We start from the raw sequence: 123,290 nt of genomic DNA, 5'->3' as shown, positions 1-123,290 counted from the left end.
ATGTTATTTCATTTAGTCAGATCTCTTCTTTGGGATAGAATTAAGACATTATTCCCAAATGAAATTAGATCTTTGTCATCTTTAGATCTCCTAAAGAGATAAAAATAATTTTCTTATTAGAAAAATGGTTTATAGAACATGTAGCAATACTTGTAGACTTGTTTGAAAATAAAGTTGAAGACTTTCTTGTGCTTATCTACTATATAATAAGTCAGGATCTTTGTTTCCAGATGAGTGTTCTTTAAATATGAAAGTGAGATGTTAAAGATAAGTATTTCTTTATGTGAAGATGTTCTCTCCAACACACAAGTCTGTGTGTTCTTTTCCTAAGGATATAATTAGTAGAACATTAACATGTTAATATGCACCACTAAAAATTTTCTCCTTACATTTTCCCTTTGGACATGGTAATGTTCAATACATTTGAAATGCATGAATCATACCCAGGAGGTTTGATAACAGCTGTAAATAAGCAAAAAAAAATATGTATTTTATACAGAAATTGTAAATATGAATGAGTTTTCTGGTAGGTGTGATTGTTTTAGAGTAATCTGAATTCTAGGGTAACTATGGTGTGATGGAAAGTGAAAACATTTATGTGAAGCTTAGCGTTTTCAATACACAACTGGCATCAATTTGTATCTGCTCGCTTGACATGGAGGCTCTATGATATAGTTGAATTGTACTAATTTATTGATTGAAAACAATGATTATTTCATGCAGAAATCATTTGGATAAAGTTTATTTGTAGCGCTTAATGTAGTTAAGACAAGGGGGGGTGCCTGGGTGGCTAAGTCGGTTAAGTGACTTCGGCTCAGGTTATGATCTCATGGTCCGTGAGTTCGAGCCCCGCATCAGGCTCTGTGCCCACAGCTCAGAGACTGAAGTCTGCTTTGGATTCTGTCTCCCTCTCTCTCTGCCCCTCCCCCACTCATGTGCTGTCTCTCTCTTTCTCAAAAACAAATAAACATTTAAAAAAATGTAGTCAAAACAAGGTATAGTATGGGATTACTAGTGAAAAATCTATTCCTAATGTAATTTTCATTGTAAAAAGATTGTATGAACAAAAGAAGGGACAATTGAAAAGGGTTTGGGTATATCAAGTGCTTCTAAACTGAAGATGACAGCCGGCTGTTACCCGTACTGACAGCTTAACTCAAAGTTCAGCATAGGGAGACTTGGGGACCTTATGTTACAAAAAGGTGGAAGAATTTTAAGAAAATTAAAGTTATAAGTAACGGAATGGATTGTAATGGGGGTTCATGGAATTTCCTTCTCTTGAGGTCTTTACCAGTAGAATGTTATATCAATAACCTGAGTTTTATTTTATTTTATTTTGTTTTATTATTTTATTTTATTTTATGTTATTTTATTTTTTATTCTCTACCTCTCTTCTCCCTCAAACCCTCATTACTACTGCCTTGGATTTTAAGACCTGAGCTTAAAATCCAGTGGTTTTAAATTCCAGTGGTTTTAAAATAATTCTACAGGGGAGCATGCGTGACTTAGTCCTTACGCATTTGACTTTGGCTCACGTCATGATTTCACAGTGCATGAGCTCCAGTCCCATTTTGGGTGAGCATGAGCCCCACTTTGGGTAAAACATGAGCCCGGTGGGGCACCTGGGTGTCTCAGCTCAGGTCATGATCTCCTAGTTCCTGAGTTCGAGCCCCACATCCGGCTTGGTGCTGTCAGCTTGTCATTGAGAAGCCTGCTTGGGATCCTCTGTACCCCTCTCTCTGCCCCTCCCCCACTTGCACTCTACCCCACAAAATAAATAAATAAACAAACAAATAAATAAATAAATAAAACATGAGCCCGGAGCGAGCCCCACTTCTCTCTCCCTGTCTCTCTGCTCCTCACTCATTTGCACCCTCTCTCTCAAAAATAAAATAAAATAAATAAAATAAAACAAAATAAAATAATTCCATTACAAAATACTTTAATGAATTTATTATAATGAATTTGTGTTCTGGATTTTAAGCTTTTCTCATGGACTTACTGTTTTGTTTTTTTGTTTTGTTTTACAGAATTGTATTTGTATTTTATAATATTACAACAAGCAGAGTAAAATTTTAAATTAAAAAATTTAAAAAAACCCAAATTCTCAATAAATCCAAGTTTTTATTCAACCATAATTTCTATTCATGTATTTCAATACACAAACATATTGTTTTCAGAGCCATAATTACTGTATACATAACAAATAGTGATTTGGTTTTTTTACTTAACATTTTATCATAAACAGTTCCCCTGATTCTTTTTTTTTTTTTAATTTTTTTTAACGTTTATTTTTGAGACAGAGAGACAGAGCATGAACGGGGGAGGGGCAGAGAGAGAGGGAGACACAGAATTGGAAACAGTCTCCAGGCTCTGAGCCATCAGCCCAGAGCCCAAGGCGGGGCTCGAACTCACGGGCTGCGAGATCGTAACCTGAGCTGAAGTCGGATGCTTAACCAACTGAGCCACCCAGGCGTCCCAGTTCCCCTGATTCTTAACTGGTTTTTGTATTCTTTTAATGGATAAACTCCTTTGGATTTCTTCTCTAACCATACTCCTTCCCAATTTTCCTCATCTCAGCCAAATGGCACCACAATCTACCCAGTTTTTAAAGCCAAAAACCTAGAAACACCCAGTTCTTAATATCCCGCCTGCCACTGTCCTTTCCTGAGCCTCCCTGGCTTTTATCTGTACAACCTCAGAAGCCAGATAAAACCAGCCTCCCTCCTTCATTCTTGCTCCAGCTAGTTAGTTACCCGTTTTTCACACAGCCATCAAAATATTGTCTCAAAAACATATATCACACATCACTCTTCTTTTTAAGTCTTCTGTAACTGTCCATGGCACTTGAATAAGATCCAAATTCCTTACCAACACTTACCAGGCCATGTAAGATATGAGCTCTGCCTTCTTCTCGAAACCCATCTTCCTCTATGAATTTGTTCATTCATTCATTCATTCATTCATTCATGCAAAATAGTTATTGATGTTTTCTTATGTTTCCATGACTTTCAAAAATTAACTTTACTTATGTATTTTGAGACAGAGAGCATGAGCAGGGGAAGAGCAGAGAAGAGACAGAATCCCAAGGAGGCTCTGCATCATCAGCACGGAGCCCCACGCGGGGCTCAAACTCACGAACTGTGAGATCATGACCTGAGCCAAAATCAAGAGTTGAACCCTTGACCGACTGAGCTACCCAGTTTCAGTAACTTTTTAAGGTGCTTAAGATAGAGCAGTGAATACAACAGTACCTTGTTTTCTTTTTTTCTTTTTTTTTTTTTCAACGTTTATTTATTTTTGGGACAGAGAGAGACAGAGCATGAACGGGGGAGGGGCAGAGAGAGAGGGAGACACAGAATCAGAAACAGGCTCCAGGCTCTGAGCCATCAGCCCAGAGCCTGACGCGGGGCTCGAACTCACGGACCGCGAGATCGTGACCTGGCTGAAGTCGGACGCTTAACCGACTGCGCCACCCAGGCGCCCCTGTACCTTGTTTTCTGAAGCTTAATTTGATTGTACACGAATGTTTTCACCTCACAGTCTTTGCATTTGTTTCTCCCTCTGCTTTTGGGATATTCTTTATCGGAGACAGTTATATTTAGATAGATGCAGATATGCATGTACATATCTATCATTATAGCCAGTGTACCTAGGACTCCCCAGCCTGTGTTTTCTAAAGCCATGTTGAGCTTCTTGGAGTGTACTTGTAAAGGCGGAATGAGTTCAGGGAGCCTTGCGTGGCTCAGTTGGTTGAGCGTCTGACTCTCGATTTAGACTCGGGTTATGATCTCAACAGTTGTAAGATGGAGTCTGGCCTCAGGCTCCTTGCTGAGGACGGAGCCTGCTTAGGATTCTTCCTTTCCCTCTCTCTCTGCCCCCTCCTCCCTGTCAAAATAAAATAAATAAACATTAAAAAAAAATGAGTTAACGCTGAATGAGTTTAAGAATACAAAGCCCTTACCTCTAATTGTGACAGAGCCATAAGACAAATGTTAACTACCATTTTGATTTTATTATCATTCGTGTCCATTAAATATTTTCACAATCGTCCCAGAGATTTCTGAGGCTCAGCTGCCTGTGGTGTGACCAAACTACAAAATGAGCTTCTCTGCAAGAATCCTAAGTCACAAAATACATTTCCAAGAGGCTGCAAGATTATTTCCTTCTAGAGCCAGTGCTCTGCAGTGCAGCATAGTACAAATAGCCCCAGCTTCATGGTGTGGTTTTTATCATGAATACCAAGTGGAAAATAATTTAGAGATGTTCTTTATTGGAAACAAATTTTGACCCTTTGGTGCATTACATTCACAGTGTTTCCACTGAAAAGTGTTTAAACTTTTATTATTGCATTTATCACATTGTATTATAGTCACGGGTAGGGTGACCATACTTCCTAGTTTATGCCTGTTGTCTTGAAGTACCATCTGGTTTAGCATTTTAGCACTCTCCAAAGTGTCCTGGTGTAGACAATAAACTCTGTAGTCCCCCAAGTTATGAGGCAGGTGCCTGACTGGAGAGGCTGAGGAGCACTGGGGTGGTCCTGAGGCCAGTGTGCGTCTGCTTGGGAAATTGGTGAGGCCGGTGGCACTAAGACGTCTGGCCGAGTCACACACAGAGAAGGCCTTGGGGGGGAAACTAAGGCACGGATGGCGAGAGGCAGAATCAGTGGAGGAGTAAGAAGGGCCTCAAAGACTGTGGCTAAGCACTCTGGGGAGAGGATTCCTCCCCCCGTGTCTGTTACAAAGACACCTATTCCGAGCCGGTGAGAACTGCTGCAAACAGAAGTGTATTAGTGACCTGCATCCTGGTGAAGAAATGAGGGCGAGAAGACATAACCTAGAAGATTCCTTGGAGCCCTTAACCTCAGTGAGGTGTGAAAACAATGAACCAGAGTTTCTAGGGATTCTGAGAAATACTCAGGTGGGGGATAGGGGAGGATTTGTATGGGTCTTAATCAGCAGTACAAGATTTAATTTGGTATAGGATAATTGTAGTTTTGAGAATTCCAATTATAGGACCAATTACAGTCTATCAATTTACAAAGAATAGTTGATAAATAGGACACCTCATGTCCTAGCAAGGACATGGACAGGTAAGAGGAAGATTTTCTGATCAGGCAGTATTTTAATTCTAAAATTGTACTGTGAAAGATTTTTAAAATTGAAACAGGATGAATTTTTTTTTTTATATCCAAGGCATTTTATTAAAGTACTAAGAGGTTTTTGGATATGTGGTTTGAGAATACTTATCAATCTCAGTGTTCCTTCGACAACTATGTATTTAGATCCTACAATTTTTCATGCACTGTGTAAGTGATCATGACAATATGTGTATTTATGCTGCTATTTCTTCTACATCAAACAATTTTTTTAATGTTTATTTGTTCTTGACAGAGCATGAGTGGGGGAGGGGCAGAGAGAGGGAGACACAGAATCTGAAACAGGCTCCAGGCTCTGAGCTATCAGCACAGAGCCCAGCACAGAGCCAGACGTGGGGCTTGAACTCACGAGACAGTGAGATGGTGACCTGAGAAAGTCGGATGCTCAACCGACTGAGCCACCCAAGCGCCCCTCTTCTACATTTTTTATGTTGAGGACTCTCCCAAAATATTAGCTCAGCTTTTATCTCTGAGCTCTGCATTATATCGCATTTCCAAACTAACTGCTGAATAACAATTCACATAACTGTCCTCTATGTACTTTAAATCCGAGCAAAAGGGAACTCATTCTCTTCCTCTAATCACCACTTTACCCCCAGCCCAAGCAAACGTGTCCTTGGTTTGTGTCCATCTACCTGTAACAGCAATACCTTCTTCAGACTATTTGGAGTAATTTTTACCTCTTTCCTCTTACATCCAACAGCCGGTAGCTCGCCAAGGTGGTTTGCTTTCAAAAGGTCTCCCAAATCTTTCCTCCATCCCCAGCCCCACGACGCTGAAGGTCAGCCATCCACCATATTTCACTTGCATGGTTACAGTGGCCTCGTCACTGATTGCCTGGAATGTACCGCGTTCTGTTGCATTTCGACTTCATAGTTTAGACTGGCTTTCGAAAGATCTTCCTGAATTAGGGATCAGAAATGACACCGTTCTTCACGAGACTTTCCAATTGCCTACAGAAATAAAGTGCCGACTCTGTATTTTAACTTACTTTCTCCAATCTGTATTTTCCGGTCCTCTTTGCTGCTAACTCACTGCTCGCACCCTGCCATCCAGTTCCAGCAGATTAGTGGCCATTCCGTGTCCCTCCTACACGTTTATGTTTCCATGCCTTTGATCATGCTGTCCCCCTCCCCCACCCAGCATGATACCTACTGAAGTAATATTCATCCTTCACACTCAGCCAGTGAGTGTTAATTGTTCACTCTTTCTAAACCGCTACTTTTTTTTTTAAAAGATCTTTTAACACATTTTCTTCTGTTCATTAAAGTTAATAATATACAAGATGTACTTGGAGGTCAGCCTCTCTTGATCCCTGTAAATGTTCCCGCGAACCTCCAAAAGTCTCATAACTTCTCCAGACCTCTGCCAAACTGTGGTGTTATATACGAAGTATTACAGAACTGTATGGATTATCATTGCCTTCCTCCACTGAAGCCTTTGATCATAAGGGACAGTTTTCTTCATTTTTCGCTCCTTCCTCGCACCTAGTTAATTCCTTCCTTGCACAAAATGAGCTGTCTTTAAAGGCTTACTTGAATATTTAAATTAAAACTTCACTGTAATGTAATATAATGCCCCAAATTAGGTACTGGGGAGGAGAGGAGGGGGAAGGTACAGTGAACTTGAATATGTGAGAAATGAGATTTCCCTTAAATGGTGAGAAAAGTGCAAAATGCTTCAGAATGACTTTAGGCCATTCCTGTAACATGATCAGCTATATGAAAGTTTTAAATAAATTGATGTAATAGTCATTGAAAGTATTAGACACTAAATTGTACATCTGAAACTAATATTACACTGTATGCTAACTAACTGGAATTTAAATAAAAACTTGAAAAAAAAGAGAAAGTATGAGAAACATTTTGAGTCAATGAAAAGGGAAACTGGTGAGGAAGGCTAGGGCAAAACATTGCTCCCCTGAACAGTATAAAATAAAAAGGAAAATGGAACCAACTCTCGGCCATACCTAGTGCAAAGTGACTTAAGCTATCAAATTTTAAATGTGCGACAATCATCTCTATCGAGAGTGTGATGCATTTGGCTATGCTGTTTGATATGATACAGAAAGTGTTTGATTCTGGTAACTTCTGTCGCTCTGAGTCCATGATCATCAGTCAGCTTTCTGTAGGCTGGTAAAGAGAACTCACATTCAGTAAGTTATCATTTCAGCATTTCCTTCAGTTCTAGATTGAAAAATCAATGCCATGGAGAATACATTTGCTTGAGGTCTGTTGATAAAACCACGTTTCTGAGGCTGAGAACCAGACCCAGAACCAACAAATTCATCATGGTAATAAATGCTACCCTGGGAACACTGTTCCAAAGGCATTGGATTTCAACTAATCTAATCTGAGCTTGACCTCACTCAAGAGTTTTTCATTTTTCTGGCTTATTATTGACAAGGGCCATAATCTTTTTTGAATGGCATTTTGGAAAATACTGTGTATTATTTTCTTTGTTGAAGATTAAGGGAAGGTGAAAATACGTATATATATATTTTGAGGTATGTAGTAAAAACAAGTCTCTCCAAAGTGAAATGAAATGAATAACTGAATTCCTTCATAAATATGATTACCTACATTGGATACTGCAGTCCATTTTTAGAGGAAACTCGTAATGAAGCTGCAAAATTTCAATAACACAAAAATGGACACATATTAAAAATGGTGTATACAATTTTTGAGAATTTTAGAGATGCAATAAATGATCTCATGGCCTCAGGACTGAAAATGACATTTGCTTTGGAAGACACTCACTGCAGAGCGATGTGATATGAGATTGTGCAGGTATATACACACAGCTACTCTGTTTTGCCCTTTTTATTATCCTCTTAGTAAGAGCAGTGGCCTTGATAAACTTTTCTTTTAAAAATTTTTTTTTCAACATTTATTTATTTTTGGGACAGAGAGAGACAGAGCATGAACGGGGGAGGGGCAGAGAGAGAGGGAGACACAGAATCGGAAACAGGCTCCAGGCTCTGAGCCATCAGCCCAGAGCCTGACGCGGGGCTCAAACTCACGGACCGTGAGATCGTGACCTGGCCGAAGTCGGACGCTTAACCGACTGCGCCACCCAGGCGCCCCTGATAAACTTTTCTAGATGTGTCCACTCTTCTGTGCTTTTTCTCCGGCTGCCCCCAGCAGAAGCACAAGCCGATTCATTGCAAGTCTGGTGCTGGTCAGAGTGTCTCTCTCCTCAGGGTGCCTAATTCACAGCTCAGAAGAGATGACTCCTCTGAAATCGTTCAACGTGAAAGCATTCTTTGTTCATGTTTTGCTTCGATAAAAATTGGCAAATGTGCATTATATTCAATTATTACAAAGGTAGTCTTCAGGTGTCTCTCACACCCTCAAACCTTCACTATGCTTTCGTTGGAAGAAATTCCTTTTGCCTGAACTCCTTCAGACAGGCTTTTACATAAGACAGTAAAGTCTGGTATTGCTTTCTTTTGCAGTTAAACACCAAAGCAAAACTACACATTGCATTTACCATCTAATAACTAACCATGTTCAGTGGCTTGGTTTTAGCTGATCATCGTATTTTTAAACATAAGCACATAAGTTAAGTATAAAAGGGTGGGTTAAGTCAGATCACAACCTTTCAACTTAATTTAAAAACTTGATTATAAAATTGGGTCAAGCCGATGGCTAAGAAGTATTTTCCAAAAGTGAAAAATTATTTCATTTTTCAAAAAACACTTCACCTTAATTCTTAAAAACCAACCAACAAACCAACGAAGAAAACAGCACGTAACCTGAGATCCTACAATTCTTGTTTATCTTCATTTTTAAAACAAATCCGGGAGGAGAGACATTAGTAAAGAGGTTGGCTTAAAAAGGTTCCCTTTGGGTTGATGGGGGGTGGGAGGGAGGGGAGGGTGGGTGATGGGTATTGAGGAGGGCACCATTTGGGATGAGCACTGGGTGTTGTATGGAAACCAATTTGACAATAAATTTCATATATTGAAAAAAAAGGAAAAAAAGAAACATTAAAAAAAAAAGGTTCCCTTTGGAAAGCATCAACAGCTCACATATTGAAAAAGTGAGTAGCCACTTGCGAAGAGAGTGAAAACCGTATCTCAGGGACGTGCGTCCCCAGAACTTACATATTTCTGATTCAGACTTTTAAACTGTCAATACCCAAGAGACAACGCCACTGACGTGTACCTGACACTAGGTTCGCCAGTTAATTTCTTCCCGGGAGAGTGGTTTTGGGCGACAGAGTGGCGTCCGGGCTTCCCAGGTTGTTGCACTGACAAACTGCAGCGGTGGTAAAGTCAAGGAGCCTGACAAAATCTCATTAATCATTTTAAATTAAATCCAACCTTCCTGTCCGACCATGTCGAGAAGAAAGCCTTTTTCTTTTCTTTTCTTTTCTTTTTTTTAAGCAAATGAAAATTTTCCCGGTAAAGAAAATTTGGTATCTTTCTCTTGTTGGTCTTTAATTCGATTAGACAAAAATAATATAAAACAATCCACTTTTCTAAGCTTGAAAACAAAACATTTGTCCAGAAATGATTTAACAGATCAACCAAGTGTCTTTTAAGAATAAAACAAATTTTGAGTAAAAATACATGGAAACATTCTGAGGGGAAACTATACTAGTTGACTTAGGGACACCATTTATCTTTATTTTCTGGATAGTTCAATGAATTTCTTTAGTTCTATCTGAAATATATGATCCTTAATACTATTTGAAAGAGGAAATAAGAAAAAAAAAGCATTATCCATATTTTGATATATTTTATTCCAGTCTTTTTCCATTCATAGGTTTTTGCAGTGTTTTACACAGTAACTTAATGTGTGTGTGCGCGCACATATATAGGAACACATATACATATATTTATAATTTCATATCCTTTTGGTATTCATCATTATTTATAATGCTTTCACATATTATTCATAAACATCATAGCTGCACAGTAATACATGGTAAGGATGTATTTTGGTCTATTTGACCAGTGGCTAGCATAGGTTCTGAGATATGCTGTGCACTCAAATATCTGCTAGTTATTTGTTTTAACAGCCCCAAGTTTTGGGCATTCCACAGTTAGCTCCTTTTTTTTTTTCTTTCTTAAATTAAAAACAATGACAGAACTAATGGTGTAAGTACTGCCCTTTCCCTATTTTGGATTATTTCCTTAGGATGGCTTCCCACAGTGGACGTATTCAATTATGAATGCTTCCAAAGAAAGTGGGCAGTGAACAGCGTTATTTAAGAAGTTCACTTTAAACACAGGAAAACAGACTCCAGTTACAATAAACAAGTTATTATTTTAAATGTTGACTTCTGAATAAGCTTACTATCATGGAGCACCGTATTTATACTATTGTAAAAAATGTCAAAGCTCCGTGTAGGCAAGTTCAATGACTTAAACTCTTGAAGTTGAAGAAAAAAAAAAAGACAATCTTATAGCAATTCATTGCAATATTTAAAATTAGAAGCCCTCTAGAAATGAATATATATCTAGAATACATAGTTGAATTTGTGGTTTTAAATACTTTGAAAAGCTCTAATAGGGGCGCCTGGGTGACGCAGTCGGTTAAGCGTCCGACTTCAGCCAGGTCACGATCTCGCGGTCCGTGAGTTCGAGCCCCGCATCGGGCTCTGGGCTGATGGCTCAGAGCCTGGAGCCTGTTTCTGATTCTGCGTCTCCCTCTCTCTCTGCCCCTCCCCCGTTCATGCTCTGTCTCTCTCTGTCCCAAAAATAAATAAACGTTAAAAAAAAAAATTTAAAAAAAAAAAAAGAAAAGCTCTAATATATTCCAATTTATAAATTGCATACAACTGAAAACTCCAAATATCTATATGTTAAACGGGCATCGTAAAGCCATCTTTTTATGTGCTTATGTAGAAACTAAACCAGATCTAAGATAATTCAGTTGGATTTATTGAGGAACTGTTCTGGGCCAAGGTCTGTGTCAGGTACTGAGGGAGATATAAGAATCAAATTTCCACTTGCAAGAATTGTCTCTGGAGGGGAAAGAGTCTAAGAGGACTTTGAGGGACAAATAACATTTCAACAGGTAAATGTGAGGGAGAGGTTAAACGCTTTCCAGAAGAAAACAGAGCAAAATTAATGGAAAGATGAAAATACAGGGTTCATCGAGATTAGAGAGTGTTAAAATGTACTTAGGAAAAATCCTGTTGATGATAAATTTGGAGGACTCAAAGGTTTTAAGATTTTTTCCTTGCCTTCCTTTCTTAAAAAAAAATCTGTATATTAGAAAACGTAACTGGTGATTGTGTGTAGGAAAAATGCACTAGCAGTACCCCGTTTATATGGTGTGTTTCGGGCTTGAAACAGCACAGCCCTTAGTGGGGATGGAAGGTGTAGACAGGCCTGAGTTGCAGTGGACCATATGTACTCTTGTGGGTTTCAGAAGAGCTCAGATTACACACCAGGCAAGAGGATATTTGGTCAGAGACCATATAAAAGCCATTAGCACTGCTACTAACTAAAGAGCTCAGCCTCAAGTGGAAAAGGTGGACTCAAAGAGCCTTGAGTGTCGATGGGAAAAAAAAAACTACTTGGTTGGGCTGCACCAAACGCAAGCTCAACATCCTTCTTGAAACTCCACTGCCCGAGCTCTGGGGATACCATTCTTCTCTGGTCCTTCTGTCGTCTTCACAAACCCTCTTGTCCTCTACCAAAACCTATAATGCCATTTTTCCAAATACTTCTCTCTACTCAAACTTCTTAGAGGAGTTTTCTCCAATACGTCACTTCAAACACATTTTACATGCTAATATGACCCCCAAACTTACATATCCAGCCCTGAGTTTTTGAAACTCTAGTCTTCTTCTCCAGCTGCGATCAACATTCTATTGATACTTTCAAATACAAAATATCCAAAAGTTGGGATCCTTATCTGTTCCATTTCATTCCACTGGTTGCTTCTCTTAGCAGCTACACCTTTGATAGCAGACCACCAGACCCTTAGATCAAAAATCTTCCTCCAAAATCACTAAATCCTGTCAATTTTCAGTATTTTTTAAATTTATTCCTTCATCCTTTCTAAATACTCTGCCACTTACCTAGTTCAGGCCTTATAATAGAAAGGTAGTATTTGAGAGCTTTGATGAATAACTTCTATTTGAGGTGGATCTTAGATGATGAGTAGGGGAACTTTAGATATAGAGGGGAGAGAAGGATATCTCAGACAGAACGGCTTGTAAAAGGCAAAGACAGACCAGACCACATTTGAGGAATGTTGGAGATGAGGCTTTAAAAAAAGATAAGCTGAGGCAAGGTTGTACAGAAGTTTTGTAGAAACGGAGACACTGAAAGACTTTAAACAGATGTACCATAAAGAGTTTGTGTTTTACAAAGGTAAACTTGTTTGATCAGAAAGAAGGTCCACCAGTTCCCAACTTCACGCACTTGGAAATACGTGGGGAACATTATTTGTACGTCACAATTACTGAGGGATGCTACTGGCATCTAGCAGGCAAAATCCAGGAATGTTGATGTCCTTCCTATGCTATAGGGAGCAGTCTCCCATAATGAATATCCTTCCCCAAAAGCCAGCGGGACTTCCCCTGGAAAACACTGAATTTCTAATTGAGTTAAGCATTCAGCAAACATTTGTTATGATAGTTTTTCTTTACTAGAGCATTTAAACATACTTATGTTTTAAAATGCCAGGGATAAATCCCTATTCAGTAAGTATAGGAGAAAAAAGGCACCAGGGTGGCTCAGTTGGTTAAGCGTCCAACTTTTGATTTCAGCTCAGGTCATGATCTCATGGTTCGTGCTGGGCCAGGAGCCTGTCTAAGATTCTCCCTCTCCCTCTGCCCCTTCCCTGCTTGTGTTCTCCATCAATAAAAACATCGTTTTTAAAAGGATTAAAAAGTATTGAAAAGAATACTGCCCAACCAAAGAGGGTTCTACTTCAAACGATGGCCAAATAGCTCTTCCTTGAACAGATAAAACCACAAACTCTGGACAAAATATGGAAATCCACTAGCTGAAAGTTATGGAAAGCAATCCGATAGAGGCTGATCCTACAGAGGAGAGAATGCTTGGAAGATGGCGGCATTGGATGAGTTTTCCCATTTTTATACTTTCTGCATGAGCGTGAGTCCCCAGTCTGCATCATAGCCTATGGTTTCACTGACTTGAAGAACCAGGGGACAGAGTTGGGGGCAACAGCAGTTGCTAGAAAATTAAGAAAGAAATAATAGCAAGAAAAGAACCAGAGAGGGCCCTGGTTTCTGTGTAGGAACTGTGCCCCAAACTCTGGCTTCTCTCTGAAGTCTGTACAGACAAAAAAGATGCCAGGTTAAAGAAATAAACTGATATCCGAGCTGCCACCAACTTCAGGGGAGTGAGAGCTTGCAACTGAGCTCTGCCAGTTAACTCCCAGCTTAAAAAAAAAAAAAAGTTATTTGGAGAAATATATCATAATCCAGGGTTTCACCATATTTTATTCACCGTGTCCAGGACAAAAACTAAATTACTAACATATTGAACAAGCAGGAAAATACAATCTATTCTCAAAAGAAGAGACAGTCAAAAGGATGAAATGAACAGATAAAGATTTAAAGCTGCTATTTAACTATGTTCAAGGTTGTAAGGGAAAATGTGCTTGTAGTAAATGAAGACAGGAAATCTCGGTACAGAAATGTAAATTATAAAGAACCAGAAGGAATTTCTAGAACCAAAAAACATCATGATTAAGAGAAAAAAAGTTGACTGAATGGGCTTCAAAGAAGGACGATTACAGAAGTCAGTGACCTAGAATATAGATCAAGAGAAATAATCCAGTTGGAGAGGAAAAAAAAAAGATAAAAAATCTGTGAGATGATATCAAAAGTTCTAGCACATGTGTAAAGGAGAGGAAAGAGAAAATGAGGCAGAAAAATATGTGACAAAATAAAACTGTGAGAGGAAAATGGCATTATTATACACACAGGGAGAAAACACTTTGAATACACTGACATTTTTTTTTAATGTTTATTTATTATTGAGAGACAGAGAGAGACAGAGCATGAGCACTGGAGGGGCAGAGAGAGGGGGAGACACAGAATCAGAAGCAGGGTCCAGGCTCTGTGCAAGCTGTCAGCACAGAGCCCAGCGCGGGTCTCGGACCCACAAACCGCGAGATCATGTCCTGAGCCCAAGTCGGACGCTTAACCCAACTGAGCCACCCAGGCGCCCCTACACTGACTTCTTAATGGAAACAGAGGAGACCAGAAGACAGTAGAGGAATAGCTTTAAAGTATCAAAGGGGGCAGGGGAAGAAACTGTCAACACAGAATTATATATTCAGCAAAAGCGTTCTTCAAAAAGAAAAACAAAATAAAGGCATTTTCATGTAAAAGAAAACTATGATAAATTGGCAGGAGATCTGAACTGTAATAGATGTTAAAATTTTTCAGGCTGACATAAATGATACTACAAGGAAACTTAGATTTTCAGGATGGAATAAAAGCATTCGAAATGACAACGTGTGTAAATATGAAGGAGGGTTTTTTTTTTGTTTGTTTGTTTAAAATGTATACGACTACTCAAAGCAAACTATCACATTGTGGAGTTTATAACATACACTCTATGTAACACATATGACAACTGTAAGGCAACAAATGGAAGAATGGGGTAAACACTGTATGTGGTTACAAGGTTTTTATACTTTATGTGAAGGGTGCAAATATTACCTATAAACAGGTTGCATGAAGTTGCTTATCTTGATACATGCTTGGTTTACTCACGTATATGCATTTATGAAGATTCATGGATTCGTGTCCCTAAGATTTATGCATTTCATTGAATGTAAATTTTACCTATAAAGAAAAAACTTTAAACAAGGTAGCTCTCTAGCTAACAATATACAAGTTGAAGGCTTTAGGAATGAAGTGTACTGATGTCTGAAACTTGGGATTACCTGTATCAAAACAATAAGATGGGTTGATTGATGGACAGGGGGATGTACAAATATGTGGTAAAGTGAGTACAATTACAATGTAATTGTAGAATCTACACAGTGGTTATACAGGCATTTTCTGCATCTTTTTTATACGTTCAAAAAATTTCAAAGAAAATGTTAAAAAAAAAAAAAAAGAATATTGCCGGCCGACATTTATAATCAGGTAATCAGGTCAGGGTGGAGAAAATAAAACAGGAAAAAGGGACAAAGTTGGGAAATGGAAGATACAAAAACGAAGAAGAAGAAATAGAAGGAAAGAAAAGAGACAGTAAAGCTAAAACAGAGATGTAGAAAGGACCTAATGGTAAGGGAGAGTTGGGGATAGAAAAAAAAAAAAAAAAAAGACAAGATAGGGGGAGCTAGAGAGGGCAAGATGCCTGCCATTCACTGGAAAATAGAAACAATAACGTTATCATCAGTGTCTTTAGAAACTTCTCCATACATTAGTTTTGAAGTTAAAATTAGAAAGGATTATTTTGTCATGGAGTTTGAAATTATGCACATGTGAAAATGTAGATACTTGCCTCAAGATCTGAGAACTTGTTTACTCCCAGTCTAAAAGTCCCTTTGACTTCTGACATTGTCTGATCACCTTATGTCGTGTCGCTAAAATTCTGTAGAACATCACTGTAGTTGAGATGTTACCAGACCGCTATTTACTTAGGATCAGATCTCTAAAGAAGCCAGGATTGTACACCTCCAGCCCAAGTTTCTGCCCCTCCAAGCTCCCCCCCCCCCCAGACTAGAGTTCGACCCATCACATAATGTCTCATTTCAAAGCTGGTGCTTTTCACTTAGCACTTAGTAGTTCCAGAAAACTTCTGACTTACCATATAAATATACTAGTCTTTACCATTTCAATGCCAAGTGGCTCATAATTAAATGATTATTAGTTAAGCTATTCTTCATTTGCTCTCCACGAAGCTGTATTTTTCCTTTTGTTACTAGTCATGTAACATCTATGAAGGCAGGGTCCATGTCTAGGTATCACTACTACCTAGCACAGTGTTTAATACACGGAAGGCCCTTGGTAAATATTTATTGAATGAATGAATGAATAAAGAACCTTTATTCATTCACAACATCCCTCACTCAACTGGTTCTAAACACAAATTATCAAGAGAATGGTAAAGTTTGACAAATGACATCAGATAGAAGTTCTAATAACATTCTGTTCCTATGTATGTAAATCTTAGATTTAATACATTTTGCTATCTCAAATGGCTTAAAGGACTTATTGAGACAAGACTAAAACATGACAAATGAGGAAACTTTTAAAAATGGAAAGTCAAGTGATGAATTTATATTATAAAAATAAGTGCCTGTTTTGCTTGTTACTAGCAACAAAACAATAAATACTCTTTTCAAAGTTCAAAGGAAAGACAAACGGGTATTGGTTTTCATCCAAGTCAGATCCAACTTTTATGAAGACAGTAAAAAGCTCAGATCAGAATCAAATAAATTTCAGAACTCAGTTTGAGAGAAAAGGAAAGGCTTTAGTTAAAATCTTTACAATAAAATAATTATGATTATAAATCTCTTTCATTAAATATGTACACATTACATGGTATTTTTAAAAAGAATGAAAACGAATAGTTTTTCAAGCAAATCTAATGCACAAATATACCATCCCTTAGAGTATAATGTCAGTTTAACATTCTTAAACAGCTGTGTCAGACAATGGCTCTGCTTTGTGCAAAACATGATAAGCAAAATTAAGAAAAATTCTGCAAAATCCTTTAGCTCCCCAAGGAAATTACTAAAAAAGAAAAGAGTAAAAGGAAAAAAAAAAAAAAAGGTGTATACTCAAGCTTGATTGTATACAGAGGCCAGGATGACCAGCACTAATGTAACCCCCATAACTGCTAAATAAGTCCTTGGGTAACTTTAGTTTGAAGTTAATAGTGGAAGTCCTAGCAATTGTGCTTTTATGCAGCCACGTGGCCAATAAGGTAGATGTTGTCATAAAGATGCCCTACAAAATCTTCACTAATGTTTTGAGCAGCACGACGGGTATTTCGAATAAATTCTCTTTTTGACATCTTATTCTTCACGTGAGGGCTAGTGAGGTCAATGGAAAGTAGAATCAAAGAGTAGCACAGTACATAGACAGCATCTGGAATTAAAAAGAAACACCTCAAATTATTAGCTGCTTTGGAATATGTGGTCCCCAAGGCACCCTATAATGCAAAACTTGTCACCATTTAAAGAAATCAAGATTAGAATGTAAATTTCTAGGGAAAAAGATTGCTAAACCTGAGCAGCATGAGACAACAACAAATGACTTTATATGCCCAAGGCAGTATTTGATGCTTCCTATCAAAAAAGTAACAAGCCTCAAGATACTTGCTAGTATTATTTGCTACAAGTACTTGCTACTACTATAGTGTTTTTATTACAGAATCCTGCAATCTTAAGAAAGCTGAGTTAAATAGTACGTCTTGTAAAAGCATTTTCACCAAATTTCATGATGGGCGAATGTTTTGTAATCGCCACTTAATAAGATAAGCATGATAAAGTTGTTGATATGAAGAGATAAGTAAAGCTCAGTCAAATGAAAAAATATGCAGGATCCTTGGCCTATACTGCACACACACACACAGACACATACTCAGTCACAGATGATAAAGATTCGTTATATTAAAATTAAATTTTAGTAGAAAAGTTCTAGGTGTTACCTATGTAATATGTGAACTATGAAAAGCTTTAAAAATGATTTCTCAAGTTTTTAGTTAAATTAATAATAATATGCAATGCTCAGGCCAGAATCATTTTAAAGAATTTATACCTAAGTCTCATTTTCTTTCTAAAACTGTATGTTTAGGGGCGCCTGGGTGGCTCAGTCAGGTGAGCATCCGACTCTTGGTTTCGGCTCAGGTCATGACCTCATAGTTCGCGAGTTCAAGCCTGCTTCGGGCTCCGCGTTGACAATGAGGAGTCTGCATGAGATTCTCTCTCTCTCCCCCTCTCTCTGCCTCTCCCCTGCTTGCTTGCTCTCTCTCTCTCAAAATAAATAAATAAACGTAAAAAAATAAAGTGGTATGTTTACTACATATGAAGGACAGTTATAACAAACTATTCCTCTAAGCTCACATAAATGTAGTTTTCCGTATATTTAGTGATTGCTACAAGTACTAAGAGAAGTCATTTATAATTACTCAAAGTATCTTTCCCCACGGTGAGAAAAAATGTCTCATATACTACTATTTTTACCTGAAGGCAGGAAGGGAGATGGAAGGAATTCACTATATATATTCTTACCAGGACTAAGGCCAAGTTCTCGCATTAAATCGGGGTTGCAAGCACAGAATCTATGTGAGAACTTTGTTATGAGAGTTTCAAGGTACTCCCCACGCTCTTCGGGGGCATGGATATGACGAAAAAATTCTCTCAGTGCATTGGGCAAGAATTGATTTCTAAAATTATGCAATGTTACAAGGTCATCCAAGACATCTCTCCTAGTGGAAAAAGAAAAAGATACAGCTTTAATTACATTTCTCTACTAAGAAAATGATAAGCACTCATAAATCATCATCTGTTTGGATGAAAATACTTTGTTACTGATTATGAGATCAGCTAACCCTACAAAGTAATACATAATCCTTAAAATTAAAAAATCCGATTATGATTATTTAAGACACTAATTTTAAAATCTTTTGTGAATGGGTTATTATAAAGCAACTGAAGCTAGCAATTCTAATTATAAAATGAAGAAAAGATAAATTTAGCAACATTAAAAGGGACAGCTTCTTTTCAAGCGTCTTCTTGACTAAATCCAAGTAAGAACAAAATTCTTTATGCTTTTAACTATGAAAATAATTAAGAGTTTTCACTTTCCATACCAGTCCACACCACCAGAGGTGACAACTATTTATGTGGACTTAAAAATGTCAACATGTACTATATATTTTTCTAGTATTTGCTTTTCCTAGTTCATATGGTATATTGTGAACAGCTTTCTATATCTTTCTATATCTTTACACACAGATCTAAATCATTCTTTTTAATGGCTCCACAGTACCCTTCTTTCTACTTATGAACATTTAGATTATTTACAACTATATAAATACTTGTGTAAGTATATGTGTGTACATATATAATTATAAGTATTTTTTATCAATGGCATTCTAATAGTCACACTTTGGTATAGTATGCTTCAACTCTTGTTGAACTCAATCATGATTGTATGATCATCATCTTCAATTTCTATCAATTGTTTATGGCAGGGATAAGCAAATTATAGCTAGTGGCCCAAATAGGGCCCACTACCTGTTTTGTACACAAAATTTCATTAGAAGAAAGCCATGTTCGTCAGGCTCCGTGCTGACAGCTCAGAGCCTGGAACCTGCTTTGGATTCTGTGTCTCCCTCTCTCTCTGCCCCTTTCCCACTCGTGCTCGCTCTCTCTTTCTCTCTCTCAAAAATAAATAAAAAAACATTTAAAAAAAAGCCATCATTGGTTCACATACTGTTTGTCTGCTTTTAGGCTGCAATGGTAGTTATAAATAGCTGCGAGAGAAATTTCTTAACTAGATGACTGCTATGTGGTGTAGTTTTTAAAGAAAAGCTTAACTCATCAAAAACATTACTTAGCTAATTCTAAAGAAGATGTATTTTTTTTTTTTTTTTACCTTTCATCAAGATAGATTCTCAGTTTTTTCCAATTTAGTGTTCTTGTACAGAAGATAAACTTTGCTATTTCCTTTGGTGAATCATCTAGGATACCCTTGGACATAAAGTAGTTCACTCCCTACGGCAGAAAGACAAGTTTACATAAATAAAGCCGATCTTTATTTATAAATTTTAACAATCAGGCGATAGCAGAACAATAGCCATAAATTCTTTCCAGCATTAATAGACTTTTTATAGCTTTAACATGCAAAATACAAGCTAGAACTTGAACTGAAACTATTACTTGTGGTTGATAGTTTACATGCAATGAAAAGTAGGAAATTCAAAGTTAAGACTCCCAAAGAAATCCTAATTCAATTTTCTGGCTCATGTCAGTTAAAACTAACTTTACGGAAATATGGCGTAAATGGTGGGGGCAAGGGGAAACTACGCTATAGACTTTAAGCCTTTTAACAAACACTTCCACTGCCTAACAGAAAACATGATTTCTTAAAGACATGCTCTAATACACTATTCAAGGGAAGAACCTGAGATAAGATTCTACAAACCGAAAACCAAAAATTAAAAAAAAAATAATTACATTATTCAACTTAAAGTAGGCACAATTCCAGGTGGGTTTAGGGTCTGTACACATACTTTGGCTTTAAGCATTGCTACATTCTACAAGAATTTAGCTTCAATACATAGTGAGGCAAAATACAATAAAACAAAACAGTTTCAATGGTTTTTCATAGGATTTATCTTTGAATTTCCTTTTCCCTGCATGCAAAGTTTTCCAGAGAAGCATTATCCACAGTCTGTACCTATTTTAGATTTAAATCAACAACAACAAAACATCAACAAAAAAATAGAACACTGAAGCCAATGTTCTCTCATGTATGCGGAGGTCACATTCAAATAAATACCTTATGTGGATTTGAATGTGCAGTTATTGAAATAAAAGGCAGGTGTGTTTATTTCAACTCGTAGTTATCCAGATACATGCGTTCCCATGAATACTTATGTCTGGATAATAGCACACTGTGTGCAGTTAATTAGTAGAGAAAATGATGTATTATATACACACAACATACTGTTTTCACACATAAATTCCTTCAGCATTTCTTCCCTTTTGCAAACACTTACATATAGTACTCAGAAATATTGCACCCATTAAGAATTCAAAAAGTTGAAGGAATTTTTATAAAAGACTCTTCAAAATAAAAAGTCTCATAAAATTTTTATATTAAAAAAATTAAAAAGCAATTTGATACCATGAGGTAATGCTTTTGAAAGGTCATAATTATCTGTAAGTTGTAATTCAAACAAAAGATTTTTTAATATAAAACTAAGTTTATGAGCCATCAGGATAATATCCTAATGGCAATGTTATCAGTTTCTCATGTGAATTTTAATAGTAAAAGGCAGTGCTAAAGCACTGCTTTAAAGAAATGTATATAAAAGCAGAATATAACATGAGATGTTCGTGTCAACTCAATTGTAAGCCACATTTCAGACTGCATCCTAGATACACGGCTAGGAAACGTAACATGGTCAAGATGGAAAGCCCAAGAATTTGGAATGAAGCTCTCGGCAGTTATCTGAGGGGCAGGAACTAAAGAAATATTAATGCTTGTTCCATCCTTTCCTCCATTAGTTTGAATAATCGAGAGTTGACTGTATGTTTTAAATGATCTATTTAGCAAAAGTTTCCAGGTTTGATTTCTTTCCAAAATTCCTCCACTTAAAAGAATAACAATTTTTCAGAAGTATTACCAGTGCTTAATTTTAATCTAAGTGATTCAAAGAGGAATGCCAACTAAATATTATGTAATGGGTTCTTTATTTATACCTACTTGTAAGCCAATATTTAGGACATGTAAAACTAGTTCTTTTTAAAATGATACAAAATATTAAAAAACACTGCATGATCCATTAAATAGTACATAATTCTCTAATTATATGATATGTGCATTTTAACATCAGTTAATGCTTCTTAGTTATAAATGAACATTGGTATTTACCTCATGTGAGATCCTAAAAATATGCTGTTGACAATTTCCTTTTTTAAGGAACACGTGTTTTAAGAATGTTGAAGTCTCCAAAATCAACCATATACAGAGGAGTAGGCATGAACTCAGTTTTAAACCGAAGCCTGAAAACTAGGGACACAACCTGAAATAAGCCAACTCTGTTGGTTTTATGAGGAAAGGAGGCATCAATTTTCAAGCCTGGGATTCCTCTGGAAAGGAAGATTACTTTAGAAGGGCTATCAGACTGAAGGGTCAAGGGATGTGAAATGGGAAAAGGCATGAGACAGATTATAATTTTCTTCAACAAGCAAGCTGGCAACCATTCGAATTCCTATCTTATTATGTAAGCATGGAACTACAAAAGAAAACATAGTATGAGACCTGTTGAATAACTGTACATTTGTTTAATAAGTGGTATAACTATTTTTTTTTTATTTTCAATATAGTTTTAGAAGAATGGTACAGAGAGTTCCCTTCAGACCACATAGCATGTTAGTTACTTTTCAGGACTAGAGCTCTCAGCAGGGTGAGAGCTATGTATGTGGTGTCTCACAAAGCAAATCATGAACATTAATGTTAGTTTATATTAACATAGTTTCCAGGAAAAAAAAAAAGAAGTCTGTAGCTCACTACTGTCTACATAATTCACTATAAAAGTGTCTGATTCTGGATGTCACATTTTATGGGCCATATTGATAAACTAGAACTTATCTGGATAAAGGAAATCAAGACCTGATAAGATTGTTGAAGGGTCTAGAAGTCCTGTTAGATAATGAAGAGTTGAGGCATCTAGGGATATTAGGCCTTAAAAAGATACTTAGGAAAGAAGTTTAAGATTAAGACACCTGAAAGGCTTTATCATAAGGAAAAAAGATAGACCCTGTAATTTCAGTGAAGATCTTAAGCTGATGAAAGTTATAGAACGTCTTCCCAGAAAAATGCACACACACATTTTAAAACATTTTGTTTTAAAAGAGAGAAAGTGTGTTTGCGTGAAAGAGAAAAAGGGACAGGGACAGAGAGAGAGGAAGACAGAGGATCAGAAGCAGTTTCTGAGCTGTCAGCACAGAGCCCTATGTGGGGCTTGAACTCACAAACTGTGAGATCATGACCTGAGCCAAAGTCAAATGCCTAACCCACTGAGCCACTCAGAAGCCCATATATGTATGTATGTTACATATATATATATATATATATATATATATATATACACACACACACACACACACATACATATATACATACGTATATATATGTATTTATGCCTGAAGCCCATCTAAGAACTTCAGGTTAGAAATCCTATTTTAGATGATGTAGGAGTACGGTTACTAAATGTCAGTAATAAGGAGGCAGGCTTGTGCCATGTAAGGAAGATCATGCTTCTGAGCTATAGCTGTTCAAGGCTAATAGTTTGTCATTTGGTTAATTTAATTTTTGTTGCTGTATAACTCAAAGATAAATCATGACGGAGTCAGTCCTTTCATGAATTGGCTCCATAGCATAAAGGGAAGTTTCTGTCATCTGGAAGAAAACTATTGACCAAAATGGATTTTATTTAATGAATGGTATTAAAGGAAAGTTACACTGGGATGCCTGGGTGGCTCAGTCGGTTAAGCGTCTGACTTCAGCTCAGGTCATGATCTCGTAGTTTGTGGGTTCAAGCCCTGCGTCAGGTTCTGTGCTAACAGCTCAGAGCCTGGAGCCTGCTTCAGATTCTGTGTCTCCCCTTCTCTCTGCCCCTCCCACGATCATGCTCTGTCTCTGTCTGTCTCTCAATAATAAATGAACGTTAAAAAAAATTTTTAAAGGAAAGTTACAGTGGGATAAATAAAATTCTTATTATGAAAATAGATTGCATATAGACATTAGGATTCATATTTCTCCGGAAATCATAAACATAAATAATATTCATATTACAAATCCTAAATTCCTTCGTAATGTGATTTCTTTTAAAGTATCCATTTAACTTTAAATTTAAATATAAAGATGAACACCCAAAGACTAGTTTGTAAAACTGACATATGTATGTCTGTGCGTATGTATATATATTCATATAGATAGCTATGCATCTTCTTTAAAAGCATTTCTGAAACACTGAATCAAAACAAACCTATTAAAATTACATCTTCATTTACATCTACATCTTCATTTACAATGTATTAAGCAAATGGTAAATATGCAAGGTATTCAGTGACAGACACTGAAAAGTACGAAAGTTTTGCATTAAGCAAATTTAAAGTTTATCTGGGGAGATGAGACAGGTACACAAATAACCACACTAGGCATGTGTGACAAATCAATGACACAAGACAGTCAACTAAGGCCTAAATGAACTGGTATGAAAAATAAGCATTTCAGTAGTTCAATTAAAAAAAAAAATCACTGTAGGAAAGGGTATTTGAATCATGTTTCCTGGAATATCTACTCTGAAGGAATGGTAGGGGTTTACATAGCCCAGAATGAGAAGAACACTGGAGAGGAATATTTTAGTCGATGTTCTATCATATGAGCCAAGGCATTAGAAGACTAAAAAAAAAAAAAAATCAGACTGTTTTCAAAATAACAGGCGAACTATCTTGGACTTCAGAGCAAGTCTGGAATCAGACTATAGGAGAAATAGGGCTGAGTTTTAGGGTATAAAGTGTATTTTCTACCCTATATGTAACTGGAAGCCTCTGAAGACTTTTTAACATTATGAAGCAATGGCCTGCAATATCAATTTGACAGTAATATAAATAAGTAATAAAATGGAAATTAGACAGTAGGCTACTACAATTGTCCAGGCTTAAACATGTGGAAAAAGCAACAGAAATGCAAAGGAAATCTTCTATTCTAAAATCATATGTATATATATACACATATATATATACACATATATATACACACATATATATGTGTGTATATATACACACACACATATGCATATATATATACACATATATATATACAAAATCCATGTGCTACATATGTATATAAAAATGAGAAGTGAGAACACATGGAACCATGCGCCAATGAATTATGAAAAGTGAAAGATAAAGGTAACTGATGTTTCTGGCTTAGATGAAAAGGGAAATGCCTGACAGGGGTAAAAAACAAAACAAAACAAAACAAAAAACTCCACAGTTTATAGCCGGTGCTGAATTAAAGGAAAGAGTAATGAGTGTGGACTTTGAAATGTTGAATTTCAGGTGATGATAGGTACAACTAGAAAGGCAGAGGAAGCAGTTGGCAATGTAATAAGATAATGAAAAAAGTGAGGGTTGAAGGTACAGATTAAGGATCCTGAATAAGAAGAATCGGTAAAGGAGTAGGTAATGAATAACGCAGGGATACAATAATGTCCCGGGGGTAAAAGTCTTTGAAATGTAAAGAAAGGGGCATACAGTGCAATTCCATAGTACAGAAAGAGAAAGAGCCTAGTTGTTCCAAGAGAGACCAAATCATGGCCCTGCCATTTCATGATCTTGTGAACATCTTACGCAAACTTTTGGAACCTCGGTTTCCTAATCAGTAAAAATCTTATTTAAGTGGCTATTGTGAAGATTTGAAAGTGTCTGGCATAAAACAAGGCTGGTTTCCTTTTTCTTTTAGGGAGCTCAAAGAGATGAACACGTGGAAAGAGGGTAATGGATTTGGTGACAGGGAGAAAAGAAAGAGAAAGTAGTACCTTTCAAGGTCTCTTTCCTCAGAGTAATGGGGGCTCAAGTCTAAGAAGAAAGCTAAGGAATGAGCTCAAGGTAAAGAAACTGATAGCCCGCTCACTTGAAAAATTTATTAGTATAAAGATGGGACAAATAAAAGGCAACGTTAAAGGTCAATAAGGGAAACACGGTTTTTCAAGAAAATCTTGGCCCATGCACGTCGAGGAAGAAAGAAAGAAAGAGAACCAGCAGAGTGAGTAAAAGATTGACGTAAGGAGCAGGAGGAGATCATGGGAGTAGTAAGGTAGAGAAAAGGGGAGCAGGGGAAAGGACTGAAAAAAGTTACAACTCGCCATGCTGGCCGAGGTCTAAACACTCCCCACTGGAGGAAAGAAGAATCCCTGCAGAGGAGGACCGGCCTGAGGGATACAGCGGACGTAACACAGCTGCGGAGTACACACAACATGCTCCAGAGACACTTCCTGAAGCGCCAGGCCCTGGACATGGTACGGTGTCTTCTTCATAAAACCATTACTCTCAGCAGCAGGAAACATAACAGCATTCCTAACACACAGAAGAAGAAAGAGACCTAGACAAAATGCCAAGATGGAGGAATTTATCCCAAAAGAAAGAACAAGAAATGGTCACAGCCAGGGATCCAATCGAAACAGATCCAAGTAACATGCCTCATCCAGGATTTAAAGTAACAATCATAAGATTGCTAGCCGGCCTTGAGGAAAGCACAGAAGACATCAGGGAGTCCCTTACCACAGTGATAAAAGAGCTTAAAACCAGGCCGAAGTAAAAAATACGGTAACCGAAATTCGAAACCAACGGGAGGCAAAGACCATAAAGACGGAAAAAGCAAAGGAACAAAAAAGTGAGACAGAAGATAGAATAATGGGAAATAATGAAGCTGATCAGAAGAAGGAAAGAAAAATCTTGGACCAAAAGCAGACACAGGGAGTTGATAATGCTTTCTGAGACTGGAGGACAGGGCAGTAGTAACGGTTAGGAGACAGGTTATGTTAAGAAAGTGATAAAGGCAAAAAGCAGAGTGCATATTGGTTTTCTTCTTCGGGTGGACGAACCATCTAGAAAGAGTTGGAAAAGAGAGCTGAATTGGATCTCCCAGTGAAGTGCTGAAGATGTCTATCACAACGGTTCAGGCACAACAGGGAATAAACAAAAGGAGCACCAGGCGGCAGCGAGAACCCAGGTGACATGAGTGTCAATTCATGTTACATTTTCTTTAATAGAATGCGTGTTTACAGTAATCCAAGAGAGAACAATTAAGAAATTTTGTAAAGTAGACAGCACAGAATATGTCACTAAAAATGGTTATACAAATGACAGCCCCAAGATTTACACAAATTAGAGTAGTGAGCTGTTTTGATGTAATTTCTTTAGGAGGCAAACAAACAATTCAAGAAATCATGAATAGACAGCTTACGCCAATATTAAGAAGGAATTCAAAATGAAGAAAACGATGTGTTGGGGCTTAGTCACCCATACAATTTATCTATGTTATGATTGTAAGAATGGCTCTTTTCACAGAATTCATTTTAAGATACCTTTACTTTGTTTCATTTCTTCTATTACATCGATACCCACGTTTTCTCTCCCCTTTTAATAAAGCCTTACTTATTGATTAAAGTCATTATCCATGGTGTTCTTCAAAAGCCAAACCTACCATACTTATGTTCAGGGTCAGAAATCATACATTTAGGAACAGAGTGAATTCTAAAACACTAGGTATGCAAAGCCAAATGCAAAAGAATCAACTCTTGTTACACACCTAAAACTGACTTAAAAAATTATAAAGTCTTAATTTAAAAAACCAAACACTGACTACTGGTACCGACAGTACTGGCTATTTGCATAGACGCTTGGCAGAAACATCGTGTAGCAGCCTGTATCAATAAAAATAATCATGTATATAGCAAAATTGTGACAAAGTAAGGGGTACCCTTGTATCCTTCAGAACAGCCTAATAAAGAGATTTAGAAAAAGATGGGTTCTAGCTAATTTTGCTCAAATTTGCCTTTGCTCAAATTTGCCATGCCTACTACTTTTCAGGCAATAAATCTGTCCTTACAGCATAATATAATGCTAATATAATTATATAATGGAAATCAAAACGGACACTGCATTTAATTTTTTTAGAGGACTTTATTAGAGGACTTTTAAAATACTGATCCTTAAATTTTAACAATAAATTTTTATAAAACAGAAGAGTTCAATCTAGATTTCTACTTTTTCTTTCAGTAAGAATTGACATAATAATATTCATATATGCATTTTAACCTCAGTGAAACGAGCAATTGAAATGTCATCCTTTTGCATTAAAAGTAATGTAAAAATTGAGACACAAAAACTATTATGGATGGTTATTTTCTGGATAGTAAAAATAATCAGTTCAGAGGGGCAGCCCTCCATAGTTCACATGAAGTCCCCACTGTCTTGCTAGAAAACAGCAACAATGGTTCAGACGACTGCTCTGATATTATTTCTTCTTTTTTACAGTACTTTCAGGATCACTGAAGCAAAATATAAAACCTACTAATTTTTGTTCAATCAGCAGTTGCTTCTCACTCTCCATATTTAATCAGAGTATATGTATTCATTTTACAGTTAAGGGGGAAAAAACCCACAGAGAACTTGAACAGGTGAGATTCATTTGGGGATATATACTGTTCAAGTAATAAATCAACACGGTGCTTTTTAGCTGCAGCAAAATAAATGCAGAAGATTACCTAATGAGCACATTTTAAGACTAGGTATCAATGTTTTTATTGTGTCATTTCACTTCATTTTACCCACTAACTTTTGCAGTGTTTTCTTCTGGAAGTATCCACACCACTCTCCTCTGTTGTAACACTGACCTACCACATGTACTTTAGAAATGTAATGTTATTTCATTTATTCATTATAATTTAGTCTATTTATACATATTATAATCATTATTCCTAATCTAGTTACTAGATTCAAAGACTAAAGTAAAAACTAGGCTCAAGTTGTTAAAGTTGTCCTATATGAAAAGATTATAAGAGTAGTAAATGAAGTTTACCTCTTACTGAGGTGCCTGTAAGTAGGCTATTCACAGAAAGCCTCTGTGTGACTTAGCTATAAATAAGAGGAAAGGAGGTAATGACAACTGGGAAAGAAATGTGAAGATAATTTTGATGTCAGTTTGAAATCTGAACTGCAGATTTGTCTTATCTCTTCCCTAGGAAAAACAGAGCACACATTGTCCATGCTTATGTGGAGGAAGTGATAGACGTGAAGAGAAAATGCTGATATTGCAGCCAATTCCTTACTGAAATTGCTCAGAATAAAAGATTCTAGAGAATAATGAAGAATCATACTATTCATTTTTTTTTTTAAGTATGGAATATGGAATGAAATTGGATTGGATTTCAGCTTCCTGGAACAATTTATGGAGGACTTTTCCATACATCGAAGTGCACAATGTTGATGAACTGCTAAGAATAGTCATATATATACCCTAAATTATTTGCAGCCAAAAGATGTCAAAAGGAAATCTTACATAAAGGAGGGGCAGTTCAAAGAAAATCAAAACAAAAACGGAAAATACTTCTAATGGAGTCCAGGGAAAATGGAGGAGAAATGTAAGACAGATCGTTGTGCTTCTTTTTCATAGGAGAGAAAGCAATGACATCAGACAAGATAACATAAATGGCATTATCTAGGTTTTAAATAACAATTAAAAGTTCCTATTAATTAATTCTAATACACTCAAACAGAAAAAGAATCACACTGAGTTCTAGTAGTCTCCAAAAGTATCACTCTCATGACAGGGATAAGTAAATGAGATGAAGAACATGAAGGTAATTCTTAAATGATAAATAAGTACTAAGAGCTAATATTATTGACAAGTTGCTGGTAGCTGACGTAAGCTTCAGCTTTTGGGAAAAGCCCCTTCTTTCACTAACCTGTTTGTAAATCAGAAAAAGAAAGCATTCTAATCAAAATCTGGAAATAAAACTCTATTAGATTAAGGTGCAATTAATAACAACTCAAACTAATGAGAAAGTGATCCATTTGAATACTAACGTTGGCTAATTTAAATCCCCACTTTATAAAAACTACATGTAAATATTGCATTCGCAGTAATATATGTGTGTATATGTATATATTTAAATGACAAACTCCACTTTGGTAAATAAGAAGCACTTTTCTCATATTACCTAGATTCTCATATGTACATTTATAAATGTATTTTGACGGCTCTGAAACAATTTTGAAATACACATTAAGAAAAACCTCGTATCTTAAGAGTAGACAAGCAGAGAAGCAAGCTGGAATTTAAATGGTAGTTTTATTGCCAGCACATGTGTGTACTTACTCACGTAAGTAAAGTATCTATTCATCACGATATTCAGCCACGACACATGTTTTAATTTAAACATAATTTTGGACACCTGATTATTGTTTAAAATGTCCTAAAAAAACCATTACACTAAGTATCACCACTGGCACAAAAGTTACTGTATATGCAAAAGATTGTTCATCACATACTAGGAAATGATATTAAAGGCAAATGGTATTACCATTTAAAGCTAGGAGACGTTGGTGTGACCAATACATACATTATGAAGGGCCATTACTCAGGTGTCAAATATCTATCTACTAGAATCCAAAAGTTCCAAGAGAGGAAGAACCTCACAGTTTACAGCAGTACTTGCCTCCTGACAGTGTAAGTTGTTATGGTTGTACCTCTAGTATAAATGAAACCTACATTCTGGGAAGCACTTAGAGGCACTAAGTATTTCACATTTAGTATTTCATTTAATATTCACAGTAACACCATGATATACGTAATATTATTGTCCCCATTTTACGTACGGGGAAACTGGAGTGCAGACATTAAATAATTTGCCAATGTCAAAGTCATATAACTAGTAACTGGAGAGATACTTAATAAATATTTTTAAAATGAATGAATCTGTACAAGGCCTCTAGCTGGCTTTCAAAAGAAGCTATAAACTTTTAAGGATTACATAATTAAACTGAAGTTAAAAAAGAAAAGCAGATAACCACCACAAAAACCTATGAGTTGGATCAAAACTCCAGTATACTTTGAAATACCTCACATTGTAAACTCTCAAAAGTCAGAGTCACCAGTACAAATAATAAAAAGCAACAGGCACTATGATTCTATATTTACTTGCTAACAAATGGCCACAAGTGGTTACAATGATCTTATCACTTTTATAATAAAAGCATCTTCAAAAATTTTATGACATGAAAGAAAATGTTATATAACATTAGGAATAAATGTATACTATAGTTTTGGTTCAAACTTTTGCATTTAATGTAGTGTTTCTTTTATACTCCAATATTTCAAAGGATGCTCTACAACTGAAGACATCCAAGAACTGAGGATATATTGTTTTTTAGGTTTCAGATAAAGAATTCATACTGTAGAGTGACATTGGTATTAGCAATTGCTAAATTCAGATAAGACGTGTAGGAGAGACAAACTACTTTGGACATTAAGATTGAGAACTTAGATCTAGAAAGTGTTGCCAAATTTTATTGAAACTGTGGACACATCAAATAACAAAGAACATGGAGGTTATTAAGGTTGTCAGGACATGGTAAGGAAGTAACAGGTAAACAGATTTATCTTTGAAATGTTCTTAAAATATTAACACAATATTGTAAACTTGTCAGGTATATTTATTTAAATTGGCAACAAAAGTAAAATTCAAACAAAGAAAAATTTTTGCTCATTTTAGCTTTGCACATTTTAAAATTTAAGAGTTTGTAGAATGGGTGCTGTGGTACTAAAATATTCTAACTTTATTCTTTCTTCTGGTTTAAAGGTCCTAGATCAATACATTTTCCACTAATTTTTGTTTACTTTGCCCTTAGATAATTCACACTAAATGAGATAACAATATCCCCTGTGATAACTATAGAAAACAAAAGCAAAATGCATCAGGTGGTTTGCCTGATGAATAAACTATAGGATACTCTAGGTCTTAATCTCTCTTTCAATTACATTAAGACAAAAGGGGCTGGGAAATTTATTTCCCTATGAAGCTTCTAAAAGGTTTACCCTGAGTCCATGTAGTTCTATGGAGTGATTCTATAGCACGTACTCCAAGGACTCCTGAAGACAAAGGAATGGGAGGGTAGCCAAGATATGTTATGGTCAGGGCAGGGTATTGACCTGAATGACATAGGATAACGTTACCTTCTTAAATATAACACATGATTGATCAGATTAAAAAGAGATACATTGATACGTACCCATACACATGCCACGTTGCCCGCAAAAAAGTAAATGGCTTCCAGTTCAGTACAACCTGACTAGTCATAATTATCTAGCCAGAGGATAATATTTAGTGTCTGCGAGGCATAGTTTTTCACTTTGACTCTAATGCTAATCAAGGGGAAGGGGTTTTGCCAATCAGCTTGAGTATTTTAGTTGTTTTGGGTAAATCATTCATTCCAATAGAGGAGAAAGCTTTCTAAGCTATATTCAGTGAGGGATGCCTCTCAGTGTCAACTAGCTCCTTTGCTCTGACTAAATTCTCATCAGCAAAATGGGGATAAAATTAATTTGCTAATGAAAATTAGTATTGTTTATTTTTATAAAAAATAATTTGTTCAGGATTGCATATAAAACTCTTAATGAGTCTGGGTGATGATGGCGGTGATGACGATGCAGTGGAATCCTTTGGACTGCAAGCAACAGGAGCCCCAATTCAAAACCGTAAAGGATTTGTTGCCTTGTGTAACAAACAAATTGTAAAGTATTTTGGCTCCACAGTTGTTAGCCTCATGGACCCAATTCTTTCTTCCTAATGTGCTACTAGCACTGTTATTAATAGCCCTCATGGCTGCAAGATGGCTGCTTCCGTTCCCGTCATTATATGCTCACATATTAGTGCCAGAAGTATACACACGGACAGGTATGTACACATACACATAGATACTCCACAGTACTACTTTTTTTTTTGTCTTTTTTTGAAACTTAAAATTTTCTCTGCACATATTTCCTCCAATTTACAGGCCAGAACTGAATTGCATGGATGCCATGAGAGCCAAGGGAAATAAAATTAACATGATGGTTTTGGAATCATCTGTATTCAACTTCGGAGGCTGAAAATGGATCAATCCTTTCAGCTGGTTCAAATTCTTTACCTAGTGAGTAGTCTAAGTGATGTGATTTCAACCTTCCCCACGTAGGGTTAGTGTGATTTTTTTAAAATTACTTTTACAATAGGATATGGCAGGAGAAGGAATTTGAAGACATCTCCTGAGTTCCACTTATATCCTTCTGTTTTCCCCACTTTGTGGGGGAAACTATTTCCCACTGATAATTAGGCTTAAATTACTTCAACCACAGAATAATTACTGATCCGCATTTTTTGGGGGGAAGGGTATCTTCTTTGCTCAGTGGCAGGAGGACCTAAAGTGGCAAGAAGGTCGTCTCAGCAACCAATTTGAATTGTTGTGCCTCTTATCAATACTCTTCCTTTGGGTAAGACTTCTAAACCAGTAGAGCCCAGAAATAAGAGAGGCAGAATAACAAATTTTACAAGTGCCTCACTAGTAAAACTAATGTTGCGGATGCTTGGAGACCTAGCCCAAAGCAATCTCAGTCTTTTCCTTGTCTTTAGAATTTCAGCCACGGTTGCTCAGTCATGATTAACTCTAAGCCAATCATGCAATCCCTTCTATTCTGTTCCTAACTGGTCTAGGAATGTTCCCGTGATTCAGTATGTCCATTAGGAATCAACAGAAGTACACTGAAGGCACCTGAAAGGATAGTTTTCTTCCTAATAAGCGTAAGGAATTTGAAGAGAATTTCTTTGTGCTCTTTGTGGTGAGGATACTTTCATATGAGCATGTTATGTTTTGAGTGGTGGTGGACAACTTTTTATCAAAAGAAGGCAAAAGTAAACACACCTTGAGAGTCCATGATATGATCAGTGTATCATGGAAATAACTCTGGGATAACTGCTCATATCATATATGAATATTTGAATTCAATATGCCTATCAGGTTTGTTGTCCTGCCCTTATTTTCCAAAGTAACATTTTCTTTAACATATTAGATGACAACCAAAATCCAGAAAATAGATAAATCTCTCAATCTTTCAAGACACAATACTCAGTTTTAAGGTTTTTTTTTTTATAATAGTATCATACAAAAGAGAATATAGATTCATAGACTTTCAAAAAGAGAGAGGATTACAAGTAAAATAGGTATCAGATTAACTGTCAGTGAACAAGAGGGCATTTCAATTATTCAAGCTAGGTGTCTATCCGGTTAGGAACACATATTTATTTACACATAGTAAGATTACCGATAATCTATACTAGCATGTACAGAACGAGTCCCCTCAAATGTTATTTTACCAAAAAACCAAACAACAACAAAAAACTCCAAAAGCCACTATGTCAGATAAATTTGAATAATACTGTATACAATAACTTCCTCTTTCATATTCAAACTGTATATAAATATAATAAGGCTCTGAAAAGTTATTCTTTAAATAAGCCAGCTAATCATAACATGTCATTTAGTAGATTGGGGAACTCTTTTGATTATCTATTATCCTGTGGAACAATTATTCCAAAGAATACATTTGGGAAATGCTTATCTGTACATTCTGATGACACCAATTTCTGACAGGGTTTTCTATCCTTAGGAATAAAAATAGTTTTCATCATTGTTGCTATGCTATGAAGTAATGGTAATGAGCATTTTGTTGCTGTATATTAGAGCAAAAACTAAGATTTAACATCTGAGTACACACTTCTGAGTTCCTTTTTATAATGGAGAACTACAATTTCCTGTTTATATTTTAGCTGGACAAACAACAAAAAGAATCATTATCTTTAAAATAAACTGCTTATGCATTTCCCTCTAAAATGTGTACACAGGTCAAATTTAAAATATTTCTTCTCATAATAGACTCTATCTATCCCATATCACTAATAACTATGCATAAAATTGTATGCTTGTGGGCCATCCTTTATGAACACAAAGAAAATGTGCTTGTATAGTTACAAAAAAGACTACTTTTCCCTGACCCCAATGAGAATATAAAAGACTTTTTAAAAACATGCTTACACAAGCAAAAATAAAAACTATAATATCTTGAAATTAAATGTTTGCTAAGAAAATGTCTCATACTAAATGGAGCTCAAGGAATATAGCTAATTGGGGGATAAGAAAAAATTACTTTATTATAATACTGCTAGCAGAATAAAATCAACACACGTAACTTGTACATGCAGGGGGAAAACAGCCTAACATAATGGATGGTTTTCAGCACATTCCTTTACTAGAATGTGGTCACCTGCCACAAAGTACACAAGCTCATGCACAAGATCAAGACTTTACATACAGCTGAGATCACAACGTCATGCAGATAACAGCAGCGTGCTAGATAATCGTACCACAAACTGTGCAGATGTTCTCCCCCACCCCATGAGCCACTGCCAGCAGTTGCTGTGGAGTTTGGTTACCCATATCCGTGACATGAACGATGTCCTTTGGAGAATCTTGTTCCCTGTGGCTGTAAGTATTCTTATTTTTATAATATTTTAATGATGCTTGCTATCAAAATGATAAGTACAGAACTAGAAATTATGGAAAAGTAGAGTTTTTATAACACTGAATAATTACACACATCATATCTCAGGTACTAACAATAAACAACACATATTTAAACATATCATCAAAGCTAATTTACTTCTCAGGCTTAAATGAACCCAAAATAACACATTTCATGACAGTGCTCCAATGAGGGCAGAAAAAAACATCCAGAAAGTACTTTCTCATTTCTAGCACTCAAAAAACTTGGCAAGAATCATTCTAAGACCTGGCTAAAAGTATGACTCATACAGATAATTCTATATAAAAATATCTATTAGGATAACTCTTTGAATTACATGATTCCAATTCTGAAGGCTTGACTCAGATAAACAACCAAGTTGATATTGTGTATATTAGTCAATGAAATAAAGTGAAGATTATAGTCATTAAAATACTTTCCCTCATTTCTCTGTATCTACAAGTATATTTTAATGTCCTTCTTTGTCTATTTACAACCTGGGTGCATTCTGATAAAGATGGGATTCTATTTTGCTATCAGGCAACACATGCTAAGTTACTGATGTTCATAAAAGCATAGAGTCAGAATTCTGGAACCATGAGTCACTCTGAAAGGTTCAGCTCTATGCCTCCTGGCACTATGTGCCCCTTTCAGAATAGTGAATTCAATACTTCTGGAATGCTCCAGGATATCAGGCAAGGGAATGAAGAAAAAGAAAATACAGCCAACTCTCAACAATAATGGAAGGTAGGATGGATAAGTAAAATCTGAAGATCTAAAATCTTATTTTACCTAATAACTTCAATCCCCTCTCTTAGTAAACATTCGACTTAAAAAAAATTTTTTTAAGTTTTGTGAGATAAAAAGAGGTCTTTTAATTTTACCCTATTTCCTCTGCCCACCCCTCCAAACACAGTAGAGGAGGTGTAACAAGAACTCTGTAGTCTGATATATGTAGCTGCAAAGATGGAAACATATTTTGACATCTAGCTTTTCCAATTTAGGTATTTAAAACTATCGATATCATATTCTACTATATGAGGGCCTATCTATGGTTTAATCTTTGCATAAAAATGATGGTTTATAATTTGTTTTAAAAATTGATACTCCTTTAGCAAGGCATGACTACTTACCATAATCAACATCAGCAGTTACATCCAACTTTTCTGACTTTGTAAATCTAAAACTCAGTACTTACCAAGTTATATTTCCCTTAGAATGTAACATTTGCAAGTGATATGAATTGGAGATGACAGTTTTACTCATTATCAGCATAATTCATGACAGGAACCAGAATGCCTTGATAAATTGGACATAAAAGGTTGGCGCTGGTGTTAGCTGCCTTTCGTCATCCTTATGTACTATTCTGCCTCAGTTCTCCAGCAATCATCATTAGATTAAACTTAAGGGATTAATGAAAAATGTGTATCTTATTATAAAGTTCGTCATAAGAACGATTTTAGTTAGCTACAAGTAATGTCTAATTTGAACAAACAAGAATAATGAAGTCTCTGAAACTATGACATTCTTCAAACATGTCAGTATAGAAGAATCTCTCGTACACAGTAGCTATGCCATAGAGCACAATCAAAAAGTGACAGGCTTACTATTGCTATATATTTAGATGGAAGAGAACTTGGATTTGACCAAAAATAAAGTAAAAACATGTATTTTGTGATAAAATGCATCAGAACAAAATTGCAATTAAGGGCCAAGTTACAAAACCTAAATTTATGACAGTTTAGTTTATCCATTCATTTGCCTTCTAAATTAAGAGTCCTCTATTCACTGAAAGTCGAAACAAACAGTAGTGAGAACAAATTTCTTAATTTCAATATTTATATCAGGCTTTATAATACATATGTTTTGTTATATTTGTGGTGCTAAGACATAACTGATAATGTATGCATGGTGTTATATTTTTTACTTGTGTACAAGAAAAATTTAAGAAATCGTTTGTAATAAGTGAAAATCAATTTAATATTAAAAATGTCATTTGCATTGGGGCACCTGGGTGGCTTGGTCGGTTGAGCATCCCATTCTTGATTTTGACTCAGGTCATGATCTCACGGTTTGGTTCATGAGATTGAGTTCTATGTCGGGCTCTGCACTTAGAGCGCGGAGCCTGCTTGGTATTCTCTATCCCCTCTTCTCTCAGCCCCTCCCCTGCTCTCTTTCTCTCTCTCAAAATAAACTTTAAAAACATGTCATTTGTATTATGATAAGCACATTTATAAAATCAGTATTTTTGTCCAATATTAAAATATTGTGCACGGGGGAGAAACATTTTTCTAATTCTAACATAGCAAAAGTTAAGATATTTTTAAAAATATTTTGCTGTGGGGCACCTGGGCAGCTCAGTTGGTTAAGCATCTGACTCGGATTCAGGTCAGGTCATGTTATCATGGTGTCATGGGTTCGAGCCCTGTGTCAGGCTCTGCACTGGCAGCATGACACCTGCTTGGGATTCTCTCTCATTTCCTCTCTCTCTGGCCCTCCTCCACTTGTGCTGTCTCTGCTTCTCTCAAAATAAATAAACTTAAAAAAAATTTTTTTTAAGTGTATAAAAAGTATTTGGCTACATGATTTAAATAGTTCTTAATACCCCTACAAGAGATGAAAAAAAGTTGGTTTTTGAAAATTTAAATTAGTATCACTGCCAGTTATTTTATTCCACAGAAAATAAGTCACCTAGAAGCAGTAGTTCTGAGTGCTGTGTAATTTCCATTATATTTCTTTTTTTTTTTTTAATGTTTATTTACTTTGAGAGAAAGAGGGAGAGTGCCAACATGGGGAGAGGCAGAGAGAGATGGAGAGAGAGAGAACCCCAAGCAGGCTTTGCACTGTCAGTACAGAGCCCAACACGGAGCTCGATCTCACAACTGTTGAGATGATGACCTGAGCTGAAATCAAGAGTCGGATGCTTAACCAACTGAGCGACCTAGGAGCCCCTCCATTACATTTCTAAGAATAAGTCTAATAGACATGTAAACGTTTCTGAGAAAAAAAAATTTCTGAGAATTTGAAATTTTCTAGGATGATAGTAAAATGAAAGTAGGGGAAAAAAATCAGAGAAAGCACTGTTTTCACATTTTGATCATTCTAATATATTATAATAAGAGGTAATTAGTTTCGAATATTCAATGACCTGTTACTTTACTTGCAAGTTTATTATATTATATTGCAGCAAAGCTGAGACAAGGTGGTAATCAAGTTCAACTATTATAAATATTCAAGCTCTCCACTTACCTCCTCTGGGTTGGCATTAAAGGTGAGGCTGCCTTCATCCAACTGCATATACAATTTTCTGAAAGAAAATCCTAGAGGTGGGTTCTTATTATATATGGAACAGTGACCCCATGTGGATTTACACAACCTATAAGATGAAATCAGATGAGAAAACATTACTATACAAGTTAAATATGTATATACACGCTATAAAAGTAACATACAATAAAATTGTAATTTATAGCTCTAATGTTGAAAATGTTAACTTCTGTACTTGTTTGTTTGCCTATAGAGTATGATTGACAAATGCCTTCAATGTGGCAATTCTGATAAAGATTCTGAGTTATAAAGATTAATATTCATGAGTTTTATCTGAAGTTAAATATAACCTATTACTAATAATAGCAATGACAGATATTTATTTATAACATTTACAGAGTGCTTAGTAGATGCCAGGCACTATTTAAAACATTGAAATAGTATTAACTTGCTTAATCTTTACAACAATGCCATGATGTTGGTTTTAAAGATAAAGAAACACAGACACAGTAAGAGATTAAAAAGTTGATTTGAATCCAAGGAGTTTTACTCCAGAGTTAGCAATCTTAATCAAAACAACTAAATAGGATTAAGTTGCTATGTCTCCGTTACAAAGTAAAATTGTGTGGGGGTAAAGATTGCTAGGTAGGGAGAGAACCTTTTTTTTTTTTTTTAACAATACATATAGTGACAGCAGGCAAACTAAACATAGAAATTATAATGCTATAGCTTCAGAACAGACACAGTTGTGTGTGTCATTAAGCTTAGCTGCTTAAGATCCTGCTTCAAAATACTATTTCTTTACTATCACAATAACACATGATTGTTTAAAAATTCTCTGAAACCTAAAATGCAAGTAGTTCATCTCAAAACACACTATTTTTGAGGACTGGGATAGTTGTGTCCAACTCTGTGCAAAGATTAGCTACTAGTTATTTTAAAGCTAAAGTTTTATATAATTACAATGCCCAGACATTCTGGATATATGCCATAGATCATGAAATCTAAATGCATTACTCTAGAGACACACAGAATACTGAAATTCTATTTTAGTGCACTTTTAATGACTATCTCAAAATTATCGGATTTTATATGCTCAAAAACACCTACTTTTAGTAACAGACATTAAAATACTTTCATTTTCTGACATTCAATTGATTTTTGGCTCAAACTTCTTGTCACACACATATAATGTACAAGTTAAAAAGAAAAAGTTACTGTTTCAACCTGTAACATCAAAATTGTGAGGATAGTGGATAAAATATGCAATTTAATATGAGAATAACTTCTTAATGGTCATTTATATCTTTGCATTATTTTTAGCAACCAAACGTAGTCACTGATTCTAAAATAGTGAATTTAGGAACTTCAGAAGATTATCAATATTTTTGCAGCTTCTTTAATCCTCTAGCTTTTGACCTTTATTACTGAGCTATGCAACCGAACCTTTCAATATTAAGTATTCCACACCTCCAAAGTTAAAATAAAATTAAGGTAGCCTTTAATTTAAAATTGAAGCAATTTATCACTAAGAAACAAAAATCCAAGTGTCATAAAAACAGGCATAACAATGTGGTAAGAATAAAGGAAGCACTTCTTCCAGAAAAGAACACCAGATTTAAATCCCAGATGAAGAATACTTTCTGATTGAATTCAGATCAGCTTAGAAATAAGCTTTTTTTTTTTCAAAGTTCATATACAGAATTACAAATTAAGCTTGCTAGGAATACTAAAATGCAGAAAAGAAATTTTAAATAAATAATGAGCCAGTTTTAAAGTATTTTTATTTGTTCTTTTGCCAGTTAGGGAATTAATAACTATAATTTAAACACTACGAATTAATAGAATTTCCTCTTACGTCCACAGTACCTAAACTATAACACGACGATGAGAGAATAAGATGATGCTGATGATTTTTATCTATGTAGAGGCTGAGAAATTATATAATACTGTAATTTTGTAGCATGAGAAAGCCTCAATTAGAAATGCCATTGTTGGTAATGCCTTTTTATTAAAGTTTGACTATTTGGATAATTTATTAATTCTCTCATTAGATTTTCGTTTTCATTTAGAAATTATTTATAGTCACAAAAAGACCTTTGCTTTCAGATATGTTTTACATAATTAAAGTCCCATTAAAAAATGAGACTTAAAAAAAGAAAAAAAGAAAAAAATGAGACGTAAATGAACCTTAGTAAAGAATGCTAGAAAGCTCAATAGCCAATGATTCTTTTAGGTTTGGGTCTTTCACACCCAAGTATATGATGCTATGTAAGGAGTAATGACAGTTCCATAAAACAAATTCTACTCCAAACATTCTTAAATTTATAGGTTAAATTTAAACTGATATAATCACTGCTATAATTTCTATCATCTACCCTCACTTCAGCAAGGAGATTATCTCCTTGCCTTCTACTATCTGACTACTTCATTGATGTAATATTGGTTAGAAAAAAGAAAAAGTAGATGAAACATTTAAAGTTCATGTTAACGAGCACCTATGATAGAGGAAATACGTAAATAAGTAAACACACAATCTTCATACGGGAAGCACAAACTATACCAGGGACGTAAACACTCTAAATTTTGGATTATAAATTCTCACTTAATTTGTAAGTTTTAGATTTTTTAATTTTTAAGGTAATCTCTACATCCACTTACAACCCCGAGATTTTCAAAATTTCTATTTACCCATGGGGTTTTTTTTCTGTAAAAGAAATTTTTTTGTGTTTCTTTTTGACAGTGAGAGAGACAGAGCATGAGCAGGGGAGGGGCAGAGAGAGGGAGACACAGATTCTGAAGCAGGCTCCAGGCTCTGAGCCATCAGCCCAGAGCCCGATGCGGGGCATGCGCTACTGACTGAGCCGGTCGGGCACCCCAACAGCTTGTATTTTTAGATTAAACTGGTCATTTCTGATTTACAATAACTGCCACCTCCTGACTGGTTACTTCTAACTGTAAAATTTTCTTTTAAACTGTCCTTTTCCCACTACCAAACCTGACTGTGATGATAACTCCATGTCTTTCCAGATTTTAATAAAGGGCCAAACTACAAACCAGGTTTAAAAGAAATACTTCATAATGCATATACGTCCATTACAAAGAGAACATGCAAGCACGGTTGTGTTTAGAGACGCCTGAATCAAATATGTCAGGTTGAACTCACCCTTGCCAGAGAAGTTCATCATTTGCAAGGTCCTGCCAAACACATGAAGCTAAGCAGAGGTCAGTCGCATTCAGGTAGGACAAGATGGTAAAGCTTAGCTCGGGGGGCAACATTTCCAAATTAATGAATCCTTCCTGTTCTTTAGATTTCCGTGCCTTCAAGAGGTGATATATATCGATGCCTCCTTGGACCTGTTTCCGATGACTGGTGTTAGAAATGCTGCTGGCAGCCATCCTCCTGCTCTGCTCTCTGCTGAGGTAGCCTTGCTCACTGTAACCTTCGTGCTGTAGCTGCTGGTTTCTGGCCACTCTCCACAGCCCCTGACCCATCTGCAAGCCTGGGAGAAAGCCAGAATGTATTAAGAAGGTTAACTCTGACCCGAAGCACTAATTTACCAGAATTAACCTTCCTCATTAAAGCATGTTAAAAGGAGTAGTAGATTACAAAGAAGAGCTGGAACCTCCTAAGTACAAAACTTCGACAGAGAAAGTTGCAGAAATATTTGATTTGATATCAAATCACCTTTAGCCCAGTTTGCTAGCTGCTTTTAAAGTCCACAGGTGACATAATCATTTTTCACATGGTGAGATTTAAAAGTTACTGATGTCCTAAAGACTCTTACAAATTATAATTATGTGGACTTATGGGCCAGTATTAAATGCAGCTCTGATCAGAGCACAGGACTTTAGTTAAAAGGCCTCTAGACCCTGCTTTTTATCACAACTCGGGCTAAGCTAAGCTAGCCCCTTTTAACCAAACTCCCAGATGCATAACAGCTGTGAAACAGGCTTTTCCTTTAATTCTTGCCAGTCTACACTTAAGTTGTAGACTGTAATAAAATGTAACATAGGCCCTGAAGTCTAATTCAGAAACCTTATAAATTAGACACCTAGAACTCCGTGATAAATAGCTTAGTAATGACTATTTGGTTTTGTTGTTTCTTTAAATAAAAATCAGAATTTAAACTGATTTTCCAGTTCTTCTCCAGACAGACCCATGGATTCCTCAGAGGCACCTGGAAAAAGGTAGGAGAAGAAGAAGATGTGCCCCGGGCCTCCCCTACCTTCACTTGACCTCCAAACCAGAGCGGCTCTACATTTATCTGTTAGAAATATTGGACTGCCGCTATACAAATATTAGGAAACTACTGGCCTAGGCTTCCTATTTGATCTTGGCTTTAAAATAAGTAACTTCTCCCAGGCTAATAAATTTATTGAGAAAAATGAAATCAGGAAGAGCTTTTAACTAACACAGATATTCCATGATCTCTTTTCCAAAATATTCTTGTTTTACAAACCCAAGTTGACTGCTAATATATGTGTATGTGCATGCAATTTAAAAATTGGGAGAAAAAACTATTTTTCATATAAAGTCATTAAAGTAACTTTCATAGCATCATGTAACCTTAAAATAGTTTTAATGAGCTGTTTACAATGAGAATTAACAGAAAAAGAAAGAAAGAAAAACACCATGGGTGAATAGAAATTTTGAAAATTCTTAGGAATTTGAAAATTGAATAGAACTTCAAAGAATGTCAAAGATATTTTTTCAGGATTTAAAGAGGCATGATCCACATTTATGTTTACTGAGTTATTGGCTATTATTTAGATAATGGACACTGTAATAGGTTACTCATTGATCAAAACAGAAAAACAGTCCAGGATAATTTTTCACTCTTCCTCCTTACAGTTGACTGCTTGCAACCCCAACAGCTTAAGGTATAAAGGAATGAGGGGTACAAAGAGAAGGAACATATTAATAATTTTCAAACGTGGGGAGATTTATTTACAAAGAAACCACAAAAAATAATCTTTTATCCCCATAACACATACGACAATAACGGTTGGTGATTAGAATATAATAATTAAATTAGTATTTTTTTAAATTTTTTTTTTTTTTTTTACATTTACTTATTTTTTGAGAGACATAGAGAGACAGGGCACAGGTTGGGGAGGGGCAGAGAGAGAAGGAGACACAGAGTCCAAAGCAGGCTCCAGGCTCCGCCGTCAGTACAGAGCCTGATGCGGGGCTTGAACCCACAAACCGCAAGACCATGACCTGAGCCGAAGTTGGACACCCAACCGAGTCACCCACGCACCCCAAATTTGTATTTTTTATATAGGCTCTTAAGAGATTGAACAGACAAGCTCCAGAGCTGCAGAAAATATTTACAAAACACTTATCTAACAAAGTACTGGTATACAAAGAACTTTAAAGTCAACAATAAGAAAACAGCCCATGTAAAAATTTGCAAAAAATCTCAACAGATACCTCACCAAAAAAAAGATATATAGATAGCAAATAAGCACATAAAAAGACACTCCACATGTTATTCTACAATCTCAAACCAAAACAATGAGATAGTAAATACCATACATATTAGAATACTTGAAATCCAAAACACTGACAACACCAAATGCAGGCAAAGATGTGGGAATGCAAAATGAGACAGTCACTTTGGCAGTTTCTTACAAAACATGCTTTTACCATATGACCCAGCATTTGTGATCCTTGGTATTCACCCAAATATGTTGAAAATTTCTGTACACATAAAAACCTTCACACAAATGTCTATAACATCTGTACTCACAATTATCAAAACTTGTAAGCAACCAAGGTGAGTGCATAAACTGTGGTACATCCATACACTGAAATGTTTAGGACTAAAAGAAATGAACTACGAAGCCATAAAAAGACAGGGAGGAAACTTAAATGCATATCACTAAGTGGAAGAAAATGATCTGAAAAGGCTACATAATGTACGATTCCAATAATTTGACATTCTGGAAAAGGCAAACTACAGAGAATAAATATGATTAACACAGAAAAATAAAGAATATCAACAAAATTTGTAAGGAATTTTAATTTTGGTTAATGTTTAAGTACGCCATGCCATACAACAACGTAAGCATAACTTAATTTTGACAACCATAACATTTCAAAATGTTCAAATGTTTCAAAATGATTCAAAATCATAAAGAAAGGTATTTTATTTCCATCACGGCTATTTCTGTTTATCTTAGCAAGAAAATATCTAAAATCATGTTGCCTGCCAAAGTCATTTAGCATATCTTATCCTTTCTGATGATTACTTATATTTATTTTTCTCTTTTGCTTTTGTACCACTAAACAAATAATACAACATGGTAACTACAATGTTTGAAATCTCAAGATTTAAGGCATTTAATACCAATTTCTGTGTATTTTCCCTACAGCATCTTTCTGGTTAAGCAGCTGTTAAGCAGCTGTTGTTAGTCTCAGGGATGTTGCTAGGGAACACAGAATCAGGGTGATTTCCCTAGGCTCTGGACTTTAATGGGGATCGCTTAAATTGAGCACTGGATAATGTGATTCAGAAAGCATCCGGCAGGTAGAAAGAGGTAAAGCTAGCAGCTGGCTCTTGGGTTGGGGGTGGAAATTTGAGGCTCATATAAACATAATTCAGACAAAGGAAACTGCAGTTTCTATTCTCCTACTGAATAATGCCACAAATTGCCCTCTTGGAATGTCCCTTTCTTTTAGGGGCAGTTCTTGATACTGGGAAAGAACATAAAATGATAAATCACTTGGGGAAGATTCATATCATAAATTTATGCTTTGGAGAAAGGAAAGGGTGAGTTCCATCCCCATTCCCCATCTTCCTTAGGATAACAGAGATGTGGAATGTGGGTGGACTGTCAGAAAAGTGCTAAAACTCTCAAAACAACACCATATCCATTGCAGAAGCTGTGAACTGAGTCATGGAGGGAACACAATGTTGTGGACTCTGAAACTGAACAGACCTGAGTTTAAAATCTGGACTCCACTAGTTATTACTTACAGAGGACCTTGGGGGAATATACTTGACTATTCTAAGCTTTAGCTTCTTTATATGTATGTGATCATTTGCATATTACATAATAGTAATATCTATAGTTCAAAAGATCATTGTATTGAATGAGATAATGCTTATAAAGTTCATTCCACACCTAATCAAGAAAATATCAGCTATCAGTTTGTTGTGAAAAGATTTTCATAAAGTGAAATTGATGAGCACTTTGGCAAAACTTATTTAATGGCACTTCAGTTGTCCAGATGTTATGCCTGCTTAATAAACTCATTTGTTCATGCTGATGCACACTATTCTTCATCTCTTTTAGTTACTTCATATTTCGGCCATGGTTATTCTTTCCCTCATAAATGCAGTTGTTTATATTGATGACCAAACCAACCAACCAACCAACCAACCAAGTAAACCCAAACCTGAAAAACAAAGAAGACTGTGTTGTGTCCACTAAACAATTTCAAACCTCGGCATGCCTTATGACAGTGCCACTAACAAGGCCTGAAACAGGTCCTTGTGTTATTACTAGTAATCTGTCAACATTTGGTGCTAAAAGAGATATAAAATATGACAGTTTCATGCTGGGGTCTTGCATGATGTCAAATTCCTGAAAATAGTTATCTGGACTGACTTCAAAGTACAAAATATTCAGATTTGTCTTAAAGTTTTCATAAATGTTAGTATAAAGATTTTCACAATTTAAAAACAGCATCATAAGAGATAGAATACTCTGTCATTTGTGCCAATTCAGTCTAAAAAATATCAAGCTGCACAGTGTAATCACTGAATATACAAAGAGTTTAAAATTGAAAAAAAATAACCACCAAAGAAGTCTGTGTATTTGAAATAAATAGTTTGGGTATAAATATAGATTTTGTGATGAAATCACTGTTGATAATTTTATTCTCTCAAAACAGGTTGAGAAATATAGATACTTACTCCTAGGAAACAGTACTCTTAAGAGCATAGTTAGTCTATTCTATGTACAAATAAAATAAATATGGTCAATTCTTGTAATTTGTGGTAGTTTGGTGGGATAAAGTCACTGCATACAGTGAATTAGCAAATACTAAACCATTGTTCCTAGCAGATATATGCCGTTAGATTACTACAGCCTCTGGCTGCATTTTTGCCAACTGATGAATACATAATCTTGCTTTATTCATGTTTGTGTTTAAAGACATCTTGTTTAATATACATTGTTGATTCACTAAGATTGAACTCACCAAACCTGATCAGAGCTCATCTAACACAGGCATTTTCTCTATAAAGCACCATCACAGCCTTTTTACAGTTAGGAACACTACCCAGCACGTGAGTAGCAATTATGGGGGGCATTTTCAACAGTGAAATCATCAACACACAAAAGGACAAAAATGTACAAATGTGCCACTATACAGATCACAAAAAGGACACTTGTTCATAATATCAGAGCTACAACAAGAAAGCAGAGCATTGCCTTAATTTAACCTTAGCTGGGAACAGCACTTCACAGATGCAAATTTTCTACAGGTCTGTACCTGTCTGAGAATGACTGTGACAGTGCCAGAAGTCCTGATTTGGGGGATCAAAAAATAAATTTTAGCGAGTAGGAGAAATCACAAATACAAAATCTGCAAGTTAGGAAATTGACTGTAATACTGTTGAAGAGGTCCCATGCCTTTTCCTCCAGATTTGAATTTATTTTCTTTAAAGTTTATCATGTTCAGGAGACTTAGAAGATTTTTTCTAAGGACCTTCAAAATGAAACCAAAGATATTTTCTCTTGGTCTCCAAAGGTAGAAAGAGTGCTTCATTATTTACCATCTAATGGAAATAAAAATGCCATAATTATATAGGTTACAGGAGAAATTATACTGATAAAAATTCCATACAAGATTTCAAAATTGAAGTTCTTCCTTTTAGAAAAGAGAAAAAATTATAGAAAAAAAAATCAAGGTAAATCAGATGCTATAGTGTCTTAATTTTCAGAATGATAATAAAATTGACACTTCAAAGCAGAGATTTAGATACTATTTAGTAAGTGTGAATTTACATTTTACAGAAAATGGTCAAGGCAAAATAAAATAAATCCCAGAACTCCTTTTTAAATTGGATGAAGACTCTCAAATGAAGCAATGGCCAAACATGCAAATGGATATTATTCAAGAATCTCATTTTTCCTGAAATTATGCAAACATTGCTATCAATTTAATCTTGATTATTTTAATACAGTGGTCAAGTAATGCTCCTTACATCTCAGAGCTATTACATACAGTTTTCATGTAAGGGCCAAGGATTTATGTTCAATTCTCCACTATTTCCAGATGTACTCATGTACATGAGTTCATGTACATGCAAATGTCTCAGGTGGACAGAAAACTCAGAAGCCTGGCACTACTGGTTATGGGATGGGTAACCAACCTGAGCCGCTTTGAACACTCAGTGGTACTGTGGATAAATATGTCACATTAGCTGAAAGAGTCAACCATTTTATTAATTTAATTGCATGCATAAGAATTTCCTATTTTTGTTTATTATCTTACACTTCAAATTTAACTTTGTGTTCCTAAAGTCCTATGCTACCGTGGCACAGTAGTTGGAATAAAATAAATGGAAATTAACATTACTTTAGGAAGATTCCGGCATTTTTCAAAAATAGTCTTTGATAAATATTGAGCAATAAGCATGAATAAAACTTCTTGCTTAGCCAAAGGTCCATTTATAGAGAAAATAGCCACTATCACCTCTAAATCATCTGTTGCACCTCTACCTGACAACATTTTAGGCATGTTACATCCAGGGTTATTATGTATATATGTTGCTTTTCCTTCCCCCAAAAAAAGCTTTTTTGGTATTACATTGCTTGATTTTAGTATTCTCAACTCTAACACTATTTTGATGCATGCTAATATGGTTTCAGAAACAGGTCTTAATCCAGGAGCAGGATAAATATATATGGTAGGGTGTCATCTCATTAACATGGTTTGTGAGATATCAATTGGATAGTAGATAAAAGAAAGAATGTTCTAACTCATTTTTGGAAAAATTTTTTACGGTCAATTCCTAGCATCTCGTTAAAAGTTTAAGCATGAATACATATATTTATCACTTTTCCTTCCTATTAAAATGAGAGGAAATAAAAAAGAGAAACTTAAAAACCTGAAAGAGAAGGAAAACAGGCTGTTGAGCGAACAAAACATTTGAACAGATTTCTGTAACATGACATTGGAAGGAGTAGTGGTTACTAGTGAAGCCATGAAGAGGAAGGAGAAAGATAGTATGGAATAGTGCATGGGGTTAAACAGAAGCTTATCTATCCTGCAGAATCTTCAAAAGGCTTTTGAGGGTCCAAAGCACAGCATAAGTAAGGAATTAATTCAGAGTAAAATGAGGAACAAAAATCAAGGGATCACTGGCTCACTGTTTCCTTCCTTACACAATATTGACAAAAATTAGCCACTTTACAATCTTATTAAGAAGTAAAATGGAACAACAGACAACTGAAGCTATCCTTCAACACACATGCAACAAGTGTCTTGAATGATTAGGCATCTACTCCAACCCCTTTCCCTTATCCGGGTTAAATGAAGAAGTGTTTCTTCTAAAGAAACTGAACCCTTGGGGCACCTGGGTGGCGCAGTCAGTTAAGCGTCGGACTTCAGCCAGGTTACGATCTCGCGGTCCGTGAGTTCGAGCCCCGCATCGGGCTCTGGGCTGATGGCTCAGGGCCTGGAGCCTGTTTCAGATTCTGTGTCTCCCTCTCTCTCTGCCCCTCCCCCGTTCATGCTCTGTCTCTCTCTGTCCCAAAAATAAATAAACGTTGAAAAAAAAAATTAAAGAAACTGAACCCTAGAGAAAAGATTCCCCTTGTAACATTTAGAAGCAGCCCAACATAATGGCTATCAAACCAATCATCCCAAAGCAAGGGCCACCAACTTTATATAGGTGCATACATCTACAAATCAACTTTTTATTGTCTCAAAGATCTAACATTCAATCATTAATCATTGAATCATATTCAAATGCTGAAGCATTTGCACAATGATCACTTGGCTTATTTTCCTTATTTTACCCAGTGACTCTTCAACAAGAGTTAAAAGTTAATTTTAATCTTGATCTAATAAATAAAATCATAAACTCTACATATTACATATTTGAGAGTTGGCTTACAGAAGGAACCCACTGAAGTTCTGCATTGTATAAATATGGCAGAAGGGTACATCTTTCTCCCAACTTTAACCTTTCCAGTCCACTTGGGACATCCTCAAGGGCTACCCAGAAAATCCTAAAGCAATGTTTCTTAAATGCAGATTATGAATGTCCAGTGAGCTAGAAGATAATCAACACAAAACAAATGCAATGGAATAATATCAAAAGAAATATCAGGAGCGGATGTGAAAAAGCTCCTATTGGCCAACCCATACGAAAATTTGAGCATCCAAATAAAAATAAGCACACTAATGGATTATAATCCATCACATAACAAAAAGAATCCATGTGTTTACATTGATAATAAATAAACATATAAATAAAGGAGATAAAAAGCTCTTCTTTACAGAAAAATGTTATAAAGATAAAATACAGGGGTATTAGAAGAATCATCTCACAAGCATCATAGGAAAAATAATTCTGCAAAGATTATGAGTGGATGCTATATCTGGAATTTGATAAAGAATGGAATATTTATAGTGTTTCCCAGGATTCCTCACATATGACTCCTAAATTACAAAAAAAATTATGAAGACAGTATATAACCAAATGACCAAAATTAACATTTATCAATAGGAGACAAATTATATCATGTGCCTATGGCCCCAATACTCTGAGAAGGACACAGAATCAATTGTGCAGTATTCCTGACAAAAATGTATGTATAAACTGCAGCTAACCATGAAGACTATCAGAGGAAACCAAATGGAATCTCTAAAATGATAGGACTTTTCCCTTCAAAAATGCTATGAAGTCAAAGAAAGGCTGAGGAACAGTTCAGGAACATTATTTGGATACCTGAAAGACTAAACACATGGACTAAAGATTGGATCAAATATCATATCACTGTTAAAGTTCCTGAATTCGATAACTGTGCAGTGGCTTTGTCATAGTATATTATTGTTCTTTGGAAACACACTTCAGGCATCCCATACGTAACCTAGTCTCAGATGGTTCAGAAAAATAGTAACGTCTATCTCCGTAAATAGAAATTTGGTGTGGAATCCAGGCATGTGAATTTGAAAAAAACTCTTGGTTTGATATGCACTCGGTTTAAAATTACTGCTCTAGAGTTTACTGTAATACAGACTGAAAACCATTAATCAGGAGATAAATGCCCAGCATTATGGATTAACAGTAGTAGGAGACTCCTGTCAAGGAAAACATCAAAACGGATGTGCCATTTTTGACAAAAAGTTTTATTTTAAAGGATGGAGAAAATGTTTGAAAGAAAGTAGAAAGAAACGCCCCTTTTAACTCTTTTTGTGTTCATCTTTAAGACTTGGCATTCATGGCTGTGTTCTCTCCTTCTGTACATAACATTATGTGGATAATATTCAATAATATAAATATTAAACAGAATATTGTTTTTATACCATAAAACATTCATTTAGTACTTTCTCTATGCTAAATACTCTGTTAAAGCTTTTATGTTACCTCATTTTAATCCTCACAACAACCACAACAGGTAGAGATTATTATTCTAATTTTGTAGCTGAGGAACTATGACCCAGAGAGGTTAAACATCTTTGCCCAAGATCTCATAGCTGGCAAATGTAAAATTTAGGATTCAAGCTTAGGTCTATGTGAGTCCAAAGCTTTTATTCTCAACCACCAAACCTTATGCCCAGAACCGTTAGAGGCCACAGATGGCAAAGGCAATCTACCATCTGTTTCTTCGGTGCTGGCTCTCATCTCTTTTTCCTGTTACTGCTTATTACCTCCATTGTTGTTTCCGGCTGCGGCTTTTCTCATAGGCTTTGATGAGAAAACAGATCTGGTTAAAACTCCAACACAGAATCTGATTCACCTATAGACTGCGGTCCTCATTTTCCTCATCAGTAAGATAATGGATAATTCTTATCCCATGGGACTTACAGGGGATAACATTTAAAGAACCTAATTCAGAGTAACAGGTAGTTTCGTGGCCATCTTTCAAACTTCTTTAAATGATAATCATACGTTGCTTTTTCCATTTCAAATTAACCTGATTATTTTGGATTTAATTAGTGAGTAGTTATAGTCCTGCTTCTGAATTTCATTAATTTAGGATCTGAGAAATTGGGAGAGATGCCATTTACCTTTGCTAGGTGAATGTATAAAGTAAGAAAAAGATTCTAACTTTGCTTAGATTGAAACACTATATATAAAAACAAAGTTTGACAATTAAGGCCAAGTACTTAGTCATCAGTCAGTGATAACAGAGATACTTTTTGGCAGTTAAGCACTACCATCATCTTTAATCATCATCAATGTTTCTAGAAATGAAAACTTTAAGACTCCATAGGAAGATTCAACATGTCAAGGTCACTTCTGGTAGCATGACAAAATAAATCTGTCAATTAATAAGAGGAAATTTCTACTAGAGATCTCTAGAATATCAGCAATCACCAGTAATTTAAATTTTAAAGTACTTTGTGAATAGCATGGTAATTCATTAGATCTTTAAAATTAATGTTACAATTGTTGAGGTTCATATTTTTAAGCATATTTCTTAATTACGGAATACTAATATTTATTCAAACATGTTCGTTAAGACAATACCTTTGGAACAACCTATTACACTGTGCTTTTTTCACATTTATCATATTATATATAGTAAAAGAAATAAATATTTAAAAATGTATACATACCTTGTTTTATCATGCTCTGTTTCACTGCACTTGGCAGATACTTAGTTTTCTACAGATTGAAGGACTGATGCAAACCTGCATCAAGCAAGTGCATCAATGCCATTTTCCCCGACAGCATTTGTGCACTTTGTGTCACATTTTAGCAATTCTTGCAACACTTCAAACTTTTTCATTATCGTATTTGTTGTGGTGATCTGTGATCAGTGAATATGAGTCACTGAGAGCTCACATGATGGTTAGCATCTTTTAGCAATAAAATATCTTGTAGCTAAGGTGTGCACATTTTTTAGACATAATACTATTTATTGCACACTGTAATAGACTACAGTACAGTATAAACATAACTTTTATATGCATTGAGAAACAAAAAAAATTCCTTTGATTTGCTTTATTGTGGTATTCAGTTTATTGTGGTCCAGAGCCAAACCCTCAATATCTCCGAGGTAGGCCTGTATATAGGCAGTCCTTGCTTTGTACAACATTGTGCTATTAACAGTGACCATGGGACTGTGAAAAGCTCTAATATGCACATTTCAGTTACAATGGTACCATGCAAAGTAAGAACTGAGTTTAAGTACTAAGACGAGAAATTGATTCCAATCAATAGGCTACATGGATAAATCCAGTACCAAATACAGTGCCTTATCCCTATAAAGTGCTCAGTAAATATTTTGAGTGAACAAATGGATGAGTGGCATGCAATGATAAAAAACTGAATTAGATGAACCTTGACTTAAACTTCACGTATCTTTTAAAAATTAACTCAAATTGGATCACAGACTGAAATGTAAAGTGTACAATTGTAAAACTTTTAGAAAAATTCATAGAAGGAAATCTTAAGGATCTAGGACTAGGCAGAGTTCTCATACTTGACAACAAAAGGATGATCCATAAGAGTAAAACTCCGTAAGAGTAAAAACTGATAAAGTATATCTCTATAATCAAGAACTCTTGCTCTGTGAAGCCCTATGTAAAGAAGATGAAAACATAAGCTGTGTAGAGACTGAGAGAAAATATTTGAAAACTACATTCTGACAAAGGACCACTATCTAGAATACATAAACAACTCCCAAAACAATAAAAAAAAATTCAATTTAAAAAGAAGCAACAGATATTTTGCCAAAGAGGATATAACAAATGGCACGTAAGCAGATGGTGACACATTCAATATATCATTACCCAGGAGGGAGTGGGTCTAACCATAAAAGGGCAGCATGAGGAATCCCTGTGGTGCTTGAACTGTTCAGTATCTTGGCTGTGGTGCTGGATAGTCGAACCAGTGAATAGTTTCATATACCTATTTACACATGGGAGTGAAAATAAAACTGGGGTTATATGAATAAGATTGACAGACTGTATTCATATCAATGTCTGGGTTGTGATAGTAGATTACAGTTTTGCAAAATGTCCCCATCCGTGGAAACCTGCCAAGGTGTACAAAAGATGTCTCTGTATACTTCCTGCAACTGCACGTGCATCCACAATCACCTCAGAAAAGGGGGAGGGTAAAATTGTACACTTACAATGGGTGAATTTTGATACGTGAATGATAAAGCAGTAAACTGGTTTAAAAAAAGAATCAGAGAGAAACTCTAATGCCTGCTCTAAAGAGAATGACAAAGGACACACACAGCAAGTGTAGCATCATTTGACAAATAGTAACTATGTTAAATTTCAGGAAATTCAATTAATCATTAAAAATCTATAACCTATGAATCATCTCTGACTTCATGGAACTTCCTATATGGGTCAAAAGAAGACATGATCAAGGAATACAAATCCTGAAAGAAATAAATCCTATGTTCTATTTACATAGGGTGCATCAATAATTGGATAGAACATAATTGAGAAGTGGAACCTGGGTGGCCCAGTCAGTTAAGCGTCCTGCTTCGGCTCAGGTCATGATCTTGCGGTTTGTGGGTTCGATCCCCGTGTTGCTCTCTCTGCTTCTGAGAGCTTGGCGCCTGGAGCCTGCTTTGGATTCTATATCTCCCTGTCTCTCTGCCCCTCCCCCTGCTCATGCTCTGTCTCTCTCAAAAGTAAATAAACATTAAAAAAAATTAAAAAAATAATTGGGCAAAGGTATAAATGCTAAAGAACTGGTATTTGTGTGTCTCCTCTTTGATCTAATAAATATGGAAATGCAAAATACATTAAAGAGAAAACTGGTATAATTACTTATTAAAAATCAAAGTACATAAACTTAATTCGGATTGCTTCAAATAAGCTTATTTCTAATATATAGAAATACTGATAATTTACTAAGAAGATTTTAATAAGTATCAAATACTATGATTTTAAAAGTCAGAGTAAGTTTTGTTTAAACCTCTTATATTCTTTTTTTAACATTTACAAAATTTTTAAAAATATTTTTATTTATTTTTGAGAGAGAGAGTGAGTGAGTGGGAGGGGGCAGAGAGAGAGAGAGGGAGACACAGAATCTGAAGCAGGCTCCAGGCTCCGAGTTGTCAGTACAGAGCCTGACATTGGGGCTCTAACTCATGAGCCATGAGATCATGACCTGAGCCGAAGTTGGACGCTCAACCGACTGAGCCACCCAGGTGTCCCTACATCTCTTATATTCTTAAAAATCCTTGTTTCTATTAAAATAATAATGGTGACATTAATAATAATACATACTTTTATTATGTATTGATGGGTTATTTGGAAAAGCTTATTTAAAAAAAATAAGTGTTTAGGCCTCTTTGGGTTTTAAACTTTATTTCTAGTTTTATTATGCTGAGATTGGAGAATGTAGGCTATATGATGTCTGCCTGAGAGAAATGTGTAAGTTTTCTTGACACTGTTACAATGGAAAGTGAATTTAAAGTTACAGCTCCAATTATGCCATTATGTCCTATGACCTTAGATATTTCAAACAAGGTTTGTGAGCTTCTGTTTCCTATAAAATACGGGAAATCACTCCTGTCTATTTTACAGGATTGCTTTAAGTCTTAATTGATGAGACAGATTATATATATATATATATATATATATATATATATATATATATATGACATAAAAGCATCTTTTAGTTGGTAAAGCAGTATGTAGATCCTGACCTTTTTCTAATGCAAAGATTGCAGAAACAGCAATACTTTTCTGACATGATTTTAGATGTAATTTTCTCATTTTTACCAAGTGAAATACAGTTTCAGTCAAAACAGAGCACAATGGCACTTCCACCAAGAAACCAGAATAAATTAATCATCAACTATATTAGTCACCAACTTATTAAAGGGTATGAGAACTGTAATACTTTTCTAGTCTAGTAGATGGCTACATTTCTAAAACAGACAGTATTCTTGACTGACTGTATTTGTAATGTCTTGTTCTCTTTTCAAAAGAGTATTTCCACAAAAAGTAAGATTAATTTATTTTAGTAATAGCTGTTGCTATATCTAATATACAGCTTATCTGTAAAATGTTAAGCAGCTTTAATCAAAACATCCCTATGTAACAAACATCAAATGAAATACTATTCTATAAGAAAAAGGTAAATGAATTAGTACGTTTAGTAATTCCATGGCAGTAAACATTCCACATGCTGTGAAGATAACTCCACGTGATAAAGAATGGCTTACATACCATTTAGGTAGAAAATACACGGTGGGAGATGGGAAAAACAGAAATGAGTCTGGAGGCATCAAAAAAGCCTACTTCTTTAAATACTTGGGTTTGAAGCAAACCAATTCCATAAATTTCTTCCTGAGAAAACACTGTGAATCACTGGTTTGTGATGATTGACAAATAAATAATCTCATTAAAATAACTCACTACAGAAAGTTAGTTTTCTTCAATAATTCCTAAACATCTGAATAGTGGAATTCAGAAATGAGAGATTTCCTAGCTCAGATAAAGATTTAAAATGTATACCAGAAAAGTTGGTCCGAAAATGTTAATCTTATTATGACTTAAAGATGAGGAAATTCACTTTTATCTTCTTAGAAATTTTCAGTATTCTTCAATTAGATAGTAACAACTAGAATTTGATTATTTTAGGTTTTCTGATTATGTTATCATTTATCCTTCAATGATATCGTGTGATACTACTCAATGGCATAAGAACATCAGAAATTCTGTGAGAAAATATTTTCTCTAAGACATTTACAATCAAGTGGCAGCCCAGCATTTATTTCTCCACTTCCAAAAGAATGGACCACCAAAGTAGTTCAGAACACACTGGGTGGAGAAACTTAAAAAAAGAAAAGAAAAAAAAGAGAAGAAAAAAAAAATGTGATAACCAAAATCACATCCCTAAAAGTGAATGGCAACGATTGAGGGAAAGTAGGGTAGGTCCACAAGGAGGTCTTTCTAAGAAAAGGGAAATAGCAAAGTATTAAGAGGTCACAAGGTACGTTAAACACATGAAAAAAAAAAAAAAAAAACCCACACTCATTAAATTTAAAGATCTGGTCTGCAAGAGCAGTTTTTGTTACTAAAAGGCATACCATTTGTAGTTGTTTTTTTTTAATTCAAAAAGATTTACAATATCACTTTGGTTTCTGAAGCTTTTTTCCAGTTCTTTAATTTGATTCTATAATGAGGGCCACCAAACGGCATCTAAACAAATCTAAAAATTAAAATGTGTCATTTAAATGTGACCAAAAAAAAGCTGAGAATTTTAGCTTTATTTAATTTCTTTGGCTTGTTTTGTAAGAAATGTTCCACTGTCTTATTTTAACCTTTAAATGAAATACATTTATCATACCTCACCTGTTTTAACTTTTAAACAAAAAGAATTATTACACTCCTCATCAGCATTATTGTTAATTACGCTGGTTCTTACTTAACCTCACTATTTACTCAAGCCCATTGAAAATCAGCAACTGCCATAGCAGCATATCTCAACCCACCTCCTTGGGGCACACCATGCTCTGTGCCCGCGGACCAAAATGTCCATTGCTATGACAGTTGAGGAATTAAAATAACAAAACAAAAACTAATTCTCACTGAATTGCCTTTAGACAAACAAAACAAGAAATTAAAATGTCGAGGGCAGCCAGAATACAAGGAAAGACAGAAATGAGGTGAGAAAATATCCAGTAATGAAAAGAGACAGACAGAAAATATAGATTTATTTGGGCTCCTTCTCTTTATTAGCTGTATTGGGAAAGTGACTTAAATTCGAGGTCTCAGTTTCCTCACCTGTAAAACAAGAGTTTTGAACCTGATGATCAATCCCTAAGGTCTCTTTTAGCTACAAAATTCTATGATTCTGAGACATAGAGATGAGAAAAAAAATTTTTTCTCTGACAATGAGAAAAAAATCCTAAAAAATAAAATAAAATGAAGAGGTGATAGAGAGTGTGTGTGCCTAAGCATCTGTTCTTTCCATTCTTTTCCCCTGTGTTCATGACTTCTACAAATCACTACTCAGTATGGGCAGATAGGGATTCTCCTAATACGGCACACTAACTAAAATCTTGTTTCTTCATTCAAAGAGCTTATGAAATCTCATGGAATCTATTCCTGACAAACACATGAACACAGAGCTAAACTCCCTAAACCTAATGCCTACACCTGAAACCACAAATCTTTTTTCATCTCTGTCACTAAAGTATGTGTCACAAGTACGATGTAAATTATTCAAGCCAAGATGTTTTAATTTTATTATAGAATCTATGTCGATAAATTTGTCAGAAAAACAAAGTGATGAGGAAAAAACAAATAAGGAATAGAAATTTCTAGAAGTAGCTATATTTCATTAAAGTTGTTTTAAAATTATTAAGTAATTCAATGAAAAAGCAATATGAGTTAGATGTATTTCAGACTTCAGTATTAATGATTTTGATGCATTATCACAGGCCAGCCAAGGGATTAGCCTCAGTTTCCAAATTTGAATCAAAATACAGAAAAAAGACAGTTGTACACAACTTGGTTAAGTACCGAACTATAAAACCAGACGTTTCAGTAATTTCAATGCACTGCGATCAAAGAAGATAATCTCTTGGTGACTCAATGGTTTTATTTTACACTGTGAAGTAAGGAAAATGACTATCTTTTAACCTATACAAAAGCACAGTAAACACATAAAAAAATCCCTATTAAATTGATCACATACAAGAAATTATAATGCCTGTTTCAGCTTATTTAGCAGTTATTACTATAGGGTATTTTGTGGGTGGAAGTGTTTCAACTGTATTATTTTCTCAAGCGTCTGTTTAAAATTTTGCATATTATCTAAGGGCCCAAAATCACATTAGTTAACTGGCTGTAACCTACTATAAATGAAATACTAGCCTGACAGAGAATCCCAATTTAAAAGCCAAACTTGTAATTTGAGAATTGACACATTCAGGCTACTGTGAAACACTTAAGGTATAGAAGATAAACCTGAATTACACTTTACGAGCGGGTAAGGATTTACAACATCTTTCAAACCTGGAAGGAGCACAGGCACTTTTACAGCAGATCACAGCCAACAGAGTGTCACAACAAACCCTGAAAGCCTGCACCTTTAATTCCTAATAAGCTTATGCGATTCATTGACAAAATCTGTGCTGGTGGTGCACAGCCAGGAAATGCTGATAGAAGGAGGTACCTGCCACCTAATAATGCTGAAAAACAGACCTGCAAAGTACACTTCTATCCTCAGATTCACCTCTCCCATCCTTACTTGATCTTCCACCATCATAAAGAGGGCCACTGACTTGCATTCTTTCTATACCAGAAAAGCACACCTCTAGCTTTTCCTAACTTCTTTCCTCCTTGAGAGCTATCTTTGCTCACATGTATTTTGATACGGTTTCAACTATATAAGATGGTAATTGGGTAAAGAGTACACAATCTCCAGCTGTGATATGCTCTGCTCATGTAGACCCTAAAAATACAAACATTCCTCTCACACACATTGTCCCTCAGGCAGAATTTCCCAAGAAAAATAGTAGGCCCCTCTTCAGATAATTAGAAGGACAAAAAGACAAAAAACAAACAAAAGCCCAACTTTTTTCAGAGAGGTAATGCTTGCCCAAATTTATTGCTTTACAAGTTGACATCTCTCCTTCTCTGACTGCATTTCACTTGGATGCATTTTTGCTCAGTTAGTTCCATCTATTAACGCTTACATTTGCAATGTTTATTTACTTTTGAGAGAGAGACAGACAGACAGAACACAAGCAGGAGAGGGGCAGAGAGGGTGAGAGACAGAATCTGAAGTAGGCTCCAGGCTCTGAGCCAGCCCGGAGCCGAACCTGGGGCTCCAACTCACAAACCGCGAGATCAGGACCTGAGCCAAAGTCAGAAGAAGCTTAACCGACTGACCCACCCAGGCACCCCACCCCCCGCCCATCCATTAACTCTTAAAAGTTATCAGCCAGGCTGTCTGTGTTAGGCAGTCTTGAGGATAGCCCCCAAAGACCCTTGCATCCTGGAACTGGTGCCCTTATATATTCCTCTCTCCATTGACTTTTGGTTGGATTTACTGAGTCACTTCTATTACAATGTGGCAACGGTGATGAAATACCACTTCAGAGATGAGGTTATAAAAGACTACTGACAGTCTTGGGTACTCTCTATTGTACTCTCTATGTGGTGGAGAACCTAGGTCTGTAAACAACCATGTGAGTGCAGGTGGAAGCGTGATCCTTCTACCCCTGAGAGAAGCTTTCAGATAAGACCAGTCCCCACCTATAGCCTGACTACAAACTCATGAAAGACCTTGAGTCAGAGGCTCTCCACCAAGCTGTAACCAAGTTTCTGACCCACAAAAACTGTGAGATAATCAATGTTGGTGGTTTTAAGCTGCTGAATTTGAGTAATTTGTCACTCAGCAATGGATAACTAATACAGTATCTCATCAGACAAAATATCAAGTTAAAGTGAATAAAAATGGCAAGTTTCTTACTCAACTTGAAAAACAGAAGAAATTTTTTTTCTTCATTCTCAGATCTGCTCACTTTTGTAAACCATTTTCTTGGGGGGTTTAAAAACCTCCTATCTCATAAATACGGTTGCCAAACTCCAAATATTAAAAGGAAAGCTCAAATGAAAAACATAAATTAGCTTCGCTTTGCAGTAATAAAGATCATGATATATTGTATTGGAGAGAAACATCTAGGATCCAAGAAAATAAAAATTCAATTTTTAAAAAATAAGTAGACTCAGTTATTAAATTACTAATACATACAGATCCTAAAAATAAGAACAAAAAACTTCATTGAGGATTGGAATTAATTTATGTATTTTCACCTAATAATATTTCATTGGAACGCTCACCGTAAGTGAGTAGACCCCAGTCACAAACAAGAGATAGATTAAAAATATGCCAGATTTATAATACAAGTTTGACTGCTGAAGCAACTGGCAAATCCATCATAACCTTAACTAAAAAGTGTTTGCATTCTTATTACTGAAAAGTAAGTAAAGAACCGAAAATGGTACCTATGCATCAAGAAACCACTGTTTGAAAAGCAACACTTGGGCTAGAAAAAGGATTCTTTGCCATTTCTTGCCTTTATTTCATAATGAGGCCGGTCATCACCTGGGGTCCCAAGTTCACCTACACTCCAGTGGCCTAGAAACACAAGGAACACACCTACTCCCGCCTCCTGATACAGATTCCACATTTTAATAAGCCATCACAGCTGTCACTCTAAATGCTCTGCACAGCTATTGGTCCCAAAGTCTCGCTGGTTGGCAAGTTTCTGCCAACTGGCAAGCACCCGTTGTCTATTTCCGAGAAGAAAAGTAAGGGTATGCAAAGAAGAGAGGCAAGAGCTCTGACATATCTAGGCTGATGCTTGTACCTGAACGACCTGCGATCCCCACCGCCGCCGCGACGAATCGGTCTCTGGGCGGGGGCTTTTTTTAGTCACAAAGAAAATGGCTCAGCCGGGAACCGGTGCCCGGGCCATGGAGAAGCCGGTTCAAACTTCACTTGTTCACGCCGATAGTGGTGACAGCAGTGAGGATATCGGAAGCAGCACAGGATTCCTCTGGACTCAGCTCGCCTCAAGCTGTAGCAACCAGAGCTGCGGACTGCCCGACTTTTGACGTTTCCTATTGTTGCCGGAAGTGACGTTCGGGTTCTGAGCCTTAAAGAAGAAGCATTTTTATCCCCGATGTTTATGATTCGCTATAGATTCCCTGTTTCTCGCTTAGCAGCCCGAGCCCCTCTGAGCTTGAACACTAGACAAACTTTTAATCCGTAACTTGGGATCAGACTGGTCGTTGAAAAGCCCCTCTGCAGAGTCAGTCACCTCAGGGGTCTGGACAAAAGTAGTGTGGAATCTGCAGCGAGGAATCGTGAAGCACTTAGGAGCCTGCCGCTTTGAAGGGCTGGCCGGGCGCGTGGCGCGCCGCGACCCACTGTTTAAATACAAACGGTCGTCGCGAGGGGTGCGCCTCGGTGCCGGCGTCGGGACACAGCGACGCGTTGCTGGAGTCTGGGCTCCACTGGCTACCACTGGTCGCATATGCTACCTCCCTCTGTCCTTGCTGTGCGGGGCCAGAGGCCTTCGGGGCCCACTTGTTTGCTTGGCGGCTGCTGGCGAGGCTGCGCCCCAGGTTAAGCAGGGGAAGCCTCTCTCCTGCTGCCTTGACCGAAACCACGGGCGGGAGCGAATGACCAGGTCTGCGTTTTCATCCTTTTAAATCAAATGGAGGGAGGAGACCCCTTGCTTATATACTCAACTGGCATACCCTTATGATAAACCGCGAAGTTGGAAGAATCGCGGAAGCTAATTCTCTCAGGTTAGGTTACAGTTTAGGGTCTGGGTTGGGAAGTTACAGACTGATTCGTTCTTTCGGAACCACTGAACTCTGATCCGACTCCTCCGAAGGGCTGGCTGGAAGAAAGAGGTGAAGGTAGTTGAGTTTTCTTTGCTCGCATTTCCCTGGGTTTCCGTATCTTTCTAGGCAACTTCCGATTTTTTTCCCCTCAGTGAAAATATCAGTCTTGGCATTTGATTCCGAAATTATGAGTACGCTATTTTGCTAAAATAACCCACAAACGTTCTGACAGTTTTAGCTGTGAACACAGCAGTCCTACAGAGCTCTATTCTTGTTCCGTACTGCCTGTTTTTCTCTGTTTTCTTAGTGTTTTCCCTTTTCCAGATCTTTCTCCCTGTTGTAGAGCAGCGTTTCCCTTAATATCTTTTGCTAAAATTTCATAAACCTAGCTTTTCCTCACATATACTCCTCCTTTTATTTTTGATTCACGGTTTTAGATACTATGTAGTGTTGTAAGCTATGTCACAAACTCTTAGCCATGGACCATGATCGTTAAAGTCAGTGTACTTGTTCATTCTGAACAAAAAATCACTGAGTTCAATGGCATTCCATTGGGAGGCATCACTTAACACCTGTGAGAGCAATGCGAGTAAACTAGATTAAAAATCATAAACTGCCATCGATGCCGTTTTCATCATCTTCCCCCCAATAAATTTAGTTGTTGGGCAGATATGACTTGTAGAGAAACTCTCTGGAGGAAGCAACGTTGATTCCATCTTAATGATTGAATTTATACTACAATAGAGTAATAGTTCCTTTCTGTTAATTTCTTTTGTTAAGGGTTATAAATTTAAAATGTTAATCAGTTTTTTAAAAAGTAAGTTATTTTCCATTTCTGAAAGTACTATGCTGAACTGTGATTAAGTTGTAGATTGGCTTCTTTTAATACCCTAATTTTAGTGTTTTTCATTTTTATAATAGATTTAGCAGTCTTTCATGATAATGTATAGCAGTAGCTATGATTTTTTGTGTGTGTAATACTCACAATTTTTTCTCCCTGTATTTTTTCTATCCCGTTTTATTACTTATCTCCTTCACCTACAGATCCAACCTGTACTTGTATCTTACTCTTCTTCAAAATATTTATTCTGCTGGTACGGAAGAGGATGTGCTCCAAGGACATACTTTGTTGTCAGAAATTCCATTATCGGAGGTAGAAATAATATGAGACATTGATATGTTCCAGGACTTCAGAGAAAGGAAAGATACCACAAAGTGTTAAATAAAGCAAAGTTGCATGCAGTAGAAAGATGGAATATACATCTAGAAGAATTAAAGGAAGTTTTTGAAAAGAGATATATTTATATTAAAGTTATAGAATGTCTTAGAGGAAAAGTTACCAGGAGAAGAATCATATTAAAATAGGTGGGTCTGGAACTTAATGCAATAATATTCTGGCCTATGCAGTACCTAAGAATGTGGTTTTTTTGTTTGTTTATTTGTTTTTTTGCAGTTACAAGCAGATTAGTTACCACTTCCTCTTTCCCAGGAAAGTAAAGGCTGGACTTTGGAAGTCATCTCTCTTACTGCTTCCCTATATCTATTTATCCCCAGGTCATCCTAAAAGATGTTAAATAAGGTTTATTTTCTTGGCCAGTATTTTGTATAATGTGATTTCAGGATCACTTCCTCTTTTTCTAGTTATCTCTCATTTGATGGTACCTGAAATTCCCTCTACCTAAAAATTGAAATATTTAGAAGTAATTGATTGGCTGGAAAACACAAACTGAAATCCAAGTATGAGTGTATAAAATTGTATTCAAAAACATCTTATTTACCATGTTGCTAAAGGAGAGGAGTCTTGCAACAGGAAGTTACTGTGTTCCTAAAGAGGGGAGAAAAGGGGACAGAATTGTGTGGCTAGGGGCTTAAAATAGAAAACCTACTAAATTTAGGATTTTGCAAATCTAGTTATGCATAGATAACAGAGAAAGTGTGTAAGGAGATGATTTGTGTCCTGGGCAACTGCTGGACTGTTGACTGGGGGGGGGAGGGGGAAGATTATACTATCTCTGCCTGATTTATAAATTGTTCTGTTTTGTTTTTAATGTAATGACTTCATTTTAAAGGAGCTTCATTTCCAGAGGATTCATTTTTCAAGGTATTGTTATATATTTTCCTTCTATGAAATGACCACGGTCAGTTACAAATAGATATTTTTTTTTTAATTTTTTTTTTCAACGTTTTTTTATTTTTGGGACAGAGAGAGACAGAGCATGAACGGGGGGAGGGGCAGAGAGAGAGGGAGACACAGAATCAGAAACTGGCTCCAGGCTCTGAGCCATCAGCCCAGAGCCCGACGCGGGGCTCGAACTCACAGACCGTGAGATCATGACCTGGCTGAAGTCGGACGCTCAACCGACTGCGCCACCCAGGCGCCCCAACAAATAGATATTTTTAAGTGCCTTATTGACCTTTGCCTTACTGATTGACTACTTACAGTTTAGAAGCCTTTGAGCGCTTTCTAGCAAAGGTTCGTAAGCATTTATTTACCTACCAATACATTTATTTATTTTATGAGTCTCTTTGGGGAATAATGTTTTTTGAGAATCTAATGAAAGCCCTACAAGTATGCAATGAGTCATTTAAAAATATAATTACATGATATTTTCTTTGAGATTTACAAAAATGACCTATTTTATTTAAAATCACATATTGTTTTAGTCTGTTGGTATATATATGTGTGTGTGTGTGTGTGTGTGTGTGTGTGTGTGTATATATATATATATATATATATATATATATACACATACACATACTGTTTGTAACATATATTTTCTGGAGTTTTATTCCTATTTCATAGTCCCAGTATATGTCAACTTTAGTAGATATCACCATTAAGTTTTCCTAGGTAGTGGTACCAATTTACCCTTTCCCAGCACTGTGTTTCAAATGTTCTAGAGCTCCACATTTTGGGCTTCCTTTGGTTATTTCCTAATGATAAATGTGACTGAATGTTTTTTTTCACATTTACTCTTTTCTAAAGTTCCTGTTCAGGTCTCCTTCCTTTTTTACTATTGAGTTGTCTTTCTTTTTCTTATTGCTCTGAAGGGAATTATTTACATATTTTAGATACACATCTTTTTGTTGGTTTTACATTATCTACAACATCTCTTTCTCTCAATAGTTTGTCTTTCCACGCTCAAGGATGTCTTTTGATGAACAGAGTTGCTAATTTTAATGGGGTTCATTTTAATAGTCATTAAGATAAGAAATCTTTCTCTATCTGAAGATCAAAGATATTCTCCTCTGTGATCTCCAGCAAGCCTAGGTGTCTTACATTTTATGTTTGGATCTTCAACAAACCTGGAATTAATTTGTAAAAGATGTGAAGTACCATTTACATCAAGAGGTCAAGATTTATTTACTCTATCAGGATATTAAGTTGACAGAGAACCATTTATGGAAAAGGGCCATCCTTTCTTCATAGCTTCTTAAGAATCAACTTTGTCATAATTCTAGTGTCAATATACGCATGGTCATTTTTCTGGAGTCTTCCATTCCATTGTTCTATTTGTACATATTTTCACGAACTCAAATTTAAGTTATACAATGAGTCTTGCTATCCAGTGGTTAGTCCTCCAATTTTGATTTTTTTCAAGATTGTGTTAGTTGTCCTTTACCTTATGCACTTCTATATACATTTTCAAATCAGTGTCTACCAAAAAATCCTTTAGATATTTTATTTTCAGTGGAGGTGGGGGTGGTAGAATGCATTGAACCTATGGATCAATTTATTGAGTCTTCCAATCCTTAAACAAGTATATAGTTTTCTATTTAGGGCCTCTTTAATATATCTGAATAAAGTTTTATGTTTTTTTGTTTTGAGGTCTTACATATCTATTCTAGACTTAGTCACATGCTTGTGATGTTTGTGGCTACTTGATTTCTACACATATAACTTTTAAAATAAATGTTTTAACTGAGGAATATAGAGACATACAACTGGTTTTTATATATTGGCCTTGTACCCAGCAATCATCCTAAATTCACTTATTTTTTGTATTTTTTTATATACAATTATGTCATCTGTGAATAGTGATATTTTTATTTCTTCCTTTTTAGTCTTTATTCCTTTTATTTCTTCTTGTATTTTTTTTTTTTGTAGATACCCTTTATCAAATGCAGGCAGTTCTTTTCTATTCTTAATGTCCTAAGTATTATATCATTAGTGAATGTTGAATTTTATGAAATGCCTATTCCGCATGTATTTAAATAATAACACTTTTCTCCTTTATTTGTTGATGCATTGAAGTATAGTAATTCAATTTTTGTGTTGCTCATACTTTGCATTTAATCCAGTATTATTAAATTACTTTTGTCTTTCAAAGAGTTTCACCTTTGACCACTGGGAACTGTTTCATTTGTCTCCTGTGTCCCTTTGACATACCCCACCAATTTGGGATTGATTTGTGTATACTTTCTTACTTTCTGGAACTACATAAAGTTTCAGGCTCATCTTACAAATTTTCTGTCCCAGTCTTAGAATTGACCATTTCTCCAGGGAGTCCTGGTTCCTTTTACTGGAGAACAATGTTACACACCAAGACCTGAATGCTAGGTGTGCTCTTTACTGCTGGAGAGTTGTTGCTTTCAATCACTTCCCGCTAGCAGAGAAACAAAATGTGTATGCTAAGCTGTCTTGAAATACTTCAGTATATAACTATCTGTATCTATGTGAAGCTAAACATGAGTTCATCGTACTGATGTTTCCAACATGAGTTCATCATACTGATGTTTCTAACTAATCCATTAGGTAAGCATGGCTCATTCTAGTCTCCTCTCCTTGCTAATCTGTAAATTCCTACTCCAGCAGTGAGAAACCAGACTCCTATTCTACCATCTATTTACTTAATTTTTCAATTCCAGTGTATATGCATAGAAGTATCAGAATTACCTCATAAGTCCTTGGGAAACATCTTATAAACTAGAGTAGAGTGTTTACATGCAGTTGATTTTGTCTTTAGTCTCTCAAGCTCCACTCATTTCCAAAGTTAGCACCTTTTCCATCCAACGCCTTCTATGAGGTTGTTTCACACATTGGTAATATAGTTTGATTTTCTTGTCACAGTCTGCATTCTTTCCTGGGGTTTCCTAGCTTTTACATGGTTTTTCTAAGGTCATATACATTAGGGTTCTCTTTGTGCTGTAAAGTTTTATAGGTTTTGACAAATGCATAATGTCATGTATCTACCATTACAGTGTAATACAGAATAGTTTCACTATCCTAAAAAATTCCCCTATATTTACTTATTCAAACTTGTGTTCTTCCTTCTGAATCCTTGGAAACCACTGATCTCTATAGTCTTTATTTTCACTATAGTTTTGTCTTTTCCAGAATGTCATATAATTAAACTCATACCATGTGTAGCTTTTTCAGATGGTTTCTTTCACTTAGAAAGATGCATTAAGGTCCATCCATATCTTTTTGTGGTTTTATGGCTCATTTATTTTTATTGCTGAATAAATATCCCATTGTATCGATGTACCACATTTTTCATCCATTCACTTATTGATGGACATCTTGGCTGCTTTCATTTTTTGGTGATTATGAATAGAGCTGCCATAAACATTCAGGTGCAGGATGTTATATGTACCTGTGTTTTCAATTCTATTTGGTGAAAACTTTGTTAACATGATTGCTGATTGTATGGTAAGACTACATTTAGTTTTGTATCTGCTGAACTGTCTTCCAAAATGACTAAATGATAGCAATAAGTGAGTCTCTTTTGTTTCTTCATAAGCATTTGGTATCACCAGTTTTTTGGATTCTAGCCATTATAATAGGTGTGTATTGGTATCTTTTTTTTTTTTTTTTTAATGTGCAGTCACCTAGTGATATGTAATACTGAGTGTGTTTTCTTATATGCTTTTTGTCATCTGTATATAATCTTTGGTGATATGTATGTTCAACTGTATGGCCTATTTTTTAACTGGGTGTTTTCTTACTCTTATAAGAGTTCTTTGTATATTTGGGAAACACTTCTTTTATTCAGTATTTGTTTTGTAAATACTCTCTGCCAGTCTGTGGACTATCTTTTCATTTGCTAATAATGTCTTTTATAGAACAGAAGTTTTAAATTTTAATGAAGTACAACTTACCATTTTTTAAAACTTTATTGATTGTGCTCTGATACTATCTAAGTCATTGCTAAACCCAGGGAAACAGGTAGTTGCTCACCTGAACAAATTATGGGAGGGCAGGGGGAGTAAAATTCTAGCTTTAGCAGCTCCTTACATGGACTTTCAAATCATCATCCATATTTCAACCCCCTTGGCCTCATCCCTTAGCCTTTCTTAAGCATTTAAGGGCCCCTTATTTCTAAAACTATCTTGCTGCTGTTGGTTTCCTTGTAAATAGATAGGATTAGCCTGTTTCTGCTCTGCTAGGTTGGTTGTCACTCCTTCATCTGCTTTCAGTCTTTCAAAATTTTGTTAGTACTTCTGTCATGTGGAATCCCCTCTAGTTCATTTTGCCCTGGTGAGTATACATGGCTTTTAATCATCTACTTTCATTTTAGTAGTGTTGAAAGAAAAGAAATGAAGATAACATGCGCTTAATCTGCCATATTTTACCAGCCGAATCCTGAATCTTTTTTAACTTGTCATTTTATTTTTTAAACAAAGCATCCTATTGGCGACTGTGTGAGGTCAAAGCCCTGGGAATAATAACTAAATCTGTGCTAAATTCCCTTGTCTCCATTTTTTATGGGTTTTTTTTAAATGTGACCTTTATAAGCATCTAAAATAGTCATTGCTGGAGATTATCTCAAGTTCATGTTTCCTCCCAAATGGCACTTTGTTCAAAATACAGTATTTGGTAGAGTATCATGGGACATATTTTATTTTATTTTTTTAATGTTTTTATTTATTTTTGAGACAGAGACAGAGCATGAGCAGGGGAGAGGCAGAGACAGAGGGAGACACAGCATCTGAAGCAGGCTTCAGGCTCTGAGTTGTCAGCACAGAGCCCGACACGGGGCTCGAACTCACGGACTATGAGATCATGACCTGAACTGAAGTTGGACACTTAACCAACTGAGCCCCCCAGTTGTCCCTCGTGGGACATATTTTAAAAACATGAACATAAGGCAAACATTTTTTTGTAAGGAAAAAATATTTAGGGTAAAAGCATATCTTAGATTCAGGAATACTATACTGCCAATAGAAGACAGTACTAGCCCAGTAGGGAAGTCAAGTTAGTAGAGAAATAGCTAAGATAAATATGGTTAGTTCCTATAAGGGATGCAAATAGAAGATTCAGAAACAGACAGATCTAACCAGTGTTTTATGGATTTTTAATTTTAGGTGAAAAATCAGATCATTTCAAAAGCTGGAGCTGAATGTGATGTTAAATAATGGCAACTGGTGACTTAAAAAGAAGCTTACGGAACTTAGAACAAGTGCTTCGCTCGCTAAATTATCCTAAAGAAGTGGATTGTGTAGGGTAAGCTATGTATCAAAGTTACTTGTGTTCTTTTTGGCAATGATTTGAGGTAAGATTTGACATTGGGGGAGTATTTAAATAGACAGGTTTTATCTGGGTCAATTGAAAATTTTCCCTGTAATGTTTAAAATGTTTTAGACAGCAAGTAACTACAGGAGGTTTTTTATTACTAAGTATGAATTAATGAAAAATTGTATCTAACTCAAGAGATTTAAAATATGTTCTTAGAAGTAGAACCACAATATATACCCCAGTGTAAGGCATAGTTTCTGTAGAACTTTTAAATTCATAAAAAATAATATAATGGATTTCATTAATTATACAGTATTCTATCTTCTCACATTTTGGGTTGGATGATATTTCTTTTTGATTTGGAAGATTCTAGTTAATAGATTGCTTATGAGAACTTACACCATGCTCAAATATTGTTACCAAGCTAACTCATTTAATAGACCCCACTTTGAAACTTGCTTTAGTTTCTGCTTTTCCAATATGACTGCTTTCCTTTGTAAATGTAGCAACATGCATTCCTTCTATATTCATGCTAACCTAATGGTACTCTTGTCATCTTCTGTTCTATATTTCCTTTTTCTTCTTATCTGGGATTATTGATTAAAAATATTCCCCACTGGGAGTGCCTGGGTGGCTCAGTCATTTAAGTGTCCTACCTCTGCTCTGGTCATGATCTCATGATTCGTGAGTTAGAGCCCCATGTCCGGCTCTGTGCTGACAGCTCACAGCCTGGAGCCTGCCTTGGTTTCTGTGACTCCCTCTCTGTCTTTACCCCCCACCCCCACCCCCCATGCTCTCTCTCTTTCTCAAAAATAAATAAACATTAAAAAAAATTAAAAAAAATATTCCCCACTAGGATACAACTGAAGTCCAGTACTTTGTTTTGTTTGCTGCAGTATCCCCATATCTAGAATTGTGCCTGGTACATATTAGCAGGTAATTAGACATTTATTCAATGACTTAGTGTCAGTGGACAAGTCCAGATTAGGTATATGTTCAAGGAGTGGAGTGAAACTTGTTTAAAACAATAAAAAAGAGAATCCTGGAGTAATGTGCTTTACATACAACAATGAATGCTCTGTTGGACACTAGGGAGAGTTAACTCCAAGAGATGGCTACAAATGAAAGGATAGTGAGGAGAGTGGGGAGAAAGATGAGTTCTGATGACCTATTATAGCCCTTCTGTGTGAGAAACAGAAGGTGTCCCATAGTATGTACTCATCATGTCTTGGTTCCTTAAACAGGGAAATCTAGTCTTCCTGGGATTTAACCAGTTTGAGTAGCCAAGTTTTCTTCCTACTACTTTTAAGCATCATTTTAAGACACATTTTGGATAGGAATCTAAAATATACTGATAATTCTTCTGTCTTTTGAGTATAGCATTTAAACATTTGATTTTCTGTCTCAGGAGTATCATTAAGAACAATTGCTTTTAGACTATTTCACAACGTAGTAACTGCAGAGTCTATTGAGATTGATAACACTGCTTGCTGCTTATTCAGATTGCCCCCCTCACACTCATACACACTCCCCCCACACATATTTTGATTCTTTCTATTTCTTATCCATTTTTTGAAAATGTTTTCTTTCAGCATCTGATTTTTTGGGGGGCCAGTATGCCAACTTGTAATATGTTTTCTTACAATGTCTAATCAAAGTTCTCAGAAACTAGATAACAGATTTTTGAGTTAAAACAAGAGGTATTAGGGGCACCTGGGTGGCTCAATCAGGTAAGTGTCTGACGCTTAGTCTTAGCTCGGGTCATCATCTCATGGTTTGTGAGATCGAGGACTATGTTAGGCTCTGTGCTAACAGCGTGGAGCCTGCTTGGGATTCTCTCTCTCTCTCTCTCTCTCTCTCTCTCTCTCTCTCTCTGCCCCACCCTTGCTCTCTCTTTCAAAGTAAAATGAACTTTCAAAAACAACCAAAAAACAAGAGGTATTAAATGTATACCTGGCTGTCTTCTAGTCATAACGTGCATAAAATGGACAGATTTTGCTGTTCAAAAGTATTGTTCTCATTTCCTGTTTTGAACTAACAGGCAATATTGCCAGCAGTTTTATAATTGGGTAAAATATTATTATACCTGTAAATATAAAAGAAGATTTGTATTTGTACTGAAAAATAAAATGTAATTTTAATATGTACTTGTTCTCTGCCTTTTTTAAAAAAATTGGGTGACGATGGGGAATTTTATGTCTTGAATTTTGTGGAAAAACAAGTTTTGTGTAAGCACATTTTTACTTCAGTTGAACAGATGTAACTGCATAATTGAACAAATACCTCCTTGCTTTGTTGTGGCAGAATCAGTGAAGGTATTTCACATTGAGAAAATAATGCCCATATGTGTAGACAATTAGAAAACAGTACAAGACAAAACCTGAGGCATCAAACACTGAATACCCTGGGGCTCATTCTGGAAGAGATCAGTCTGGATCAGAAAGTTGAGGATGGCTTTATGGATGGCTTGAAACTTGACAAATAATTCATAGTGAATAACAGACAAGTAGAAAAGAATGGGATACCTTTCTAGACTGGAAGAATTAACGTAATCTAAGGCACAGATTTCTGATGAGCTTGATATAAATGGAAGATGCAAACTGATTAGCCCAGTTACAGTTTCTAGCCCTATTTTCCTCTCTGTAATTTAAAATTCATAATATTTTACCTTTGCAGGTTTATTGTAAAGAGCAAATGAGGTAATGTAACAAGTGTTTGCCAAACTGTAAAGTGTACTGGAGCACTATAAGGTGGTACTTTTGTTTAATCAGAGAAAATGGACTGATCAAATAAGGCTAAGCTTTGGAACATCAAATACTGTGGTGAATAGACCGTACTATTACTGAAATGCCAACTAATAAGTAAATAAGCTATTATTTCATAGCAATCTGGCTATACTGATTTAGAGTAGGAGATGGAGTCAAAAGAGTTTTGTGTATCTCCTAATTGTTTGGCTATAACGTTAACTTACAAATTATCGGCATCTCATTTCCCTTTCTATCTAACTTTGTGGAATTATGCTCCTTAAAACTTTTTCTTTTTCTTCCTAATAGTTTGGTAAAGGGAGATACAACTGCATCTTTGCCCATCATCAGCTATTCCCTTACCTCATACTCACCTTATGTAGCAGAACTTCTGATGGAATCCAATATAGAGCTCATAGCGAAGAATGACTTACGCTTTATAGATACTGTCTACAAGGTACTTGATTGTATGAAACATTATTTCAGAAGTCATAATGATTTTTTTAAGATTAATGCTTTATAATAACTCCTTAAATATATGTACAGCACATATAGTTGAGAGTATTTTCATATGCATTTCTCATTTAGACAGTTCCTATTATAATCAAAATATAAGTCCCCTTTATGTTTTATAATCTAATAAATTGCAGTTGGGAAACATTTGCCTGTGGTTACCATTTACTCTTTTTATATCAAATTTTAGTAAAATTTGGCATGTTGGCATAAGTTAGAAATGTGACTGTTGAGTAAATTTTGTGGTTTGTAGAATTATGAGTAACTTAGTTGTTAGTAAGAAAGAACTATAGCTTTGAGATTTCATGTTCCTTGACGTCTGGGACCATATTTTCTATCTATTCTAGTATCTATACTTGTACTATATTAGGACTGAACTTAATCTCATGATTAAAAAATTCCTTCTGATCATTATTAATTTTTACTCAAGCAGTGGTTATCTCAAACTGTTGTTAAAATAATAAAACCCATTTATCAGATCAAGTTTTTTTTTTGTTTTTTTTTTGTTTTTTTTTGCGAGTTTACATTTAATGACATGGGATCTTTTCTATGTGTAGAGTCTCTGTTTAATCTTCCCTGTCTTTGCCTCTAACACCAGCAGCTTCCTTGAAAGACTAAGAGGCACTTCTAAGAAATCCTAGGGTTCTAGAGCATAGGCTTTGAAAATTGGTGGTCTAGTTAGTCTGTTTCTCTCATTTTACAAATGAAACATTGGAACTCAGAGGCCTACTGACCTAAGAAATCATATAGTAGAAGAACTAAACAAATAACAACTAAACAACTGTTGTTTTCTAACATCTGGTATGGCATTCTTTATTTTCTACTAAGTTAAGGAGTTTTTCTAGTACCTATGAAGATATTTGAACCTTTTAATCATTGACTGTATTTTGTTGTCTCCCTGGACATGCATCTATTCTCTGCTACTTCCTAGCTGCCCATTTTCTACCTGGATACCTCCTACCTGGTCCTGACTACCACCATGCCTACAAATCGCTTTAGTACCTCCATCTAATGCCTTGATCCTCCTCCTTGAAGATGGTATTACATTCCTGACCAGGTGACCATTTATCATTTTGGATTTTTATCTATTTCCTCTTTACAGCTTCTTCGTGATCAATTTAATTATAAGCCAGTTTTGACAAAAAAGCAGTTTCTCCAGTGTGGGTTTGCAGAATGGAAAATCCAAATTGTTTGTGATATTTTGAATTGTGTGATGAAAAAGCACAAGGAATTGAGTAGTTTTGAGAAGGTAATTTTATTAATAGATTTTAACTTACTCTAAGTTGCCTAGTATTTTAGCGGACAAATTCAATACTCTAGATAGCCAACTAACACATAAGTACAATTACTGCATTGTTCATAGATTTAGGCAACCTTATGCCTGATGTTTGCTTTAAATACGGGTCACCTCCGAGGCACCTGTGTGGCTTAGTTGGTTAAGCATTTAACTTTGGTGCAGGTCATGATCTGACAGTTCCATGAGTTCAAACCCCACATCAGGCTCTGCACTAATAGAGCCTGTATGGAATTATCTCTCTCTGCCTCTCCCCCACTCGCTCTTTCTGTCTCTCAGAATAAATAAACTTTTTTTTGAAAAAGAGAGACTCCAACTGAGGGTTGCTGGAGGGGAGGTACGTTGTGAGGCAGTAAGTTAAATGAATGGTGGGCATTAAGGAGGGCACTTTTTGGGATGAGCTCTGGGTGACGTATGTAAGAGATGACTCACTGGGTTGTACTCCTGAGGCCAAGACTACACTGTATGCTAAGTAACTTGAATTTAAATTAAAAAAAAAAAAAAAAGATCGTTCTTTGGAGTCAGATGGACCTGTTTATTAAATACTGGTCATTTGTTTTTACAAATTTGTGACTTTGAGCTACTAGCTAAGGTAACAGTTCAAACATAATGCGTTTTCCTTACTTTTTAGTTTTCAGACGACATATCTCATTAGATTTATAATTTGGCAGTCATATTTCATATATGAAAATTCAAATCATGTAATTTAAGTATAATATAATTTTAACGTCAGCTTTCACATACATTTAGTCTCAGTACTTTTTTTTTTTTTTTTTTTTAGATTCCATCACAACAAAGAAAGAAAATCAGTTCTGTTAAGTCAGAACCTTCTTCAAGCACTGAGAAGACATCTACAGAATCTGTTGGCATTGATATCACTGGCAGATTTATGACTTCCGGAAAGGTAGGAAGATACTAAGAAAATATGTAGGTGTTAAAGATTTATCTACCTAATTAATCAAACGTACAAGATTCACTTTTCTGACTAGTAGCTGGTAAAACATTTTTAGTCAGATTTGGTTAAGGAGTTTTGACAATGTATACTGTATATTACCTGGAGAACCATCCTCATATAAGATAGAAATGTAAAATGAACAAGGTTTGTTTTTACATTTCTATTTCCTAAGTCTGCCTCATTTCCCAGATAGAATAGCGATGATTTGGGAAGGTTGTATAATGTGGTCATGACATGTACTCTTATTTATGTATCTAGTCTTTCTAAAACATGGAAATGTATGAGGAGCATACCATTAGTTACAGTGATACTTTATGATAATTCATTTGCACAAATTCCTGTCTCTGTACCATGAGTGTATATTGTCCAGTGATTGATAGTCCCTAAATCTATAATCTGGTTTTGGGTAAATTTTTTTTAATATTTTCTCTTTGTTAGTAAATATTTACCTACCCTTGTCTCCTCTGAGCATTTGTGGCTTAATGAGTCCCATGCATTTAGGGATAGCTTTTCTATCTCCAAGAGAAATTGAGTTCAAGGTATTACTTTATAATGATCAGTGTACTTTTACCAATCTTCCTTTTGGGGCAAACCATTTCTGAGATTAAAGCATAGAATATCAGATAAATAATCAACGTGCAATTAGATAAAGGATGTGAATAGTTTCTGGTGGAAGTAAAATCCAGAGAATTATTTCTTCCCAGTACAATGTACATGAGTTACAACAATCTATTAAAAAGCTACTTGTATGCCTCTATAACAGATAATGACATTTTACTGTAGGGAAAGCATTCTTATATCAATAACTTTTTTTTTTAAATGTTTTTATTTATTTTTGAGACAGAGAGAGACAGAGCATGAGCAGGGAAGGGGCAGAAAGAGAGAGGGAGACACAGAATCTGAAGCAGGCTCCAGGCTCTGAGCTCTCAGCACAGAGCCCGACGCGGGGCTTGAACTCACGGACTGTGAGATCATGACCTGAGCTGAAGTTGGACGCTTAACCGACTGAGACACCCAGGCGCCTCCTATCAATCACTTGTCTTACCTAACTCTTGTTAGTTTTATATGATTTTCTAATTTTTAAGTGGTTTATATCTAGTATCTTTCCCCAATATATAAGAATTAATATAAACAAGAAATTTCTTCCACCTTTTTTAAAAATGTTTTTTTAATTTATTTTGAAAGAGTGCATGCAAGTGGTGGAGGGGCAGAGGGAGAGGGCAGAATCCCAAGCTGGCACCAAGAGAATCCCAAGCAGGCTCCATGTTCAGCACAAACCCTGACCCAGTGTTCAGTCTCACTAATTGTGGGATCATCACCTGCGCCGAAACCAAGAGTTGGACACTTAACTGAGCCACCCTCGCGTCCCTATACTGCTTTTTTTTTTTTTTTTTTAACCTTCCTGTTCTTAGTACAGGCACTATAAGCACTTACTAAATATAAGGCTGATATAACTAAATGTATTTTTCAATCTTCTATTTCAGTTTTGGGGCTGAGTAGTAATATATATTGTCCTAACAAGGAAAGGTGCAAAATTTCACGGCATTAGACTTGTTTTTCTTAAAGTATTGTTTGTTATTAGTCAAATTTTAATCAGTTGCATCGGATCTTTATCAGAAATTTTAATATTAAAAGTTGGAATCAGTAAGTACATTCCTTTGTTTACAGTTAGAGATTAAGTCAGTACTAAAACAAATTATCTCTTTTCCCAGTTCCTTCTGTAGAGTATGATTTGTGAATTCTGTGTTACATTATATGATATTTTTATAGTGCATATGCAGTCTAAGGTAAAGGAGGTAGGCAGGAGAGTCTTGTCTGAATGCATAGTTTGACCTAATGCCTTATTCTCAGGACTTTTGTCATTAATTTTGAATTGTTTGCTGAAGAGCTGATATTTTCTGGTTTGTTTAATAGAAAAAAATTGTAATGGGTCCTACTCACGGAGCCAATTCTTGATTATTTATGTGAATTATGTGGCAACCTATTATGGGATGTTTCAAACATTTATAAAAGTACCAATTCGCACTATCAGCAAATTATCGACCCCTTGTTAATCTTGTTTCATCTTTATTATAACCACTTTTCCAACATCTTCCCCCCAATTCTGAAGCAGTATGAATCAAATCCCAGACATTAGTAAATAGTTACTTCAGTTTTTCTATTATGTAAGAATGCTCCAAAAATAATAACTGCAATTTCATCATCATAAAATATTAGTAATATTAACAGTTTAATCAATGTTTGATATATACCTTACTGTTATAATTTAAACTTTCATAAATTTTAAAGGGAAGATAAGGTATTTCTTCTGCAAAATTATGTATATGTTGAAAATAATTGTATGAGGAGAACATTGAAGCAGCTCTGACATATTTTTCTCTATGCAGACAAAAGCTGTGGTGATCCGTCACCTGTATAATGAAGATGGTGTTAACATTCCTGAAGATACGAGAAGTACAGTAACAGATGTTAGTGGAGCATTTGATGTGTGTGACTTAAAGACTACTGAAATAAAGGTTCCTGAAGTAAAGTTCCCTGAAATCAAGTCTGGACAACAAGTAAGAATTTTGGACTTCTTTAACAGATGCCTGTATTTCTTACTTTGATGTACATGATTACTTCAGCACCTAAACTTTGGAATATCTCTAGCTTTTTGCATTATTACTTATGACACAACACTTTATTTAAGAATAAGTAAGTCTAGGGACGCCTGGGTGGCGCAGTCGGTTAAGCGTCCGACTTCAGCCAGGTCACGATCTCGCGGTCCGGGAGTTCGAGCCCCGCGTCGGGCTCTGGGCTGATGGCTCAGAGCCTGGAGCCTGTTTCCGATTCTGTGTCTCCCTCTCTCTCTGCCCCTCCCCGGTTCATGCTCTGTCTCTCTCTCTCTGTCCCAAAAATAAATAAACGTTGAAAAAAAAATTAAAAAAAAAATAAAAAAGAATAAGTCTACTGTTTATAATTCAACAGATACTATTTGCTCCTTATGTTTAGGGTATGGGGCCAGGTGTTATGGGTAATGCAAAGTTGAATAAGAGACCGTACTTTGCTTCAAGGAATTTAAAGTCTGGTTAGAGACAGAAATACACTGCTTTGTACAGTGAAGGTTCTGTATCATCTATCCCTCTCATTAAAGAATGGAAAAAACTGGTACACACTCCCTCCTGCCATTTTATTTTCTTTTTTGGGCCCTTGCTATCTTCTTCTCTTTTAGAATACCTTTTCTATTACTTTATTGCCACAGACCTTCTTATAGTGTCTTATCTATACTGCTCTGCTAACTTCCTTTTCTATCTTCTATTTCTTGTAACTTCTATACACTGCAGTTTATAATTGGCATTTATAAAAACTACCATATGGTCATTAGGCTGATTTCCTGTTAATAGCAAACTGAACAGTTTCAAAGCACTGTCATATTTTGGTCATTCCCTCTTAGCTTTGTGCTGGGTGCTGTTACAAATAGCTAGTTAGTGATAGTTTTATTATATTACCAGGTGCCTTTCCAATAGCTTCATGCAGAATTAATCTTCAGATGAACTATATGAAGTACAAACTGTTGGAGATATATATATGTATATATACACATATATGTGTATATATACACACACATACACACACACACACGTTTATATATAAATTGAAACACCAAGGTCACACATCTCAGAAGAGGTAGTTTCAGTGTCTGAGCATTCTGCCTGTATAGATCATAGTCTTTTAACTCTCATGCTGTATGCCTGTTATAACTATTGAAATAACGCTGTGGAAATGGAAATACATTGATTTTTAAAACAATTTCAGTCTGTCTAATACAACTTTTAACCTTTCTAATCATTTTAGGATATTAAAATTAATCATGAGATTACTGCACTACAGACTATGCTTGCTGAATGCCAAGAAAAACTTAAGAAACTGACTTTGGTAGAGAGTAGATTAGACTCTTTGGAAGAAAAAATGAAAGGAAAAGTGATGGTAAATGAAAAAACCTGGGCTAATCTTCTAAGTCGTGTCACTCTTCTTGAAACAGAAATGCTTTTGTCTAAAAAGGTATTTCCTATCTTTAACATTTATGGGATATCTCAGATACATTGTTAAGTGTGTATTCTTTTAGAAAAACTAGAAGAATATTTAGGTAATGGGAAAGTGTTTAGTTGAAATGAGGCCCTATTTAGATATAGCCCATTTTGTTGCTGCTATTGTGGTTATTGTTTTTCTCTTTAGCAACTGAGATAATCTGGCAAGCCTCTGTAGGTTCAGCTTTTAGAGCTGTTGATACTGTAAGCATTTAAAAAAAGGTACGATAATGTTTGATTTTTATGAAGAGCTTGAAATTATATTCTTTAATTGTACAAAGGTCCTATTTTTCTAGTGAAAAGAAAAAAGTGGACAGAACAGTAACAATTAAAATTATGACTTCCTTTTCTTATTTACAAGTTATAAATTTCCTGGAAACAGTTACCAAATTTGCCATTGCCTTATGAAGTCTGAGAAATTTGTTTTGATTTGCTTAGGATTTCAATTTCTGGTTCTAGTCTATCTTTCCTTCCTAACAGTAAAGTTAGTTGATTCAAGAATGTTACCTCTGCTTCCACATTTGAAAGGTTATTTCATATTCATAGTGGTATTTATGTATTGCTTTACAAACAATTAAAATTTAAACATTTATCTTGTTATCTTTTATGCTTAATAGTAAGAATAGTAATAGTAAGAATATAGTATAGAATAGTAAGAATATAAAATGAGAACACTTCATTTTATTCTAAATACTAAATTATATTATTCCAGAATGATGAATATATAAACTTTGGTCAAGTGAATGAAGACTATGAATCCAGTAATGACTTGGATATTCTGAATTCTGGTAAGTTGTAATATTATGGCAGTGGTATTGGTGGTAAGGTAAAGAGTTTTCAGGAAGATGATTTTTATAGGTATTTGATAATTTTAATAGTCCCAAGCCTTATTTTTTAGAAGCTACAAATCTCCTAGGAAAAAAGACAGTATTGAAATTATGGACTACTGAAGCCAAGGATTGCTTAATAAAGCCAGTTTACATATCTTACGCGAGGTAGTGGCTGAATAAAGTCCCGTGTACAAAATTGCAAACTTTTATAGAGGCATTTTATTTTACTCTTTTAATTGCTAAATTCTCTAGAATAACCATGGAACTCCAGAGTTTTTAATTTAAACTTATGATAGCTTCCACCTCTGTAAATAACATAAGTAAAAAAAAAAACATTTGTCAGTAACCTGTAATGTATTACAAGCCTCTCGAATTTAATCAGTTAAATGATGATAATGTCTTCTCCATATCACTTACTTGCACTAGATTACTGACATTTTCATTGTGACTGAGCAGCAAAGCTAATATTTCTGGGCTTTTTTTCGGTGATAGCTTTTATTTTTTATTATACTTTTTGAATAGACAAAGTTCTAGATTTTGTCTTATGCTAATAATTAAATCATATTTGCAGAAGAGATATTTTGTCCAACTGAGAATTCATAACAAAAAAACATTTTAAAATCTGTGGATGCTTAATATCATTAAATCTTTCAGCTACTGTGTATAACAACACCAGCATTATAGTACTATGTACCTGACACTGTCCTTAACTGCTGTATTAACAAATTTAATTCTCAAAGCAAACATTCAAGTACTGTAATTATCCATATTTTACAGAAGAGGAAACTGAGGTACAGAGAGATTAAATACGCCAAAGACCACACAGCAATTGAATAATGGAGCATATTTTAATCTGGGGAACTTGGCTCTGAAATTTTCTCTTAACTACTGTATATTTAGTATACATGTCAGTTTTATGGCAGGACAGTTTCAATGATTAGGTTACTATATAATGATTTGAAGTGTTATTTCAGGCAATAAATTTATTAGACTACAGATTTCAGGTTTGGTAAATGTTTCCTCTTCAAATTTATCATTCATTCATTTATTCAACAAATGTCAAAGCTCAACTCTGAGATCTTTGAGGTCAGGATCTTTACCTTATGATCTGCATAGCAGACAGAAATTAGGTCTGTACTTCTAGCTCCAATATCTGTATATAATGGCGTTCAGTTTTTTATGTAGTGTAAGAGTATTGAATGCCTGCTATTTGCAAACGCTTGCCTTTTCTAAGTTTGGTTTTGCATGTTCACAATTATAATTATATTAACATTTTTACAGACCTACCTTTAAGTCATTGAGTTAACACATAACCAAATATAAGCCAATGTACTAAGACTTAGAGTGATAGGCAGATAGGCCATCATCTGAAATGGGTTGTAGATTATGAACAAGATAAATATATGGTCTCAAGAAATTTATAATCTAACAGTGATCAGTTAAAAGAGTTAAGTTTATAAATTCTTACACTTTGTCCCTTAAATATGCATGTTACATGGAACCAGAGAGTTTGATTTCACTTGGAAGTTGAGAGCAATAATTCACCAATCTCATTTTAGGATTATGTTAAGTTGGGAATGGTTTTTGAGAAGTTTCAGATTTGTTTTCCCTTTATTAGAAATAGTGTTTCCGTGGGGGGCTGTAAGGCATCTCTGTGTTTGTTAAAAAATCAGTGAGGAGAGGCTTTTATTATAAGGATTGCACTTACACTGGGTGATTTTGGAGACTGTTTAAAATGAGCGTTCTTTTAGTTTGTGTTCTGTTAGGAAGCGGGAACACTTTGATGAGTGATGATAAGAATGAATGCTGAAATTTTCAGTGGAAAAGAAGTACTTAATATTAGTTGGGAGAGCACTATAGCTGGTCCTTTGCGTGTTTGCTGCTTACATGGTGTCCTTGTCTGTATTCAGACATGACAGAGTTGGTCTTGTTTGTTTCATCAAGGTAATGAAGTGACCTCATATGATGGTTTTCTATGAACGTAAATAATTATGTTCAGTTGGGGATACAGTGACCTGGTTGTTAATTATTGGATAGGCCATGACCATGAATGCTCTTTGTTTTTTGCTTTGCTCTTTTTGTGCCTTTTTCCTCATAAGAAAAAAATTAATAAAGTTATAGTGTCACAAGTGTATGGATCCAGTATGACTAGAAGGAAGGGTACATGTGGGCATATGAAGGAAGTTGAAACAGAAGAGTAGAAAGATAAAATCATGGAGTTTATATGGGGTCATAGATTTTTAGCAAAGTAAATACAATCAGATTTATATTTCAGAGAAATCATCTTAAAACAGAAAAGTGGTTCATTATAGGAAAGTAACACAGGAAAGGGCGGTAATTTGAAGCGTCTTTCAGATCCTTTATTTCAGAATAATGAGGGTGTCTACTAAGGCTATGATAGTAAGGATTAAGAAAAAAATTACTTAGTTGTTAGAATTGATAGCTCTTGATTGCTGATAGAAGTTGTGGTGAAAGAGAGAGAAGAAGTCAAAACGGACCACTTGTATTTGACTTGTGTGATTGGGTACATAGTCGGTACTCTTTGATAGAGAATTAAGGAGACAGTTGGGGAAAAATGGATTCACTTTTGAAAATACGAAGTTATGTATGAAATACTTAAGACCAAATATCCAAAAATCAGCTGGACATATTTTCCCTTGATTGGGAAGGACTGGTTTACAAATTAGTTTTCCCCGCTATTGGAAAGAGGAGCATTAACATGAAACCTTTCGTAAGCCTAAATGCATAAAGCAAAGTAGTACCAAGCAAAGAATTTATTAACATGAATTTATAGCAAAGAATTTATAGGGAAAATATTTTGAGCATTCCCACACCTCAAAAATAACTTTTTGTAGGCTTTTTTGATGCCTTAGGACACATCTTGCCAATGGATGCACAAAATAAGTCCCGATAAAGCAGTTGCTCACAGAAACAGTTCAAAGCTATGGCGGCTTGATGCTGAGATGCTGAGTGTAACTCCCAGGGAAGGAGCTTTGCGGGCCACTCTCGCTGCTCCAGGTGTGTGATGCCTCTAAAATAACTTGCTGTGAAACAAGTGCTGAATGCTATTTTCATTTTTTTGCCTTTATTCAAAAAAAGTGAAAATCCTCCTTGATTTCTTTTGGTTAGCAAAAACAGGTACTAATGTGGATCTTCTTTAAAAGCAAAGTGGCATAATGTGAACTTTTGATAAGCGGGAGATACCTGTATAGTTAAATGGCAAAGGACCTAACGAGTTCTCTTAATGCAGTAAGGTAATTCTCCAAAGTTGTCAGCTAAATATTAAAGGTCATGGGAAGTTGGCTAGAAAATCTAGATCTTACAGATCCCCTTTCTTCATAGAGATCTATTGGCAATGACTCTGAAACTGTAAACAATAATTGCCCTAGGGACTACTACTCTTCCCTTTCTTTTCCATCCTGAACTTAAATTTTTTTTTAAAGTCTATTTGTTTTTGAGAGAGTCAGAGACAGAGCACAAGTGGGGGAGGAGCAGAGAGAGAGGGAGACACAGAATCTGAAGTAGGCTCCACTGTGAGCTGTCTGCACAGAGTGCGACATGAGGCTTGAACTCACGAACTGTGAGATCATGACCTGAGCTGAAGTTGGACGCTCAACCAACTGAGCCACCCAGGCACCCCATCTTTTCCAACCTGAACTTAGTTGCCAGATCTTTTCTCAACTTCCCATAGCACAGTTAAAAGCCATTATGTTTAAACAACGAAGACTGTATACTAAAGACTTAGGAAAGCAATAGGAAAAATCGTCACAGAAAGTAATACACACTTCATCGATCTGGCTATTAAAATATGGCTTGTGTTCTGTATATGTCCCATTCTGTAATCTCTGGAATGCCCTATGTGGCTTTCCCAATAGCCTCCATAGCCTGCCTAATACCAGCTTTTTCCCATTGTGAGGTATATACCCTTGAAGGCTAGATAGATACTTCCAAGTCTAGGCCCCAGAGAGCAGAGCAGAAAGCTGTTCCTTCACCTTCCATTCAGTTTCCATTCTGTCTTCCCACTTCTTATTTCCTGTCCTAGGACTTAAAACCTCATTATTTTTGAACAGCTTAAAAAATGTTCAGCTCTTTTCAAGGATACTCATCTCTATCCATGGAAAATAATCCAAGATTAGGGAATGGTAGATATAGTTCCTGCCTAGTTTCAGGTTATTCCTTGAAATTACCTATTGCCAAAAGCCCCTGTTAAAAGAGCTGGGTATAGATAATCTTCAAAATTGTACTATGTGATCTTGATCCCTGAGCTTGACCAACTGAATCAAGAGTAAACACCTAATCCGGGGAATGCCAATTCAAAAGGTGTTGAGCCAGAGCATTTTCTCTCCCTTGGGAATTTGGAATTAGGATACTAAGTCAGTCGAGATGTTGAGCCTGGGCTAGGCTGGCCTTTTTCTTCCAAGTTCATGCTGATAAGTAAGCAGATGTATGGAGTAAATAGGTAAGAGAAGTAGACAAAAGAGATGGCTCTGTGTGAAATGAAAGTAAAAGTCTTTCCAGTTGTTTCAGTCTTCAGGTGGTAATGCCTTTTCCCTATTTGAGGTTGTCTTTGTAGGCTTACAATAAAACTGTCTTCATATAAACCAGTTTAAATGGGTGCTTATTTTTTTTTTCTGGCCTTGATTTTGCAGTCATATGTATCTTGACTAAAACATAGGGCTAATGGGATTGATTTAATAGTAGCATGTCTTATAAGTGATGTTCTATATTTGATTTAGTCATAGGAAAGATTTGCCATCATTTTGTCGCATGAATAGTATCGGTGTACGAGGTGGAAAGTTGTTCACTTCTTTAGAAAAAAAAAAATCTTTAAACCCTGAATTTTAGGCATTGTTTTTTCCATACAGGTTAACTTAGGAGGGAATCTTTATTGATTTTTCAAAACTATACTCAGCATAAGTAATAGTTGCAACCATCTTCAGAAAAGAATATTCATGAGTCAGTAGCTGATACTTAAAAATAAATTATGAACTTGCCTACTTGCTATCAGGACTATCAGGATAAAGATAGTAGTACCTTTTATAATTTTTACTGGCCAGTTTTTAACATCTAGATCTCTAGGTATAATCTTAAAAGAATAATAACAATTTATCTGGGTCAATACCAGTAGCCATTTTATATTAAAATGTCTGTTTTTCTTCCATTTACAAATAAAATTTTTAGATGTGACTGCACTGTGAAGATAACCTAAATATTAATTTCTCCACAGATAGAAAAGGCAAAGAGGAGAGGCAAACGAGTGTTCCTCTATCCTCTGGTTATAGTACAGTGTCATCAGATTCAATTCCCAGAACCCCAATGGTTTGTTACTGTGGTCTGAAAGAGAATTCAGAGGTAAGAAAAACTGGCAACTGCCTAGATGATTTCCTTTCTAAGGGCAGGAGAATAAGCAAGCACTAGATTTGGTTGTAGATGCATTGGCAAGAAAAATAGTGAAATGTAAATCTTAATCTCTCGTAAAAATTCTTTATGATAAGTAAACAGTACTTAATGAAATGTTTTAGACTGTTTTATATGTTCACGGTCCATCTTTGATGATGGTTTACTTTGAGAAATCGCCTAAATTTGTTGCTTTTTAAATTAAAGGAAACAACAATCCAGAAAATGGAAAGGATGAAAAAAATGTAAGTAACAGAAAGGGGGAACAGAAATTCATTTCTCTGTAGGGAGTTGTATTGGATTACAGTATATATAGAAAGTGCATATGTGTTTCAAACCTTAAAGGTCTCTCAATCAGGTGTGGAATTTCCTTCAGGACTCCAGTGGATAATAAATCCCCCTACAGTTATGTGTTCGTGAGATGAGTCACTATTTTGGTTTCCAACAAGTGATGTAAAACATTGTTAATGGAATTAATTGTAGGATTAAACAGTGCACAGATATTTCTGGTTGAAGTTAATCAAAAGTATTATCTACCTTTGATAACTGATTTATCAAAATATTAAATATATGTAGGTGGATGGTTTGGAGACATTTTAAGTATTGTTAAAGTATTGCTAGTCTTTCAGTTATTGGTAAAATAATACTAAAAATGATACTTGTGTCTTGTACGAATATGAAATAGTAAAAGCAGTTGAAAGGAAATATGAAATGAACTTGTGTAAGATGATTATGCAGCATCCTACTTCAGGGGACTATATTGCTTTGAAATTTCATAAGTACTAAAATAACTCATGCTCTGAGAATTGAAGACTCATAATTGACTTTAGTGGTATTTCTCCCCTCTGGCCATGGTATATACTTAATTTATTTTTTATACCTGTAAATAAGAAAAGTAGGAAATTTATTTTGGGCTCAAAAGCATAATTTTCAGCCACTTAAATCCTATGCCTCATTATGACTTTTTGTTTTACTTAACATATTATTTATTTGTTATATTTCAGGTTTGAAGAAACTGCAGAGTTACTGAAATGTCCAAATCACTAATTATAGAATTTTCTGCGTGAACTTCTCTAGGACTTTGGCTACTGTACATGTTGTATATTTTAAGGATTTTCTATAAATTTTAACATACTGCAATATTTTTATGAAGAATTTTTGAATTCCATTTGGTATATGAGTTTTTTTCGATATTGAGTAAATACTTAAATATTTTTATGCTACGATTACACTGCTTTACTGTATTTTACTTTTTTAAGGAAAACTTACGTGCCAGTACGTGTCTTTTACAGAGTGAAGTCATTATAGCACTGTATTTTTGTGTTGACATTTGTTGGCAGTGTGCTAAGTAATATGTTTTTTAAAGTAGAGGCTTGTGGACCATGGTTTACATCCTGTTGGAAACACTCCATCTGGGACTTGCATATTGTACCCAGGAGGCTCTCGTGCATACCATCTTGCCATCTGTACTGACTAATATGTTGTAATGAAAAATCAAAAATGCTCATTGCAAATTAAATAAAAATATAATTTTAATGTTAATCAAAAAGCAGCAGTACATTTTCAGTTAACGCTGAGAAAGTAAGGGTATGATTCTCCTTTTGTATTTGGAAATAGGTCAGAAAGTTCACCATGAGAAATGTGTTGAGTATTTTAGTGCTCTATTCCATAACACATTTTAAGACCAGCAGCGCAGACACAGATGGTGGCCATCCAGTATTACAAGGTACACAGTAAGGTCTTTTTGGGTTTTTTAGGTGATGGGAAGTTACATATTTTTCTAGAGAGAGAAAAGGTCTTAGATGAAGTTAAACCAAGAGAAAAAATGAAATTCACTTGAAATTACCAGACAAATTACTAGAGAAATTATCTTTTTTTATCTCTATAAATTAAAAAGTGTAATAATAGCCCTGGGTAATCTATAAGAAAATTGACTACATTATTTTGAAGGAAAAAAGGAGTATTTTTTCTTTTTTATTATTGTTTAGATTATCTAATTAGATTTTATTGGTTCATCTGTTTATAGTCTGTGTGTTCGATTTGATAGTTGTCACGTGAAATATTAATGTTTCGTTAAAATTCTGTGTGGAAATAACTTTTAAGTATTTTTAGTATTCTAGTACATAGTTATTAGACTTTAAGAATTTTTAAAGTTAGCCTACAACTTTAAAAATTAGTATTAAGTAGATATCTCTAGAATTGATGAATCCAATTAGCTATATTTTTTCAATTATAAAAGATTTATAAAACTCAAGATATTACAGTCATAAAAGAAAAAATACTGCTTTTATATTCTAAAATATCAGTACCAACATGGAATTATAGCACCACCTTCTGGTTCATATATCAGTATTTTACCTTTTATTAAAACAAGTGATTTCCCATAAAACATACTTTATATTTCCTCTTTTGAGAAACTCAATTCCAATTAAAAAAAAAAAAAACCTTTTTCAAGTTTTCTTGTTTAAAACAGAAGAAAAAAATGTCCCCTTTTCTCTTTGTCTCTTTTTTCCCTCCCTGTCCTTTTGTTTTATAGAGCATACATATACAGTACATAGGTGTGAACTTATACAACGTAGGTGTGAACTGCCTGGAACTGCCCAGATCCATTTTAACATGGATTTTTTACAGCACAGTACTGTAAATGTGTATTCTTTTCCTTATGATTTTCTTAATGACATTTTCTTTTCTTATTGCAATACAGTGTGTGATACCTATAACATAAAAAAAAAAATGTGTTGCACAGCATTAAGTTATTGGTAAGAATTCTGGTCTACAGCAGGCTATTAGTAGATAAGTTTTTGAGGCATCCAAAGTTATATGCAGATTTTTGATTGCGTAGAGGGTAGACTTCCCCATCACCCTTGTTGTTCAAGAGTCAACTGTGCATAACAATTAGATGATTTGAAACTTTTAATCCTAATTTGCATATAGTATATGCAAATATACTATAAGTATAAGGAACTATTGAAAATGTAGTAAAAGTTGTTTTATCAAGTAGAAAGCTGGAATCCAATCTTAAAAATATTTTTGTCTAACAACGTGAAACAAAAACTAAAAAAGTCAACTCGTAATAACACTGTACATTTACATTTATACTACCCTGACAACATAGTTTTTGTGGAAAACAAAGCTAATTTGACTTTGAAGTTATTGAAGTGATAGCCAAATTATTATTTTACTCTTATTAAAATTTTCTCTCAAACAATTTGGTTAGTAGCTTGTAACCTTAAACCCCTTTTGATTGATTTGAGGGTCTTGAGAAAGTGAGAAAGGAGAATCCTGGAGAGATTATTTGGAGCTATGTTATTAAACCCTTAATTGGAATTTTCACTAACTCCATCCCCTTAATTCTCCCATAACCCAGATGAGAAGTATTTATTTTACTACCGACAGAGGCATCTGCAGCTTGTGCTGCCCTGTCTATACTAGAGAATAGGTCTGGATGAAGATTATATAGGAGCACTATAAAGAATGAGTAAGGGAAAGTACTAGTCAGAGTAGATTAAAGAAAAGTAACATCAGCTGTGTGAAAAATCCTAGGCGAAGATAAGGATTAATAAGTTAGAGAAAGTTCTATATTTTTTGTTTGTTTTATTGTAGCATTTTTAATGTGATGTTTTAACATGGAATAAATATACTCACTAAAAAATAAAACTCGGAACTGTGTTTTACGCCATTCATTACTCATGGCTTTATATAATTGACAGGCACTTGGGGAAGCATTAAAAATTAAAGAACCTTGTCAATTTTACAGACTCTAATACTTTCGGAGCTCAAATAACAACATGATAGATTTAATTTTTACTTTTTAACAGTCCCCAGATTCTTCTGTCCTTTCTTTCAGCTGCAGGTGGTTTAGAAGGTGAAGAGGTGGAGTAGTGTGAAACTTTAAAGTTAAACTACAAAATTAAAAGTTTAATTGTTGTGTCCCTTGACTTTTAATGTTTCTAGTGAAAATGGCAGTTTTCTTATACTGTTCCGAGTGAAGGAAGCAGGAAAACCAGAACTGACAGCAGGAGCAACATGGAGACAAATTTATTTGGGGAGGTGGTGGCTACAATTCATGTTAGTTTGATAATGATTGTTATTTATACCTAATACTTGTAGGAATAGGGACTATGTATATAGCACGGCTTACTTTTCTCTCTCAAGCCCTAAATCACTAATAGAAAAGTTTAATTTGAGTTTTTAAAGAAGATTTTAAATGCAAAGTGTTCAACATTTTAAAGTTAAGAACAGAGAACTTAATAAGTATCCCCGAACGTACAAATTGGGTTGAGCTCTTCAGTTACTTTGGTGTTGAAATCCTGAAAGACACTTGTACATATGCACAAGAGTTATTTTATACCTGTTTTTTTGAAACCTCTTTTGACTGTCCCTATGGATTGGACCGTACATGCCTCACCTACTCGTACAGCTTCTCACGTGCTGTATCGGTAAAATTTACCCCAACGAGGTGCTTTCTTTCTGGGTCCTTACTAGATGGTATTTCTACTTCTTTTTCTATTTTGCCATTTCTGAAACTTCTGAGTTTCTCTGAGAATGTATGCCTGTTAGGATGTTTATGAAAAATGGATAAAATAAACTATGGGCTGGTTACTGATTGTTATAAATGGAAAACAATTCATTTGAATTAGAGCGGTGCCAGGATTTGATCATTTTTTAGACCCATTACTACTGGCTCACTTTCCATTTTCCTCATCCCCCACTCTGGTGAAGAAACACACATTACCATCTCTAAATTTTAATACGGGTGGCTTGTTTTCGGTGTGTTTCAGTGACAGCTGCTCTCAAGAAACAAAACAGAATCTCGCTCAGCCAGAGATTACTACTCCTAACCGCCCACTCGGAGTCCTGTATCCTCTTAATCCTTGTACCTCTTTTCCCATTGCCACTGCATTCCCTCTTCTGGTTGGTGCTGGTGCTCTTCACGGACCCCCGCTTACAGCCTTCCTCCCTCAGTGTAGCCACACTGCTTTTCTGAATTGTTCTTCGATTATGCTATGCTGCTGCTTAAAATGTTTTAAGTTTCTCTTCCTCCTACTGAGCAAAGCCCTTCTTACCCTGGACAGCGAAGATCTTTTTCTTTGAGGTCTCATCTACATTTCCAGAGTCCTCTCCTCCAATTCTGTAGTCTATATACACAGTACTCTCTTCACTTGTGCTTTTGCACAGTTCCTTTGGCTGAAAATGGCTTTCCTTCCATTTGGCAAATTTCTGCTTCTCTTCTAAGACACTGTACCTTCCTTAAAAAGCCTTTTATCAACTGCAGAAGCCAAAGCACATGCTCCTCTTTGTTGCTTTGGTGCCATGTTTATAATTTTGATTTGTACACCGATTTTGTAGTTATTAGTTGCTTATATGACTTTAGTTGCCGTTCTGTCTTTTGGTTTTCCGTCTTTCTTCTAATGTTTATTTCCCCCTAGTACCTAGCATTTGATCATTTGTTTGCTTATTTATTACAAGCTGAGTGGTACGTAGTAATTATCTGTTGGCTGAGTGAATATCAAATTATAATGAAATTATAAGTTATAATCAAGGTTTCCAGATAAGTAAGATTTTATCAAGTTGAAAGTTGCAGTCTGGTCAGTCCTGCTATGTCCACACAGTGGAAGACACGTATTGATGGAGGATCTAATCAGCATGTGTTCTAGAAAAGGGTCATCATAGTTTGTTTCTATGTTAATGAGTTATTTAGAATGAAAGCTGATTCAGTTGTTTACTGGGTGTAGGTCAGTGTGCCAGGCGCTGACCATAAGCAGAGAACAAGATGAACACGGTTCCTGTTCTCAATACACTAAAAGCCTGAGCAGGAAAAGACAGTTAAAATAAGTAATGACAGTATCTAGTAAATACCTAAGAGTAAGTACCTAAAGAGAAGCATGATGCATCTGACTAATGTGGGGTGGAGAGAAAGCTTCTAAAATGCTGTCCATCTAAGTCCTAAGGGATGAATGAGGAGTAGCCAGGGATGATTTAAGCAAAAGGGCTGGCATAAACAAAGGTCTTGAGAGGAAGGTCATTTGAAGGAAATTCACCAAAACTAGCTTAATGAGTGTGTGTCATGAGGTGTGGGAGGAGGGAATGGTGGTTAGAGGTCTCTTCATACAGGCCCCAGGGGCAGTTTGTATTTAGTGAAAAGGTAAGTAGCAGAGTATCTAACCAGATGGGACTCCGAGCATTTTAGTGCTGTATTATGGAGAATGAGTAAGGTGCCAAGGCTAGAGGCAGAGAAACCATTTAGGAGGCCATGACAGTAATCTACGAAAGACATAATAAGGGTGATTCGGTTTATGATGACTGGAGATGGAGGGAAACAATGGGACTGAAAGAAAATGTATTTCTTCTAATTTAAGACTATCTTAAATTTGATTTAAATTGATCTTACTTGGGGCGCGTGGGCGGCTCATTTGGTTAAGTGTCCGACTTCGGCTCGGGTCATGATCTCGCAGTTTGTGGGTTCGAGCCCCACATCGGGCTCTGTGCTGACAGCAGAGAGCCCACTTAGGATCCTCTGTTCCTCTCTCTCTCTCTCTCTCTCTCTCTCTCTCTCTCTCTCTCTAAAAAAAAAAATAAATCAAAAAAATTTAAAAAAAAATTGATCTTACTTAAAGATAATCTTCAATTTAGTATCTGCGTGGTGGGAGATACATTAATACATTAATGTTTGGTTTGATACATTACCTAGCTGGTCCTGGACTGGAATCTTACTAAAAATACAAAATCTGAAGCCACTTACCTGATCTGCTGAATCAGATTTATATGGCACAAGAACCCAAAGTAATTTGTAGGTGCCTTAAATTTGAGAAGCACTAGTTTACCTTTACATACCTCTTGCTTAGAGCTTAGACTCCAATAATTGTTTATTATCATAAACATTTGAGTCTAAACTTTTAAATACAGATTCTTTTGAATTGCTTTAAATATAACTTTTTACAACCCATGTTCAGTATCTTGGACTCTTTTCCCTTTTGAGTGGATAGTTTAGGGTTTTGAATGCATTTAGTTTTTTTTTTTTTTTACTTTATTCAGCTGAATTATGTATAACTAGGAGTTAAAGCATTATTTTTCCAAAATTAGGTGTAAACTGTACAAATTAATGTTTGGGGTCTCATCAGAAATGATTCTTCACTAAGCATGCACAGTTCATAACAATATCTTCTATCCTTGAAATATCTCTGTGTATGCTGAGAAATTTCCCGGTTTTTTATCTTAATTATATTGCCCAAAGTGTAAAAAGCAATCCTCTTCTGCATACATATTAACTTTTCAGTATTATGTCCTAAAGTCACCTTTTGGAAAACCTGGAAAATGATTTTGGGAATCCATATTTTACATTTAAATTATAATTCAGGGATAAATGGTCTTACAAACTTAAAAAAAAATTGTTACGTACAACCCAATTTGAGAAGTTTTAAAATGAGGGAGGAAAAAATGCATCTTATATTTCAAAAAATATGTTTAGGAAACGGTATCAATAGATGGATTAGGTCTGAGTAGGCAGAAAGGAGAGGAAGGCAGAAACCATTAGGCATTCATAAACTTGACCCAATCAGAATGTTCGCCCTCAGCCTCATCATTTCAGTAAGCCTGAATTTACTAGTCTAGAATCTGATTTGTGTTTTCGAGTGCTGATGGTTAGTCTGTTGACATTCAAACTAGAAAATTAAACTACCCGCCACAGTTGAAGACTTTAATAAAAGCATCGCAGTAGTCCATTTATCTTTTTCTCAATTTTGCAACATGTTTTGAATTACTGTGTTATGTTCCATTTTCCCTCTTCGAAAACTGCTTTTTCAGTTTTTGAATGTGTTGGACTTACGATGACCTTATACTGTTCCATTCACCTGAAATGCTGCTTACTCCCCAGTCATTGTTTGTTACCCTCTGTACCACATCTAGCCAACTTCTACTTACCCCATGGTTTCAGATCAAACCTGACTTCCTCCAGTTAACTTTCCCTTGCTGCCTAACATAGCTTAGGCTTGCCATTACATATTAAAGCACCTGGATTTTTTCATTTCAACTTGTACATTATAAAAACCATTGTTGACGGTTGTTGCGTAAAGTCTGTCCTCCCTGCCATACTGGAAGCTACATGTGAGAAGACATCCTGAGTCTTGTTTACTGATGTACCCTCCCACACTTAGCTCAATGCCTGGCACATAGGACATTCTCAGTTTATTTTGTGGTTTGATAGATCAACACACAGATCTCCTCTAGCCCCCGTGTTACGTGATAATACAAATTTTGTAGTCAACTTTTACTGATTGCTCAATTCAACATCTTCATTTCAATTTTAAATCGGCTTTTTATTTACATATATTACATTTTTGTATCTGATAGATAATGCATTTAAAAATGGGAAATAGCACGTAGCATTAATTTCCAAGTTGTGAACTTTTAAAATCATTCTCCATGTTAAGCATTGATATTTTTTAGCCTTAAGAGGAGTTTCTCCTGTTAAAAAAGTGAGGAAATTTTGCACAAAAAAGTACATAGATCTCATAAAAACCAGTGGATTTTGAAAGAAAATCAGATTTCTGCTTGTAGCAATATGGCAGACAAGATATTTTAAAAAATCAATAAATCAGAGTCAACAGAAAATAACAAGAAACACAAGAAATTAGAAGAAATTCCAACGGGACAAGAGGAAGCAGAAATGTAGTCTTGAACTTGCCAAAAATAGCAGCTGCCCTGAGGTAATTTGCTGATAGTAGAAACCTAAGGCCTGGAGGGTTTTTTCCCTCATGTTTTTTTCATCAGTCTTATTATGGAATAATTTAAATACAACAAAATTCACCAATTTTAAGCTTTGACAAATGTACATATTCTTGTAGCCATCACTCTAATCAAGATACAGAACATGACTCTTTGTAGTTAGTTAATCCTCTCCCTCTATCCTTGGTCCCTAGCAACCACTAATCTGCATTTTGTTATTTTAATTCTGCCATTTCTAGAATTTCATGTAAATGTAATCCTATACTATTTGGCTTTTGAGATCCATCCATATTGTGTGTATTAGTAGTCCATTCCCTTCATATTGCGGAGTGGATTATTTTATTATGTGGAAATACCACGATTTCTGTATTGTGTCATCTGTTGATGGTTATTTCCAGTTTGGGGGCATTATGAACAAAGTTGCCAGACATTTCAATACAAGTCTTTGCTTGAAGACACATTTTCATTTCTCTTGAGTAAATACCTAGGCGTGATAGCTGAGTCACACGATAAAGTTATGTTTAACTTGATGAGCAACTGCTTCACTGCTTTCCAGAACGGCTGTACCGTGTTACTTTTCGCACCAGCGATTTAGGAGTCCATCCTCACCAACACTTGGTTTTGTCAACCTTTTAGTGGGTGTGTGCCATGAAAGGCTGAAAGGCCGAAATTGGGTGCTGTCGTGGCATCTGGTAAAATGGGGAGGGCCTCACATGGCCTAACCACACCCAACCCATCCTGCGGCCACGCATAGATTCCCTAGCCAAACAGCCCTCCTTCCCTGGGAGACCAGGCACAATTCTTGCTTATTCCTGAGCAGCAGGTTTCAGTTTCGTGCCAGACACAGAATTATTCACAGAAGACACAGAATTAATCGTATCCTTATGCAGCAACCGGGAGGCACACCCCCCTCATAATGCTACAAAGCTTACTTCCCACAGCCCCTAATTGTTCACTGATTCCAAATGTTACTGCCATGTGTACCTGCATGGCACGCAGTGTTCCCCTCCCATAGGCTGTGAGTACATGTAACTTAAAACTGCTGTTGATCTCATCTGCCCTGTATTAGGGGTCATCTGTTGGGCCATCCCCATAAACGTCAGGGATGTTACCCTCACAATGCGGAAGTTTTGAACATTAATAACATCCAATTGATGTATTTTAGTTATTGAGAGAAGGGTGGTTGAAATCTCCAACTATAAATTGTTGAAGGCTACAAAAAAAATTTTTTTTTAGTTCTATCATGTATTTGGAGTCAGTTGTTGGATGTATAAACATTGACTTTCCTCATGACAAATTCACTCCTTTATCATTATAAATTGGCCCTGTTTATCTAGGAATATCCTCCTGAAATCTACTTTGATATTAACATAGCCACTCAAGCTTTTTTTTTTTTTTACAAAGTGTCGTACAGTAATTATTTCCCATCTTTTAGTGTATCTATGGGTGTATTTAAAGTGGGCTCCCTGAAGGTAATATAAAATTTGGTCTTTTTTTGTCCAGTCTGAAAATCCCTGGAGTGTTTGGGTCAGTTACATTTAATTGGATGATGGATATGGCTGGGCTTAAAATCTACCACTTTCTTATTCGTTTTCTGTTTCCCATTTGTTCTTAGTTCCTTTTTTGTTGTTCTGGCTTCTTTTCCAGCATTATTTTGCACTAATTGAATCTTTTATGTTTCTATTTTGTCTCTTTCATTGGCTTATAAATATACTGTGTGTGTGTGTGTGTGTGTGTGTGTGTGTGTGTGGTTGCTCTTAGGTTTGCAGTATACATCTCTGACTTGTTGCAGGCTACCTTCTAATAAGTATGCACTAGTTCAAGTAGGTCATAACAAGATTATAACATCCTTCCATTCCTTATCAAGGTTTTGTTACGTTTTACTTCTAAATGTGGCATAAACTCCACAAAACATTGCCAATAAGTTTGCTTTGACCATTCCTTTTTTTTTTTATTTACTTATTTTTAATGTTTGTTTTTGAAGGAGAGAGAGACAGAGCGTGAGTGGGGAAGGGGCAGAGAGAGAGAGAGAGAGAGAGACAGCATCTGAAGCAGGCTCCAGGCTCTGAGCAGTTAGCACAGAGCCCGATGCGGGGCTCATACTCATGAGTTGTAAGATCATGACCTGAGCCAAAGTCGGACGCTTAACGGGACAGAGCCACCCAGGCTCTGACAATTCCTTTTTTTTAAAGAGGTTTAAATAATTTTTAAAAGTCATAGATGTCCACATTTTTACCATTTCTGGTTGCTTTTTATGTAGAGCCACATTTTCTCCTCTTACCATTTTCCTTCTGTCTGAAGGAGTTTCTTTAACTTTTCTCATTAGTTTGCTACTGATCGATTCTGAAAAAGACTTTCTTTCACTTTCATTTTCAAAAGATGTTTTTTTCCAGGTATATAGTTTTAGGTAAACAGGTTTGTTTTTTCAGCAATTTGAAGATGCCTCTCTACTGTTTGGTTTGCATTATTTCTGATGAGAAGTCTGTCATTTTTATCTTTGGTTCTTTACAGAATCTGCCTTTTTACTCTGCTTTTTACTTAAGATTTCTCTTTACCACTAATTTTCAGCAATGAGAAGGGCTATGTAGAAAAAAACAAAATTAGACAAACTTTTATAAATAATAGCATTTGGTGGATTGGGGGTATTACATCTATATGCAAAACTTAATTTTATTTCTGTAGAGCCATGGAGATTTTCTTTTTTATTTATTTTTATCATGGAGATTTTTGTTAAATATAGATATATACATATATATACATATACATAGAAAAGGAGTAGATAATATAGTACATAGTAACAAATGTAAGAAAGATGTGTATGAACTTCATGTAGAAAATTATAAAGCTGATGTAAAATAAAAACAAAGAAAACCTAAATTAATGGAAGGACCTACCATCATCATGCTAGGAATATTCCATAAAGATTGTCCATTCTCCCCCAGTTTACAATTTCATCCCAATTCCAACCAAAACCTTCAGTTTTTCCCTCCAGAATTTAAGATTGTAAAAATTAAGACAGAAAAGCCCTCAAAGATAACTAAGACAATTTTGAGGAAAAATGGGGTATCAATTTGTCCTGTAAGATATTTGAAAATATTATAAAACTGTAGTAATTATAACAGTAATTAGAATTCTTAAACAATTGTAGGGCAGTTGGCTATTAGAGCAGAGAGCCCCCAGACAGACTGTCTATATAGAATAAGATATATGACAAATATTGTGTTAATCATCAGTGGGGAAAGGATGGATTATAGAGTAAATAGTTGTAGGGATACACGGCTACCGATATAAGGGAAAATGCATTTACAGCCTGTTTTTACACCGTTCACAAACATCTTCAAGTAGATCAAAGACAAATATGAAAATAGGAGAGAAAGGTCTGTAAACAGCAGTATCAACATCACCTTTGAGCTAAATCTACATTTAAAAAAATATGCCTAGGGAGAAGCGCCGATATACAACAGCTTTATGACATTGGGGTAGGGAAATAGTGATTAAAACACAAATGCACAAACCGTAAAAGACAAAAAACAAATTTGACATTAATACTCAATACTTGAATTAGGAAAGACGGTGTCTTCCTGGAGGATTGGTTGCTCACACGGCAGTTAGCCCTGCAAATATGTCAGACTGGAAGGTACTTGAAGCTATTTTCAGCATCTCGTATCTATTGCACGGGTAGCTTGACATACACTGGCTTAAGCATGAAAGGTAATTGATTTGATGGGTAAAGGAAACCTTAGATGTGCGGAGGCCCAGAAATCTCACCAAGGAGAGGAAAACAGCTAAATTGTAGCCATGTGGGAATTCCAATCCTGAACGCTTTTGAGAATCAGGCACTGGTGCGAAGGCCACTGTGTGCCCCCATGGCGCGGCTCATGACAATGAGCCACCCTGCCAATGCAGGATTGCCAGTGACAGTCCACCCTGCCAACCCACTGGACACCTGGCCACAAAGACGCGGTGCGTAGACTGAGGGACGACTCCCTGAACCTAAGAAAATGTCAATGTTACGGAGGTTTAACAGCTCTAAAACCGACACTCCTTGTGTCCCTCAGATAATTTAGAGGTTCATAGGGACAAAACACGGTCAACAAGGAGCATGTGCCAGTGGTTATGGCTTGGCTGTCAAGCCTGACCTCCAACTCCCGAAAGCTGTTCAGTTGCTTTATATGAACTGGAAATGGTGTCCTTTTTCACATGGAACCTGGAAAACCTTTCAGCCTCACCTGGCAAAAGGTTTCAAACTGCCAGTCATGGAGAATGGCTGGATCATTCCACACCCCGTTTTCTACACCCTCCTTATCTATCCTTTCTGCTCTGCCAGCCATGGTTTTCCCCAACAGAGTCATTTAGAAAATGGTTCCAGGGCTCAAATTCCTTCGTTGATATTATATCCACAGTGAAGCCAGTGAGATTGAGAAGTGAGATGGCAGTCTGGATGCCAAGGGTACAAGGTCAGGGATGAGGTAATACTGCCTGAAGTCCTCAGTTTGCACACCTGTGGAGGACAAAGCCTCTAAGATCAAGGTCACCACCTGAATGCCCCTGCCGCTCCAGCCTATTTCCCCACCCTTTCCTTCCAGATGGCATTGGTTGAAAGGCCACTATTAGGGTTCCTGGGGCACTTAGTTCACACTCTCTGAGCCTTGGCTTCTTTCTCTGTACAGAGAAATTTGCTTCAGGGCCCTCGTTCTCAAACTGGGCCCATGTACTTTTTGGAGATTCCAGAAGTTACTTCAGGGATTTGGTAGAAAACAGGAAAGTTCCCAGAGGAACCCCAGGGCCTCTAACCACTTATCCCCCAGAATCTCAGCTGATACTTTATTTTCCATTTTTAATTTTTTGTGTGATTTATTCCTATGCGATTTCATCACTAAAAATTCGAGAGTCTCTTAAAAATATTTCGTCCATCAAATGAAAATGTGAGATGATAAAGCGAAGATGAAGTTTCAGTAGAAATAACAAACAGGTTAGTATTCAGCCTATACAAAGAACACCTATAAATACATGAATAGATCCAATAGAAAAGGGTACAAAAACCAATAGGAATTACTGAGAAAAGGAATCCTGAATGAGCAGTACACACATGAAGATATACTCTGAGTTACCCTTTAGATTCATAAAATTGAAAAAAACCAATATTAAGTTTTGATAAGATTATAGTCAACAGGAGGTCTTAATCACTTTTGGTAGGAATACAAATCAGCACAACTGCTTTGCAAACACTTTGGCAAAATCTCATAGAGGTAAAGATGTGCGTTGTCTTGAGAATTAGCAATACCACACTGTGGCATACACCTTAAATAAATTCTCACAGGTACTTAAAGGCTGTATAAGAATATCCATAGTATTCATGGTAGTATTGCATGAAATTGTCAAAAAAAAAAAATGGTAGCAGCCATTAGTGAAAAATGAAACTGGAGAGGTAGAATTTACTGTATCATCCTAAGGAGCTTTGACCTTGTGAAACAATGGCAAGTCATGGGGCCTAGAATTTCATTTTACCAAGATTCCCCAAGGTGGGGGGCAGGGAGTGAGCTTTAGAAAGGGAATTAGAAGATGACAAAGGTAGAAGCACAAGGACTTGTTAGGGACCTGTCACACTGTCCAGGAGAGAGAGGGGCTTATGGTTAAGAATTAGTATTGGAGACAAAGGGGAGACGGGAAAGAGAAATACTGAAGAAATAGAATCAAAGAATTGATGAGTGGGCTGGATAAGGAAAATGATGTTTCTGTCTCAGATGGATGACAAAGAATGTTGACAGTACTCTTGTGAAAAATCACTGAAGAGCCATGTCTTTAAATGGGTCCAATAGGATAAATAATCTCCCACCTCTAATTCTAGAAAATTACATATGTTGATTTGTTTGGGCTTGTTTATATGCGACTGATAATGAGTTTAGTGCAATGTCTACTGCAAACAATGATTCAGTCTCTGCATAAATCATAATTTTCTGGCAGAAGTTTCATAAAGTTATCCTAAGGGACTCAAATACAATTCTTTTTCTTAGTACTACCTAAAGCGGTTTCTGATATGTCATGGGACTCCCTGTCTTCTCTGTTCTTGCAATGATCCGAAAAAGCAGGCTTTGTGGATTCATCAATCCAGGACCTATTTTCAAGTCAAAAACATGTTACATTGTTCACTTTGGTCATGGAGTTAAGGAGGATAGAATTGGTTTTTATTTTGGTTGTTTTGTCTGAAAAGTGAGGAAGTATAACAATTATTAATACAAAATAATCTATACAGTTGTCATGGATAGAGTAGACACTTACTTGCCGTGCACTCTCACACTTCTCTTCCTTTGGAGACTTCACCCAAATTTCCTAATGGGCAACAATGCCTTCCCTTTCTGAGGGATTTTAAGTGACATGAATCCAGGTGTGGGCCCACTTAACATTTTAACCCATTCTACTTATTCTCAGACACTAACTGACAGGTGAACAGGTAACCCAACTGTGGGCAAAGAGTTTGTTCTTTTTGAGAAAGAGAAACCTCTTTTTCTTTTTTTTTAATTTTATTTTTAAATTTTTATTATTTATTTTTGCGAGACAGAGAGAGACAGAGTGTGAGTGGAGGAGGGGCAGAGAGAGGCAGAGTCACAGAATCGAAGCAGCCTCCAGGCTCTGAGCTGTCAGCACAGAGCCAGGCGCGGGTCTCGAACCCACGAACTGTGAGATCATGATCTGAGCTGAAGTCAGCCGTTTAACCGACTCAGCCACCCAGGCGCCCCTTTCATTTTCTATATTAGCTACCAGCAGAGGCTCTCTCTCTTACTCTGTACAACATAGTGTGAGGATTCGAGTCTGGAGCTGATACTTATTTACGCCTGAGGATAAACTGCCATGTGAACCCAAAGAAGACAGTATCTTAAAGGGCACAATGCTAAAAACAGTATGTGAATTGCTAAAGGAAGCTTCTTCGAAAGCCACGTCTGTGGACTTTAAATTTGCGTGAACCAATATACTGCTGCAATTATTAGAGGCCGTGTGAGTACAATGTTATATCCAGAAAATTGTGTGTAATTTTTAGGAAAAATCAAACTTATTTCTTTAATTCTTTTCTCATGGCAAAGAAGAACTATTCAATAACTATGATTTTTAACCATAACACTTGACACACGTAAAAGATTTTATACTGTATATTATACAACTCAAGCTACTTGAATTTTACATAGACAGTATCAATTGCTCTGGATTTTCCTGGACCGAAATATCCTTTAACGATATAAATTCAAGTGGTTTTTTAAAATCTGAAGTCACATAGAAAAATTTATGACAAACCATTACCATCTAAAATTGGAATGTAAAAAGTAATGGCAATTATATACTTTCCCATTTCATTAGGAAGGTGAATTAGGATGAATGGGAACATACACAGGAAAGCACTTTGCTAAAACACACAAAAATTACAAGAGTTAATCATAAGAATCATAAGAAAATCATAAGAATTTTCAGAAGTTCTTAGCCTCATAGTATAGTTTTAGTTGATTTTTAAGTTGTGAAAGCTAAAGTTGAAGGACACATGTTTTTTAATTGTTTTGGTATATCTTCAAAGTTATGAAATGGTCAATGCTAAAATATATCCGGTGGTTTAACAATAACATTTTGCTTCCAGGATAACGTTCTCACACTTTATAGCTTAAAGAATGTACTTTACTCATGAGAACTAAAAATGTTATGCTATGAGAAACTGAAGGGAAAAAGTTCAAAAGGTATTTCATGTGTTTTTTTTTTTCTTTCTTTCTTTCTTTTTTAGGTTTGAAAAAAGGATAAGACTGTTTGGATTATGTTGTTCTGACTTTATAAAAAAAAATGCTAATGAATATATGTTAACCTTCAGGTTATCAACATTCTTGCCTAAGATAGATTTATGGTAAAAATAGACTACTGGACTATCCTGTTAAATTTTTAAAGATGAGTTTGGATGAGTTACAAATAGCTTCCTCTACCCTTAGGTCAGAAAGAATATGTAAACTTGAATTTTTTAGATAATACTTATTATAGCTTAACTTTCATACTTCCTATAAAATGACTATATAAGAATATACAATCTTTTGTTTTTATTCTGAATATAGACCACATGTTCATTTTTCAAGATGTTAAAAATAACATTTTCATTTGGACAGATTTTAAAAGTACAAAGAGCAAATTTGTACTAAATTCATAACAAAGAAGTAACCTTTGTTAAGGTTTTCGTGTACCTTTTTCTTTTTACTTTTTTCTATGTGTGTATTTATGTGGATTGTATGCATTATTAAAAAATGTTATATAATTTAGACATAATTTTTATTTTTTCATGAAACTCCCTGGCTTTTCCCACATCATAGAATATGTTTCCAAATGCACCGTCTGGATTTTAATAGCTACAAAATATGGTCTTTTAAAAGTTCAACAAACACTTGACCTTCTTCAACATGCCAGGCACAACACCACAATCCTTTAAATAATTATCTCTACTGTGGGTTCTGCTGATTTATAAAGTTCCTAAAAAAATTAATGCCGTGATAAACACCTCTACATGGAAATCTTTGATTATATGTATTATTCTTTCTTTAGGAAGTATTTTGAGGGTAACGGTGATTAGGGTGGTTGGTATCTACTTCCAACTTTATGTCTATCCAAGTTATACTTGTCCATAGGAATTTTTGTTCAAGTGTAAACTCACAATTAAATATTTTCATTTATAAATCTACTAATTAGTGCATAAATCATATTATCATTCCATTTATTACTAATTCTTTTATTAAAATAAGATAATTTATGGAGGTTTCTTATCCCCATGGCTCCTCACCTTTTTCCCAGAGGAAAAATCTCTGAACATTTTAACTGTTTCTGCTGGTGCCTATGTATTTCTAAATATAGTTACGTTTTTTGTTGGTTTGGCCTACTTTAGGCATTATCTTATGCCTACTTATTATGGAAGAGGGACAAGAGCACGCTAATTACTATCTACCCACCCTACTCATATGTTGATATCCTATATTAATGTATCATTTTGCATTTTCTTCCTAGAATCTCCCCACATGGAGTACTCTCCCCTCTCATTCCAACCTGTGCTGGCTGCTCTCTAGACTTACTCCATTCCATTCACTAGAGTTTTCCTTGGCCTTCCTCCGGCATTGAATCCTTATCTCTCAGATCCCGTGTCTTTCTTTCCTTGCCATCCTCTGAAGTTTTTTGGAGCTCATTTACTAAGTCTAGAGGTTCTCCAGAATTCTGCCTGAAAAGCTGGCTCCCTTCTCAGCTCCAGTTTTCTGAGTGGGTACACCCCAGCCTAGGGCTTTTTCCTTCCTCCTGCCCAGGCAGCACTCTCACCTGATTTCCATTTGCCAGCCATTTGTTGAAACCTCTGCTGATAACCCTTCATCCATTCTCTTAATATGGGTCAATAGCTTTAATGTTTCTTTACTCTCATCGTAAATGGGAAGTATGGAGGCTAGAAAAATGCATTTCTTAAAATAGGAAGGCGTGCTTCATTAACTTCAATATTTGTATCAACTTTAGGGGAAAAAAATCTACAAAGTCAGTACAAGATACTAGAGAAAAATTCAAACATTACAGAAGTACCGAAGTACCCATCCTTGGTTTCCTCTCACTGTGTTATTAACTGTTTATTAGATCTACACATAAGCGTTTCATATATATACCTCTATCTCCAGAATAGCAAAAGGGGCAAAAACATTGGGTAAGCAAGGTAGGAATTAAAAACACAGCTTAACAATGGGAGCAGCAGACAAAAGAGCTGGGCAGGGAAAGGCAGTTCTTGGCAGGTTTGGTTGCCCCACTAAGGTCAGAATGTTCCACTTAAGCTGAGGAAATGAGAAAATAAGGCCTTCATATCGAGGACACATCGCTACTCTTGTGTTGATTATACATTCCACACGAAAACATGCCATTCATTTCAGTGGAGCAGGAAAACCTGTGGCAATGGAAATAATGGTGACAGCATTTGCCAATCTTTGAACCTGCAACATGGGCAACACTTTCGATTCACTGCAGTGACTGCATCACCGCATCTTACAAACGCAATTCCACAGGCCGGATCTTTAAATTTTTTTTTTCAACGTTTATGTGTTTATTTTTGGGACAGAGAGAGACAGAGCATGAACGGGGGAGGGACAGAGAGAGAGGGAGACACAGAATCGGAAGCAGGCTCCAGGCTCCGAGCCATCAGCCCAGAGCATGACGCGGGGCTCGAACTCACGTACCTCGAGATCGTGACCTGGTTGAAGTCGGACGCTTAACCGACTGCACCACCCAGGCGCCCCCCACAGGCCGGATCTTGCAGGCCTTAGCTCCACTCGTTGCATTTATTGACTGCTCAAATTGCCAACATACATTTTTTTCCACATCATTCCCATCAAAAAAAAAAAATTTGCTTTTATTTTTAGGACCGTATTTCAGACAGAAAAACATCTCCCCAAATGGTCTGGGTGTCAAAGTGACAGAGATTTGATGTGCCTCATATTTGAATAACCAAAGATCCCAGGCAGGGTATGCATTAATCACCACTACTTACTGTTCGGGTTCAGATGTTTGTTCCACACACAGGACTAGAATCATAGTGTGCCTGATTCTAAAGAGAAAATTATTCAAGTTAAACGTATCCATAAATTCTGCCTCAAGGAATCTAATTTGGGGGGAATAAATGCAATTTTGTTTCTAATTGGAGGGAAACAATGCTTAGGATTGAACCTATTGCCTTCCCAGAATTGAAGTCTAGAACACATGGAGACATTCCTCTCTAAATAATGCATTTGCTAATAGAAACAATCCACTAGGATGTTGAGCCAACACTTCTTGTGGAGGGTTGAGTTCTTTGGAATTTACTGAAAACGGAAAATTGATTACACTGGGCACAAAAGCCATTTATATTTATAGAAACACTTTAGATAAGACAAGACTTTTAAAAGCCAAAAAAGACATCACTGTTAGGAGTGTTTCAGAAAAACATTGTAATATATTTTCTTACTTTCAATAGGCATGAAAAAGATTGCTATATTGATATTGACAGAAATTAGGTGGTTAATTGAAGATTTTAACTTAAAAGAACGAATTGCTCTAACACTGGTTTAGAATTTTCTTTGCTTCGTGCAGTTTAACTTTGTGGTCTGGCAAACGCCCAACTGCCATTTATCTAGTATGCATACCTTTCCACAGCTGGATTTTCAAATATGCTTATAAAGTTCATATGACAGAACTATCCTAAAAATAAATATGTCAGCAGGCTTTGCTTTATTGTATGCATTTCTTCTGGATATAACATAACTAGATACAAACAGAAGACACTCTAAGACATTCTGCCAGAGCTATTCAAGTATAGCATCGTTTGAGATTGTGGAAGGTGATTTAAAAACACCTGGGTTGAATATTTATATCTATGCCTTAAATCCTAAAAGCCTTGCAGTTTTATAGTCCTTTCGGGAAAAGACAGGAACTACATTAACACTTGTTAGTATAACAGTTAATGCACTCACTGCTGAGAAAAACTTTGTAAAAATTTAAAAATTATGCAAAAAAAAAAAAAAGGAAAACTAAAAATGCTAAGACTAAACATTTGATCAGCATTCAGAGTTTTCAGAATATGTATTTAAGAAATATCTTTTATAGTTTTGGGCTTGGGGACATGAAAAGATGCATTGGAATAAAATTCTAAATATTATATTCTGATGAGCATCATTGTTTACAGTAACTTGATGGAATGCAGCTAAAAGTCCCAGTTAACATAGAAACAGCAATCAAGATATTCTGCTCAAGCTTGTTCCGTGTATTCCTCTTGGAAACTCTTGTCTTTTAACCATATTAATTCCAAGTTGTCCTTTCCCACATCATTCCCTGACATCTCTTTGATTCAACTTGATGCCACACAAGACAAAAAGCTTGATTTGATAGAAGATTATGAGCTGGTAGGTCAGTAGGAAGAAGAACCATAAAGTGTCTTCCTCTCTGCGCCAACCATGTATTTACACGTAACAGCCATAATCTGGAAGAGAAGCATCTCCACCCTTCTTGTCAGGAAGAGTCATTCTCAGCCAGTTAGCTCATAATGTATTTTTTCAAAATGGGAGCTTTTATAGGCTATCAGATAATACAGTAGGCTGCTGTGCAGTGGCAGCCTTTTGAAAAAGCCTGCTCCCCACAAAACCATCTTTATCTAAAATTACAATAACACTAATCATTGCTAACATACTCCAGTACTTACTCTGATAGACTGAATCTCATTTAAATCTCAATAATCCAAACAGGGAGATATTTGTGTTGTCCCACCTTAATGATGAGAAGTCCGTATCAGTTATCCATTGTGACTAAGAACCTACCTCCAAAGTTAATGGTTTAAAACATCAACCCAGGGGGAGCCTGGGTGGCTCAGTCGGTTAATCGTCCAATTTCAGCTCAGGTCATGATTTCACAGTGGGTGAGTTCAAGCCCTGTGACAGGCTCTGTGCTGTCAGCTCAGAGCATGGAGGCTGCTTCAGGTTCTGTGTCTCCCTCTCTCTCTGCCCGTCCCCCGCTCACGCTCTGTCTCGCTCACTCTCAAAAATGAGTAAATGAAAACATAAATAAATAAAACACCAGTCCAGAATTTAATTTAACTCCTGGTTCTGTGGATAGCAATTTGGGCGGGGCTTTGCTATCTGGTCCTTGAGATCAATTGGTGAGTCAGAGCTGGTCTATAAGGGCCTTAGCTGAGACAGCAGACAGAGCCTCTCTATAGTGCTTCTCATTCCCCAGCCTACAAGCTGGGGCTTGTTCATGGGATAGTCTCAGGGTTCCCAAAGCTCCGGAGTAGAAGCTGTAAGATCTCTTGAGGCCCAGGCTTGGAACTAGCACAGCCTCATTTGTCGTGTGTTCTGTTGGTCAACGCAAGTCGCAAGTCCTACCAGGTTTCAAATATGGTAGCGGTGTGGGCAGGGGGGAGTGTTCAAAGGGAGACTGACTCTACTTCTTGGAAAGAGATTCGTTGTGATTATTTTTGTATTCTACCATTGTTTCTGAGTCAGAGTTGTCATTACTTGCCAAAGATCACACAGTTAATAAGTAACTAGACTCATACACTGCTGGCAGGTGTTACATAACCACCTTGGCAAACAGTCTGACATTTTTTTTTTAAGTTACTTGCCTGTATATATTCTAGATACATGTCTTTCATCTGACATCTGTGTTGTGAATATTTTCTCCAAGTTTTTGGCTTGCCTTTCCATTTTCTTAATAGCATTTTTTAAAGAGCAAATGTTTTCCATTTTAATGAAGTCTAATTTACCAATGATTTTCTTCTATGTCTTGGGCATTTGGGGTTCTGCTTAAGAACGGATGAATGAGGGGCGTCTGGGTGGCTCAGTCGGTTAAGTGTCCGCCTTCGGCTTAGGTCATGATCTCACAGTCTGTGGGTTCAAGCCCCGTGTTGGGCTCTGTGCTGACAGTTCAGAGCCTGGACCCTGCTTCGATTCTGTGTCTCCCTCTCTCTCTGCCCCTCCCCTGCTCACACTCCGTCTCTCTCTCTCAAAAGTAAAAAACATAAAAAAAAAAAAAAAAAAAAGAGTGGATGAGTGAATGAGAAGCCATTAAAAGAGTCAAAGTGTAGTCATAGAGGTCGAAAGGTATAGTGTGCCACGGTCCAAGTGTTTTTTTCCAAACAAATTTGGAATTCTATTTAATAAAATAAGCTTACTGGACTTAACATAAAAATAATGCCTTACATGTGAATGAGTTTACCTGATGTTCCAGGATAAAGGCCTACATTTTTTTCTGTGGCACAGGACTACACAACTTTAGAACAAATGGACTCTAGGCTGTGCATCAAACAACTGAATGGCTACTTGCCTTAGAACCACAACATCATTCATAATGTGTTCTAGTGCAAATAAAAGTGCTAAGTCTACAACTAAAAAAGAACTATTACTGTAGTGTGTATATATATAGTGTGTATATATATTATATATACAATGTATTCTGTCTTAATCATCTCTGACCAAAAACTATTAGTTTTCTATGTAGAGTCAACTATTCAACTGCTTAAATATGCCTAAGCTACTAATAAACCTTCCTGAATGACTAGCAGATGAACAACTGAATATAAATGAAAACAGATGCCTCAGAAGAGGACCCCAAATTGTCATCACCTCTTCACGATCACTACATGTTTTCTCCAACAAGCTCATATGCCCACAGCACATTGCCAAAGTTTATTGACTTCTTCCAAAATTTCTGTATGAAATTATGATTATGATCTCATAGAGTTCAGGGTTGCTGGCTAAAGAGCACATCTCCCCAGGATATTTTTTCAAAGGAGCTGGTGCCTCCAGCGGTGCTGGGGGAGGGAGGCACGCAGATGCATTTGAGGACCTCACTAGCCTAAACCCTGCCGTATGATCTCAGAAGCTTCCAAAGTTTGACTCCCATCAAATCTGGAAATCTGGAGGCACTCCATGGTCTAGAGACACCAGGAAAGCCAAAAAAGATACCCACTGATCCTGTATTTGGAATCCACATTCTCATGCCTTTAATGTATATGTGTATTTGACTGCTTAAAGTTTATATATTTTGAGAGAGAGAGCACAAGTGGGGTTGGGGAAGAGAGGGAGAGAGAAAGAGAGAATCCCAAGCAGGCTCCACACTGGCAGTGCAGAGCCTAATCCGAGGTTCAAACTCACAAACCCCAGAGAACTCATGAGATCACGACCTGAGCCAACGTCAGCTGCTTAACTGACTGAACCACCAAGTCACCCCAATGTAAAAATTTACATTTAAATTTGACCTATTGAAATATAGATATTCTTCTTATTATAAACACATACTTGCCCAATAAATATATTTGCAATAAATGTATTTCTGATATATAAGAAAAGATGGGTACTTATACAACACGAAACACACATAAAATAACAAAATAATGGTTTTTGTCTTATAGGTCTCTCCTTTACATTTAATGTCTGTTTAAATGTATGTATGAAATATGTTTAAGAAGTGATAATGAGTTAGATGGGAAACAACTAAATGTGGCAGCTAGGACTAAGGTATATCACTGAGTTGTTATCCTCATTGGACAAATCCTAGAACACAGAAAATTCATTTTATACCTTGTTCTACACACACATATCAGGTGGGTTTAACTACTTTAATAATCTCATGGGTCTATAGCTCTGATCCCACCTATATCTTTTTCCCTTTTCCCAACTCCTTTTCTGACAAAAACTGTTGATTTTCAAAGACAGCTTAAGACAGGAAGATAGATCCAGATATATATGCAGAGAGCTGTTGGAGCACACACAGATGGGGCTGTGAGACACATCAGTAATATTATTACTGAATAGAAACAAATGTGAGTGTGAAAACATATGCCCCTTATAACAACTGCTAAAATTATGGTTCGTTTCAATAGAAATATGTCCAGCTCAAAATCTAATTCCAGACAACTTTTTACTAAGCAGAATCATAATATCTTACCTGTGCTTTTTGTGTACTTACTTTTCTGATTGTTCTTTTTTTTTTAAGATTTTTAAATTAAATTAATTATTTTTATTTTTATTTTTAGAGAGCACGAGTCGGGGAGAGGGGCAGAGGGAGAGAGACAATCTTAAGTGGGCTCCATGCTCAGCATGGAGCCCAATGCAGGGCTTGATCCCACAACCCTGGGATCATTACCTGAGCTCTCAGATGCTCAACCAGCTGAGCCACCCAGGTGCCCCTAAATATTTTATTTTTAAATAATCTCCACACCTGACGCAGGGCTCAAACTCACAACCCCAACATCGGGAGTTGCATGCTCCATGGAATGAGCCAGCCATGCACAGCCTGATTCATTGTTTTAATTGATTGATTAAGGCGCAAGATTTCTTAGAAAGACCACCAGGGAATTTAAAAGCAGTAGTTTTAAAATTATGAATATTTGGAAATGTCCTTAGTTCTGAAGGAAGGTGCAGCATTAATACAAACTGCTAGCTTTTTTTTTTAACAGTTAACATTTACTTTTCTTTCCAGTTTAAAATATAATAAATAATTCCACCTCCCAGAGACAACTTCTAATATAAGCCTTCTATTAGGCTCTTTTTGGATGCATTTTTACATAAGTGTGACCATCCTGTATATTCACTTTATATCCTGCATTCAAACTTTAATGTTTTTCCTACAATGCTGCAACAGTATTCTTGCACAGAGGGTCGTGACACCGAGGCTTTTTAATTTCCAGGAAGCAACTGTATTCATGCCGGCACCGCTCAGTTGGGTTCGTACCCAAAAAACGGCACTGAACGCCACGTGGCATAGTTTTTTAATACATTTTCTATTTGTCTCCCATATATGGTAACACACATAAACATGTAGTCTGATTTAGTCTCAGTTTACAAGGTATGAGGGATCTTGTCAACTAGGCGCATAGCCGGGGTACTTGAAGTTTTCTTTCTCTCTTTTTTTTTTCTCTCCTTAGGGAAGGTACCCTACCACAATGATACCAAAATTTCATGTATATAACTTAAAACCCATCCACTGACTGTACCATAATTACTGTAGATAATCTCATCATATTGCACATTTAAATTTGCTATTATAAAAATGGCCCAGTGAACATCTTACTACATGAAACTTCCGCAAATTTCAGATTATTTCTTTTTAGAGTATCAGTCAGGGTCCAAACAGAGAGACAGTACCAGGAGGAGATATCACATTAAGAGACTTTCTGCAAGAAACCGGCTCACGTGATTGTGGAAGGCTCCAGGCAAGCGTGGAATCTGTAGCTGGCCGGCTATCAGGAAAGGCAGACTGGAACTCTCTGGAATGGACCGAAACTGCCAGTCCGCAAGCAAAATTTCTTCATCTGGGAAGCCTCAGCTGCTTTCAGACCTTTTAACCGAATAAGTCCCAATCAAATTATCTGGGATAATCTTTTTTACTTACATTCAATTGATTAGGGACTATAATCACATCTAAAAAAAATCCCTTCACAGCAACACCTAGATTAGAAGAGATGCTAACTGGGAACTGGAGCTTTGCCAAGCTGATACATCAAAAGATCATCAGGGTTAAATTTTCAAAAGTAGAATTACTGAGTAAAAGGGTATGAAATAAAAATATATATGTATATACATATACATATACATATACATATACATATACATATACATGTACATATACATACAGGGATACAAATTCCTTTTTGAAGGGGTCATCATGATTTTTCTGTTTTCCCACTCTATCCCTGCCTTTTGTGGGGATAGGTACGAGATTGCCTACCCTACCACACTATGGATCAGTAACACTCTTGGGAGTGCCCCTAAAATAAAAAAGTACAGTGTCTCAAGACAAACACATCATTTCCTTGCAGTAAGTGATTAAGAACCCTGCTTTCCCAGGACATTTTGTCTGTCTTCTCCATGTCTACCTGTAGCTCCCTGAGCTCTGTATGAGCCTCAGTGAGTAACGGCCAAGAAACAGTTATAGGTGGGAATATAAATTACTACATATTATTTACTCTTTGCAGGAAATGTGTTAGGCATTTGGGGGGAGATATAAGTATTAAGCCTATCCTCAAAAAGCCTAATGACAGTAATTTTTTTTTTTTTTTTTAATTCTTGGGAGTGTGCAACCTGGGGGAGGGGCAGAGAGAGAGGAATAGAGGATCTGAAGCCGGCTTTGCGCTTATAGCAGTTGAGTCCCACATGGGGCTCGAACTCACGAATCGTGAGATCATGACCTGAGCCTAAAAGTCAGATACTCAACCAACTGAGCCACCCAGATGCCCCCAAACCATAATTTTCAAACAAATACTTGATATTATATTCATGGTAAAGTTCATTTTTGTGTATTTCGCTGGGAAATGCAGTTAATCCATACCTTTAATTTTTTTAAATGTTTATTTGTTTTTGAGAGAGAGAGAGAAAGACAGAGAGAGAGGGGGGAAGGGCAGAGAGAGAGGGAGACACAGAATCCAAAGCAGGTTGCAGGCTCTGAGCTGTCAGCACAGAACCCAACACAGGGCTCAAACTCAACAACCATGAGATCATGACCTGAGCCGAAGCCGGATGCTCAACCGACTGAGCCACCAGGGTGCCCCCATTAATCCATGCCTTTAAAATCTACGTAACTATAAATAAAAGGCAAACCTTTCTGAGGCCCTTGCTGTTTCAGTAGATGTGTATAAAAGTCCACGTTATTTTATCTTTAGAAAATAAAGACAGAAGTTTAGCGGAGTGATTCGTTGGATGGATCTGGGGATGACATTTTATTTAGCTGGATTCTTATCTCTACCATGCACTACTTTTTAAAAGCTGGACAAATAATCTCCCTAAGCCTCAATTTTCTCACTTCCAAAATGGAGATAACATTGTCTTTCTTGTGTGGTTGTATAAGGATTAAATGAGCCAATAAATGTAAATGTGGTGTACATGTTGGCCCATGATGTGTGTGTGTGTGTGTGTGTGTGTGTGTGTGTGTGTGTGTGAATATTCCCCCTCTCCATACTTTCTGCTTTCTTTCTGTCTCCCACCCCTCAGCCCACCCTTTCATGCAGTTTAGGGGCAGGACAGAAAGCAAAACTGGTTTGCAAATCATTCTGTCATTTATGTCTTCAGAGCCTCAAACTTTCAGAGGAATTAGGTTTTGCAGGAGAAGGGTGGGATGTCATTTGAAGACAGAGATAGAGTGCCTTGAAAAAATATGCAGGAGTGAATGTTCCTCCAGAATACACAGAGGGTCCCCAAAGCTGAGGGAGAATAGGAGGGGGTTTGTGGGTCCTGAGAGCAGAAGGGTCTATAGCCTTCCTCGTGCCAGCACCTGGAAAGCTGCCAAGACTCCCCAAAGGGGTGGGCACTGTAGAGCCTTCTGGCAGGTGGTGGGGAGTGGCGGGGAGCTGAAGCAGGCTTACTGTAAGTTTCTAAGGAGGTGTAAGAATGGCTAAGATCTACCAAAGCTGAAGAAGCCACACAGCCAAGGTCAAGGGATAACTCTGATAAGAGCAAGGATGGTTGCAGATGACCAGAAGCCCTGATGTCATTTCATGTGACCCCAGAACCAGAGCATAACTCTGGGTTGCGCAGGGACAAATTCTCAGAGGGACTAAGTTTCACAGCAGCCCAATGGAATAGGGCCGGGAAACTGAAATTAAATTGATTTATAAACAATGAAGAGATCAGGTGCAACTTAACTTGTAGACCAAGATTCACATCCAACACTTACTCAGAATGTGTCATTAACGATAGTTATTTAGCTGTTACTAATATGGAAGAAAGTAGAAAAAAGAACATTCTTTGGCTGACATCTCTTAATACTTCCTGCCTACTTAGGGGCCTTGCTTGATCAGTTATATCTAATTTCAAGAATTTTGGATCGTTTCTTTCCACTGGCATCTGCCTCCAAATATGCTAAAATCCCTTTCTTACCCTCAAATAACCACCCACAATTTCTCCTGATCCGATCATTCCATCAAGTTTCTCTATCCTCCCGTTTCTTTGTTGTCATATTTCTTAAGAGTGCAGGAGTGCAGTCACACTTGATGTGCCCGCTCCTATACACTCCCCAAGGGATGACAGTTGGCTTATTTTCTCTTTGTTGAGGAAAACTACTTTTTATGGGAAGACAACGGCCTCTGGCAGGCCAAATCCAAAGTCTTTTCGTTCTGTGTCCTATTTAACCTCTGAGTAGCATTTGTCACGGTACGTCACTCCCATATGTAAAAACTTTTTGATTTTTTTAAGACTTAAAAATAATCCTTCTACATTTATGTTGAGAGTGGGGGGAGGAACAGAGAGAAAGGGAGAATTTCAAGCAGGCTGTCAGTGCAGAGCCCGATGTGGGGCTCGATCCCATGAACCGTGAGATCTTGACCTGAGCCAAAATCAAGAGTTTGATGCTTACTGACTGAGCCACTCAGGTGCCCCTAAGATTTTTTTAAAAGGCAGTTTTAAGTTTAAGACAAAACCGAGAGGGAAGTACAGGGTTTTCCCCACACACACCCTGCCCCCACCCATACACAGCCTTCCCCATGATCAACGTCACTCACTGGAATAGCACACTTAGAATTCACTTTTGGTGGTGCACATTCTACGGGTTGGACAAAAACAAAGTGACATATTAACCATCTTTTATAATATCGTGTTTTCACCGCACTAAAAAGGATTTGTATTTTAGCCTAGCACTGTAGGGGGATGTTTTTAAAAGTATGTCTAAAGCAATATTTCTAGAAATAAAAGTCACACTGCCCCTCCTTGAGACCTGCTCCTGAGTTTTCCACTGGATGCCTCAGTTGATGTCCCTATTATGGCCCTCTTCTCCTGAGCTGGGACTGACTTAGACATTCCTCATTTCCTTTTTTCTCAACTCCCAAATCCAAGATGCCAAATCCTGTTGCTTCTACCTAAGAAATATTTCTTTAGCCATTCCTCTTCCTTCCAGCTTCTACCAGCCAGAGAGCTCTCATTTATCTCTCAATCAGAATACTTAATAGTACTTAGTTTATTTTCCTGTTACCAGACTGCTACACCCTAGTGACAGCTTGCACCTTAAACCAAATCCAATGGTTTGCATGTCTTTCCAATAAAGTTCTCCATTGTCTCTCTTTACTGTCTCTCCAGAGCCGTCAGGATGAAATCAGAGCACCTTGTCTCCTTATATCTCAAAGGGTGGTCCCTGGATCAGCAGAATTAACACTCCGTGGGGAACTTGTTGGTAAAACAAAGTCTTGGTCCCTACCCCAGACCTACTGAAAGCAAAACTCTTTAGTCCAGTGATCTGTGATTTGACAAGCCCGCCTCCAGATACTTCTGATTCTGAACCACTGCCTCCGCTGGCTGGGAGAAGAACCTTTTTGTCCTGCTGGCTACCAGGCTTTGAGCCTCTCCCGAATTTGTATCTCTCACGCACTTCATGCTCGTTTCTCAAGGACCTTCTCTCTCATCCTGCAAGTGTCAGACTTCGGGACTCTTCTTTGTGCCGGAATTCCAAACTTACATTTTCCTTTTCTCTTCAATAGTTTTTTTTTTTTTTTTTAAGTTTATTTATTTTGAGAGATATAGGGGAGAGGGAGAGAGAGAGAGAGAGAGAGAGAGAGAGAGAGAGAGAGAGAGAATCCCAAGCAGCCTCTGCACTGCCAGCACAGAGCCCAACGAGGGCCCGAACTCACGAACTGCGAGATCATGGCCCAAGCTGAAACCAAGAGTCTGACGCCTAACCGAGCCACTCAGGCGCCCCCTTTTCCTTTTTTCTTGGAAAATTGCTGTTATGTCTTCAATATCCGTCTCAAATACTGTGAGAATCCTGCCTTCCCTCAAAAAACAGACCTGCCCCGTCCTCCATGAGCATTTTGTTCCCATCTCTGTAATAGCATTTTCCACGTTCCGTTTTATTTTTTTTTATTTTTTTATTTTTAAAAAAAAATTTTTTTCAACGTTTATTTATTTTTGGGACAGAGAGAGACAGAGCATGAACGGGGGAGGGGCAGAGGGAGAGGGAGACACAGACTCGGAAACAGCTCCAGGCTCTGAGCCATCAGCCCAGAGCCCGACGCGGGGCTCGAACTCCCGACCGCGAGATCGTGACTGGCTGAAGTCGGACGCTTAACCGACTGCGCCACCCAGGCGCCCCACCACGTTCCGTTTTAATTCACCCATCTGTCTACCTATCTAGAATATGTTCCTCCAAAGACTGCATTCCTCCTGCATGCAGACAAAGTTGTGTTCCTCTTTGTACCCCTAGTGGCTTAACTTGCCGTTTTCTGTTTTTCTCTTCTTTTTTGCTTCCTCCTTACACAGAGGATTTAAGACAGTTGGAAAAAGATTTTTGAAATGAAATATTTGTGCTCAGCACCAGAACGGTAATTGAGAAGCTTGGCAGCTATCGCAACTGTGTAAAGGTCTTTATCATGTATCAGAGTAACCAGTTTCCTATTGCTTTTTTTGTCCACCTGCGTTCATAAGACGACAGTAATTATTTGCGAGGTAGACTGATTCCTCTCACACTCTCACCATATGTTATTTCTATTCCTGCTTTATCCACGTGTCCCAGTAGGCCTCTTTATACAACTTCCTATGTGACCCCAAGATTCTGACAACAAGGATATAATATTTCCCAGGTGACTTCTCTCCACTGTCCAAAATCCTATTGCTTTAGGTACTGCGATTGCAATTCGCTCTCCTGTTTGTTTGTAAAATCTGACTGCCCTTCTCGCATAAAAGAGCACGGTGGGGGTGAAGAGAAGGAATTGAGCCAAGGAGACCTCCTTGCTACTGCCTCGGGGTCTGGAGTCGGTTTCGTGGCCTCTTTCACTACAAGATAGCCCTCTCTCCTTTTTCCATATTTACTTCATGAAGATGAACATTTGTTTTTTTTTTTTTTAAAGGCTATGCCACTCCAGGTGTGAAAATGTATTGTAGTTCACAAAAAAACCGGAGCTGTTATTTGCTCTGTTACTGCTGCGGACAAATGTCTTCAGGTTCCCTGAGCTTGACGTTACACTGTTTAGTAAATTAACCGCATCAAAGCACCAAATTCAATTCAATAGCTTAAAAACCTAACGCGGTTTCAACTGGTAACCGTACTTTCACAGAAAGGATCATGTGCCTTGTTGCAGAGAAGTGAAATTAAAAAGTCAATAGAGTATTTTAATTACCAATAAAACAAGTTGGAACCGTTTTTGACTAATATCTAGCAAAACAAAATCAACTAATAACTCTTAAATAACCTTTTTATTTCATCACTGGGTATTTGATATTCCTTGATTGCTTCCACAGATTCCTTTCATATGATACGTAGAAAACCGCATCTGCAAAGCCAGAAGCAGGGTGACTTCTTAAATGTGATTTTCATTGTCATTGAAAGTGACAGATTTTTGACAAAACTCAGTGTTTGCTCTGAACTATTATAGCAGTTCATTCTCCAACAGCGAGTAATTCCAACTCGACACAGTGCTTAATGTAGACATTCAGCTCATGCGCTAAATCTCGTAAACCCCTAACTGTTCAATTTACTTCATGTGCGGAAAACTCGGGGTCAACCTGGAGCAGTTTCTTACAGAAAAGAAACAGAGCTGCTGCAACACTTTGAACTCCAGGTAAGTGAAAGGCATAAACTTGATGTGTTTCTGATGTTCCATTTCAAGATAATAACAATGGATCTATTCTTAAAGAAATACATAAAACTAAAGCTTTTTGAGCCACAGCGCCTACGAAAAGGATACATTTGGAGACCAGTTGTTGGAGGTGCCGATGTGCTGCCCATATGTCTCCATCTGCTGTTATGGCGCACTTGAGGCCATATAATAATATGTGGTTTTTTTTTTCCTGCAGGCTCTGAAGCATCCTCTTCCTCCCCATGTTAAAGGCAGAAAGAACTCCATCCTACAATATGTCTCTTCTCTTGAACTCCTTAGCTTCTCCCAATGGCCACAAGTTGTTAACCAGTTACCATAAATTTGCCTTCTTGGAGCATATCCAAATACTTGTCCCAGATTTCGCCTAGTATGTTGGTGTACCTATTATGATTATTCCAGGGCAGGAGATGAATCCACCTTTCTGTACTTTAAAAACTAGAAGTAAGGATTAGGCTGATTGTAAAATTGTCTGTGTGGAAGGAAGAAATTTGTCATCTACCAGAGAAGTCCTAGGAAGGAGTACTTAGCCTTATAGCGTGCTATCTTTTCCAGCATTGGAAAGAGGTAGTCAAACTCAATGATAAACAAATCCAACATCAGCACCTTGTTCCAATTTGTTTCTTCCCAAGTGTCCTCTCAGGGGGATTCCCTGAGAGGAAAAGTGCTGGCTGAGCCTCTGGAGAGGGCAGTGATGTTTGGAGGGTGTGGTCTGCCTCGTGAGCTGTCAGAAGCTGTGTGTGAATGTTCTAACCAACAGCCTTTCAGTTTTCATCATCTCTCTGAGACTCTTGCAATTTAGCTCAGAAAACTAGGTGGATAAGAGAGCTGCTTGTGATCTTGGTTGTAGGGAATGTCTCAGAGCATCCGAATGGCCAAGGCGTTGTCAGGTGCCCTGTAGAATGATGAAAAAAGTACATTGCCTTCTCTGAAGGAACTTAATAATGGTCTCCCTCATGGGACCAACTACCTTGACTGAATATCAGGATAAATTATAGAGGAAAACTGAGGAACTTCCTTCAATAATTTCATTAATATAGGACTAATAGTTATTCATTATTTCACGGATGTATTTTTTTTAATATAATTTATTGTCAAGTTGGCTGACATACAGTGTATACAGTGTGCTCTTGCTTTTGGGGATAGATTCCCGTGATTCATCGCTTACATACAACACCCAGTGCTCATCCCAACGAGTGCCCTCCTCAATGCCCATCACCCATTCTCCCCCTCCCCCATCAACCCTCAGTTTGTTCTCTATCTTTAAGAGTCTCTACGGTTTGCCTCCCTCTCTGAAGCTATTTTTTCCCTTTCCCTTCCCCCATGGTCTTCTGTTAGGTTTCTCAAGTTCCACATATGAGTGAAAACATAAGATAGCTGTCTTTCTCTGACTGGCTTATTTCACTTAGCATAATACCTTCCAGTTCCATCCATAGTGTTGCAAATGGCAGGATTTCATTCTTTGTCATTGCCAAGTAGTATTCCGTTGTATATATAAACCACATCTTCTTTGCCCATTCATCAGTTGATGGACTTTTGGGCTCTTTCCATACTTTGGCTATTGTTGAGAGTGCCGCCGTAAACATTGGGGTATATGTGCCCCTATAAATCAGCACTCCTGTATCCTTTGGATAAATTCCTAGTAGTGCTATTGCTGGGTTGTAGGTAGGTCTGTTTTAAATTTTTTGAGGAACCTCCACACTGTTTTCCAGAGCGGCTGCACCAGTTTGTATTCCCAACAGTGCAAGAGTGTTCCCATTTCTCCACATCCTCTCCAACAGCTGTTATTTCCCGAGTTGTTAATTTTAGCCACTCTGACTGGTGTGAGGTGGTATCTCAATGTGGTTTTGGTTTGTATTTCCCTGATAATGAGTGACATTGAGCATCTTTTCATGTGTCTGTTGGCCATCTGGATGTCTTCTTTGGAAAAGTGTCTATTCATGTTTTCTGCTCATTTCTTCATTGGATTATTTGTTTTTTGGGTGTTGAGTTTGGTAAGTTCTTTATAGATTTCGGATACTAGCCCTTTATCCGATATGTCATTTGCAAATATTTTCTCCCATTCCATCGGTTGCCTTTAGTAATGTGGATTGTTTCCTTTGCAGTGCAGAAGATTTTTATCTTGATGAGGTCCCAATAGTTCATTTTTGCTTTAATTTCCCTTGACTTCAGAAACATGTTGAGCAAGAAATTGCTGTGGCTGAGGTTATTCCACAGATATTTTTTGAAAAAACAATTGATTGTGCTAAAGATTACAGCTGAGTAGAGAAAGATGTCTAAACCTGTAAGTGCACTAAAAAGGATAAATTCTGAAATAGAAGGTTTTAAGCCTAACTGGAGGGAGAGGACATAAAAGACATAGTAAAAGCCAAAGAATGTTTCAGTTAACTGATATAATAGCTCTAACATTCTCTTAGTAAACACTCCTTCTTTTTCCCTTTCCTTTTCAAAGCCCAAGAGGGAAAGATAAATAAAAGAAACAACATCAGATACCACCATGAATGATTAGAGATTTACAGCTGTTATCTTAAATACATTTCCTTCCTTCCTTCCTCCCTCCCTCCCTCCCTGCCTCCCTCCCTCTTTCTTTCTTTCTTTCTTTCTTTCTTTCTTTCTTTCTTTCTTTCTTTCTTTTCTTTCTTTCTTTCTTTCTTTCTTTCTTTCTTTCTTTCTTTCTTTCTTTCTTTCTTTCTCTTTCTTTCTAATCCTGTTCAATGAAATGTCTGGATTTGACTAACATGTTAGAAGGATAGCTGGAGTGAGGGGCTACAAGATGCATCTAGGCTCCAGATAGAAGGATCAGAGAAGATAGCCTTGGAAAAAGGAACTCCTCAGAATGTCCCAAAAAACAGTTAAGAGGAAGATGGGATTTTCTGACTTATGTACGTAAAACTGTGTTTCATAACATTTTGCTAAAAGGTTAATCCTGAGTGATGATACTTCCAGATAATTTGCTCAAATGTTTTTTCATCTTGTTTTAATCCTGTTCCTGGTAGTTTAAAGATACCAATAAAACCACCTTTATTCTAAGATCTGTATGAGATGGCTTTATCCTATTATCCACGGAAGTGTAACGTTAGCATAAAGAAATTTAAACGTGTTTATTAAATATTGTTTTTAACCTTGGAGATAGGAGAGGAGACGTTCACTAATTAGTGCTGGTCTTGGAAGAACTAATTGCCTTGTCAGGGAGAAAAGGCTCACAAGAAATAATGCAAAATAGTATGTAGTCAAGCCTCAAAAATGTGTGGATTATAGATGTTCAGAGAATTGTGGTGACTGTTGGTTGTCATATAAAAAAGGATCGTGAGGGGCACCTACGTGGCTCATTTGGTTAAACCTCTGACTTCCATTCAGGTCATGATCTCACAGCTTATGAGTTCGAGCCCCGCGTCGGGCTCTGTGCTGACAGCTCACAACCTGGAGCCTGCTTCAGATTCTGTGTGTGTCTCTCTGCCTCATCTCCATTTGTACTCTATCTCTCTCTCAAAAATAAATAAACGTTAAAAAATTTTTAAAAAAAGTATTGTGAGATATGTGAGTAGGAACCACTAGAACTGATTATTTTTACAGGCTTCCCCCTTACTACAGAGTCATGTCGAGGAAGTTTCCTAACTTTGCCTTAGAGCCCTCATCTGTAAAGTGGGGAGAAAGATGCCTCACTTATTTGTGAAGGAGATCAGGGTGTGCTACCCAAAAATATGCCACTTTGGCATAGTGATTATGTTGCAGGATTTTTTTACCTCAGTACCCGGGGTTCCTTGTCTCTCCACTTTGAAGAGTGACGCAATGGACACAAAATGAGCAGCAGTCAAATGTTTATTCAAAGTATAAGATCAGAAAGGAAGAATAGTAGGAAAGCTCTCTTTACAGAGAGGGGAAATTTGAAAGTGAATGCCCACCAGACTGTAGGCAAGAGTCCTTGTTTTGGTGGCCCCCCTCCCTTCTCTTCCCTCTTGTTCCTTCTCAGGTTCTACCCTTATTGGCTGGATAACTCTAGGTGCTGGGTTGTCCATTCCTGATTGGCTCAATTCCATTGTTTGAGGGGTTGTCTAGGGCCATATTGTTCCTTGTGGATCATACATTTTATCTACATATTTTTAGTCAGGTCTTTTGTCAAATTCCTTAGAGGAACCTGAGGGGGGTAAGGGGTGTCTGTTATGTTCTTAAGAGCAACCTTGCACCTGAGCGGGGGTTGCTGTCGTCAGATACTCCCAGCATTGTTACAAATCCGTGTTTTTCCCCACCCAGGTACCTCAGGTCCTAACCTTTCCTTCTCTGCCTATTTTATCCTATCTTTTCCTATCATAATTATTTTAACTGGAAGGTAATTGAGAAACAGTGAATGTAAGAAGAGTCCTTTCCTCTGTCCTACCCTTTCTACCTAAAATCAGGGCATACATTTTTCCCTCTTTTGTACCGCGATGAGGAGAGCGACACTTATCGCCAGAGATGGAGAACTGCAGCAAGATCAGACTAAAATATTACTAAAATATCCTTTATGTGCCATTAGCTCCCCCCATATATCTTCTAGTCACTTCCACACGGTTTATCGGCCTTAGAACCCCAACCCTTCTTTCCTTCATCTAGTCACTTCTCCAGAGTTCATTAGCCTTTGTTAATATGGTACATAAGTCCCTGAGTCGAACTGCTTCTTTGGGCTTCTCACTTCTCTTCTGTGAAGCCCCCATGCATGTAAAAATATTAGCATCAATACAAATCATATGCTCTTTTTCTTGTTAATCTGTCCATTGGTAGGGTAACACACAGGTTTCCAGTCATCGAGCCTAAGAGGGCAGAGGAAAAGTTTTTCCTCCTATGCACGTGCTGAGGATTCAACGAGGTAAACTTGTGGAGAAGTCACTGGTTCCATCCCAGTGATTCGCAACATGATCACAGCAAGTAGTGTCTAATTCAAACACAGACATGATGTTATACAATTAGAGAACATTGTCTTAACATTCGGTACAGAATTCTTCTCTGCAAACTCTTTCTGTTCAGACAACGTGTTCATAAATGCTGAGAGGGTTATCAGCTAGTCCCTTCAGAAGAAGGAGTAAGATGCTAAGCATGGAGTAAGGGAAGGAATGTGTTGTTTTGCTACCGAGAGGGACGGGAGGTGGGGATGGGGGTGGGGGGAAGCACTGAGTCAAAGGGGTGAGGATGAGAGAAGAGACAACCCAGCAAAACAGAAAAGCAGAGAAAAAGAGCCAGGAGAGAAGCTTAAGGCGGTAACAATGAACCTGGGGAACAAGACAGCGTAATAAGTGATGTGTTTTTGTCCCCCACCTCTCCAGCCATCCGTCAAATCACGTATGCTTTCAAAAGCTTGGGTTCAGTTTTTGAGGAACACAATAATGGAGCTGTGTCACATCCAGGTCGATAGGCGGTAGCACCTCGGCAGCATGTGCGGAACAAGGACCCCGGAAGCAAAAGAAGTCATGAGGTAGTAAGCTGTCCAGAAATTAGCCAACAGGCATGGAATGGCTTTGGACTTCTGTGCAAATGAAAATATGGGGTTCAATCCAGTTTCATCGGAACCACCAAGGGTCAGATGAACTCCTGTGTGGCGCATGGCTTAGGCCAATTTGGAGAACCAAATTGGACACGGGAAAAAAGACACAGGAGAAAGTTTGTGTGGTTTCAAAGTTCTCTCCATTAGTGGGCAGTTATTTTTAACAGCTAATAAAATTCTTCAGTTTAAATCCTTCAGTTGAAACTAATAATATCCCAGATCTTCTTTGTTTGTCTGCACTTAGTCTTGGCTTTTCCTAAATCAGATACACCCTGTGCCTCTGTACTCTATTACTCTCACCTACCAGAGATCATGATGACATAATATTCTTTCTTTAAATGGAGGTGCCTTATAAAACTATTTATTTTTATTTATTTTTAATTTTTTAACATGTATTTACTTTTGAGAGAGAGAGAGAGAGAGAGAGAGAGAGAGAGAAAGCATGAGAGGGCAAGGGGCAGGGAGAGAGGGAGACACAGAATCTGAAGCAGGCTCCAGGCTCTGAGCTGTCAGCACAGAGCCCGATGCAGGGCTTGAACCCAGGAACTGTGAGATCATGACCTGAGTCAAAGTCGGACACTTAACCAACTGAGCCACCCAGGCCCCCCATAAAACTATTTTTGAATCATTCTTCTCATGCAGGTAGTTTTAAGTTTTCAGGGTCGTGTTCTTTGCAATTTTAACTACAAAGTCAAGTGTCATTTCTAAACATTTTATTCAGAGAAAAAGTTTCTTCCTGCACCCGGTGACATTATGTCTTTCATTTTGGCCACTTCCTTCCTTCTTCTCAGAGATCTTCCAACGAAATTGTGCTCCTGTTCCTGATTCCTTCTCCGATAGTGTCAGTAACGAAAATTGGAGGTGAGGGAGAAGGTCACATTCAGAGCAAATCCAGTCCAAGCCAGCTGCAACAGTGTCAGCC

The 123,290-nt window shown here is 36.5% G+C and overlaps 2 protein-coding genes across 16 annotated transcripts; one reads left to right on the top strand and one right to left on the bottom strand.

Moving 5' to 3' along the window:
- Positions 1-16,374: 16,374 nt before the first annotated feature.
- Positions 16,375-61,062, bottom strand: FBXO8 (F-box protein 8). The gene is made up of 6 exons (XM_003984855.5): positions 60,809-61,062; positions 41,415-41,751; positions 38,231-38,357; positions 19,724-19,842; positions 18,355-18,551; positions 16,375-17,209 (listed from the first exon to the last, which is right to left on the bottom strand). The coding sequence occupies exons 2-6, from the start codon at positions 41,741-41,743 to the stop codon at positions 17,022-17,024; spliced, it is 960 nt and encodes a 319-aa protein (XP_003984904.1). The 5' UTR covers positions 41,744-41,751; positions 60,809-61,062; the 3' UTR covers positions 16,375-17,021.
- Positions 61,063-61,373: 311 nt separating this feature from the next.
- On the top strand, positions 61,374-88,721 carry CEP44 (centrosomal protein 44). 15 transcript variants are annotated; one of them, XR_006596577.1, is made up of 13 exons: positions 61,374-61,633; positions 62,838-63,158; positions 63,863-63,894; positions 69,102-69,240; positions 72,306-72,453; positions 73,612-73,758; positions 74,585-74,707; positions 77,146-77,316; positions 78,593-78,799; positions 79,538-79,613; positions 84,887-85,007; positions 85,260-85,297; positions 86,057-88,721. XR_006596577.1 is itself a non-coding variant. In XM_011281576.4 (13 exons), exons 4-13 carry the CDS (start codon positions 69,152-69,154, stop codon positions 86,097-86,099), a joined length of 1,167 nt encoding a protein of 388 aa, XP_011279878.2. In that variant the 5' UTR covers positions 61,376-61,633; positions 62,838-62,946; positions 63,863-63,894; positions 69,102-69,151; the 3' UTR covers positions 86,100-88,721. The 15 variants fall into 15 exon arrangements, 11 of the variants coding, with proteins under 11 accessions (XP_044911608.1, XP_011279878.2, XP_011279876.2 ...); XM_011281576.4 differs by having other exon boundaries at positions 61,376-61,633; positions 62,838-62,946; positions 84,883-85,007; XM_011281574.4 differs by having other exon boundaries at positions 61,376-61,633; positions 84,883-85,007.
- Positions 88,722-123,290: the final 34,569 nt, after the last annotated feature.

This window comes from Felis catus, chromosome B1 (genome assembly GCF_018350175.1).
Source record: "Felis catus isolate Fca126 chromosome B1, F.catus_Fca126_mat1.0, whole genome shotgun sequence".
Taxonomy (NCBI): Eukaryota; Metazoa; Chordata; class Mammalia; order Carnivora; family Felidae; genus Felis; species Felis catus.
Note: the sequence above shows the minus strand (reverse complement) of the source record. Positions and strands in the feature narration are given on the sequence as shown.

Excerpts from the sequence above, each read along its gene's own strand:
- FBXO8 (XM_003984855.5), bottom strand. The coding sequence starts at position 41,743 with ATGGGTCAGGGGCTGTGGAGAGTGGCCAGAAACCAGCAGCTACAGCAC. Across the intron at positions 19,843-38,230 it reads TTAATGCCAACCCAGAGGAG|GGAGTGAACTACTTTATGTC; the intron begins GTAAGTGGAGAG and ends TTTCTGCCGTAG. Across the intron at positions 18,552-19,723 it reads AGAATCTATCTTGATGAAAG|GAGAGATGTCTTGGATGACC; the intron begins GTAAAAAAAAAA and ends TTTTTCCACTAG.
- CEP44 (XM_019828694.3), top strand. The coding sequence starts at position 69,152 with ATGGCAACTGGTGACTTAAAAAGAAGCTTACGGAACTTAGAACAAGTG. Across the intron at positions 72,454-73,611 it reads TTATAGATACTGTCTACAAG|CTTCTTCGTGATCAATTTAA; the intron begins GTACTTGATTGT and ends TCCTCTTTACAG. Across the intron at positions 85,008-85,259 it reads GTCTGAAAGAGAATTCAGAG|GAAACAACAATCCAGAAAAT; the intron begins GTAAGAAAAACT and ends TTTAAATTAAAG.